Source organism: Pimephales promelas, chromosome 9 (genome assembly GCF_988280905.1).
Source record: "Pimephales promelas chromosome 9, fPimPro1.hap1.1, whole genome shotgun sequence".
Lineage (NCBI taxonomy): Eukaryota > Metazoa > Chordata > Actinopteri > Cypriniformes > Leuciscidae > Pimephales > Pimephales promelas.
Window position 1 is genome coordinate 26,173,987 of NC_142777.1, and position 141,151 is coordinate 26,315,137.

The following is a 141,151-nucleotide window of genomic DNA, read 5'->3' on the forward strand; positions in this document are numbered from 1 at the left end:
TTAGTAATATTCATATTACTCTCTCTCTCTCTCTCTCTCTCTCTCTCTATCTATCTATCTATCTATCCCCACCACGGCAGTAATATGCCATTCATTTTACTTATATTCATTCATATTAAATTAATATGTTGGTTTGAAAGTGCAAAAATTATGAGAACTAAACTTGCGTGTCATGCAAGAAGATTTGATCTCTCGTGTTTACTGTATCATATTTAATTGATAACCTCTTATCTGCGCTGTTCAGTGTTCAATAAAAGACTAAATTAAATCAGTTGAATGAACAACTCACCTGTCGATCTCTGAACTCTTTCAACGAGTCAGGATAAGCAACTGACGAGCGCTTCGGCTGATTTGAAGTGTTGCCTCCCATTGCAACACTTTATTGAAAGCAACGTTTGCAGAGGGGTGCATTGAGGTCTGTTTCTTGACTTTCTCATTACTTTTGTAGGCAAAGTAATGGCTTATTTCATTCGTACTCTCTCTATTTATTCATTCGGTTGTGTAAAAATTCGAATGAGCTTCGTTTGATCCACCGTGTTCCTTCGTTAGCCGGTTTCGCGTGACCCGCGTCAGTTTGGGTAGCGCACTGCCGCCTAGTGGAGAACTTCGGAACAGCAGCGCATCAAATACCGAATTTAACAAAATGATATTGTACCATTTGAAACTCATTATATACCGGTATTTTTGCAGTACCGGTATACCGTACATTCCTAGATCCGACCTCGAACAGACCTAACTTCTTCTTCTTTCTGAGTTGTATGGTGGTTGGAACAGACCCAACTGCCAAAGAACTGCACATTTTTGGACTAAACCAGCTACCGTGTAGTCAGCTGTGCTGTGGATTATGGGATGAGGACCAATGTTTGTTGACAGTTTACACGGACAAACTTGGAGTTGTCAGAAGGTGCAGCCTCATTGAAATTTGGTCTGATGACCATTAGGTCCCACTTCTAACTTTTGAAAACTCGAAGAACAGCGAAATCTTTGTTTAGCAAACAGGGAAAGGGAGGTTACCCCTTTCGTTTTTGTCCGTTTTCGGGCGAAAAATTAAGTTTCTCCAATCTTCTCAAAACTCTGGATTCTGATAAAGGGCCACTTGACTTTCACCTGAGTGCAAAAATGGAGGCTCTAGACCCTTCCAGAGCTGAGATATCAAAATTCAAAATTTCGACCCGAAAAAAAAACGACAGTGTTAACCCTTTCGTTTTTTTTCGTTTTCGAAAAATTAAGTTTCTCCATTCTTCTCACAACTCTGGATTCTGATAGAGGACCACGAGACTTTGACCTGAGTGCAAAAATGGAGGATCTAGACCCTTCCAGAGCTGAGATATCAAAATTCAAAATTTCGACCCGAAAAAAAACCGCCCGTGTTACCCTTTTCGGTTTTTTTTCCGTTTTCGGGTGAAAAATTAAGTTTCTCTAATCTTCTCAAAACTCTGGATTCTGATAGAGGGCCACTTGACTTTCACCTGAGTGCAAAAATTGAGGCTCTAGACCCTTCCAGAGCTGAGATATCAAAATTCAAAATTTCGACCCGAAAAAAAACGACAGTGTTACCCCTTTCGTTTTTTTTTTCTTTTTCGGGCGAAAAATTAAGTTTCTCTAATCTTCTCAAAACTCTGGATTATGATAGAGGGCTGTGAGACTTTGACCTGAGTGCAAAAATGGAGGATCTAGACCCTTCCAGAGCTGAGATATCAAAATTCAAAATTTCGACCCGAAAAAAAAAAACGACAGTGTTACCCCTTTCGTTTTTTTTCGTTTTCGGGGGAAAAATTAAGTTTCTCCAATCTTCTCAAAACTCTGGATTCTGATAGAGGACCACGAGACTTTGACCTGAGTGCAAAAATGGAGGCTCTAGACCCTTCCAGAGCTGATATATTGAGATATTTATAATGGCATAAATGCTACATGGGATCTCAATATCGCAGCTCTGGAAGGGTCTAGAGACTCCGTTTTTGCACTCAGGTCTAAGTCTTATGAGAATATTGGAGAAACTTATTTCTTCACAACTAAAAAAAAACGACATTGGTACCCCTGTCGTTTTTTTTGTTTTGTTTTTGGTCGAAATTTTGAGTTTCTCTGCTCTTCTTGAAACTCTGCATTCTGATAGAGGGCCATGAGACTTATACCTGAGTGCAGGCTCTAGAGGCTCTAGACCCTTCCAGAGCTAGGATATTGAGATATTTATAATGGCGTAAATGCTACCTGAGATCTCAATATCTCAGCTCTGGAAGGTTCTAGAGAGTCCATTTTTGCACTCAGGTCTAAGTCTCATGGCCCTCTATCAGAATCCAGAGTTTTGAGAAGATTGGAGAAACTCATTTTTTCGCAACTAAAAAAAACGACAGTGGTACCCCTTTCGTTTTTTGGGGGGGTTTTTTTGGGCCAAAATTGAGTTTCTCTGATCTTCTTGAAACTCTGGATTCTGATAGAGGGCAATGAGACTTAGACCTGAATGCAAAAATGGAGGTTCTAGACCCTTCCAGAGCTGAGATATTGAGAAATTTATAATGGCATAAATGCTACATGGGATCTCAATATTGCAGCTCTAAAAGGGTCTAGAGACTCCGTTTTTGCACTCAGGTCTAAGTCTCATGACCCTCTATCAGAATCCAGAGTTTTGAGAAGATTGGAGAAACTTACTTTTTCGCACCAAAAAAAAAGAAAGACAGGGGTACCCCTGTAGTTTTTTGGGGGGTCGAAATTTTGAGTGTGGCATAAATGCTATGTGGGATCTCAATATTGCAGCTCTGGAAGGGTCTAGAGACAAAATTTTTGCACTCAGGTCTAAGTCTCATGGCCATCTATCAAAATCCAGAGTTTTGAGAAGATTGGAGAAACTTATTTTTTCACAACTAAAAAAAACGACAGTGGTACCCCTGTCGTTTTTTTTTTTTTGGGGGGGGGGGGGGGTGTCGAACTTTTGACTGTCTAAGGAAACTCTGCTCTTGTTGAGACTCTGCATTCTGATAGAGGGCCATGAGACTTAGACCTGAGTGCAAAAATGGAGGCTCCAGACCCTTCCAGAGCTGAGATATTGAGATATTTATAATGGCATAAATGCTACATGGGATCTCAATATCGCAGCTCTGGAAGGGTCTAGAGACTCCGTTTTTGCACTCAGGTCTAAGTCTTATGAGAATATTGGAGAAACTTATTTCTTCACAACTAAAAAAAAAACGACATTGGTACCCCTGTCGTTTTTTTTGTTTTGTTTTTGGTCGAAATTTTGAGTTTCTCTGCTCTTCTTGAAACTCTGCATTCTGATAGAGGGCCATGAGACTTATACCTGAGTGCAGGCTCTAGAGGCTCTAGACCCTTCCAGAGCTAGGATATTGAGATATTTATAATGGCATAAATGCTACCTGAGATCTCAATATCTCAGCTCTGGAAGGTTCTAGAGAGTCCATTTTTGCACTCAGGTCTAAGTCTCATGGCCCTCTATCAGAATCCAGAGTTTTGAGAAGATTGGAGAAACTCATTTTTTCGCAACTAAAAAAAACGACAGTGGTACCCCTTTCGTTTTTTGGGGGGTTTTTTTGGGCCAAAATTGAGTTTCTCTGATCTTCTTGAAACTCTGGATTCTGATAGAGGGCAATGAGACTTAGACCTGAATGCAAAAATGGAGGTTCTAGACCCTTCCAGAGCTGAGATATTGAGAAATTTATAATGGCATAAATGCTACATGCCTCAATATTGCAGCTCTAGAAGGGTCTAGAGACTCCGTTTTTGCACTTAGGTCTAAGTCTTATGACCCTCTATCAGAATCCAGAGTTTTGAGAAGATTGGAGAAACTTACTTTTTCGCACTGAAAAAAAAGAACGACAGTGATACCCCTGTCGGTTTTTTTTATTTTTTTTTGGGTCGAAATTTTGAGTTTCTCTGCTTTTCTTGAAACTCTGCATTCTGATAGAGGGCCATGAGACTTATACCTGAGTGCAAAAATGGAGGCTCTAGACCCTTCCAGAACTGAGATATTGAGATATTTATAATGGCACAAATGCTACGTGGGATCTCAATATTGCAGCTCTAAAAGGGTCTAGAGACTCCGTTTTTGCACTCAGGTCTAAGTCTCATGACCCTCTATCAGAATCCAGAGTTTTGAGAAGATTGGAGAAACTTACTTTTTCGCACCAAAAAAAAAGAAAGACAGGGGTACCCCTGTAGTTTTTTGGGGGGTCGAAATTTTGAGTGTGGCATAAATGCTATGTGGGATCTCAATATTGCAGCTCTGGAAGGGTCTAGAGACAAAATTTTTGCACTCAGGTCTAAGTCTCATGGCCATCTATCAAAATCCAGAGTTTTGAGAAGATTGGAGAAACTTATTTTTTCACAACTAAAAAAAACGACAGTGGTACCCCTGTCGTTTTTTTTTTGTTTTTTTTTTGGGGGGGGGGGGGGGGGTGTCGAACTTTTGACTGTCTAAGGAAACTCTGCTCTTGTTGAGACTCTGCATTCTGATAGAGGGCCATGAGACTTAGACCTGAGTGCAAAAATGGAGGCTCCAGACCCTTCCAGAGCTGAGATATTGAGATATTTATAATGGCATAAATGCTATGTGTGATCTCAATATCTCAGCTCTGGAAGGGTCTAGAGACTCCATTTTTGCACTCAGGTCTAAGTCTTATGGCCCTCTATCAGAATAGAGAGTTTTGAGAAGATTGGAGAAACTAATTTTTTTTTTCTGCACCGGAAAAAAAAAAAAACTGGGATATTGAACTGGGATAAATGCTACGTGGGATATTGAGATCCCACGTAGCATTTATGCCATTATAAATATAGTGGGTTCGCAGATGGTGGAATTTTGGAATGGAGCTTGGTGCTACGGACCCCGGGGGCCCTGCTGAGTGCAGTGAAATAGTTATCACAACAGGAACTTTAGTTAAAATGTCTATCAAATATACTACCAGAAACCCCATTCAATAGATTGCAGGCGGGATCGTATCCAATTTGTAGGAGCTGCATTTGAGTTTTATTTTTGGTTTCATAATTTACCTATAATTGTTTTTTGTTTCCATTGCATTTGAGTGGTGCACCTTCTACAGCCAGAGAGGGCGCTATCCTATAAGTTGGAATGTGTAGCGCATGGGAGAAGGAGAAGGCGTGCCAGCTGATACATGCCGTTTGTCAATACCAAGTACGCAGACTTCGGACTTGCGTCCTTGGTAGTTCAGACTTGCCAAGTTCGACTCCGGAGAACGAACTCCCGAGGATGCGAGGACGCAAGTCCGGTTCTTCTGCAAATGGAGCAGAGCGTACTTGATCGCGTCACTCAGCACGCTCTACTCTATATTTTAGGCAACAATAAAACGAAATTTGCTACAATTCTGCATCTTTTTGTCAACAATAAAACGAAATATGTTATAAAACACCCCTCTGACTCTTTTCATTAACAAAAAAAACATATTAGCCTAATGGCCATGTGGTTCAGGCAACGCGATTCTCTTCACTGCATATATTTATAACAAAATGAACATGATCTTTTTGTTTTCATTTAAAAAATATGAAACATTGATATTTATCAAACAGAGACAGGGTTATGTCATTTTATTTTATTGTTCATATAGTGAAGATAATATAAAAAATGTTGTTAAAGTTAAATAGCCATAAAGTAATGAAACCTCAAAAACTATTTTTTTTTTGTGCCATGGAACAAACTATATAATGAGACCAAAGATAGACTTATACACAAGACGAATTATACGTCAAGGTTTATCCACTAGACTAGAGAGATCAGAGCCGGCGGCAAACGTCAGAAGCACTAGCCGAGGATAAGCTGTTCCAGTCGGGGTTGATCTCGCTGAGTGTCCGCTAAAGGCTTGGATGTAAGAACTCCGAGTCCGAAAACGTCTGATGCATTTTTCAGATAGGTGCTATCTTTATAAATAAACTACAGATTTGAGATTTAAACAACCACATTCTCGCCTGAAACACTCTTAAAATTACATTTCATGACTCAATAACAGTAGTATTTTGATATTTCGCGGATTTTCTCCTCTCCTATTGACGCTTGTTGGTCGGTGCGAGGTGCATTCTGGGTTACCTGGTTATCTCAAGTCCACACAAGTCACCTCTCGATGCATCCTCGGTAAACGGGGCGGATCAAGAACACATCCGGGGATTTGAAGTGGACTTGGCTAGATGTGAACTTTGAATTGGAACAGTACTTCGGCAGCGACTGATGACGTTTCACAACTCCACAAGAACACAAGTACAGACAAGTACGCATATTGAGAAACGGCTACAGTCTTTGACCTAGGCCTGGATCTGTGTCACTGAAGTTTGGCCTGTATGAGAAAGCTGAACTCCAAGCACTACAAAGGAATGCTTAAAGACATTTGAACCAGTTCTCAGTTTTTTGTTTTGTACTTTATATTTTATTTGCAATAAATATCCACAAACATTCAAACAACACCACTCTTGGATTTTCTTGGATTCGGGCTGTGAGTCTGACCCGGTACTCGCATTCTCCAGGTGGTTGGAAACATTAACAGGGGGTTACAGGAAAAACCCAACAATGATTTTGCCACTACACAATTGCAGCATGTTTCATGGCAAGTGAGCATACATGCACTCTGAAATTTGAACGGCTATAACTCTGGGACCAAGCTGCCCAGATGCACCAAACTCGGGTCAAAGTAGGGTCCCTAGGGGCCCTCTCCAACGAGCCCTAGCCCGAGGCTCTAGCACCCCCACGGGCCGAGATAATGGGAAATAACCCCTATCCCGTGCGAATCAAGTCACGATCCGTCAAATCGAGGGTAGTCCTTAAAGGCCCACTCCTCACCAAGTCTGTAGGAGAGTGGGCATTCCACGAGCTCCTACGATCCCTCGGGGACATTATGCACCCAATGGCAGCTCATTATATGGGCTTTTGTCCACGAACCCCCGGTTTGGACTAATTAGTGTAATTCACTTTACAGTGCACAAGATCAGTAATGAAAACTACAAAAAAGTACTTTACTATATTTTTACTGCATTTCATAATTTGGTCTGCTTCTGCGTCTGCAATAATGAAATGACATGTAAACCATTAGCTGTCATGCATCAACAGAGAATTATCAATATTTATAGCATTTATTCATCTTGGTTTGGTTACTGTTTGTGTTTGGGTTCAGATTATGCATATAACGCATTGCAAAAAGTAATGTTAAGATGCTAAACATCTATTAGTATATTATATTTTTAGGTTATTTTATTACTGATTGATCTAGATTAATAAATGCTATATATATTGTTAGGCCAGGTTGCATAATGAATGTTGAAAAATGTAGCTTAATTGTAGGCTAAGATTAGTAATATTCATATTACTCTCTCTCTCTCTCTCTCTCTCTCTCTCTCTCTCTATCTATCTATCCCCACCACGGCAGTAATATGCCATTCATTTTACTTATATTCATTCATATTAAATTAATATGTTGGTTTGAAAGTGCAAAAATTATGAGAACTAAACTTGCGTGTCATGCAAGAAGATTTGATCTCTCGTGTTTACTGTATCATATTTAATTGATAACCTCTTATCTGCGCTGTTCAGTGTTCAATAAAAGACTAAATTAAATCAGTTGAATGAACAACTCACCTGTCGATCTCTGAACTCTTTCAACGAGTCAGGATAAGCAACTGACGAGCGCTTCGGCTGATTTGAAGTGTTGCCTCCCATTGCAACACTTTATTGAAAGCAACGTTTGCAGAGGGGTGCATTGAGGTCTGTTTCTTGACTTTCTCATTACTTTTGTAGGCAAAGTAATGGCTTATTTCATTCGTACTCTCTCTATTTATTCATTCGGTTGTGTAAAAATTCGAATGAGCTTCGTTTGATCCACCGTGTTCCTTCGTTAGCCGGTTTCGCGTGACCCGCGTCAGTTTGGGTAGCGCACTGCCGCCTAGTGGAGAACTTCGGAACAGCAGCGCATCAAATACCGAATTTAACAAAATGATATTGTACCATTTGAAACTCATTATATACCGGTATTTTTGCAGTACCGGTATACCGTACATTCCTAGATCCGACCTCGAACAGACCTAACTTCTTCTTCTTTCTGAGTTGTATGGTGGTTGGAACAGACCCAACTGCCAAAGAACTGCACATTTTTGGACTAAACCAGCTACCGTGTAGTCAGCTGTGCTGTGGATTATGGGATGAGGACCAATGTTTGTTGACAGTTTACACGGACAAACTTGGAGTTGTCAGAAGGTGCAGCCTCATTGAAATTTGGTCTGATGACCATTAGGTCCCACTTCTAACTTTTGAAAACTCGAAGAACAGCGAAATCTTTGTTTAGCAAACAGGGAAAGGGAGGTTTCATAGATCTGTGGATAGAGTTTTCCCGCATGTTAATTCTGACCAATCTAAGTGCCAACAAGTGATATTGATGTTGTCATGTGACTGCATTTTGTTTTGTTTCATCAACTCATCAACTGATTCGGGTCAGAGCAATCAGTGTGGTCTGAAAAGAAACCAAAATGCCTGAAAATGCTATGATAGGTTATCATTTTTCGCCCTTGGTCAGGACCAAATGAACCGGACAACATGTGACAGCACCCTAGATTTCAACAATCAGTTCATTTTTGTGTTCCAAAGTTGACTTGATTTTGTCCATGGGCAATTAGTTGGATCGCTGGATGGTTGGTTTGCTGCTGTGATGCATGAGTGATAGGTTATCCTGCCTCCTGCCAGTAAATATCTCTAAGGGAGAGAGTGAGAGGATTGTTTATTTATAATTCATAATAAATACAGCAATATTCCATTAAAAAAATAAAAATATCTTTGATTTCAGTGACTTTAAAAAGCACCCTCTACCTGATACTCCCATTCTCCAGTCATTTCTTCAATTAATTATAACATGATGTTTTAAGAAATAAAAACAGAGTCTTGAAAACATATTTTGTGAAACTAGATAGGGCGTTGCTAGACATAAAGCTCTACTGGGGCACAGGTCCCCCATTTTTTTGTCTGGGATAGCAACAGTAGCTAAGGAAGGCGGGGCTTGCCGATAGGTCAATTGCTATTAATGATACATTGCTATCACACACGATGGAACATAGTAGTACAGAACACAACAATGTTTTTATTTTATGTGCTACAGTGCTGAAGGCTGGGAAGATTGTTTTAAAAACACCAGGCTGTTAGTTCTGAAAGTTAGGGGGGTTCGGGGGAATTATCCCCCGAGAAAATTTTGATTTCTCTGACCTTCATATGTGCATTTAAAGGTGTTTCAAGGCCAAAAAATTGGATAACAATTAAAAGTGGACAGCAGTACCATAAATGATTTGTCAAGCAGATAACAGATTGTTAAACATGAGAATAAGGATAAATGTAGCAATGAATGATACACACTACAAAATGTGATTGTCATCATTCAAAACTATTTTAACTCTTCAAAAAAATGTGTTTTTGCATAGTAACTCTGCACACAAACATAAAATGATTAGCCCACATACACACCAAACTATACACAGATATGAATTATGTAAAACACTTTATTATTTGTATTATTTACCAACTTTTGTTTCATCATGTTTTCATTCATAGTCTACCTAGTTTTCATAGCCTAGCCTAATAGCAGGGGGCGTAGCCATCATTTTAAAAGTGAGGGGGACAGAATGTCAAGTGTATGCAGTTTTTTATTTCTTCAGACTTTTGTTAACAGATTTTTGCTTAATTGGCTTAATATGCTATTTATTTTTAAAGCAATAAAACAGAAATAAATAAAGAAAGTTGTACTGTCCAGTACTTTACTCTATACTGCACATGCAGGGTTTTTCCTGGCTTAAAATGAGGCGGAGATGGTAAAATCCTGATCATGTATTTTAATAAGATAATAAAATGTGTATTTTTCGTAGACCATCATAGTCTGCTCTGTTACCCACAGTATTTTTGTTGGTGGATCTCGGAACCTCAGGGGGGTCAGGGGGTATGCTCCCCCATGAGAAAACTTTGTACATTTTAAAGATAAATTAATTAATTTTGGTGCACTTTGAGTCCCCCGAATCTGCTGTTAAAAATAATAAATCCAACAAATCTGCTGTTAAAAATAAAATAATCCTGCCCAAACAAAGGATATTCTCTGATTTAGATATCTGATTTATATAAAATGATCAGTGTTAAGCATGATAATATGGTTAAATATCACACTGAACCAGTTTTAAAAATAACATTTACTTAAAATAAAAGTTCTTCTTTTGGCAAAATTACATTTTATTACTAGCCTATGCCTTACTGAAATTTCCCAATTGAAAACATTCAAACTTCAAGCTTTTAAAACTACTTCAAATTTTCTAGTTAGGCTTTTCCAAAAAAGGTTTGTGGACAAACTAAGTTATCTAATTGTAAAGTGTTAACAAATTATGATAAACATGTACAGATATTACAATTCTGCCTGATTCAAGCAGATAGTGGCTGTTAATGCATGAAAATATAAATTGCACTAATATTCACCATGTTTATTCTAATTTGATAACATATCTGTGAAAATAAAATGCATTACGAGTAAAAAAAAAGAATGAAAATGAAGAGTTCAGATGCAAAAGCCTCTAAATGCCATTTGAAATTTTCTTCTTTAATGATGATTTTTTATCAAACTTGTATAAGTTCAGTAATTTCACTTAAATAACAATTAATAGGTAATTATCATTGCAATTTAAGTGAAATCACTGAACTTAAATATACAAGCTTGATAAAAAATCATCATTCTAGAAGAAAATTTCAAATGGCACTTAGAGGCTTTTGCATCTGAACTCTTCAAATATTGCCTGTTTGTTCGGGTAGTGAATTTACAACAAAGCCTGTTAATTATTCAACTAGAGAAAGGCGTAGTTATTCATCATTGTGCAACACAATTCGGATACTACATGACAACTTACTTACAGTGCTTGACTTTTTCGTGAACAATGAGTTTTTGCCAACTCAATGAAAATGCATTCGGCGCGGGTGCGAGCATTCCAACCCTGTATCACACGAAATACGTTCTGAGGAAACTATTTGCAAATCGCGGTTGGAGCATTCTCAAGGTCTCAAGCATAGACTCTCAAGTCGTGTTGTTATGGAAGCTTGTTTCCGCCACTGAATAAAAAAATATAATAAATAATTGTGACTTTTTATGTCACAATTCATAGAAACAAGCTTCCATAGGAAAAGAGACTTTTTTCAAAAACATTCAAAAAAGTAATGTTTCGAGACTTAGTGTGTGTAGGCTACAGTACAACAACCAACAGGAGATACAAACATTAAAAGTTTCCGATAATTCGCATCTTTTATTTTGTAAAAAAAAAAAAAAAAAAATGAACTGAACTTCCTGTTTGTTTTTGGAAGGCTAACGCTGGCTTCACATCGCTACTGAACGCGGAATCAGATAGACAGCTGCTGCTGGCTGCTCACCCTCAAACTGGCCACAAATCGCACTTATGAACTTGGCTGAAAATAAAAGGACATAAATAATCAAGTTTCTGCTGAACGCTTCGCGTTAAAAGTCTTGTTGCAGCACTGTTAGGTATCCTTATAAAACAGTGGTGAGGTTGCTAACAGCTGATTGCTAGCTAGAGCTGGTGATCATAACCTCAAACAGCAACATCACCATCTCTCCACATGCTGCTGATCACTGAACGACTCAATTCTTCTCCATTTGGTCCATGATGTCTCTCAACAACCGCTGTTAAGATCATAGCATAGCTCCTGGTACTCTCCTGTGAGTGTTACAGCCAGTCTGCTGTAGATTGCCCATTGTTTGATGTGTTCATGGAGCTTTTCTTCTGTTTTTACCTCCTTGAGCTGTTGTTTTGTTTATGATAGTTTATATTTACATGTAATGTGAAAGTGACACCCTCGTTCTTTGTCTCATAGATGTTTACTGCTGTATTTATTCTTTACACAAGAGTAGTGATGATTGTGTGTTGATGCCTCCAACAAGAGGACCAGGACAGAGGGAGTGAGCTTATTACCTTCCCTTGGTGGATCTCTCACTCTTCTGGACATGATGGGCCCCCAGCGGAAGGTCACCAGGACTCATGGTTTGGTGGGAGGAACATTTAGCTCTCTTGGGCATGAGGAACCCAAAGACTACATCAATGAGCTTTCACATGAGGTGCTTTGCCACATATTCCGGTCAGTACAGCACCCCAACACCCCACCACTAGTTAGTGCAATAGTTAGCTCTACCGTATTAGCAATGCTAGTACTATCTGTTCTCCTAACTGCTAATTATGATGCATAACTTTATCTTCCCTCAGATACTTACCCATGCAGGACATAATGTGTATGGAGTGTCTTTCACGGAAACTGCGGGAAGCGGTGACTCTGTACTTGCGGGTGGTGAAGGTGGTGGACCTTTGTGCCAGCCGGTGGTGGGAGTACATGCCCTCAGGTAGATGGTACTGTTAATTTTCCTGCTCTGTGTCAAATTTCACTTGTGAGAGATCTGGTTATAACTAAACCTGGAATAAATGTGTAGTCCATATAATGAAGTATCATACTCCTGTACAAACACTGATCTACTCGGCAGGTTTCTGGCAGATTTGAAAGATTTTACATCCCTCTACCCTGCATGTTTAATGTATTAAAACATTTTATTAGGCTTTTACAGTGTATTAATCTCAGCTCAACATGATTTACCATAGCCCTCTTAAATTTAGTGGTTGAATCGTTGATGTTGATATCTAGAGAGCTAGATGGTCAGTGGCTGATGTTATGCCAAAATAATACAATTCTAATAAAAAATAAGAAGACTGTCATGCTCACTAAGGCTGCATTGGTGATCAAAAATACAGTAAAACAGTGATATTGTGGAACTATTATTATAATTCAAAATAACTGATACCTTTTTTTAAATATTTAAATATACAATTTATTCCTGTGATCCCCAAAGCTGAGTACTACTGCAGTCTACATTGTCATATGATCCTTCAGAAATACTTCTAACATGCTGATTTGGTGCTCATGCAATGTTTCTTATTATTAGCAATGTTGAAGACAGTTGTGCTGCTTAATAGGTTTCTGGAAACTGTGATTAGTTTTATTTTTTAATTTTTTTTTCATAATTCATACATTTCTAAAGAGCAGCGTACATTCAAAATATAAATACAGTGAAATGTTTTAAATGTATTTACTAGACTTTTTTTTATAAATTGAATGTCCATTGCTGAATAAAAGTATTAATTTAATTCAAAACATTTCTGACCCCAAACTTTTGAATGGTTGTGTGTATTACCAGTGTAACATTAATTTAATTATAAAAAATAGATGTATAAAATAAATATTTTTAATTGATTATATTGAGTTTTGGTATCTATATAATGAGAAACTTAGGTTAGTCAGATTGATTTTCAGTCAATGCCAGACATGATTTGTTCAAGTTGGCCAATTAATAAACCTGGCAGATATATTGGTCTTTTGCTATATGTATTATTTAAAGCTTCCTTGTTTTGAATGGTAGTCCAACACTGCATCCGAAATCAAATACTTCCCTACTATATAGTATGAAATGATGAAAAGCCCAGGATGACCTACTGCTTCTGTCGAGATTCTCAAGTGTGCATTCGATGGACACTTTAATGTCCCATGAAGATTTATGAAATGACAGTGAAGCGACTCAACTGACGGTGGTTGGTCATGTCGCAGTAACAACATGGTGGATGTAGTACATCCGAATGTCATTCATACTACCCATATTCGTACTATACAGAGCGTACTTTTTACAACGATAGTGAAGTAAATTCAAATGTAGTACCTACTCAGATTAGTACACGATTTCGGAGTCAAGTCTGTAAATCCAAGAAGTCCTAAAGACGTTTACTAGTCCTAAAGCCATGAAATTTAATACTTATGTAATTTCTTTGTCATTCCTAATTGCTGTGGTTTGAACTGTCATGTGTATGTAACTTAGGTTTCACAGACTCCAGTTTCCTCATGCTGATGAAGAAGATGCCTGACTTGGAGCAGCTGTATGGTCTTCATCCACGTTATCTAGAGAGAAGGAGGGTCAGAGGTTATGAGGCCTTCAGTATTCCTGGTGTTTTGGAGGCTCTACAGGCCTGTCCCAACCTTATAGTGAGTTCATGTTAGGGATAATTGTTATTTCAGTTTATGGAATTGGAAGTGTCTGTTTTCTACTACAGTAGAAAATGATAACAATATCTGCATTTATAGGGAGTTGAGACATCCCATTTGGAGCTGGTGGAGGCCGTATGGAATTACATGCCTCAGGTTCACATTTTAGGGAAGTTTAGGAACCGAAACGGGGCCTTTCCTATTCCTTCAGAGAACAAACTTACCATTCCAGCTGCTGCTAAAATCCAGACCCTCCATCTTGTTGGTGAGTTTCAGATTGCCCCATTGTGCAAACCTTTTTCCCCATCATGTATCAGCTGCTTGGTCAAATTTTTTCTCAAACCTTTCTGTTTGAACTTTCCTGTAGGTGTCAATGTGCCCGAGATCCCATGTCTATCCATGCTCAGGCATCTGTACCTGAAGTGGGTGCGCCTCACTAAGCCTCAGCCCTTCAAAGACTTTCTCTGTGTGAACTTGCGTACGTTTGTCATGAGGAATTGCGCCGGTCCCACCAATTCTCTTAAATATGTGCCTCTTGTCACTGGTCTGGCCTCCGCCCGCAACTTGGAGCAGCTGGAGCTGGTGAGGGTGCCCTTCTTAGGGGGACTGATTCAGCATGTGGTGGAGGATAGCTGGAGGTCAGGTAACCACAACATTTTGCCAGCTCCTTATAAATAGGAGGCATTTTAAAATGACTGAATAATATATTGATGTATTGTAAAATATTTTTCATTGTCCATTTGTGTGAAATACCTGTATTGTTTTGTCTACAAAGTTTGAGCAAGAAATGAGTTTGCAGTGTCCACTACTAAAAGAATGTTTCTTCTAGGAGGGTTTCGTAATTTGCACACAATTGTTTTTGGTGCCTGTAAAAATGCACTTGAGGTGGATCTTGGCTACCTCATCATTACTGCTGCTCGCAGGTAAATCTATATTTTTTTTAAGAATATCATAAACTTAGATTGACTTCTGTATTCGCATTAAAGACATTGACAGAATCTACTTTGGTTGTACAGGTTGCATGAAGTTCGAATCCAGCCTTCTTTAACCAAAGATGGGGTGTTTTCTGCACTGAAGATGGCAGAACTGGAGTTCCCCCAGTTTGAGACTTTGCACCTTGGATATGTTGATGAATTTCTATTGCAATGTAAGTCATTGTTATATAATGTGAATGATCATATCTTGCTGTCAGGAGCATCATGGATGCAGATGTTACTGTAAACAGTTTGGATGTAAAATTGTCAAAGTGTTTAGCTTATGTCTTTATAAGCATGGACATAGCTGGCTATGAATTCACAGAGGCAAATTAATAAACTTGTCTAATTTTGCCATTTTTTTAAATTTGAAAATAAGCCTAAGAGTCATTTAATGTAAAAAAAGTGCAACTATAAATGAGAGGGAGCAAGAAACATTAACACAGTTAATATAGTTTTTTATAAAGCAAGCCGTTTTCATCATATTTAGGCATAAGAGTGACAATGAATGTGTACGCATTGTGAATGAATGTAATAATCTTAGTTATCTAGCTTTCCCAGTAGCAGCTTTCATTGCAGTACATGAGATCAGGGGGCGGAGATGTGTAGGTTTAGGGGTGGGGATAGGGATCAGGGGGTGGAGATGGGTAGGATTAGAGGTGGGGTTAGGAATCAGGGGGTGGAAATGTGTAGGTTTAGGGGTGAGGTTAGGGATCTGGTGGTGAAGATGTGTTATTGAATTATTGGATTATATTACTTTGAAGTTATCTGTTGCCATCTTTAAAGGGGTATTTCAGCCCAAAATGTTTATTGTCATCACATCATCATGTCCTTCCAACCTCGCAAGACTTTCATTCACTTTCAAAACACAAATGAATGTTTTTTTTAAAGGAATCCTGAGAGATATTCTGTATGTTCCTCCATTGAAAGACCATTCGACCAAAACATTCAAGCATCAAAAAGTTCTTACAGACATCATAAAATTGTCAAGCAAGCATGCATATTTGATGTGTACTGTGTATTTGTTTATCAATGCCTCAAATGAAATGATGCATGCCTAAATGAAATCTGTTTATCATATAAAGTGATCATGTCTCTTCAGAAGAATTGGATTAAACTGCTCGATTCATATGGATTAATTTTATGTCTTCATTTCCCCTAAACATTGATGCTTCAAAAAGTTTATAGTCTTTCAACAGAGGGGTAGAAATATGTCAGGTTTCATTAAAAATATCTTGATTTGTATTTCTAAAATGATGAAAGTTTAATGAATTTTTGTGGAAACTAACCCTTCATTTACCTCCAATGAAACATGTTTCACACAGGTAACATGAGCCATGCCGAGTTAGTCAAATACGGTCTTGCTGATGTTATCGAAAATCCAGGAATCATCACAGACATTGGAATGAAGGCTGTTAATGAAGTGTTCACCTCCATCAAGTATTTGGTCATTTATAACTGTCCACATCTACACAACCCACACAACTGGATCACAGGTAATGAATTCACCATCATTTATTTATGTACTTCCTGAGCTAATGATGGAACTCAAACTATTTTATTTAAAATGTACCATTTCTATCATCAATATCTAGAAAGTCCTCAACTTTACAGTTGATTTCACTATTAGTGTTTTTTAATCTGACTGATAAGCCACTCTTTGTTAAAGACCACTCGCGCTGGAGTCGGTTGGTGGACATCACTCTGGTGCGCTGTCACGCTATCAAGCTGGAGTCGTTCAGTCAATTCATTGAAATGCTTCCCAGCCTGGAATTCATCTCTCTGGATCAGATGTTTCGTGAACCTCCCAAGGTGAGCATGGGAGCCCATGAAAACAGAGTTGACGGTGATATGCTTTGTTATACTGTCATTTGGATATCATTACCATTTGTGGTAAACGGACAGTTCAAGGTCTTTCCGCCGATATGAGCCTTAGCTGATCACAATACGTGTATTTTTGAATGGTAAAGAAATTGTAATGTGAATGAAAATGGCTATAATATAATATCGACTGTGCTATAGGAGTCATATTCATGTCATTTGTTTACTGCAGGGCTGTGCCCGTGTGGGGCTCAGTGCGGGCACGGGTATCGGGGTATCATCTGCCCTGGTCAGCAATCAGAATTCCAACAATGACAATGACAACAATAACAACAACAATCACCAGAACAATAATGATGCAAACATTCCACCAAATAACAACAACCACCAGGTTGAAGATGTGCCTCAGCAAAACCACCGTGGCCCAGAGGGTATGTATGCCTTTGAAAAAATGTTGGGGTCTGAAAGTTTTTATATATATATATGTATATATATATATATATATACAGAAATGAATACTTTCATTCAGCAGGGATGCATTAAGTTTATTATAATTGACAGTACAGACATTTATAATGTCACAAAGAACTCTTTGGTTCTTTTTAACTTTCTGTTCATCAAAGAATCCTGACAAAATTTTTTAATGTTTTCCACAAAAATATTTAGCAGCCAACTGTTTTCCACATTCATAATAATAAGTAGGAAGGTTACGGCACCAAATCACTGTTTTAGAATGATTTCTGAAGGGTCGTGTGACTGAAGACTGGAGTCATGATTCTGAAAATGTTGTTTTGCCATCACAAAAATAAATTACATTTTAAAATGTTCAAATCGAAAAATTAGTTTTAATATTTCACAAAGTCACTATTTTTACTGTATTCTTTATCAAATGAATACTGCCTTATTGAGTATAAGAGACTTCTTTCAAAAATATTATAAAAATCTTACTGACTGCAAACTTTTGAACCTCTAGTGTTTTTTGCTTTTGAAAGTTTTGAATTGCCTTTTCTGTCTTTAATCAGAGATTCCCAATGTTGAGGGCATGGTGGCAGACAACATGGAGCCTGAGCCGGTTCTTGTGGCCGTCAATCAAGAGGAAGAGACCCAGGGTTCCAGCCAGACTACTAATCCTTCGCATGAACAGGATGAGGAACAAGCAGGTCTGGAGAAACCCTGTAAATAATTTTAACAGATAGGTTACATTTAATAATTAACCAATAATATTTTTATTTATTTATTGCTTTCTCTTTTATGATTTATTTTAGGCCCTAGCGGAGTTCAAACCGCAGTGAAGAAGCAGTCGGTGGTGGTGTCTGACTCAGACAGTGAGGATGAGTACAGTCCAATCAGGACGCCAGCTGCCGCCCGCTCTCAAGGCCAGTACCCTGAGACAGAATCCCAAGGGAAGAGCAGCACAGCTGTGAATCCACATGGTAGTTAACATTTAAAGTCCTCATAGCCACTGCAGCGGTTCATAGCTCAGGAACATTTCATATTATTCCAACATGTGTGAAGTAAAAAAGTGTTTAAATAATTTTGAGACCAGGCAGCTCCTTACTATCCACGCTGAAGCTGAGATCGTAAAATGTTTTCGACACATGTTACACGTCACATCCTGGCGTCACGATTTTTACGAGATGTGTGTGAACGCCCTCACAGATTCTAAAATAAAATCACTGGCAGTGTAAATGAACCAAAATCAAACGATTCCGGGACACATTATCTGTGTATTTTCTGGAATCGCTGTGTGAAAGGGGCTTTATTTTGTTGGTTTATTTCTGTGAAACTGCGCAGAAAACACCTGTACTGTGTAAAGCACTATACAAATAAATGTGATATGACCTAAATAAAATGAAAAAAAATTGGAAGAATTATCAATAAACAGCAGTTAGTTCTCAGCTGCGAGGAACATTGTTCAGTTTGACTAAGTGCTGTCCTCCTGTATTGCCCTGTTTAATTAACCAACAGTCTGAAGGATACCGAGGCCATGTTTACACCTGGTATTAAGATGTGTTTTGGTTGAATGGAGTGGTGGATGCTAAATACAGTTGTAAATGGTGTCTGTAAAGTCTGCGCTGAACAAATCTCATCTTGATGGCTAACCTATACTGAAATGATTGTTCTGCTGTATTCTGGCAGGTAAAGGAAAAACTCCGCTGCGTAAACGTGGACCGCACCCTCAAGAGTTCAGCTGTGAGAAAGGCTGCCAGGTAACCAGTGAGCAGATCAAGGCTGACATGAAGGCAACCACTGAGACGGCCAGAGACAGAAACAGTGGAACTGTGCCTGCTTCAGGCCACGCTACCGGCAGCTGTGTTTGCTCCATCCGCTGGAGGGAGGACTCGGCTAATCAGGACGACCAGGGTGTGGCAGGTAGAGGGGACGATGATATGGTAAGGACTCGCTGCACGTGCAGCAGGTCTCGTCCCGGCTCTGAAAATAGGACTCGTTATGGCCACCGCCTCCCAGCGGGGGACGAGAACCACAGACCAGAACGTCACAGCCCAGAGCAAAGAGCAGGGGAAGATGAGACGGAGAACAGGCACTCCAACGCTCCACCCAGGACACACAGTTCATCTGAAGGGCTTAGTGAGAGGACTGCAAGCCACCAGCAAGGCTCGTCACACAGAAGCCCTACAGACGAGTTCCCCAGGAGACCTGTCACTCGTGCCCGCAGCAGACTTTCCTCTGTGCCCTTGGTTTGTGAGTCAGGTAGGACAAGAGGTTCCTTACTGTGGGAATTCAAAAAGTCTTTTGAGCAATGGAAAAAAGCACAGTTGGGCAAAGGCTGCAAATCCTCGGCTATGCCATTTGTGCATAGCATAAAAGCAGATGGAGGAATGCTGGGGGTCTGGATTACTCCACTGCTAGTCTATATTGGCAACTATACTGCAGGAATTGTTAACACTTTTTCAGGCACCTTTGTAAAAAAAATATAGCAGATTTATGCAATAGGTTTTTCTAAGCTTGAAGTATAATATGTGACTGCAATATAAGATTCAAAATTCTGTCATCATTTACTCACTCTCGAGTTGTTTCAAACCTGTATGAGTTTCTTTCTTCTGCTGAACACAAAGGAAGATATTTTGAAGAACGATTGGAACCAAACAGTTGTTTGCCACCATTGACTTCAATAGTAGAAAAAAATCACTATGGAAGTCAGTGGTGCCTCACAACTGTTTGGTTCCAATCGTTCTTCAAAATATCTTCCTTTGTATTCAGCAGAAGAAAGAATGAACACATTGAGGTTTGCTACAAATTGAGGGTGAGCAAAGGATGACAGAATTTTCATTTTTGGGTGGAGTATCCCTTTATTTTCTACTATTTCTCATCACTTTTTCATCTGTTCAGAACTGCCCAAAGCAAAGCCTCGGGCTGCGGTAAAGAGAAAACGTATGGCAGACAAATCCACCAGCACCAGTGACCCTGTAACTGAAGACGACCATGTGCAGGTGTGTTCATAGTCTGGTTCACTCAATTATACGTTTCCTTAACGCAGAACACAAGTGTCCAAGAGTGTTCATATATAGTTGGGGCCACTCTTTATGTGCAAAACACACTTTTTCTTTTTTTTTTTTCTTTTTTTTTCACATCATACAGGTGCTCAGCCTTAAATCCAAAAACCTGGTGGGAATCACACTTACAAACTGTGGCATCACAGACCTGGTCCTTAAGGAGTGCCCGAAAATGATGTTTGTCCATGGTGCGTTTATAACAAAACACGTTGATATCGACATGCATGTCAAACTGTATCAGTAATCTGTGTAATTTGACTCTTTCTTCCCAAGCGACACGCTGTAGGGTGCTAAAACACTTGATGGTGGAAAGTGCCCCCATAGTGAACCGCTTTGACTACGCACAATGTAAGAAGTTGGATATGGAGCAGGTGCTTGACCAGATCTTACGGATGCCCGCGGAGAGAAACCGCATCATCTACATGAGACCTATGCAGCAGGTCAGTGGTATTCTTTGGTTGCCAGGACAGTAAAGTACAGTAGAATATTACAAATTATTTCCATTGCAAATAAATGCTGTTGTTTTCAACTATGTATTTGTCAAAGAATCCTTCAAAAAATTGTTTCCTGAGCAGCAAATCAGCATATTAGAGTGATTTCTGAAGGACCATGTTACATAAAGACTGGAGTAATGATGCTGACAATTCAGCAAATTTTAAATTGTACTAATATTTCACACTTTTAGTGTTTTTACTTTATTACTGTAATGTAAAATACTAATGTTTTGCACTGTATGTAACAAATTTCCAGAAAACTTTACTATATAGTGTTACATTACATCTTTTAAGCCCTTTAAAATGTATTTGTGGTATTTAAGAGGATATTAAAACTGCCCCATGATTTACTCGCCCTCGAACCATCCTAGGTGTATATGACTTTCTTCTTTCAGACGAATACAATTGGAGATATATTAAAAAAATTCCTGGCTCTTCCAAGCTTTATAATGGGCCATTTTAGTTTATAACGTTTTAAATATGGTTATTTTCCTCACACAAACACTGGGCTTCACTTCAGAAGGCCTTTATTAACTACCCGGAGCCATGTGGAATACGTTTATGATAGATGGGTGCACTTTTTTGGGCTTCAAAATTCTGTCGTCTTGCAATTATAAAGCTTGGAGGAGCCAGGACATTTTTTTTTAAACATATCTCCAAATTTATTCGTCTGAAAAAAGTAAGTCATACACACCTAGGATGGCTTGAGGGTGAGTAATTCATGGGGTAGTTATATTTTTTTAGGTGAACTATCCCTTTAAAGCACAATATGTTACACTATCTTTTCAACATTAATCTCCAGATCGATTCTCTGGCTCTGGAGAAAAAGCTCTTCAGTGGTCCGTACCCATACCACATTGCTATTATCCATGAGTTCAGCAACCCACCCAATGTTAGGAACAAGGTGCGCGTACGTAGCTGGATGGACACCATTGCCAACATTAGCCAGTGAGTGTACTACATTATCCATACAGTACTGGTAAAAGTAAGACTTCTTAAAAATCACTGTTTTGCTTCAGAAGTAAGAATATTTCAGTTTTAGCCGATTGATATAGACCAAGAATAAAATCCTTGTCTTGTGTATATCATCTCTGCATTTGAAAAGTAATAATAATGTGTCTTTTTTTTGTGACTTGTTTCATTACAATTTGATTCTGCTAAAGTTAAGCTGACTTTCCAAATGGTTAATTTGATTATATAAAACATAGCCATTATGTGACTGTGACTTAAAAATGGAGATTGGTCTAATTTGATGCTAAAAATTAACACTGATTTCCCCTCGACTACCCGCTAGTTGGTCGTACAACTATTTATGTAACTGATTTAAGAACAGTCTTAAAGAAGAAAAAACGTGATGACTAACTTGTAAGACTAGTCTTTGCAGTTTATGCAACTGGCCCCTGCTTTGTCCACCAGATGGCAATATTTTCTCATCATGGTATACCCAAAAGCTCACCAATCTTTGCTTTTGTCCTTTACAAGAGAACTCATCAAGTATGAATTCTTTCCGGAGGCCACACGGACGGAAGAGGATGTAAAGAAGTATCCCAGCTATCCCTGGGGCCGAGACATCTACACATTAGAGGGTGAGAGGAAACAGATCAGGGTCCTTTGAGACTAGCTCCAAGTTCCCCTCACTTCCTCTGGAAACACAGTTATAGTGGAGTGTGTGTGTGAGAGAGAGATTTTACAATTGCACTTAACATCCCTTACATAAAGCTACAAATGATCTAAATGTTTATAAGATCACATTCAGTTTTAATTAAAGGAATGAAAAAATAATGGCTTTCCCACACTCCCTGTGCTTTAGGAGTAGTAGATGGGGCGCCATACTCAATGATCACAGATTTCCCATGGCTTCGCTCTTTACGCACTGCAGAGCCCAACAGTTATGCTCGATACGACTTTGAGGATGATGAAAGCAGTAAGTAACACACTGTCCATGATAAAATAGTGAAGTTCAGGTGTTATTATTCATCACAAAACAATGATTCAAATGCTGATGATTCCTAGCTATGGCACAGCTGTTAAAGGGATAACTTAGTTCACCCAAAAATGAAAATTCTGTCAGTATTTACTCACCCTTGTGTTGTTCCAACCCCGTAAGACCTTCGTTCATCTTCTGAACACAAATGAAGATATTTTTGATTAAATCTGAGAGCTGGATCACTCCTGCATACTAGTCCATAGGCTTCTTGAGGGATTGAAACTTGCCGGCCTTGAAAAGTTATTAAAGACATTGTTAAAATAGTCCAACTGTCTACAGTGGCTCAATCTTAAGTTTATCAAACGACAAGAAAACTTTTTTTGCACAAAAACAAACATAAATAACGAAATCCCGTCACTTTTGATCAATTTAATTAATCTTTGTTGAATAAATGTTGTTGTTTTTTAAATACTGACGGCAAATTTTTAACTGTGTATATTTATTCCAATTTTACCACTTTTCCTTCTAATTTGTCCCTCAGTTTTAAAACGGAAAAATCACAGTATAAACTAACTTACTCTCGTCCACTCTGAAATGTTTCTTTCCGTCAGCTACTATCTATGCGCCACGACGTAAGGGGCAGCTCTCGGCCGACATCTGCATGGAGACGATCGGCGAGGAGATCTCAGAGCGACGGCAGACACGTAGGGGTGTTTTCCAGCGTGTGGTGGTCGTCTTCATCCACTACTGTGACGTCCGGGGGGAACCGGTGGATGACGACTACATCTAGAATGATGACTGCTCAGCTGGAGGCCCTGGAGGTGCTGGAGAGAGGGTGGAGAGCTCCTCAGCCCTCTACCAGCCTCTGTGTGAGAAGAGAACCCCTCAGTGGTGAATACCAAGGCATTTCCAGTTGCCTTTATCTCTGAGTTGACTTGAAACAAAGAGTAATCGCTTTCAATCGGCCATTGACTTTTTCTAGAGTAATAAACTGTAGAGTAATGGTGTCACCAGGTTGCTTGTGTTCATTACATGAAGGATGAATTGCAAGCCTTCCATGGACCGGCAGCACATTTGTAGTAAATAGGGGTGATGGTGTCAGCAGTTGCTTTGTTGCTATTGGTTGTGCGCATGGGAAAAGATATGCAGAGTCACAAAAGGTGGCATATAAAATCACTTGTTTGGTGAAGACAGACTGAAAGTGTTTGGTAGATTTTTATTTATTTATTTTTTTCAAACCCAGGCAGGTTGTTTTGGCCATTTGCCATAATATCCCGGTGTGTATCTGCACAGGCAATAACATCGTTCTAGATTTGTTTTAGTTTTTTTTGCTCCTCATACCTTTTCAAAGACTTTTTTTTTATTATTTTTTTTTAGAATTTCGTATTATTTTTGTTTTCCTCTTACCTTTTGCCTAGAGGTTGGCTTGTGTGTTCTGCACTATTAACAGTGTTGATGTCAGTTTAATCCAGAACCTGGTGAAGAGATTCAGTGTTTCTTGGCCCATGAGGGGAACGTGGCAGAATCGGTGAATAAATGTACCACATTTTACTTTCCTGTAGTCTTCATAGAGCTAAAAACAAACAAATTGTGTAACAAAGACAAGTTAGGAGTATTTTAAGCCCACATGATTTTTGTTTTTCCCTTTATTCAGACTGGAACTCCAGTAGAATAGTTTTAAATAAGAAGCACAGTGGATAAAGTTGCCAGGCATATCCCTTATTCATCTTCAGATGACTTGACCCACATTTCCTTCTCCTCACTAACTTGCACTCTTCATTTTGGTGAAGCATCTTCAAAAATGGCCCTGTGCCATTAACCTGCATTATAACCTACACTAGATAATAATAGTTAGCATTATGGATTGTTCCTTTCCTCTTTCTTGCCTAGTTCTTTACATAGTTGTTTAAACATTTAAAAATCAACAAATGGAAATAAAATGCACAATGTGTATTAACTGTCTCCTTGGTGCAGGATGGATTTCACCAACTCATGTTCGTAAAGAGTAGTTTGGGAAACTAGTCTAATTAAGAGAGGGTTGCAAGTTGCAAGCTATTGGTGCACAAAAACACCATCTCGCTACTCTACTTTGTGCTTTTCTGCGAGACCCACTCTGCCATGTTTCAAGAGCCAAGAAATTCCATGGATTGAATCTGCACACATACCTAGCACTGCAGAAACTTGTGTATAAAGTTTGTGTACAAATATTCTGTATTTAAATGATCTTCCAAAATTTGTTTTATATGTTTATATAAAAGAATAAATATTTCACCAAGACATTCTGTCATGGCTATTTTTGATTTATCTTATCTCGTATTGTTTATATCTTATGTATAATAATATAACTGTATTAGATACAGTGGGGAGAACAAGTATTTGATACACTGCTGATTTTGGAGGCTATCCCACTTACAAAGCATGGAGAAGTCTGTCATTTTTATCATAGGTACTCTTCAACTGTGAGTGATGGAATCTAAAACAAAAATCCAGAAAATCACTTTGTATGATTTTTAAGTAATTCATTTGCATTTTATTGCATCACCTACCAACCAGTAAGAATTATGGCTCTCACAGACCTGTTAAGTTAGTTTCTCTTTAAGAAGCCCTCCTGTTCTCCACTCATTGCCTGTATTAACTGCACATGTTTAACCCAGTCATTGAATCACTCGAAGGAAACACCACTACCGTGTTGCTCAGAGACGCTCAACTCATTGGCTTCATTTAGATCTGGAGCAACAACAAAAAAAAAAAAGACAGTAATTGACAATATTGTCTTTAAAGTGCTAGTACTTGATACCAACTTATTGTTTACAGAACTGTGTACTTTGTCTGAATGTCTACATTGCTACATCTGATGCCTTGTCCCCAGTCCCTTCATAATGTTACTTTTCTTCGAACGGTGGTCCCCACCATGTTTTACACAGAGCATGTGTCTAATTACAAAAGCAAAATAGTCAATTAGTCAATTACAATTAGTCTTCAATTACTGTGTAACTGCCCTTCATGCCAACAGTACAGCAGACTTGTGCGTGTAGAATCAATTTCCATATTCAGACACTGGGCTATGTTCAATAACCCACAAGACATGAGAGGGTAGTTAGTCTACACTCTTTGCTGTTGTATATGACCCATTCTGGGTTTAGTCTTGTCACATTGTTTACAATGTGTCACTGACACCATGAAGGTGTTTAATGTTTCAGGTCATTTTTCGCTTAACACTGTATAAGCAGGAAGAGAGAGAGATTTGTGGTTAGAGCAGAACCCCTCCAGCAGAACCAATTCCTGTCTGAAAGGGCTGGCCAAACCTTTCTGAATAAAATCCAGCCAGTTTCACCTAGAGAAATCAATCTCAGTGGTGAAAGACTTTCTTGCAGGACGCATGTTAATCCGTCTCGGCTGTCCTGCAGCAAAATCATGCGCAAAAAAAAAAAGCATTCGAAGAAGTAAACACAAGTGTGTGGTTGGTGTTGATGTTTTGTCTAGAAGTCTTTGTCAGTTTTGCTTAATTCAATCTTGAAGTCAGTCTTGGTTAATTCATCTTAAGTTTCTGTTTTTGATAAAGCAGGGTTCCAGCAGGGGAATTGATTTTTAACAACTTATAAATATTTGAAGACTGACCTGCCGTCGAGTTCAAGCCATCGACCTGCATATTTTCCACAACCTGCATTTTTATAATAAAATAATATTGTTAAACAGCCAAATTCAGCAAAGCATTTCCCATTATACTGCAAAGAAATCTCCACCAATCAGAGAATCTTGACCAGCAAATTGTTCCAAAAAACAGTTTGTGTGTGTGTATATATATATACACAAACTTACATTCATTTATTTTTTATATTTTATAAATATAAGCTTTTATGTTAGATGCAATTAATCATTTTGACAGGACTAATATATATATATATATACATACATACATACATACATACGTGTGTGTTACATTATCTTAATCTTCTGAATTGCACATTTTCTTTTGTCAGCTTGCCTTTTTGAATTGTCTCCTGTTGATGTTCACAGTTCATTTAAAGATCATTTCCTCTCTTTGAGAGACTCCAGAGCCACTTACTCTATACCATACACTCTATTATATCTTGTTAGGAAAATAATCCTCTCAAAATAGGCCACTTCAGGCACGAGAGTCATCGATTATCTTTACATACAGTAGATTGATTGCATAAATCAGTACAGTCAGGTTGCAGCTGGCTACACTGAGTCCAATTCCCTGATGGAGTTTTTCCTCCTAAGTCATATTTCAGTGAATTAAACTCCACAGAGATCTTTTTTTAGTTTTATTTGTTTTCCAACCCCTCACATTCCTCCTCCTTCCTCGGTTAAGGGCAAAAGATATAAGTGGTTGGTGACGTAATGCATTCTCAACGGGAGGACAAACATCTTAGGGGTTAATGCACCATGGTGAAATGTTAAGAGTCAAAGCCTTATAAAGAAAAAAGGTAAAAGCTTTATCATCTCCAGAGCGCATGCAGATAGAGACAGGAATTATAGCTAAGCTGATCCTTCTGTAAACAGACTGTTCATTAATGGACAGTGGGAATGAAGTCAGACCACATTAAAATTCTGTCATTTTCCTTCAGGAAACTTTTTAATGTTTTAGAATTTGTAATAATTTAAAATAAATAAAAGTAATGATGTAAAATGAAGAAATACTTAGTTTGGGGGCTGAGAGACCTAGGATCTTTCCAATAGCTCAACACAAACACACGGAAGTATGGTGAAATGGTTTGAAGTCTAATCCCCCGGAAAAAAAAAAGAAAAAAAATGTTATGTTTGGTGTCTTAGTGAACTTTAAAAGCTATAAAATATGATGCAATACATTTTCACATACTACCATTCTCTGACTGGTGTACACACAGTAGGACAACAAAAACTTTTTTCTCATTATTATTCAGCTCAACAGGAGGAGAATCTTGAAACCCCTGGATATTGGCCTCATTTTAAATGTGTGATTTCTAGACCTGGAAAAGTCATGTAAATTAATAAAATCCTCAAACTCCATATGATTTTTTCAACTGGATATACATTTTTTAAGGGGGTAGAAACAGTTAGTAAAAAAAAAAAAATTGTGGAAAAATGGAATGGAAAAATAGTGGTTAATTTCAAAGTAAATTAATTAATCATTTTATTTTATTTTTATTAAATGTTAAAAATCTTTTTCTAGGTCTCTAATCAAATTTGTAAGTATGTAAACCCATTTAACTGTAGGTAAGATTACTTAATATTCTACTTCAGTGCAAATGAAGGTATATTTTAACAAGTGGTCTTTCTTAGAAACCCGTAAGAACCAGTGGAATCAGATGTGGTGTAAACAGTGCTGCAGGACTTGTACATGCAAAGAATGAGAACACCCCACTGGTCTCCGTCAAACATAGAGCACAGCTCCAGCTGTCAGACACTGGGAATCAATTGTTCTCCCTTTGCTGATACATCCTGCCATGTGTGCACGCATGGCTTTTGTCATTTACCTCTCTGGCTACGTGCTAAAGGATGTGCTGAACCTGCTCTGGTGGACATAACTACAACCAGATGTGACAGGCCAGTTAAATTAGACACCTTGGCTGGCTCTCTTCCTTCAGGGCATGCAAAGGTAAAGCAAATGAATCTTGAGTGTGTAGAGATAATCCAATGTCTGTCCTCTGAGTAAGGCTGAGCAACAGTGATCTACTACAAGGTATTCCTGCAGTACAGAGAGGTCATTCAGAGGACAGCTTCGGGAATATGACTCTGATTAATAAATATGTTTATAACATTTAGCTTGACTAAAGGAAGTTTAATGGTATAAATGTCCATAAGGAAGTGTCGGCTTAGATTTGAAATCTCATTTGCCTGTGATGTGCAATGCCCTTTTGTCATTTCTGGGTCACTGCTTAGGCTCTAGCTTTCACCATGCAAGCATCAGAGGATACAAAAATAAATGTACATATTATGTTATCGAGGCTTGTCTGGTCAGATCAGTGCTTTTGTCAATAGTAGTTTTTACCATCTGAGATCGATCGCTAAAGTAAAACATTTTCTTTCCCATATTGACTTGGAAATTGTGTTTCCAATCCCATATTGACTTGGAAACACTCACTTATTCCACCAAGGTTAGACTATTGTAACTGACTGTACATTGGTCTGGCCCAAGCTGTGTTATTACGTCTACAGCTTGTCCAAAACGCAGCAGTCAGGCAGTTAATGGGTCCAGGTGAAATTCAGGGTTTGTTTTAAAATTCATTATTTGGCATTATTTGGTATTTGGTCTTGCATCCGAATATATAAGAGACCTTTTTACACCCTTACTTTCCAACCAGAGCGCTCAGGTCATCTGACCAACTGCTACTGAAGGTTCCTCATTGCCATTAGATTTAGATCTAAGGGTGACCATGCCTTTTCTGTGTCCTTTTTCTTCCTTGAAAACGTTTTTTTTTTCTGTTTTTTTTTTTCAGAACATATTTTTCATGGAAATGGACTGTAAAATTGGTCTCAGAATTTGCAATCATTTCAAGATGTTACCTGTATTGTTTATTCTTAAAAGTTCAGAATCAGTCCATTGCATTTTAACCCAAGCAAGAGCCCCCCCCAAAAAACAAAACAAAAAAAAACACGTTAATGTAAACAGTCTTGCAGATTGTATTCATCTTTGTATATTTGAGCTGTGTACGAGTTTCAACGAGTCATCTATCACTAGAACTAAACACGTTGTTCTGTTCTGTTTGGGGTCAAAGTCTGTGTCAAAAAACAGCTTCAAAACAGAAATATTGTATTTGAATGTATTTTTGGCATAAATAGTAATATTTTGAAAAAAGCGATTGGGGAAAAAGAACTAAATTACTGCCAAAAAAGTTTACAATTTCTTCTGTTTAACATATTTTTGCAATTAAAAAACTACTTTGCTTCTGCAAATTATATGCACCCAGAGTCATTATTCAAATATAATAAAATAAAAAATCTCGCAAGGAGGGAAATTACACTGCTACGCTCCACTTGTATGACAAGAACTCCTCACCCGGGTCATTAGCGCTCAATGCTGCCAAGCCACGAGGCACTGGATGGCTGCTGTTTTTAAGTCCCCGTTTCTCCAGATGTAAACAGAGAATCTTCTCCAAACATTGCCTTTTTAAGACTTCTCAGCAAGAGCTAGGGGGCGACCTCTTCTGCCACTCGCTGAAGCTGATGAAGGGCTCCGCGAACGATGCCTCACACAGACACCGCGTTGTCACGATTCTCCACTTCAGTCCCCCCACTCTTGTCTAAATTTAGTCTTTCCTGAGCATGGGTCTGGAGGAGACAGCCGCTCTAAACATTAGTCTCTGCAGACTCCTTTATTGATGAGGGCGAGAAAGGGATCTAACCCTGATGGACATTTCACAGACAGATCTCACCACCCCCTTGTTCTCTCTTTAGCCATATCCAATCTGCCTCTTTGACCTCCATGGCTCGATGTGTCCAGGAGGAAAATTCATCTGGCGGAGAGCACGGCACAAGGTCAAGGCTTTGTCTCGCTTTCCTTTATAATCGCTCTTATCTCTCCTCTCAGCAGATGTCTTGGTCCATTTATACTGAAACGTGTTGTGAATGAATGTCTGGTTTGTGAAGGTCTGCTGCTTATATACGTACATTCTCACAATTTTAAAGGGGTCAGCATATGTAAGACAACACGTTGAGTATTGCATTACAATTAAATAAATATAAAAAACACACTTGAAAAACATCAAATCTGGCCATCTGAAGACCTTCACAGAAAAACATAGTACTTCGCTAATAGATTAATCATTAACACGCAGATTCCAGTTTATCCGTGGGGGGGTGGGGGTGGGTGATTTCATTAGGAACTGTTTGTGTTGCCAGTGGTTAGTGTAATGATGATATCCAGAGCCATATTATATTATTAGATAACAGATTTCTCTAGGACTGTTGCACACACACAATGTCCATCATCATGATGACCATTTCACAAACACACTCTGGCTTCATTTAAATATTGTTTCAGATGTATAGTTGTCACAGAGGCTAGAAAGCTGTCGCAAATCTTGAAAGTCAAAAGTTTAAATGTACTAAAAGTAAATTATGTGCTCTAAACTAATATTACAATATCAATTTCTTTCTTTTTTTTGTAATAGATGTTTGGTAAAAAGTGAAAATAATAAAACTCCACTGGTATAACATGTCATGCTTTGGGGGCATGAAAAATTAGGCGTTTTTGTACTTTAGGATATGTGCTAAATTCACTTTGTAAATGAATGATCTGTAGAGCAACAGATCTGGTAACCTCATTATCTTGTACATTGTGATATAATGTTTATAAAGAAAAATCTTGTGACATGTGGTTAGACTGAATAAAACAGCCACCAACAGAGAATGTCTTCATGTGGAGAACTGTCAAGAAAAAAAAAAAACTCTTTCTACATTTTTTTTCTTGCTCGCTCTCTACCCCTTTTCTGCTTGTGACTTGTATGTGATTCCCATCATTCTGTAAGCAAATGCTTTCCCATATGGGGAAGTGCAGTGCTTTTGAGAGGAAGTTAATTATTTGAAATAACTGTGTCTGCGCAGAGCCTGTGTGTTCCCAGGCAGGAATGGCAAGGAGCCCTCTGTTGTTAATGGTTTCCACATGGACTCTCAGAGAGGCCAAGACTCCAGCACGGGCAGAAATCTCCAAATTTAGAAGAAATATGAAAATTGTCAAACGTGCCTTCCTTAGGCTGAGACGGCAGGCCCGGCCCCCTAGCCTGAGCCCTCCCCATCCCTTCTCATCCTCACACATCGCGGGTCACAGCTCGGGTCACGGGGACTCTTAAACCAGCCAATCAGGCAGCTTGAGAGGCATTCCCTAATGTGCCGCTCTGATGGTGGGACCAGCCCCTTGCCTCATATAAGGTAAAAGAAAAGTCTTTGCTCCCTAGGCCGGGCATGCTTCAAAAAGAAGCCTTGACTCAGGAACACCCTTCAGACGGTGGAGCACATGGCGTCCATAGGAACAGAGCAGGGACCCCCTCTCTGCATCTCTACCCATCCCGACACCAAACACCCAGCACCCTCCCAACCAACCAACCAAAGTGGCCAGGACCAGTGCAAACTATCCTTCTTCTTAAAGACGCAGACTGCAGTAAGTCAATCTCAACTTATTCTAAACATCCAACTGGATTTGTGTAGGTAACTATACCTTAATTTGTTGGTTAGTCATTGCTCGTGTTGGTTCTGAGATACTGAGACATTCCAGGCATGTCAAGCTGTCATTGAGAGCAGTGTGACACTGAGCGGATCCAGCTGGTTAAAAGCACTTCGCTAATACAGTGAGCGCGTCCCGTTCAGGTATTGAGAGTGATAGGATGCCAGGAAACAATTTCAAAATGTGGCTTTCCTGTAGGAGTGCGCTTCAGAATCAAAGCTCAATCAAAGTCCCCTGATTAAGACAGGGTGGAATTACTTATGGGAACCCGGTTTTATGTTTTCAAACCGTACTGATAAATTGCAGACGACTGGCTTTGTGCTTGCGTGCTGCATGTTGAGTGTGTGCTAGAGAGCGTAACAGGAGAGTTCACCTGGGGATAGTGGGGAGAAAAGTGAAATGACCTCACTGAGTACAGTCCTGAAAAGCCTCAGCGAGGAATGTGATCCGACCGCTGTGTAATTGGCCTTTGAACTTGACTTTGAACTTGAATTTTGCAGAATCAAACGATAAATTGGAAACTGTAATTAAAACGTCTAGCTCATTTTATATTCTATCATTATAGTTTTTACTAATTTTCATATGCATTGAGTAATTATTGCATACATTTTCAGAAACTTTCCTATTACATTCACTGCTTTTTGACGACTAAGCTATTAGACTACTCCTATCAATAAGCACATTAGGAAGTTAACTAAATAGCTCAGCAGCAGTGTCTAATAAAATTGTTGGAGCAAAAGAAATGAGGTGCAGACCTCCATCCCCCACGTTCTCTCCTCCATTCTTCCCGTTCTTTGTTTCTGGAAAGACCTTTTTCCAAATATCAGATGCGGGAGGGAGCGGAGGATGAGGAGGAGGAGGAGGAGGGGAGCTAGCAGATGTGGCCAGCTGTTGGTAGGCTCAGATCAGCGTTTAACTTTTCTAGTCCGGGGATGCCACTCTGGTGACCTACTGAAACACACACTGTCTTTCACGCACACACACATTCCAACATATTCGAGTTGAATCTTAGCATGCCCATATAAAGTAAAAGACATGCTAACCCAACGCTTGAACATCGCAGATAGACTAAAAGTTTGCGTCAAGACCTTCCAAAGGCCAATTATGGCCCATATGCATCCTGATATACCTTTTATACTTTTGGATGACACTGACAGACTTTAAGCAAACTCAATCAACACTTACATTTGGTACAATGTTTGCAATGTTTGTGTGATTCAAACCATTAACTCTATTAGCCATCTATTGGCTAGATGACTCATTAGACCAAAAATGTTTGTGTGATGTTTCATATTGCCAAAGGTGAATTATTTAATATTGACTACTTTATAATGATTATGTTGTTTATTATTTATTTTTAAGATAAGTATTATATACACATACACATAATCTAGCTTTGGCAAAATGATACAAATATATACACGCATCTATCTATATTTATATAGACCTCATTGAGCTATAGCCCTACAATGCAAAATATAAATATATTTAGTCCCAATTAGCACCAACAATCCCTCATTAGCTTTGAAATATGTTCTGTATATAAACATTTATTCACCTAATTGTTATCTCAAAATCTTGTAACGTCTAATACACAGATCTACCATTATACTGTAGGTCTTATGCTGGATGATGGATGAACATATGTGTGTTGATGGACAGATTAGATAGAAGGATGGAGGGATTGTTGAGTCGGAGACAGTGAGGGAGGGAAAGGAAGTGCATTATTTATTTTCTAAGGAGTCAAAAGTCTGGCAGTCATTGGAACAGAGTGCTTTCACATGACCCTGTGGTGGCCTTGGTGCTTTGGCCTGTCCCCCACATCACTTGCTCCCCTCCCCAAGCCCCTTGGGACCCCAGTTCTCAGGGTCAATTTCACATGAACAGTGGGAAGGGAAATAAGGGGAGTTAGCTACTCACCAGGGATTGCCCAAAGCCTGTGTCCACCCACTCATAAGGGTCCACACCGCTTCAGGCCCCCTAAAGACTAACATGAGGGCCCCCCCCCCCCCCCCCCCCCCCCCCCCGGCTCTAAGGTGCTGACAGAGAGCGTTGTCCTGTCTGTCTGGGCGTGTTTTTCTCCCCATCAACACTCCACATTCCAATTACTTGTGTTTAAGGAATGCTTTAGGGGTTTATCAGTTCCTTTTTGGGCTAAAAAGCGCTCCTGCTGGGCCTTTGCCTTGTAAATAGGGGATGTTAGTTTTTATGATGTTTAGATGTACCTGAGAAATGTTAATGATCTCATATCTCTTGTCGAATACATATGTTTTCTCTTCATTTTACCCTTGTCAAATCTGTTGAAGAAATATGTGGACTATGAGTGTCATATCTTAAGCCAAAGATAGTTTGTCCTTGAAAGCATCAGGCATAACACAGACCGAAAAGAAACATGCTTGTTCGAGCAGTTTTATTGTCATAAACACAACACAACGCATAAATCAGCCGTTCTAGCTTTCTTCTTTTTACCAGACTAAATGACACAATATAGAGCCGGTTTTGAATTTCTCTTTAATGTGTTTGTAATTTAAACTAAAGAAAGCATAACTAATAAAAGAATGCAAAACTGTCATTATATTTGGTTATATAGGTTAAGTGAAAATCTTATCACATAATGGTAAAAACACATTTAACATGTAAAATAATATATTCATATTATATTTCATATATGATATATTTTCACATCATATTATAATATATTTATTAGAATATAATATTTCATGTTCATGATCAGTATAGTCGCTTTATTACATCACATTGGATGTTGTTTAGTTTGTACATTGTTATATATATATATATATATATATATATATATATATATATATATATTGCTGCCTTCAATTTTTAAGTACTTGGATGTTTAAGTCTTTTAAACTAAAATTACATTAAACTGACTTTAGAAATTGGCTGAAGTTAAAATTAAGCTTAACTTATTTTGATGAGTTAAAGCAATGTAAAAACATGTTGTCATAACTTATTGAGCATATATTTTTTTTACATTGTATATATTACATGATTTTACTGTTGTGTGAGCTACCCTTTAGGTGGTGAAATAGTCCTTTAATTCATAATCTGAGTGGTTATCAAATTTTTATTTATTAATTTATTTTTACAGTGAATTTCTGGGAACCACAGCTGCACGTTTTCACCATAAACTTAACAGGATTTTTTTTTTTTTTTTAGTCTATGTTTAGTAAAATCCTCTTATGGACAGAATCACAGTACAAGTGTCAAGCAGAAGATCACAAGAAAATTATCCCCACAGTATTATTCCAATTACACTAAACCTCTTCAGTAAAACGCTACAAGGTCTGTGCTAACAATGTGTCCTCACAAATTACAATTTCCCAGAAGAATATAAATATAGATAATCGTTATTAAGTTGAACCTCTATTGGAATAGATGAATTTATAGTTTGCATTTATAGTTCATGCATAAGATAAGCCTGAGCTTCAGAAGCGAGATTAGCTTCTAGAGCTAGACTGAGAAGAGAGAGGTAACAGACGGGTGCCCTCCTCCTCCCCCTCCTTCACGTTTCCTGTCGTGATGATTTAAGGAGATGGGGAGAAATGAGAGGGAACCTTAAAAGGCAATGTTTAGGCATGCTTGCGCTCTCCATTATCAAGCCGCAGTCTGTGTCTGTGTAAACACAGCATCTGCCTCTTCTGTGGAGGTGAGTGCTTTGGCACCAGTCTGGTAACTGTAATAACTCTCTCTTTCGCTCCTTCACCGTATCCCTCCTTCTCTCTCCTGATCACATACACACGTTTACACTAGATCACATGCCATTTCCACCAGCCATATGATTCACTCTGCTCTCGTTGATGGTTTCATAGTTATCCTGACATGTGTATCATTTCATGAGGAGAGAACAAAGTAGTCTAGCCTTGAATTTATTTTTTGTCATATTCATTTTAGCTTCTAATGTTGGTATGTCAGTGCAAGTTGCTTTTAGATAAAACAGCACAAACACACAATTTAGTCTTGGGCTAGGCCTTGTCTGTGAAACCAGGAGTTGAATTTTCTTTTTTTAAGCTAACTATACTAAAATGTGTAGCCTAGACGCATAAGCGAGTTTCAAAATGGACTAAAATCATAGTCTTTCCACATTCCCTGTTTGTTTTTGATTGTCTCTAAAATGGTCTGTTTCTTGAACCACAACAAAAAAACAACAACAACAAAAAAACAGCTGGCATCCTGCAAAGCGTGAAAAGCTGGTAACAGTTAGACAATCTTTAGATCAGGACTGCAGACTTCCTCCTAAATGGCCAGACTGTGTGCGTGTGTATGTGTGTGTGGTCCTGTTAAACCCCAAGTAATAGGGATAAAATGTCCCCACAAAGATGGCAATATCCGAAATCCTTGTCCTTGTGGGTACATTTTTCGGTCCTCGTGAGAAAAACGGCTCATAAATTATATTAAGTGTTGTTTTGTTTTTAAGTGGTAGGTTTAGGTTTAAGGGATAGAATATACAGTTTGTACAGTATAACAATCATTATGTATGTTGAATGACCCCATAAAACAGCCAAACCACCACCAAAAAACACTTCATACAACACAATATGCCAAGAAATCTGAGACATTCTTTGAATGTCATGCTTCAAATAACCATTAACACACTTTTATTCAGATTTTGAGAAATTATCTTTGCAAAAAATTGGACATGTATAGAGATATGCAGTCTATTCTCATTGTGCGACAAATTTAACTCTTGCCTTCCAAGTAGCCTGGTAACTAGGGTTTAGCCAACAGGATGTGATGTTTATTGTTGGTGCTCACTTAGCAGGCAGTAGTTCAGTATCAGTATCTCTGTAAGTGTAAAGCCTGAATGTGTTTGTTGATTTTCCCTCACATGGAATAATAACTGATATATCCGGCTTTATAATAACTCACAGAAAGAATTTTCACATCTCTGTCAGTCGGCATGTCAAAACTAAGGCCTGAGGCCTCTGCTATATATACTTGGGCAGATTTTTCAAAAATGTGCTGGTTGTCAAAAAGTTTCCTGGTTTCTTCTTCACCTTCAGCGCTCTTTTGCCTTTTATGTCAGGCTCCTGCCGACTGTGACTAGAAAAGGGAATGTATGCAGGCAGTGCGGCGGAGAGCGACCGGGGGAGGGGAGGGCACGTGGAGCAGTGACAAACTATCTAACTATCTGCTTCCACAATCACAGGCCGTAAGAGGCTGAAAGAGTGAATGTTTATCGAAAGCACAGCTACATTTTCCATTATCCCAAAATAAAAATCCCTTCAGAATTCCTTATATGGGCTGAGGGAGATTCCAGAATGGGGATACGAGACAAACCTAAAGCTCTCACTTGTTGGAAAAGACTCAAAAAAAAAAAAGGGCTTAGGAATTTTCATGTTGTTTCTCCTTCAACCCCCCATTTTTGGTGGAACCTTCCTGCTTTGTAATTTAATACTGTACAAATTAAATTAAGTGGGATTTGTTGGGATTCTTATTCTCCTTATCAACACTGCCTGGGGCATTCTGAAACCCTACAAGGAAAATTGTTCAGAAAGTCTTTTCACACATAGTCAACTGAGAATGTGTGGAAAATCACTGATATTTGTACCTCATGGCCGAGCTATTCTTCAGAGTTGTTGCATATGGCACTGAAATGATGGACTTAGCAGCCTGACATGTGCTTGAATTGCTGTTTTTGAAAGCCCATCTTTATCTCTCATTACAGAGTCTACAGGAGGGGAACTCAACATGGACTGCAAGTAAGAACATATACCCTTGAGATATTTTTTTTTATGTTATTTCAACCTCAGAGTAAAATAACAATGATAATTATTATTATTATAACAATTATAATGATAAAGGCAACTTTCTATCTCATGATGTGACTATATTTCCCAGTGTGACTACATCTTGAAAAGCATCTTGACAATATCAATATCCAACAATTGTGACTTTATTTCTCCCAATTTGACTTTACATCTAACAATTGTGGCTATATATCTCAGAAGGTAAAAATTGTGACTATCTCACATTTTTGGGCATTTTACGGTAACACTTTATTTTACAGTGACCTCGTTACATATATTACATAGTAAAAACAGTAAATGATGCATAATTACATGCGACTAACCCTCAAGCGAACCCTAACCCTATAGTAAGTACATGTAGTTAATTAAATATTACTCAGTACTTCAATATATAATACACTGTAAGAATGACTCATCAAAATAAAGTTAATTTTACTTAATCTTGCGAATGTAACGAATGTAATCTCAAAATCTCACAATGCATCTTTATATGTTAATTTCTTACAGTATGACTTGAAATGTTGTACTTGTGAATATATCAGTTGTTAGGCTATACTTTAAATCTCACATATTCTTATAGTCAGCTCACAATTAACCTGAACTCCGAGGTGGACACAGGCTTCTTCAGAACAGACTTGAAAGGAGTACTAAGTGGAAGTTTTTCCTTTGTTGTACCCAGAATTAGGTCACAGTGCTTCATTTCAGTCTATAAACAGCAACAAATTGGAGCCAGACGTGCTTGTCAAGCGAGCCCTTGAGTCCTTCTCCAAAGGATTGTACTGTAAACTGTGAACGTACCTTGTGGATAGGCTGCATATCTGTCTGTTAATGCCTGCTGCCCTCATCTCTTTCCATTAACCACAGCACTGATGGAAAAGCCATTAGAGAGCTGTGTCGGAGAGAGCGAATGATCCTGCATAATCGTACCTGCTTCCTGGTTGGAGAAGTGAAAACGCTCCACAAAATATCTAGAGTTGCCTGTCTGTAAGAATGAGCTCAGCTCTGGGTGCTATACAGCAGCATTTTGGGGTTTCCACACATCACAATATAGACTGGGATGGCTTCAGACTCTTTTAAATATATTCGAAACATGTTGTCTGCTTCGTTGAGACGATAAAACTCACATGGGCCGGATTCTGACAGGTTTATGAACCATTTATTCAGACTTCCTGCCTTTTTTCAAAGTTGAAGTATGTGTCAAATCAGCCTGTTTAACCTCCCCAGTAAGCTTCTCATGTCTACTCGGGTGGGATGTTATTAGATGAGAAAGGACGTCCCCTTGAACCCGGCTTCCCTGCGGACCGGTCTGATTGAGACAGAGGAAGTGGTTGTGTATAAAGGGGAGTGGCCTTGCATTCTGCGGTACACTGAGCCCAGTGACTCAGGGGCATTACGGCAGACGAATGCATTGATGTTGCCTTTTGAACACGACTAGGAATAAACATCCTGTTCTGTAACCACCGATCTGTGCCGTACCGCTGGGGGCAGAGCGGCACTGGAAGTCGGAGCGAGCGTGCAGTTGTTTGTTCAGTGGATTGGAGTCCTGCAGCTCCCAATTTTTTTCTTGGGCGATGGCCACTTTCAGAGGCAAGAGCTCATGCTAAATATCCCAGTGTCAGGCTGGCAAGCTTGTGTCTGAATCACTGTGTAGGCATTCTGAAGCATAGTGAGCGGATCAAGACTGGAATAGAAGTGTGAGAGAACTAGGAAGAAAAAGGAGCTGAGATGTTTGTAGGGAGATCAGGGTCAAAGCCATTTCCTGTACACCCACAACACTTTCCCCACACACATCCATCAATTTTAAAAGCAATGGGCCTAACAAATGCATCTGCCATACACTCAGAAAAATGTTCTGAAACTGCAAGAAACGCATTGAATTGAGCGTGAAATCTGAAATAGTATTTAATTGTAAAATAAATCGTCTAATAATTTAATTTTTTTACAGTGTATGCATTTCGGGAATACTTTTTTTTTTTTTTTATCTATCTATGTGTAATTGAGTATTCATCTTCCTGATCTTTAGGTTTCATTGCAGCAGGTCAGACCCGGCTGGCTGGGGAATTCATTAAACCTCTGGTTCTTTATGAGAATCATGAGTCATGAGTATAAGACTCCCATGTAAACAACAGGACGTAGGAGGGCACTGATCACAGATGGTAAGATGGCAAGTACAAAAGGAGTCCTGCATGATTAACTGCCGCTATACAGTCCTCAGGCCCAAGGTGCAGTGCTGCATCTCTGGTCAACTGGGAGTCTGAGATGAAGCACTGTAGCTCGGGAGGAAGGACACTGCCTGCTAATACAATGAACATAAGATACCTTACATTTACATGACTGATTTCTATTGAATAAAAAGCTCATTTATAATTAGGAGTTGCCTTACCATTATTGTTCTTTAACGTTACATTGATTTGGTAGGCCAGGTGGTGGTAGCTCTAAGATTAAATGTGCTTCTATTTTTGCCAGTTTTTTGTCACAATGGGTTTTATCATTTCCCCATCCCCGGGGTCCAGTTTTCCCAGGAATCCCTTGGGCAATCAAAAGGGGGATTCCTGGAAATACTGTTCTTGGGGGTGGGGCTAGACAACTGAATATAAATGATATTTTAGCTGTACCTCATGTATTACTATTATCGCAGTTATACTATCACTTATCTAACATGTATTGCCACATCTAGTAAATATGAATATTATCATTCAAAAGTTTGTGGTTGCTTTTGTGTGTGTGTGTGTGTGTGTGTGTGTCTTATGCTCACCAGGGCAGTATTTATTTGACCAAAACACAGTAAAAACAGTATTGTGAAATATTATTAAAATTGTTTTATCTTGGAATATGTTTTCAATTTGTTCCTGTGATGGAAAATCTGAATGTTCAGCAGACACTACTTCCACATTGCTTATCATTATCAATGTTGAAAATCTAATGTTTAACTTTTTCACGATTCTTTAAAGACTAGAAAGTTCAAAAGAACAGCCAAAAATTTATTTAAAATTAAATTAAATAACAAAAATATTGACGACAAAAGAATGCAAAATATGTTACTAACAGCAAACATTTGAATGTGTACATTTCAAATAGAAAGATAACAAACTGATATATAATTTTTTTTATACATTACAGATGTATGGATAGTCTTAGCCTACATGTTTGTTGACTTCATTAACAATAGCCCTGTTTCGATAAAGCTATTATTTATTCATCTAAATGTGTTGATACTGATTCTTTTTTATATATATATTTCTACTTAAACTGCTTTGCTAGCCTTTATACATGCAGTTTTACTTTTAATTCAACATGTGATATGAAGAAACGGCGCCACCTATTAGTTGAAATCATATGAAATATAGGCCACAGGACAGCAAACTATAATGTCCACAAGGGGGCGCATCTAAATGTAGTTCAAACGAAAACCGCAGCCCGACACGTGGTGGCTCGGATTACATGAATTTTACAGAAGTATGACTGGAGCAATTTGCATTTTTATTCTGTGGGATACCGTTTTAATAACAGTCCTATTTAAAACAATATACAATACCCATCTGGCTGTGTTTAAATGTGAAGAGACCATTCATTAAAAAATGTTTCTTTTTTTTTGTATAGGCTAGGGTAGGCTACCAACAGACTGTTTTCCCAGGACATGTCCTGTCCTTCTTTTACTGTCTATGGTCCTGTCCTGGGCGCCCTGACTGTTTGTTTTTTTTTTTCTTTTTTATAAAATGATGAAAATGTCTTGGTTTTCAAAAAATGCTGAGAAAGATCAGCTTTACAGCAAAATGTAGGAAGAAAAACAGGATGAAGAGGAAGAAAATTTGTTAGTTCGTTTTTGTAAGTTTGTGAGAACTATTTTTGTTCAATATTTCTTTTAGTTATTTACTATTTATATATTTATTTTTCTAATACAGAAGAGACATTATTTTTCTCATTATTTCATTCATTATGTTTGAAACCTGACATAATAAAATATGTTGAGTAACTTCTGAGAAGCCTATCTGAATTTGTGTCTTGTAAAATAACAATTTTCTATCCATACAGAGGAGGCATAGCCTACTTTAAATGTTTTGAAACTAATAAGGCATCTTTGAGTAAACTTCGAGTATCATTTGAGTATCTGTTTGCCAGGCCGAGTGTCCTGGTTTTTATCAAAATATGGTCAACCAAGTATAGTACACAATATTACTGCTCTATACAGATGCTCCAATACCTATGTATCTGCAGTGAGTCATTGAGGATTAAGTGGGCGGTAGATGCTCATACATTTATGTGAGATATAGCTTAATGTTCATCCATGCTGCCACTGAAAGTGGGAGACTGTGCGGTAGAAAAAGATCCATAAATTTGCCCCACTAACAAAGATCAAGGCAATTATAATTGAATATATATATATATATATATATATATATATATAGTAAACAAAAAAACTGTAACATAAAAAACACTGTCATTCAAAACAACTTACCCTCTTATGGGTTCTATCAAGATCTCCACAGAGACATCAGTTGCATATATGTCGATGGTTACGAGGGGGAGGGAGGCCCGAGGATATGTGTTGGGTTGCACCGTCACGTTCAGCTCAGCAGCTGCCTGGTGGAATCCAGCTCTGTTGATTCTGAGCCCCTGAATCCACATCGGCAGAGACGCTGACATACAGCTTCAGAAGAAAAGACAGTAAATAAGTGACAGCATAACCACAGCTTCCAGGCAGAATCAAACTTTTCTGCATATCCCGGGTCGCAGCACACTTGTCTTCGTGATGTGTGTTTAAAAATATTATAAATAATCACAGTAGCCTACAGGTATGATTTTCTTGGTTATGTTTGTTTTGTCTTTATATATATATATATATATATATATATATATATATATATATGTGTGTGTGTGTGTGTGTGTGTGTTTTGTTACAAAAGAACAACTGTATAAACATGAAAAATACATTTTTAAACGTGGTGCAGTCTATGGGTGCAGCAGATATGACATCACTTTGTAGGCCAAAACGCAGAAGCGAGTTAGTATTTTAGCACTTCGTTGACGTCATTTTACAGTGCCCCTCCCCTTTCCGCCATGTTGGTAGGATTCCCACGACAAAACAGTATTGACTATGTGTGTTTTTAGCTCGGTAGTAGAGGAGTTTCTCGCAATACCGCACTGTTTTACCATGCCTGGAAGTAACTGCTGCGTTAAAAAACGATAAAAACCCTGGTAACCGATACCATCGGCCACCTACCATCATGGCCGAATGGCTCAGACCCCGCCCAAAGATTTGAATGGCTGAAATAGGGTCTGTGGTGAACACGTGCACTAGCCTGGCATGCCAGACCTACATCAAGATGTTAGGTCTGGAAACTCTTCATTGACAGGGCTCAATCCGAGGGGCGGGATAAACGGTTGTCTTTCAAATTCTCTCTGCACGCAATTAGATAGCGCTAAAGCCAATCAGAGCAACAAAGACGGTGACGTACTCAGCGGAGCAAGTTGATATATTAAACTTTTACCGTATCCATTCCAGCTGTCAACATTGAACATTGAAAATAAGGGAGAATTCCCGGAATCCATCCCCAAAATAAGGGATTTTTTTGTTTGTTTTTTACACGACCCACAAACTTTAAAAATAAAACACTAACGTTAATCATTAAAAGTCTAAAGAGTGTACAGTATAACTAGCCAACATATGTGTGAGAGAGAAAGAGACAGTATGTTTGTGTGTGTATGAGAGAGAAAGAGACAGTGTGTCATTAAAAAAATAATATCATAGAGAATGTTTAAATATTAATATCAGCTTACGAGGGAAACGGAGGCGGAGTAGTGGTGCTTGCTGGAGATGATTCGGGAGAGGTCCGTGCACCTATACCGATCAGAGCGCGCGCTGACACGGAGTAAAGCCTTATACTCGACGTGACAGCACCAGCGCGGGCGGCAAATATAACAAGTTGATCATTTCGCCACAGCTTTTTTGTAACAGCGCGCGCGGCGCCGCCGGCCGCATCCGAGGATGAACGACTTCAAACCGAATATGTCCGAGCTTGCTCTGACCGTCGCAACTCTGTCATCATTATGTTAAGCCCGCCCTCCGACTCTATACACGATGTGATTGGCCCTACCAGAGTTGGGGTTTTCCAGCTCAAACGTCTATGGAGAGTTGCTAGACCACACTTTGCTGCAAAATAATTTTTGCTGCCGCTAGGGTGCGTCTAGATTTCTAGGCTACACGTGCACAAGACACTTTCACATTTTATTCTACAAAATAAAATACATCGGTATTAGCCCACGCGTTATTTTTTAAGCTGTTACGTGTCTTGAAAAAGGCAGTTGCTAACAAGTGGCTACAGAAGGGACATACACGTCATCAAGGCGAAAGGTAAGCTCAGTCTGCTTTTATAAACTATTCTAACTTAAATGTTCTGGGAAATTGTTTTTTGTTCTGGGAAATTGAATTGTTTGTAAACTTTTGTTGAAAACAGAGCTTGTTTTTTTTTTTTTTTTTGTGATAATAATCCAAAAGCCTATTATGGAAAAATCCTTTTGACGCTAACTGCCAACTGGCCTACAAATTGTGACTTCCTAAATATTCAAGTATCGTACCTGAAACGCAAGGTCTCTGCCGTGCCGTTTCTTTCTCCTCACAATCATGACCAGATCCACAGCTAGATCAATGAATAGAATGACCTCCGATTGAAGTGCCACAAAATTCTGAAATGATCCTACATTATGGGATTTTTTCGTTAATGATCGTACATTGTACGTTACAGAGGTCAAAATTATACGATAATTGTACGTCTGGCAAACCTGCACCACTCAATTCTGTCATCATTTACTGGCCCTCAAGTTGTTCCAAACCTGTATGAATTCCTTTGTTATGTGAAACATAAAATATATTTTATAGAATGTTTGTAGCCAAATAATTGTGGAGCCCCATACATTGTTTAGCAGAAGAAAGAAATGCATACAGGTTTGGACCAACTTGAGAGTGAGTAAATGACAGAATTTACATTTTTGGTTAAACTAAGTTATCCCTTTAATGGAGCATAATCATGATAAGTTTGAGAAGGAAAGTTATGCGTTCGTATTATTCCCAGACTAGTCACTGCCTGTTAAATGCTTTGGTTAAAGGAAAATTAAATGGTAAGAGTTGGCCTATAACTTGCAAGATTTGTCATGCCTTTGCAGATTGCAGTTTAGCAATAAAAAGTCTGAGTCATGATTTTTTGCTCAAATAACACGAACAGTTTGAAAGACTATAGTACACGTGTCTAGAGCATTAATAATAAAATGCTTTTCAGGAATGATTATTATGATTAATAATATAGTAAAATGGATGTTTAAAACAGGGTTTAGAGACTTTACATATGTTTCATCAAATTAATGAGTTTGATTGTGATTAAATAAAGTGAAAATTCTAGTACAACTCTGGCCTACTACACAAACCTCTCTGTTCTGGCTCAGACATGCACATACTGTATGACACATAATAATATGTTAATAATGGTGTGCATATGTGACACACACACACACACACACACACACACACACACACACACACACACTAACTGATTCATCTGATCAAGGTGCACCTGGCATGCCAAGGTGTGTTCTTCCTCTTCCCTCCATTTTTCTCATCCAAATGCCAAAATTCCCAAGGCCAAACGTCTTTAGCCATCTGTTAAACCAGGACCACACACCGCCACTCCATTTGGAGTGAGAATTCTCGTGATCTACCACAGTCCACCGTGTGTTTGGTAAGACGAGCAGTATTGAGTGTTTCTTGTGTGTATAGTGACACATTACGGTGGTAAACCACCATCAGGTAAAGCGGCAATGCATTTAGCAGCCAATGGCCCAGTGAACAAATATTTGATCATTTTTCCAAATCATCATTTTCCAAACATTTTATTTTGGTTTTAGAAACTTGAAAAACATGTCCTGTTGTCTTAATGTCAGTGGAACACTGGTTTCATAATGTTCCTGCAACATTCTTTCACCTTTATTTTAAACCAGCTTGTGTGGTTTTATACATTTACCCATTTGCTGGGATGTTTTCTGACAGTACTGGGTCAGTCAACTTATTGAAGTTTTTTTCATTTTAAATAATAAAAAGGCACTTTAAAATCTGTTTTATATATATATATATATATATATATATATATAGCCTATATATTATTATTATTATTATTATTATTATTATTATTTTTGTACGACAACCGGCAGTTAGCATCCCGCTGGCTCCCTCCCCAAAAATCTAAAAGGATTTTGCTATAGGCTTTTGAATTATTGCTAAAAACAAGTTCTGTGATCAACAAAAGTGTATGACACTTGCACATTTTTTCCATCAAGGGAATTATAACAGATTAACACAGATTTTTATTTATGCAAGTAAAATGTATCCATTTTTTGAACATTATTTTAAGTTTAGTTTAGTAGCTGAAATTTCATGAACAACACTCAATGAACCTGATCTAGCTTATCTGCAACATTCCAAAAACAATTAAATAAAGTTATAAACATAATTGCCTTATTTAGGTAAGTTGGTTAATTTTTCAAACAGGTCATACATCTCACCCACTCAAGACATTCGACAATCTACATCAGCGCTCTACAAGCTGTGTTGTTTAACTGGTTTTATACCATTTAGTTATTTTAGGCCTAAATCTCTGTCATACTCACGCTAGTCATTTTGCGGATATTCTGGAAACAAATGGTCTGTAGTTATATGAAAACGACACTGATTTATAGTCGTTCAAAATCAACTATAAATTTACAAACCTTATAGTTAAGGCCATTGTATGTAAGCCAGACTGTATAGGCCTTTCATATAAATGAGGAGTGGCTAATCCTTTAGCATGAATAATTCACATAACTCAGTTGATCACTCAGCATTGTGCTGAGTGCTCTGACGGTTTAAGGTAGGGTGTGTCGGAAATGTGTGAACCGGTGAATGACACCACATGCTGGGGGCATTTCCAGAGCTGGGTGTGTTGGAATGTGTAAAGGTGCCTTGTACTTTTCAGTTTCATGAGAAGCGAATTAATTATTTCAACAACGTATTCCTTATACTTCGTTATAAAATTAGCAATTTGTCTGCCAAAAATCTGTGTGCGAGGAATAAACTAAACGGTATAGCCTGAAGTAGCTAAAAGGACAACACTGTTTGCTCTGGTATTCAGAATTCTTTATTTTGCCACAGCACGTCTTTCTACCAATTATAGGCCGTACAGTGAAAGTCCTGCAATGCAATCCCCTCAGTTGGATAGCTGTGTGTTATAAGATATTGTAACACAATTCGTTGATATTTCAAATGAATTGGCTTTCATTCACTCATCACACTAAGCATACAATTACTGAACCCAGTCCACCAGCTGACGCTCAAACATTGTGATATTTTCCTGTGTCACACAACGGATCATCGAAACTGATGTAGTGTCTTATTAATTCCACAGGGAGGCGCTTGTGTTTGACTAGGGAGGAACTAGTGTCATGTGTCATGTCGTTGCCTGAAGCATTTATGGGATAAGCACATAAAAAAGTATTCTGAACTGTTGCGGTTTGGCGTTGTATGAGACCAAATTATATATTTATTGTGTAAAATGTATTTAAATGTTATGCTGTAATTGTCCCTTGTGAACGTGTATGGAAACATTTTATTAAATCAGCGATCCAGGATAAAATTAATGTTTTATTGATTTAGCATGCGTCATTCATGGAAGAGATCAGACATTAAAGTCATCATCCTCGATCCGGGCTGTTTGTTATTAGGGTGTGTGTTCTCTGGATATGGATTGGCCACTCGCGATTTATCCAGTAGTTCACAGAGGATAATCTTCTGCTTGGACGAGATTAAGTCTGATGCAATTCATCTATATTCAGACATTGTATTTCAATTTCTTCTTCGAATCTTGTTGCTCAAACAGATGAATGAGCTGATACGAATGGAGGGAAATTTGTGTTGTCCTACGGCTAATATGCATCAAGGCAGCAAAATGGTTAGAGAAATGACTTGAAACAAACCAATAAAATGATTTTCTTGGTCAAACTAAAATCTAATGGCTATTTTAATTCTGTACCCCATTGGAATGTCATATATTACATTTTCACACTTAAAAATTAGTAAAAATCGTGCTATGGCGTGTAATATCTGTTTTGTGCAATATGTTTAATTTCAATATTCAATACTATTGGTCTAGTTTAATCATTTTATCATTGACAAAATTGTTGGATGGACACATCTAAATATTAATAAAATAAAAACATTTAATGCATTTTCGCCCCTCATTCAAAAAATTATTTTTGTATGAGGTAGTTTGTGGTAGAGTGTAGCATCATGGTTACATTCATAGACTGTAAATAAAGTTATATACGCCGGTTTGCGGTCACGTGACTCTGTCAGGACTCCACCTCCATAAAGGGAAGAGAGGCCCTGAGCAGAGCCTTTAGTGGGCAAGTCATTCATAATTTATGACTGAAGGGAAGGCCATCTTTAAATAATACACTAAAGGCTATACAGTGTTATATTCAGAAGAAAAGTTCATACTTGGTCATTAAATTAATAACATTAAAGTAAAAAAAAAATGTTTTTGTTTCACAGGTTTGCTCTATGGGCCTTCCTCCTCCCTCCCCTGTGAGCAGCAGCTGTTTGGCGCATTTGTTGATCTGAACCCGGTCCCTTCCCCCTCTTTTTCCTCAAGTGCCTCCATTCGAGTCTAGACTTATTCTCAGCACATTTAAACCACTTTACAGAATTTAACAACAGGCAAGTTATGTTTGATTTGAAACACCAAAAGATAACCAAGAAACAGGTCAGGCAATGCCGCTGCCAAGCTGAGATAAAATAAAACACCTTGTCTATAATTAGTAACACATTGCAGAATAATCCAGTGCTGAATATTAAAAATGCTGGCACGTGATTTAGGAAAACAATGAATTGAAGCGGTTGTTTCTGTGATTTGAGAAGCACATTAACCAATTTCCACACCTGCCATTTGAAGCCATTTTAATATTTACAGATATAAATCCTGGATATTTAAAACACCACGGGCACCTAGAACTACCCGTCACCCCCAACAAGAACTGCTTTCCTGGAATACAGCAACACCTTGAAATCATAAAGGCGTCTGTTTCAATACTTGAGACAAAAATCATTCAACACTTTACATTTTTTTTTAGAACAAAGCATTGTGGCCTCAACAGTTTCATTGTAATTTTCACTTTCAGAAATAAAAAAAGGAAAATAAAATTGATGCCTGTTTGTGTGGTACCTCAACAATAATTGTGCAGACTTAGAAACATACCTGAACAAATGGAATGGTGAAAATTTATCACTAAATCAGAGTAATGTGCAGTCTAGTAAAAGTACAGAGACTGGGACAGCAGTTCTGAGAAGTCATTTTAATTTATTCTGACATGCTAAAAGGGAATAAATTACACTTTTATAGAATGTCCAGCAATAAAGTTCTTAAAGCTGGTTCTGAGGGACAGTTTGGAGGTAAGGAAAACAACAAAAAGAAAAAGCCAAGTTACTGGTGTGCATTTATCGTGGCTAAAGGCTGAGGAAAATAAAAAGAAAAATTCAACTGCTCTTGCCTCACAAGACCCAAAATTATATAGAAAAGAAACCCTCCAACATTTTCTTTGCAATTAAAAACAAAAGAAAAGAAAATAAGCAGAAGACAGCTACCAAGAAGCAGCGAAAAATTGTTGCAGAGAGAAAGTCCCAGAGATATTTTACAAGAGGATTTGCTTCACCACCGGAAGCAGCAGCAAAAAAAAAAAAAAAAAAACCCTTTCCCCAAAATGATCAATTCAATACAGGGAAAGACAACTATAAAACTGAAAAAGCATATTTTTCTGATAAAAAAAGAAAAGATATATGCATATAAAAATGGTAATGGGAAGGGTGGAGTGAGCACATTTCTCTCTCAAAAACAGAACATTGAGCCTACCATAGCAATTAATTGTACGAATGGTCACTTTCTCAATCAACATTAACATTTTCCAAAGAGAAAAAAAACCCAGATCATCGATGCATACAATTTTCATCTAAGCAATTAACATACAGGTTTAGTTCAGAGTGATGCCTAATTTGTAATGAATATGATTCTGTGGAGTTTATCCTTTTATTTTTTTAGACTTCAGAATACCAAGTACAATATAGTTAATGCAGTGCTCTAAAGAGAAACCTAGTAGTCACTAGAATGTTTTTTTTTTTTAATCTTCACATTAAAGCTCTCTAGCACATATCAGCAGGCAGAATCGTAATTAACTTTTTAGAAAGAAAAAATACACAAAACCCAATGTTTGCCTTTTTAATTATTTGGATACATTTGAAACAAAACAGATTTAATCTCAAATGTTTCACTTTGCTTGAGGAAAGGGGAAAAAAAAATATTGAAGGACGAAATTGTCTCAATGTCTCCATTCTGACAGAAGTGTCTGGGTTCGTGCCACACTCTGGTGACAAGAGGACGATGAGAAGGGAAAGGGGGCCAAAACTGCTCTGATGGGCAACCAAGAATTCAGGAAGGACCCCCAAAAAGCTTTCCTGAAGGAGAAAACTCGGGAAAATATTGGCAAGTGCACAATGATATCCCCATTTTCTACAGTTTTCCGTTTCAAAGAAGGAGGGGGCGAAAAGTCTTATGGGACAGGACAATAGAAAAGGCTACAGCTTCCAACTTCAAGCCTGCTCTCTGTGTGGATATAGTATATACATACCAATATATAGATATATGCGGAGCATCTTATCTATATATACCGATTACATATATAGTATATGGAACAAAAGTTCTTTAACAGGAAAAAGGTTGCCCACAGTGCCTGGCAGGTTCTGGTGAATTTGATCCTAGATGCCGGGGTGTGATTGGAAGGCAAATCCTGCTACGACCGCTCTGCTCCGCTTCATTACATTGTCTTAATGCTTAGAAACCTGCAAGACAGGGAGACAGATAGATATAGAGAAGAGGGTTAAGAGTTAGCAGATCAGAGCTCAATGGGGTTGAGCTATTGTAATCAATGCGGCCAAACCAGTCAAAGCATTATTCAGTCCTGGAAGAGAGAAAGTGCAAAGTCATCAGTCCCTCTCTGCAGTAAAGTCGAGACTTGCTGCAGAGCATCTCAGAAAAACATTCATGACATCAAACTCATGGGCTTAAAAGGGATAAAAAAAAAAAAAACTCCTCATTACAATAGTCCAGGACTTACACAGTCCTTCAGTCTTAACGGTGAGTAAGTCGGGTAGGGGAGTAACGATTCAAACTACTCGTGGTTCAGTTTGGATCAGTTTAGGGTCATGCTTTTGATAGTTCAGAATACAATATACAAATAAAATAAACAGTGCTTTCCAGGTTTTTCAGGTAGGTCGAACAATTGAATAAAGCAATCAAATGTCAAATGACATTGCATATTTCAAAATATAAATTAAAAATAATCTGGCAACTTGAAGCAATAAAAACCATTCAAGTCAAGAGCGAGTGATTTCCTTTTCTTGTATTGTTTGATTAAAAACAGGCTTCAGGAATATTAGGCTGCTGTCACTTTAAGACACCGCACTGGCCCAATAATCTGATACTGTACACATGCGTTGTCTTCTCTTGATTGTTCACTTAAGAAATAAACGACTTAATATTTGCGCACAAGTTTCGCGTCTACTTGCTCTTTAATCTTTACATTAGCAAGGTTTAAAAACGCACACAAAGGAGTTTGCTTTAAACACAGATTGCAACGTGTGCTGTTCAGGTCTTACCAGCGCTCATGCGCTATCAACACCCGGGAGATGACGACGTAAATGACTTGTCATATAAGGGCATACGGCACTCGCATTGAACACTTTACAAAGAGTGACTGTCTAGCCAGACTGTGTATCCATCGACAGAAACACTCAGAAGCGGAACACTTTGTTTTACGTGTTTAACAATTCTGGATTTCTTATCCATTCAAAAAAAAAGTTAAGATGGCTAAAATTTTTGTGCTGTATTTTTGCAAAACATACTGTTGCAGCTGAATAACTAATGAAATGAAACATGCATAAATAACAATGTGCATGTGATTAAAAAGACTGTTTTGAGAAGGGATATCCTTTCTGGATAAGCAGCATCACAAAAGCAGATTTGAAATGTTACATTTTCCTTTGAAAGGTTAACTCAAGTACCTTAAGTCTTTGGTTTAAACAGTTTAATAATCGCAAGCATCAGCAGAGCGTGAATGGCACTTTTTTTGTCACTGCCCATATTAATGAATGAGACCGTTCACATCAGAAGTGTGATGGCCGTCCCTCTCATTCATTACCATGGGCAGCGACAAAATATGCAATGTTCATGCTCCGCAGACACTTGCGATGCAAAACAGGCATAGACATAGCGGAATGACTGTTATTTCGGGAAGAAAAAAAACGAGTAGAGAGGGTGTTTGAATTAAGATTGCAATCTTTTAATGTTTAGTTGTGGAGTTCTAATGAGTAATATTTAGCTTTTTTTTAATATATCGTAATTTATAGAATATTAAAAAAGTCCCACTTTATACTTAAGTCATAATTTTTATAGTGAGTAAATAATTTAATTTGGGTGAACTATCCCTTTAATTTAATTTGGGTGAACTATCCCTTTAAGTTAATGTGCACTTAACTGGCTGAGAAAATAAGCTTTGATTTGAAAGTGTAATTGCTAACCTCAAAAGGAGTTTCAAATAATGTACATCTACAACACCAAAAAAAAAACAGACCTTTGAGATATACTAAAATGTTTCCAGCACAGCACTCTCAACTGTGGTCTGCTTCTCAAAATCAATGTGCCTCAGGCAAACAGAGCAAATAGTCAAACCGAATATAGACAGGGATTGAACATCTAAAGTAATTTTACCAGTACAGCTGTATCAAATATAAATTGATCATGCTCGGAAAAAAAATAAAATAAATAAAATAATAAGATTAAAAAGCAGTCATCACCCATTCAGCTCAATGCTCGTTTTATTTAGAACTAATCCACAATGGAAATATGATCTAAACCAGTTGCCAATTAACCTGACTGTTAGGTTTGAGCTGCTACTACTTGTTGGGTATGGTTACATTTAGCTACCACAGCCTTGACATTTTTTGGACACTAATTGAATATTTGAGGAGTGAAAAAAAAAAAAGTCAAGCATTTTATTTTATGTCTTCCCCTTGCCAAGTTTGCATTCACCAACAGCAAGGAAGTACGGTGACAGAGCACTCTCAGGACAAATGGCACAATAACACAGCAGTGCAAGGCCCGAGTTTCCATTGTTGCAGAACTAACAAAGTTGCAGCGGTAACCAAGAAACCAACAATCTCCTGCAAATAAAGTTCTTTCAAGCACAAACACTCAGAGCACCACCACTTAAATTCTTGGCTGTGGCTATTCAGTGAATGGATCTAAAGGGATAGTATACTCCAAGCACTCTGAGCCTCTAAGAAGTTTAAATCTTTGAATGGATGAGTTTATCACAATCCAAATGTCAATCATATTTCTAAGCAGTGTACATTGTGCATCCTGGCTTTTGAAGGAGGGGGGTAGGGATCCAATCAAACTAAAACAACGTGCACAAAGGATTAGGCCACTGTCACCTCATCAGCAAATGCTATTCTTAGACCAGCCATTTTTAACAGCAGTTGTTCTGTCTTAATTCAGGATAAACCTTGAGTGTAAAACAGTTTTCCTGCTTTTCACGGTTCACGTCATGTTCTTTGTTCATAAATGCACAGTGTTGGATTGAAAAGAAAAACTCTAAAAGCCATGTATAACAGAGGAAACGGATCACAAAGCTCAACTGGGAAAAGCTGCCTGCCTGGGTTGACTGCACATAGTTGCTATATTAAACCCACCGCCTTGTGGCCGCTTAGGCCAGAAGGGAAATGGAAAAAAAATAAATAAATAAAAAAATACATGCCATACACTTACATTATTACAAGATCAGGCTTTACATATCAAAACTGCCAGATAGAACTAAGTATTTTGACTATATTCCTACAACCTACAAACATATTTGCCAGGTTACATTATAAATCTAGCAGACATCACAAAGTAGTAGGGATGCAATTAGGCCTGGGTGAAAAAAACGTTTGAACGAATTAATTCGAATTTGTTATTACGGGCGATTAAAAAATAAGTAAATCGAGTTGTGGTGTTATGGCACATTTTTGGCTCCTCAGAGCTTCCGTAGCGTTAGTTTCAAGTAGCAATATGGCAAGTGACAACAAAAACAACAACATAGCACACACGAAACGGCAGCAACGTGGCTACCGCGTAGGAAGTTTGTTCCTTAGCGTAGGAGTGAACTAGAGCTCATTCTGCCCAAGCGGGACAGGCCGATATTTCCCGTCACTATCCTCGGGTCGGGCCGGGCCCTTGAGAGACATGTACTGCCAACACAATAGAGTGCGGCGCGGGACTAGATTTGATGGCCGAACGTGGGTGGTAATGCGCTGACTCCGTGTGTGCAGATTGCAGGAAAATACAACGATTCTATGAATATAATATCTATGAATAAAACATAAAAACAAATAGATTTGTATTAATCTGTTGCAGAAAAGCAAAAACAACAACAAACAAAATAGAAACGATTTACAGGCCAGAATTTCTATTCATAACACGTTTGCAGCGTTGAGCCATGTAGCCAATCACAGACGTGTGTTGATTTCTTGAACGCAATGGCCAATCAGAAGCATTTAAGATAGACTCCCTCGCCGCTCAAAACAAACTTTTTGTTCAGTGCTGAATTCTGTATGCTGGCAAATCCTTGAATTACAACAAACAAAGAGTATATATTATGAAAGATTCATTGTGCAGTCAGCTTCATTGATAATAAAAGAGATGTGTGAGATCGCGATGACCTGTTAGCTTTTTAGGAATCAAGAGAGCGTGCATTCGGTCATGCACGCAGGGTTTATTCCTGCATAGAGAATTAGGAGCCTCCGTCAAATTCCGTGCATTTTGACGTCATTTGATTACAGCTCATTCTATCATTCGCCCTGTCTCCATTTATATATATTTGTCACATTTGTTTATACTGTGTATTTTATATAAAGTACCCATCAAAAGTTTGTACACACCAAAATGAAAGTGTTTTCAAACTTTCAAACAACATACATAATATTGCTACTGTAATATAATGTGGTGTGATGCGATCTGGGAAAACCCAGATACATTTGATACAAATGATACATTTGAGCTGTAACCAAACTAGTTTCCATTGCATGTTAAATTATATTATAAATACTAGGGCTGGGGTAAACGATTATTAACTAAACGATTAGTTGGGCGATTATTTTGTCGATTAGTCGACTAATCTAATGACTAATTGGACGACTAATATAAAGAATAGCATACTGAATCAAGATACTATAAGCTGGCTAACGTTAGTCTAATGTTATGTATTTGAACACCATCATAATTCTACAACCGCCAAAACCGTGTTATTCAAATATTTTTTACAAAACATTTTTTATCATAGAGAATGTTTAAATATTAATATCAGCTGAGGAGGGAAACGGAGTCAGAGGCGGAGTTCACCTACTGATCAGAGCGCGTGCTGACACGGAGTTAAAGCCTGGTTTATACTCGACACGTCCGCACGAGCGCGAATGTGCGCACGGCAAAAATGACCCGTTGGGTGCGCAAGACCAGGAAGACTGTGGCTGTCTGTGTGTATGCCTTTTTTTGCAACAACGCGCCCGGCGCCGCGTCCGGCAATTTTTGAAAAAAAATTGCAATTTTTTTTCTTAAGGGTTTGTTTACTGTGTGTGATTCATTTAATGGATAGCACATTCACTTCTAGTTGTCTTCGTCCTCTATTCTGCAATGTTTCGGTCTCCCACGTGTGTGTGTGGCAAGCTGTACCGCCGGGAACATGCAAAAAATAAATAAATAAAGAAGCATCGACGCAAAAATATGACAGACACAATTTTGACGTCGAATCATCGACGCGCCGCTACAGCACTAATAAATACTGTTGCATAATCTTTACTAACAACGGTCTTAATTTAGTCACGTTATATAGAACACAACTTGTATCAATAAATATATCAAAAGTGTCACTAACAACCTTATTATCTTCTATTTTTAGTCTTAATGCCTCTTATGTCTTTACTAGTGGAGGAAGAACTAAAGTAAATTAACTAAAGTTTTTTACTAAAGTAAAATTAATATCATAATGAAAACATTAATTACATATGTACAGCTCTTTTATACTATTTTTAAATTAGTAAGCAAAATGTACTAAACATGAAACATTGTTATAATTATATAAATTAATGCTTGTGTACTGTATCGTTATAGGCAGAATGAGCTTTAACAGTGGGTCTACACCCGAGGCGACTGTTGTTGCTCGCGTCGCAACAGTCGTTTACCAGACGAGACGCGAAAAAGAGCCCGTTACAAAGCAGGATGGGGCATCAGTTTACTGTCGGATATTTGTCGCTCGCGCAACGCATTTTAAATCAATGTTTCATCAACCAATTGCCTGGATGAAATAAGTAAATATAGCAGCCAATAGGTAACCTAGACACGAAGGCGCCAGCTCGTGAACGGCAACTTTCACTGACTGAAAACGCTTGTTTATTAATAAACAATTAAAATGTCTCCTTGCTATATTTGATGTATTCACAATTATTACTTTTGATAATGGACAAATACACAACATTATGTCGAAATATTCAGGTAAACTATGTTGGTTATGTCTTAAACAATGTTGAGTATCAGATGTGCATCAGTGCAATTGGATCCGCATGTCATTGGACATGATCCGATGTCTTAAAGTGGCCGTGGGTAATAAACCTAATGCAGTCTGTGTCATCAAGCAACAAAAGAAAAAGAGAACAGCATTCACTGTTCGTTAATAGATTGAATAAGGATTCATTATATTTAATTCATACAAATGAATACGCCTGCTGCTTGAAAGAATAAAGAATGATGTATGCAAGTAGTTATAAAGAATGCATATAATCATTCATTGAAAAAAAGACTATACTACTTTAGGAAAAGTGGTTGGTTTCGTTATTATTTTAAGATACTTTCAGTCACAGTAGTTAAATCTGTATCTATTTTGCATGTTCAAACTTTAAAATCATTCATTTTAACTGGCTAATAGAGGTTTTCTCCAGGAGTATATGGGTTTGGAAATTTTAGAGAAATTCTAAATGAATGCACTTCAATTGAACTAAACCCATTATATTTTAGCCATCTGAATTGTTTTATTTATAGTCGATGAAATCTACAACAGATACTAATACTAGTAAATACTAATACACTCATTTAAACAAGTTTCTCCTCCATGTTGTGGAAAGAGCCTCTGCAGTGAAAAGGTGCAGATGTCGACTGCACAGGTGTGCCAATGTGCTTCTAGCCTCCTCCTGAGAGCAACACTTTCCCCTTGTTCTGTTTTATAACGTGATTGTAAAGTGTGAGCGTCACTGCGCTAAAAAATTATTTGTGTGCTCCTACATTTTTTTCATTTAGGAGCATATGTGCTCCTTGGGAAAAACCTAAACATAGAACCCTGCTTAGTGCCAACTGGGCATCGTTTAAATGCCATGACCTACCTGAGCATTGTTTCGGACAATGTCCATCCCTTTATGGCCACCATGTACTCATCCTCTGATGGCTACTTAAAGCACGATAATGCACCATGTCACAAAGCTCGAATCATTTCAAATTGGTTTCTTGAACATGACAATGAGTTCACTGTACTAAAGTGACCCCCACAGTCACCAGATCTCAACCCAATAGAGCATCTTTGGGATGTGGTGGTACGAGTGCTTCGTGCCCTGGATGTGAATCCCACAAATCTCCATCAACTGCAAGATGTTATCCTAGCAATATGGGCCAACATTTCTAAAGAATGCTTTCAGCACCTTGTTGAATCAATACCACATAGAATTAAGGCAGTTCTGAAGGCGAAAGGGGGTCAAGCACAGTATTAGTATGGAGTTCCTAAAAATCTTTTAGGTGAGTGTATATATTACTGGGACTGTCATATAACTATTATATTTGCAGGAGCCTGCACGAGTGTGAAGGTATGCGTGGCAAAAATGACGCAATTTATTTAAAACAAAGCATGTTCAAGTTTTTTTTGTTGTTGTTGAAATTAAGGATTGTTTCCTGTGAGCACATTCAATTCTAGTTGTCTTGCTGTTCATTTTAAATAAACGTAGAGCGAGTAGCTAATCAGTGTCTGCTTGTCTAAGTTGCCCTATAACAGACGAAGTCATTCAACCCAACATACTTTAACAGGGCACTAAAGGACACCGCAGTTGAAGAATGAAAGCAGGTTTTCCACTTAACTATGCCCTTCTAAGGTTTTCCACGTAACTGTGCCCTTCTAAGCATTTGATGCACAGAAGATTTAGACTACATTAATAAGTAGTTCTAGTCAGATTGTGTAGGCTTTAATGTAGTGCAAAACATACTCTATATGCTCATGAACATCCCTCAACAGTTCTGGCTTAGGAAAAAAAAGTGATGGATGGCCTCCAGGTCCATAGGCCTAGAAAAGGCCATGCATTTTGCTGGGAAGTAGGTCCACAACTACCACCACAAAAACAACACTGTTGATTCATCACAAGAACATTTAACAGCACACCAATACAGTTCCCTTAACACCAAATATGTAGAATAGTACAGTAAGAGTCGATGAAGAGATGTGGAAATGTCATGTCTTGGTTAGTCTGTGGTTAGGAATCACTCCCACATATATGATTGTACAGACGAGACCATAATAAATCAATACTAACAAGTGTTAGATCCAGGAACAATGATTGGGAGAAATGTGTCAAATAGAGCATCCCATTTGGAAAGGGGTTAATTCAAGGGATGGTTATCTGACATTCACAGAAAAGATTATGAAGCCAACCCTTCGTCCCAGAGAAGAAAAGACATTTTTTGGTACAAAGTTAGTAGTCAAATTTCCCAAGGACGTCTTTGCTTTTGCAAAACATACCAATTGAATTTTTTTCCTCTCGAGTGGGGTGCATCCTTGAACTAACACCGTTTCTTGGCATTTCATGTTTCATAAATCTTTTGGGGAGCGAATGTTCCAAATCCACTTTTTTTTCTTTTTCTTTTTTTTTTCTCTTTTTTTTTTACACAAATGTAAGCAATTGGTGTCTCTGTTTTTGCACTGAAAACGTCGCTTGGCTGTTTGCTACTAACCTTTCATGTTACTCTTGGGTTTGTCAGTTTGCTTGCCTGTGGGGGTTTGTGCCTGTTGCCCCTGTCCCCCTGAGGACGCTGCTTGCTGTGCTGCTTTCTGCTTCAGCATGGTCCAGTCAAATGTGTAATCATACTGGTGGTTCAGAGTCCTAGAAGAAATCAAGCAGGAGTGAGTACACTCACACAAACCATTCACTTAACATCCATTGTTGCAAAAAAGATGCGGAAAACAAGTTGTGACTAGGATGTGTCTTGGTGTTTCTGGCCTAGTTGGGAGTGTTGAGGTAATGCAGGAACTTGTCAAGCACCTGAAAAGAATGCGGAAAAGCTGACGCAAGTACATGTAGTCAGGCGCCTCTTCAAACCGCAACCCACGACAGTAGTTCAGGTACATGGCAAATTCTGCTGGAAACCCCTGGAGAAAGAGCCAAGTTATGTTATAATAGCACAAAATTACAAAACTAGCCAAAGGCCATAAATGTCATGTCAACCTAACCTGCTTCTTTTTAGGATGGGGAAATTAACAAAAATTAAAGCGACTTTTTTTATATCCTAGTATTATAAAAAAAAAAGCAGACACTGTTAACAGGATACAAGCTGTCTGAGTTTACAATCATGTAGAACAGAAAAGCCTGAGGAGTAATGATCAGAGCATTTATTTATTTAACATTTTTTTAAATACAAAACAAAAAAACAAATCCACTATCTAAAAGCTATCCAAAATGGTGACCAAGTATCATGCTTGTTATCGGTATTCAATGTTCTGGATGTAACTAATTTCCATACTTATGGATTAAAACTGAGCAGATGTTTGTAGCATGTATCCAGCAAGCACAGCATGAGAGTAGACCTTAGAAAAGCCTTCCTGTGTGGATGTAGAATTTCACATACCTTACACAACACCTCAACAGGGGTCGACATCTTTTTCTCACTAATTTTCTCATACTTCTGTTTCTTTGTGGCAGCCTGTGGGCAAAAAAATAAACCATTGCACACCATGATCCAGTATTGACTGTTCATCAGTGTGCAATCCTAATGCTGGGGGCCATAAATAACCCAGCTGTAAGATTTACAGCACTTTTTTTAGGCACCACCTGTTAGCCTGTTTTTATACTGTTTAGCAATAATTACTAGTTCAAGGCTTTTTCTTGCACAGTAAAAACAAAAGAAATAGCAATATTCAGTCACATTAAGGACAATTCACCTGCTTCAATTACATATGGACAGTATTTCTTAAAAGGTTCACATTTAAAATGACCTAAATTTAAACCAGAAACAGCAGAAAGGTCACTGACATGCTTTTCAAAACGAAATCCATATAAAAGACATGCTGTGTGCATTCCGTCCTGCTTACCTTCAGTCCCTGCCATGGCAGACTGGTTCTGTTGAAGTACATCAGCACGTATCCTAGTGACTCCATGTCATCTCGACGACTGTTAAGCCGAAATAAGATTAAGTCAAGCCAAAGGGCTTTTAAACATGTCTGAGTGCAGTTTATTTAATAAATAAATAAATAAATAAATAAAAACCTTAATGTCTAAAATGCAATATTATTGCATAGAATATAAGCGGGGGTGATTGAGTAAAGCACCCCCTAAATCAATCACTTTTCAGATTGCAAAATGTCACATTTACGAATTTAAGTTGGTGCGACTTTTGTAAAAGACTTTTGTAGAAGAGAGTTGAGGGCTTAGTAAGCTGTTTTCAAAGTTATTAACACTTATTTAGCAAGTATGCAAATATAAATGCTGTTCTTTTGAATGTGACATTCATCGAAAAAAAAAAGTAACTACGTATCAGAATGGTGTTACATTAAAAAGAAGAGTTTATTGAGCACAAAATCATCACATTAGAATGATTTCTGAAAGATCATGCGAGATTGAAGACTGAAGTAATGACTGCTGAAAGTTCAGCTTTGCCATCAAAAGAATTACACTTAATGCATTAAAATAGAAAATTCAATAAAATTGTTAGAATATTTTCAATATTAGTTTATTGTATTTGATTAATGTAGCCTTGGTGTGCATAAGGTTTAATAGTTTTAAATTTCAAATTTGTCTAATTTAAATAGATTTGATCCCTTACTAATCCATTACATAATAACTAACTCCATTACTTTGCAATGACAAATTCAAGCACGAGCAAAATTAATACATTGACAATTGAAAGTCATTTAAATGGAGATGCACCGATTGCAATTTTCTTGGCCGATTCAGATTTTTTTTAAGTGTGACCTGCAGATACTGATTTTTACCAAATCCAATTTTCTAAAAACTATACTTTTTTTATTTTTATTTTTTTGAAAATTTAACAATTTTCTTTCTAATAACTAAAAAGCCTAGAAATCTAGAAATCTAGACCCGAGAAGCAGCAAAAATTATTTCGCAGCCAGTGTGGTCTAGCAACTCTCCACAGAAATTTTAGCTGGGAAAAACAAACTCTGGTCAGGCCAATCACATCGTGTATCGAGACGGCAGGTAGGCTCTACTTTTCTACAATGCAAAATTAATTTGTCATGAATAAAAAAGTCAGTAATAAAATGAACAAATTGCAAACAGCAGCAAATAATAAATAAATAAATGCAGTAGAATAAAGAGATATGGTCTAACAGTAGGTTGGTGTTCAGATAAGAAATACTACAGAAATTAAACCAATCAAATAAAATGACACTGGATAGTCTTTATTGTAAAAAATAAATAGAATTTTTTTTGTATTAACATGACAGACAGCAGCAGGAATTTTAGGTCGCTTTTACTTTGGGTTTACGAACAGATCTAATATACCGTTACACAACAAGCATTATCTTTATCAACTACTTGAGTTCCAAATCTGACTGTTTAACTGAATACTCGCCAAGACAGGCATTTTGACAATTTGTGTATTTGACCGTTTAAGCGTGGTCAGCCATTAATTGTGGTACTTAAGGCTGCCTCTCAAACAGCTTGTGAGTCGCTACAAGTTTGTGCGTGCCCCTTTTGTAGATCAGTAGAACATGCTTTTGGTTCGAGCATGAAACCCACGAGAATTAGTACAATTGTGTGCAATGAATGCAAGCACTATTTAACTGGGCAAACGAGACAAGAGATGCGAGATGAGTGACTTCTAGTGCATGTCATTTCTCCCGTTGGAAAGAAGAGAGCTAGAATGCTCAGCTGACGTTATTGCCTGTGCCGCCGACAACTAAACAGACTAGCTCAGAATCGGGAAAGACATGAGACTGACCTCAACGGCTGATTCCGGTCTCTAGATGGTTGATCGGTGCATCTCTACATATAAAGGATATTTAGGCTGGAGCACTTACCTCTGCTCGATGCCCAAGTGTGCGTTGATGCTGGCATAGCGAGCTGTGCCTGTGAGATTTTTGTCTTCTCTGTAGGGTATGTGCTGTCGTGTCCTGTTGTCTCGGTATTTTTTGGCCAGACCAAAGTCAATGAGGAACAACTATAAAAATAAAGTAAAAAGAAAAAGCACAAACACTGACATTTACTTTTTAGAACTAACTGTAAGAAAAAAAAAATCACTTGATTCTTAAATTTTCTTCCAACTTCCTTCTGTGTGCTGTCTGCCCTATTACATGGAGCTCAGAACAAAAACATGACATCAAGCGGCTGTAGTCAATGAAGCAATGGGGTCAGAGTCTACAATGCAAATTAAGTTTGCTGGGAAAGGAAACACACCCTTTATCCAAGCAGCGATGTAAGAGTCATCTCTATGAGCCTGTCATTGACTAAAATATTCTCATTAGTGGAAAGCCAGTCAGATCCAATGTCCCCCCCCCCCCCCCCACAGACCACAGTCCCTGCAACAGTGCCTCACCCAACTGGTTTTTCACTGAGGTAGCAGCCATATTGTAACACATCCACTCAGCCGTGCCACTGTTTGCTTGGCTCAACTAGGGATTTGAAAAGTATTTCCTCTTGTCAAGGCAATTAGTTACACCAACCATGAAATTCCACTTAGACCTTTCTATTAGGTCAAGTCAGGAAAAAAGAGGTACACACAACCAAGGCTTAAAATAGATAAAATAAAATAAAAAACATTATGATTTCCATCTTGTTCAACTTTGTTTTTAAAGGTGTGAAAACAATACCCTGAAAACAAGTGTAGCAAAGACACCTAAAAGGAGCACCCCAGCAATGGAAAACAAATTAGACAATGCATCAACCACAAAGAGGAAGTATTACAATGCCAAAATGATTTAAACATTTTCAAATTATGTAAGATGCCTTCACCTCTGAAATAGTCCAAAGTACAAGAACTTGGCCATCACTGAAAACCCACACAAACATTTAATATTTTGCTGATTTAACTGCCTGTCAGTGCTCTGTAGAGGACAAATAACTGCTGTGCCCAAAGACAATCTATGACTTCAGGCGCTGAGAACTTATGTTATAATCTATTTTATAAATCTGAATTCAACATTTAAAAAAGCATCAGCACACATCTCAGGACATGAACACATGCAACAATTTAAGCAACAGTTTAAAAAGGTCAACCCTGTCAATTCCAGGCCAGTTTTCATGTGGCTTGTTGTGCAAATGGTTGCAAGCTAGGCAACATTCTGACAGCGTAGTCCAATGTTAGATGTCTGGATCAGGAAACAAAAGCACAGCTAATAAACTGAAAGATGTGTTCTGCAACAAGAACAAGCACCCAATGCAGTGAAACTAGGCCAATCAAATTATTCTGTCACAAAGACTTTGATTACAAATCACTGGGCTTTGTGTATATACAACTACTTTAAAAAGGGAAAAAAAAAAGTAAATTCTCCTACACACAATACAACATTAGCACTGATAAAGAAACGGAATAGGATAAAGTAAGGGAATATTATGACAATTTTATAACTGACTAGGAATGAGAACAATCATCCTATTTTCGCTCGAAGTGACAAGTCCTTCACCTGCCTGTACAGAGATCTGGATTAGGAGTTTGATCTCTAGTTCTGTTTAGCATGTGTGTCTGGTTTAATGCCAACAAACGTTAATGGTTATTGTTGAAAATCAAAATTAAATGGGATAATAAAAAAAAAATTTGGGCGATTAGGTGGTTGTGGTTTCAGACCTGGTTTAATCCTGAGAAAGATGGATCCTGAGAAGAACTAACAGCCAAGCTTCTTTTCCTCTTCCCCACTGGAGATTCTAAACACTGAACAGACAATAGAGGGTGCAGTGCATCAAACAGTATTGCTGACAACCGCACACGGCCAGCGCAGACAGGCAACACCAAGGCTCAGAAAAAGAACGCGAGGAGGAGCAGAGGGAGGGGAAGAGAAAGCCTAAGGCAATCCTTCAACCACCAGCAAGCTTCCTAGCTCAAACTCAGGAGGCTCTGCTAATGGCAGACATCTTCCCATAAGCCCAGGCTCAGATAATACCGATAATTGTTTTTATTTCAGACCATATAATGCACGGCCGGCTTGCCTCATCGGTTCTTGAGCCACAGAGGCAAACTGTACATGGCACCTCTGGCCGCCCAACCCAGTCTTCATGTCATCTATACCAATTGTCCCCAAGCCTGATTCTCTTTTTTGACTTTGCCAAGGCTTTATCCATAAACATTTGGCAGCATTTAACGCTAGCTGTGCCATACAGTACGTAACAGCTAAGCCCACCTTAGCATGAGGCGAACAAGACAAATGGCACAACTAGGGTTAAGAAGGGCAAACTCTAAAGGCCATTCACTACAATGGGCACTTGTTTTAAAATTAGGCATGAGAAGCTTTGAGAACAAATGCAACCAACCAAAACCGCCCCACCCCTTTAAACTCCTGTGAATGATAAATATTGCATTTTGTGTTAAACAGATGGTTGGACCACCTACAGTAAGGAAGAGGCTAGAATACTTTGGCATGTTGAGAGGCCAAATCAGGTAGGGATCATCCAAAAAAAAAAGCATGCCGTTTAAGAGGTGCATGACTTGACCTGCATGTTAAGGCAAAAAAATAAATAAATAAATAAATTTTTAGTTTAGTTACACAAGACAAGATGGGACAGCTTCGGTGAATGTGACATTGAAGAGTTCAATAGAGCAGCCCAGGGTAAAGCAACAAAACAAGCCATTAGTTTACAATGGTGCCAAGCTGAGTACGGTAATGCAAAATGTGACAGGAGAGTGGGGGAGTGTGTGAGGAGACTATTTTCAAACATTCTGCAAAGCATAGTGCTTTTAAATGCGGGAATATTTGGATCCGAACCGTCTAAGTAAATCTAGGAAATTATCACTGCATGAAACATTAACAATTCTCTTGAACACTTCCATTTTTAGACTTACTCTTGTATTGAACTGATGTCACATGTTGACCTGCACCATTCTTGGTCAAGACATGTCCAAATGCTTTACTCTTTCCCCAAGTTAACAGTGTTATTCTTGAAAAACGTTTTACTGGAGGCTGGATCAAGAGAGGTATTGATCGTATGAGGGATGTAAGCAGAGAGCAGTGGATAATGCTAGCTGATAGGCCTTTTGATTCCTTACCAAAGGACAGTGGGGTTGGCAAAGCAATAGCTAAATCAGATCTTCACGTCAGCGGAGTACACTGCACTTAACTCTTTTTTCCAGGGTGGATGTCGACAGCTACACATCCAAAAGCAGAGCATGTGCATCCAGTTTTATTGAAAAAGGTGACAATTTCATGTGTATGTATAAAAATAAAAGCTTGAGGCTGGCATTCACACAGACACACAATGGTAAACATTTATTCCAGACAGCACTGCCAAAAATGGTAATACAGGCTTCACTGAAGTCCAAATGTACCAGAATTTGTAGTGGAAACTGATCTGAACTGTTAGACGACCATCAGAGCTGGAAGGTCATTGTTTGTATTTTGCAGATGCTTTAACTTTGCCAAATGTTGCCTGTCTGCAAGGGCTCAAATTACGAATTATCTGAAACAAAATACAAATCAGGCAACTACTGTACATTTGAATAGAGAAAAATAAAACTGTGCAAAGCACTTCAAAGGCTCTAAGTCGGAGGGAGAAAAATAAAACAACCACAACAAGTCACATATCATGCACAAGTTCCATTTGAGGAGTGAAAGACATACAATCCATGTCCACAGATGTCCACAGCCCAACCGTCAGGTGATTCTCAAACCATCAGTAAGTTAAGCTGTAAACATTGTGTCTAAGGACTCACTGCTGTTTTATTATTCTGAAGCAAAGAATTTCCCACTAAATATTCTTTACACAACCCAGCCATCCCCAATCAGCAGAGCAACATCAAACGTAACTATCACAGGCTCTCAAGCCAGTGTTTGTCCATGAGAAAGTCTCAATGTAACAGGAAACCTTGGTGAGCTGCAGTTTTATTTGCAGTCAATCCTCCATGTCACTTAAAACAGACCGTCTTTAAATAAGGACTGTCTTTAAATCCTCTCTAAATAAGGAAATGTTGAAAGTTTACCTTATTACAGTGCCGGCCAATACCCATTAAAAAGTTGTCTGGCTTGATATCTCTGTGGATGAAATTTTTCGTGTGCACATACTCGATTCTGCTGATCATCTGTGAAAGCAAAACGACCAGGTTAAGATCATGCCACAGGAACATTCAATGTTTGTCATTATGACCCCTTATTTACACTGCACACGTCTGCGCCGCATTACGGCTCCGACACAGCCACCAGAGCTGATAGGGGCCACTAATAAATGTTTGTTAATACCAGGGGTGGGCACGAATATTCGATCTGTAATTATTATTTGAAAAATAAAATACTATTCAAATTTTACTACATTGCTTTGCTGCTCGTAAATGAAGTGAATCCATGAAAAATCACAAGCACTAGCTCGCAGTTACAATTAAATGAATCGGGTGATGCTGTGGACTATGTTAACAAGTTGTGTGTATTTGATCACAATGTTGTTGTCTGCCTCGCAGAGTTTGGAATTACTTGAAAATGACCTTACTAAATGATCTTACAAAAAGGATTTACCTTTACCACCACAATGAGAAATCACATAAAATCCAAACAGTCGAATGAAGGCAGCTGTCCATCCCTATATTTACAACTGCAGGAAAGCGCAGTTGGACCTTGGGTGATCCGAAATGCAACAAGACATCATGACTTTTGCATAAACATACACGCCACTTTCAAGTCAAGTGGCGTGTTATCTATACACATTTTGAGCTATCCGTGTGCATGTCTACGCCATTAATGTCCGAGTGATTTCCGCGTGAATGTACACGCCGTAAAATGTCTGAGCGAAACGAAGCAAAATGTAGATCTACATCAGGGGAGGGATATTTTTTTTCCTAGGATGGTAGGGGAACACTCAAAAATGCTATTAACCCCAGTGACAGGTAGGTTTAGGGACAGGGTTGAGGTAGGTCATATATTTATATATACACAGTCAGTAATAACATTAAGTCAACGGCGTTCATAAACACACTGAAAAGCGATTATGTGTGTTGATAGCACGCCAAAAATGGAAATACGAATTGGCGCGTCATACACACAATATCATGAGATCAGTCTGCGAAATGATAACTTGTCTAATAGCAAGATGATTTTGAGACATACTTCCTTTAAGTTTTGTTAAGGGAGACAGGTTTAAGAACAGATATCTGGCTTTATTATGCGTTTTTTTTTTTGTTCGCGCTGCTTGAGCATGCTTTTATTAATGCTTGTTTTTTTATTTTTTTTTATACTTAGGCCTAGTACAGTTTAATCTTTTCAACTAAAAGAAAACGTTAACATATACTGTAAGCTTGTTGTGTATATTGCCTAATCATAAGCCTGTTCAGAAATGGTGACAAATGAAAAAAAAAAAAAGATCAAAAGATCATCTTTTTCTTTAAGTCATTTAAATAAACAAATATTCGATTTTTATGAACATTAATATTCTAATGCAATATTTTCAAAAAAATGCCCACCCCTAGTTAATACCAGCCACGCTGCAGTATGTCCCAGAAGTCTATTTTTGACGGACACCGCATCCAATCTGCACAGGCAATGTATGTGAAATATAGAATCAAGATAATTGAGGATGTACTTTAAATGACTAAAACACAGCTACAAATATTTTATCCTTGGAGTTTATAACTGTATTAATTTTTAAGTGTATTATTTTTTTTTTCTACAGGCCCGAGCACAGCAAAGGTAGGGCATACCAATACACAACCAAAAACAATAACACCAAACAAAACCAATGGGCTATATGCACGCATAAGTTCCGCATTTGACGTAAGGATGCTCGTCCATTTCCGGTTGTGTAGATTAAAGCGGAGGAAAACCGGAGAAAACAGGATTATGGCAGAGTCTTCAATATTTACTGTCCTCCCGTCTTTGAAACGAAACGTACATACGTTTAGATGTAATTTTATATATAGTTATGTTTATTTAATATAATTTTAAAAAGAAGCATAAACACAACGAGGGGTGTCTGTTTTATCTGTTTTTGTGACTAACGTTTCATTAGTGTAACCATGGAGTATAAAATTCAATATAAATTCTCGGTATTGCATTGGACTCTATGATCGGCGGAAGTTATCGAGCATCCTTAATCCTTCACCGGAAATAACGCCGTGCATAGAGCCCATTCACCAACTAACCCATGGTACAACACCAAAAACAGACGTTGGACAGGCAAATCTCGACCACTTCGCTTATGAAAAGCTCCTGGTGTGAGTTGGCACCACGTGGAGGACGGAACAAAACCTTGTCGGATTCGTAATGTGCAGCAGACGTGTGCAGTATAAATTAGTGGTATGCCAGGTAACCAGTTTAGCAAACATTACCTGATCTGCAAGCATTAGGACAGTTTTCATTGTGAATCTGCGGGAACAGAAATTAAAGAGATCCTCCAGACTTGGTCCCAGCAGGTCCATCACTAGGACATTATAGTCCTTTTCTTGGCCATACCACCTGAAAAACAGCATCACATATCAATAAACACCAGCAGATGACTCAAGATTGGGCATAAAAAATAAAAAAATAAAAATTGTTTCCGGTTTCCGACCGACCCTGTCCAATTTTGTGCGAGCCAAATTTATTTTATGAGCTTGGGGAAGAAATAATAAAAATTAAATAAATACACAAATAAAAAACTTTGAGGCGAACTATCACACATCAATCATCAAACGGAACTATAATAGATACAAAAGTCTTTGTTTTTTGTTTTTTTTTTATTTAGGACACTTTTATTCATATACGCACACATACAAATGCATGCATTAGGCACGCACACACCACATGATACGTTAAAGTGTAACCTCCATCCGCCTCCCAAGTTTCATTAAAAATCATCCCAAATCCCAATCCCCTTTTCTGCTGTCTACCACTTCTTTCGCCATGTGTTCGTTTCTTTTATTATTTTATGCAATCAAAAACACTCTAACCTGCCGCGCTTCGTATCTCCAGAGCCTGGTGCGCTTGTCAGGGACAAATGGAATTTTGAAGGACAAGTAAAAGAGAATTTTACTTGCCTGAACGGACAAGTAGCCTGATTAGAACATCAATAACAAACAAAAAAATACCGACCCATGACCTCAACTCACAAACAACCGGAACCAAACTTTTTTTTATGCCTTGCATGACAATCATTACAAAAGCAAACAAATTATGAAAAGATATGCTTCTCTCAAAAAAAGCTGATCCTTCAAATCCATTCATTGATGCATGAAACTTCTCACATTTACAAGATGAGATTTAAGCACAGAAAATTACAATTAAATTAAACAAAGTTATATTCAGACAATAAAGCAGGACTTATCAGTTAAGGAAGTGCCAGAGTTATGAGGCACACCCTGTGGACAATGGCATCTAATATATCCAGCTTAGTGACATGACTTTGTGTAGCTTCCACAGTAAAACTATAACACGTTACACTAGTCTTTATCCAACCACTTTAGACACTTCTAGCATTGATGGGCCCCTCAGGACAAAAAAAGTAGAGTATTAGGGCAATGCTTAAATAGTTTATGGCAAAAGCCTGCTGAGAATCAACCAAGTGCCTCTTAAAAATATTAGTGAAGATTCGACAACATGGACTCTGATACACAGCTCAGCAGGTGGAGGTTCAAAAGAATCACATTTAGTGAACACTGCTACAGCAGTCGCCAAGCAACCACCATGCAAGAGGGTCTCCTAAACAAAGAGGTATTGTGGAGACAAGGTGCAGCAGTAGACTAGTGTCCATTCGGACAACTATGATGGCTAAACATCTACCATTTCACAAAGACTATATAAAATGTACTTTGAACCACAAACTGGTTTCTAATCCATGCGATGTTAATAGGGGCCTGCTTACACCTGATCACTTAATGCGTTTTTAAAGATCGAATAGCAATCCGATTTGTTAAATGGTTCAACTTAGCCATATAAATGTATCTCCTCAAAACAATATATGGTCTTTAAATCCCACGCAATATGCCAATTTAACAGTTTGTCAATGAGAGCAACAGATATGATATTGTCGGCCAATTTCAAGTTCAAAGACTGCAATGTGGAAGAAAGCAGCATTAGCTCTGGTAAGATCATTTAGTCTCACTACTTTTAATTACTATGATTTTTTGGAGTGTCTGCGACTTTGTTTCAATAGCGGCAGTTTGTACATCGCTTGATGCATTGGCAACTCATTTACAATGATGCGTGCTGCAGTAAAGTTGTCATACCTGGCTATAGCATGCCATAAAGTATATCACTCACACATTTTTTTTCTTTAACATTTCGGAAGGAGTAAAACTTACATAAGTGGTTTCAACAACCAGATGCATTTACGCTTGTCTTGATTCATCTGGAAGATGCATCTTCTTAAGTGGCTTGAGTGATTGGATTTAAATGCATCTCAAACGCATTTCAAAGGGCACTTACACCTGGTCCTTTCACAATGAAAACGCATGAAGTGATCAGGTGTAAACAGGCCCAAGGATGAAATCGCATCCATGCGAACCACTCATAATCAGTGAACACCGTTTTGCTAATATTCAGTTTTAGCCATTTATTAGGATTATTTATAAATGTTTATGTATTTTTCTTAGCGACAACTAGAATACAAAAGCAAAAACATAAATAGTGAAGATTAGGAAAGTCATCGCAAATGTTAAAGGAATAATACTGTAATGTATACTACAAGCATCATTTTTTTAAAACCTCAGGTTTAACAAGTAGGCCTATATTGTTATTCAAAGAGGTTACAGAAGTTCATAGCAACAGTAATTTCTTGCTTACGGAAACTACAGGCCTCTCTGTGGGACACTCATTTCCTCTTTTCAAAGCATAACTAAGGGGAGACTTAAAAATTGTAGTTCGCCTGAAAATTTAATTCAAACAAGGCAGTTTATTAATTGCAGTGGTGTTGGTGTTTAAATAAAGTGCAGAAACACTTTCTTGCGATCGAGTTTGCATAAGACTTTGAAGAGCACACAAAGCTCTTTTCTTTCATTAGCAAAGGCAGTGAGTGGTTTTAGGGAGTGTGGGGGAGGGAGATCTTGTATGGCAGGTTTTCCCAGCTCTACTAACCAGTGACTGAAACCAGTACTTACGCATCCTTTCTGCTGGAAACTTAATTCATTTGTTCATTAAAAAAACAGTTTAAGCCAAAATAGCTCAAACATAGAGATGAGAAATAGGGTTGGGCCAACATCGCGATGTTTAGACGGCATCGTCATCCCTCTATGGTCTTGTCCTTAAAGTCTTCAGTAAATCCAAACCCTTACAGCGGTTACCTTACTTTTAACTGCACAGCGTTAAATAAGCAACCATCGTAAGAGTTCCGATTTCTAATGAGCCAAGCTGCTGTCAGCATGAGATGCCATAGAAATGGACACCTAAACGCAATCTGTAATGGCAGTTCATTGATGGCTAAGGCAGGGCATTCGTATGTATACTTCTATTACCAGCTCAATCTCTTCCATCTCAGATAGGGGTATTACTTTATTTTATTTTTTACTCTTAACTGTTTTTATTTATATTGATTGCATTTACTGAATGAGCACTGTGCCACTGTTCGTCCGACTGTACTATACATTTTATTTTCGACACTGTATTTTATTTTTACTATTATGATTTTTTTTTTGTATTCTAAACTGTTTTAATTATTCTGACTTCTTTTGATTATTTTAATTTCTTCCATGTAAAGCACTTTGAATTGCCACTGTGAATGAAAAGTGCTATATAAATAAACTTGCCTTGCCTTACCTAGGGAAACCTTCTGCAGGCTGGATTAGTTTACTTAATAATATATTACGGTCTTCAGTGAAATGAGAAACTAGGGCCCATTTCACACATACTCTGTGTGGACTGTATGCGGAGCAATGTGTGGTATTGTGCTTTCACATATGCTGCATTTGCAATGCGCAACATTTATTCATTTCTTTTATACAATAACATGTTTCAGCATTGCGATTCTAATTTTTACACAGTCGTTAAAGGTCTACACTCTTTCAGAGACGTATTAATGTTTACAGCACTGCTGTGTGCCGCTAGGGCCCTATAATTTCCACGATCAGGGAATTGGCCAATTAACACGGAATCTAGTGTTAACACACACACCCCGTCCCCTCCGTGCACGTCTGTCTATGATGCACTGGACAACAGCGAAGTGACACTGTGCAAGAGAGTCCAAGTGTGACTTATTTAAAGTTATATAAACTAATAACATTTATTTTACTGGACAGTTTAAAGCTCATAACCATATTTTGTTGTTACTTGAAGTACTTAGAGTGCAGTGTTGGATCATGCAGTATTTGTGCTGAAAAGTAAGAGTAGAGTAAATGTATGTTACCTCAATAAATTTAAGGTCACTCCTATTTTATTTGTGTACGTTTTTATCATTAACATTAAAAGCACACTTTTAAAACTAAAATAACAGTAAAGGGGGAAAAAACTAATTCCCAAGAAATTTATATGGAAAAAGACGAATTTGCAAAAATTAAAACAGAAAAAAAAAAATGGAATTTGGGAAAAAATAAAATGAATTTTATAGGGCCCTGCGTGCAGTGAAACCCCAACCTGTTAACATGGGGAAGCAAAAAAGTTCTGCCCCTCCTAGTGTTGTCAAAATAGTTAGTACTTTGGTACCAAGTCGGAACTAAAAAAATTAAACGTCACAGTGGTACCGAGTAAGCGGTCAAACCCAGTTCTGGATGCGCATGCACAAAGGGCGTGAAGTTGGGTCCTCTTCATGAAAGCGCTGAGACATGGCAACAGATGGCGCTGCTGATGTGGTGTCTGTATTAAACTGCTAACCTACTATTTGAATATGAAACCTGCATGTTCTGCTTGTCTCTCTGTGAATAAACTGCGCAGACGAGTGGTTTCATTTAACATTACAGCACGAGTGACGTTTTCAGTCTCTGCTGCCTCAGGATATGATTCATGATTCCATTCCATTCACTGATTCCTCACATGCCCGTCCCTGGACAACGGAAACAAGTGGCTGAACCGTCTTTGCAATGTAGAACACAGCGTCTTCTCGACATGATGCGAAGTATTTGAATGTGTTCTAGACGTCACTTCAATTTTACACTTCTGTATGCGTGTGCAGTTGTTGGGAGCGGCCAATGACCTATCTACGTCACGATGTAACAGCTAATGACTCGTTTCAAAAACAATTCATTATATAGACACTTTTGAAAGACAATAACTTTATATACGGTGCACTTTCAGATATAAATCTTTGCAGGATGTTTTCATTCCCTTAGAGCTATATTCCACACTACATGAACAGTCATTTTCAAAAATCCATGATAGATGCTCTTTAAATAATAAAGTCATTGAATTTAATTTAAAATGGAAAAATAGTTTAAACTGATTTTGCTGTGGTACCGAGAACCGTAACATTTTAATGTTATTGGTACAGACTACTGGAAGTTTGGTACCGTGACATGCCTAGTACCTCCATTGACGGCTTTGCAACTACAACTTTGGCGCTTCACAAAAGTTCATCAAGAGATTGTATTCATGAAAATATGAAATATCAAAATTAAAAAAAAAAGAGCAATGACATTCAAGGTAAAATAATAAATGTACAGCATTATCTCAGCAAATTACTAACGTTATCTATGGAAGTTGCGTTTTCAGAGATGTTCAGAGGTAAGAGTCACCGTAATATTTACTGACACGGTCCATAATGATTACTTAGGGGCTGTTTACACCTGGCCACTTTATGCATTCTCAACTCGGATAGCCATCCGATTTTCCAAAACTATTCCATTTACACCTGGTCACATAAGTGTTTTGCAAAACGTATATAAATCCAATCTTCAATACCCGCAGCAGATTTAATCGCGTGCACATCAGCGAAAGCAACAGATTACTGCATTTTGATCATCAGCTAATTTCAAAATCTAAGACAGCAATAAGAGAGAGCGTTAACAGAACTGGTAAGATCATTTCATTTCTTTACTTTTAATGAAGATGTGTCAACCATCTGTGACTTTCACTTAAATCTGCGGTAATTTTCAACACGTTGGCCTGATGAATAGACGCTCAGCTGCTCATCTGAGGTGATGTGTGTTGCAGTAGCGTCATCATATCCGACTATAACATGACATGACATGCCTATAACACACGCTCTCACTTTACTTTTTAGAATTTTTGATCACTTCGCAATCAAATCTCATTCATTACACTATAATATTTCACATTATACAAAACACAATGTTTATAACAGCACATTTCAACAGTTTCCATTGAAACGCTAGTGCTAATGACTGGGCTAGTTAGCAAGTCCACACTACCGCAAGTAAAAAAGAAAAAAAAAAGGCAGAAAGTATATGTTATACAGAATTAGATAATTTAATAAGTAAAGTATTATGCGTAGAGGTAATGTTAGTTGTTATACGTAGATGGACGTGCAAGTTACTTTGTACTCGACCTGTTACTTTCGATCTCATGCTAGTCTTTAAACCAGATAAAACTCTCACTTTATTTTTTAGAATTTCTGTGAATCAAATTTACATAGGCCTATGGGGTTTCAACATCCAGATGCATTTAGACTTGTCCAGTTTCGTCTGGAATGCGGTCCAGACCACCTTCTGAAGTGGTTTGAGCAATCGGATTCAAATCAGTCTCGAATGCGTTTCGAGGGCATTTACACCTGGTCTTTTCACAATCTGATATCTATCCGATCACAGAAAACGCATGAAGTGCCCAGGTGTAAACAGACCCCTAGGCCCCGTCTACACTACTGCGTTTTCATTTAAAAACGAAGACCTTTTGCTATGTTTTGCACCTCCCGTCCAGACTAAAACAGAAAAAACGAAGACCTAAAACGGAGAAGTTTAGAAACGCTGCAGCTCAGTTTTGCGTTTTGAATCTCCGGAGGGCGTTTCAGTGAAGACGGAACAAAACGGAGGAGTTTAGAAATGATGACGCAAAGGCCGACGCTTGGCTCTATGATTGGGTGTCATCAGCCATGACGTGTCCTTCCCTGATTCGTCAGCCACTGTTTACATCGGCAGGCATGCCCAGTGTTGGTGAATGGTCACGTGATCCACGTTTTCAGTCGTTTTAATATGGACGGAGATCAATTCTAATACACAGAAAAAAAACGCTGGTGTGGACAGATATAGTAACGTTACTCATTTTAATTCTCCGTTTTTAAACGAAAACGCAGTAGTGTGGACGGGACATTAGATGGCACATTCGGACTGGACTAAAAATCACTGAGAAGCTCTGGTGATAATTACTTTACCCCACCTCTCCATGTTAAACTAGTGCCGTCCTGATGGGGCTTAACACACAGACCTGTCTAGGTGCCAGCCATGGTAATTAACATTAAAATAACTAACACATTGTTTTTATTTTAATCTTTGTAGCCTATCTTCAATAAAAAAGCCATCTAGCATCTCAATATCTACTTTAGAGTTGATAACCACCTTACAGCAAACGACCATGTTACTTATAGACAAAAAAGATTTACTTTTTATGTCATTATTAGATCAGAGTAGATTTATGAAAGATAAGGCCCACTAATCCCTCACAAAATGTCCCAGGATAAGGGTTAACATTTGATATATGACAACACTAAGACATTATAAAAGCCCAACATAAATGCACAAGGAAACAGCTAAGGGAAATAATTACACAAACTCAACCACCAAGGAACTTTAACCTGTAGGGGAATTCTGCACTTCTCTGAAAGTGATTTACCGTCAACCATAACACCCAAATCAGAAAACGTGTCAGAAGAATACGTGACAACTTCTACCCATTTCGTGTGAAACAAACAGTCACTATGCTTTATTCAAATATCCATCTATCATCAGTTATTGAAAACCTCATATCAAATATAAGCTCTTTTATACAATTATAAATGTGTACTAAAACTCATATCAGCGCTCGTTTGGCTCAGTCACCTTGAGAAGAGAGTAGCAGTCGCACTAGGCCCTGAAACTTGTTTTCCCTCATCCGCCATTTTCTGATCGAGGGAGGACATGTTGAACAAACACAACAAAAGAGCAGCGGCCATTTCCCACTCGCTCATTACTCATTACTCAGCAACGCACAAACACACACTTCGCGATCAAATCTCATTCATTACACTATAATATTTCACATTATACAAAACACAATGTTTATAACGACACATTTCACCACAGTTTTCATTGAAAGGCTAGTGCTAATGACCGGGCCAGTTAGCATGTCCACACTATCGTAAGTGAAAAAAAAAGACAGAGAAAGTATGTTGTACAGAATTAGATAATTTAATAAGGAAAGTATTATGCGTAAAGGTAACGTTAGATGTCATACGTAGATGGATGTGTAAGTTACTTTGTACTCGACCCGTTACTTTCGATCTCATGCTAGTCTTTAAACCAGATAAAACTAGTCCAGTTAAGTTACCCCATCTAATTAAAACTGATACTACTTTAACGTATGAGACATCTGTGCTCACCTGATGTGTGGGATCCCGACTCCTCCCTGGAGAATTTTGTACAACTTGCTTTCATATAGGAGTTGAGGGTGTCTGGCTTTCTGCGATTCCAATTTCACAGCTACCTCCTGAAAATATTCAAAATTAAGTTATATTATTTGTCTGCTAATAGTTATATTTATCTAGAGATGTTTTACAAAGCACTAGGATTTGGTTAAGTAACGTATTTGAGAGCAGTATGATCTTTTATGACTTGTTCTGGGAAACCACAATTATACATCGTTGATTAACTTCCCACAAATAGTAAAGTCATAAAAAATATTGTAATCTTTCAATACTATATTTTTTGGAGGTCATATGAAGTGTCCAGGTAATCAGATGTGATGAGCTGGACATATGTATAAACCCCTCAATCTTCTTATCCCAGTCATTTCAGCACATGAATTAACATCCATTTCATCTTTACCTCGCCATTTGTGATGTTGATTGCCAAATAAATGTCACCGAAGGATCCGGATCCGATTTTACGAACGAGCTTGTATTTTCCACCGACTATAAACTCGGCTTTAGAGCCACTGCTGCTGGCCATGTCCTAAAATCCGAGAGTTACTCTGAAACTGTGTGAACGGGTGAGGTTTTCAGTCTTCTTCAATCCAGTAGAAACAATGCTAGCTCGCCTAAAACGGGTCTCACTAGCTGTGTCCTTAACTCACAACACCGAAAAGGAGATGATTACGGACATTGGTTTCAATAGGAGTTTTGTTGCCTCGACATTTAAGTAAAAAACAAGGCTATTTCCCCTGAGGCTGAGGATGTTTTTTTTCTCTTGAGCAATTCCCCGAATAGCTGACTAGCAGCTTAGCCTGAAAGGACACGGAGGAGTCGATGTCCTCGACGCTCTCTTCGAATCACCTCGCTGTGAGGGGCGAGTTTTCTTCTTAAATAAGCGCTTTCCCGCTTATTCAAACGTACGTCAAAGCAAACGACGTTTTAATCTTGAAGAAATTGTGTGAGTCGCTGCTTTCTCTTCAAAGCGCAACCCACTCACTTCGCCATCTTGTCCGTCTCGGGATGAACAGATTCTGCTCTGATCTGAGGAGAGAAGCGAGACCGCGCTAAAGCGCGCAGCCGCGGGCAGGGGAGGGGTTCACGCGTGATGTCAGCGAGGCTGCGGGAATGCGCGGTGAGAAACACGAGAGCGCGCAGGAGAATTTGGGGATGTTTATTGTAAACTCAGTGCTCTACGTATGTTCTTTTAAATTAAGCGAACTGCTTTATATATATATATATAATCAATAATGATAAAAGAGAAATTGATACAACATTTGGTCTGACAATAACAATATACTATTTAAATATTCATATATTTATTTCTACTTAAGCATCTTATTAGAAGAAAGTATAGGGTATTTATTTTATATTTGTGTCTTTGGCAGAAAATAGTTCACACATGATCAATATTTACACGTCTCGCGATGACTGACTGTGCGCCAACTCTCGTTCATGACCTGCGCTTCAAAGTTCACTGATGCCACCTAGTGAGATTTAATGAGATATGCCAGTACATCATCGTCGTGTGCTGCTCACCTACAGTATACTGTCTATGGTGTTCACCCTCGTGAATTTCCAACCCTGTACGACTTTCTTTCTTCAGGCAGAGCAACTCAGTCACGGTTCGTTTTTAAGTTATGAAAAAAGAGATGACGTTAAAATAATGGAACTTGACCAACCATTCTTAAAATTCTGCTAAACATCTTTTCAAGTCATAAAGGTTTGGAACAACATGAGAGGGAGTATGATTTTGGATAAACTAGCCTACGCCTTTAATGGTTTCTCTCAATTAAGTTACTGCAGTGCACACGACCCTCTTCTTAATTATAGTTTTAGTTCTGTTTGACTACTCATCAAACTGATGAATTATTATCTCCTGATTGAAGGTTTCAAGACAAGTTGGACAACATAATAATTAGGCTATCATTTAGACTACTTATCAAACCTTCATGACTCGCTATAAAAAAGCATTGAGTAAACAAAAGCTTCTCTAAATTGATAGCCATCAACAACAACAAAAGAGTTATGACTAGATTTGTGAATCCCATGCAGATTTTGAAAACAAGACAGTAAGATGAAAAACAGACATTGTGAATTATTATTACAATTTACTATTTTATTAGAATATATTTTAAAATGTATTAATGTCTAAGCTGAATTGTCAGCATCATTACTCCAGCCTAGTCTACAGTGTCACATGGTCCTTCAGAAATCATTCTAAAAGGCTGATTTGATTCTCAAGAAACATATTCGGATGAGACGTTAAACCGAGGTCCTGACTCTCTGTGGTCATTAAAAATCCCAGGATGTCTTTCGAAAGAGTAGGGGTGTAACCCCGGCATCCTGGCCAAATTTGCCCAGTGGCCTCTGTCCATCATGGCCTCCTAATCATCCCCATATATACCAATTGGCTTCATCACTGTCTCCTCTCCACCAGTAAGCTGGTGTGTAAGCCCTCTATGTGAAGCGCTTTGAGTGTCCAGAAAGGCGCTATATAAATGTGATGAATTATTATTATTATATTCGGTAAATGTCTTGTTTTCCAAATCTTCATATGTAGCCTAGTAATGATTTATTTTGCAGATGGCCTTATACATTTGGGAATGCTGTTCTTTTGAACTTTCTCTTCATCGAAGAAATGTGTAGCCTATCAAAATACATGTCTCACAGTTTCCACAAAAACAATTTACCAGCCATCGTTTTCTGCAACAAACATTTTGAGAAGAGCAAACATTTTGTTTGTTAAATGACCTTTCATGTTTGTAAATGATCCTTTATTTAGACGTCTGATTATCCAGCTCTGCTTCTCTCATGGACAAGAGTTGTTTTATGCTTATAATCATGGCTCTCTTTGCTATTTCTGTTTAATAATTGAACAGTTTCTTTAGGATGCAATTTGTTGACAAGGCTTTTCTAATAATATTACAAAACCCCAAATAAATGACCTTACTCCCAAATGCCCTTAGTCATTGTTTGTGGACCCACATGAATGTCACCAGTCAGGTTCTTTCTGGGTAGGCAGAGACAGACAGTGGGGGGGGGGGGGGGGGTTTGGTTCATTTCGAAAGCTATAACTACAGCTAGAGCCGTGGCTACAAGGATACACCTGCTGAGTTTCCCACTCTCAACGTGCTCAACAACAGTGACCATGAAGTTGACTATCCTGATCTGCGTTTCTGTTCTCATTTGCCTCTCTGGTGAGTATTAAATTTTCCATAAAAACACTGAATTGTGAATACTGTTTGTGGTATAATTATCTTTAAAAACCAAATCCATACTCAGGCTAATGTTGTTACATTTACTTGAGTAGGCTACTGTTCTTTTTGAGTATCTGTACTTGAGTATTTTTTTCTGGAAACTTTTACATTTGAAAGACAAATATTGTAAACATTACTTGAGGAATATTTGATCCGTAGTGTATCTGACAACAGAAACATTTCAGAAACAGCAACATGTGGACGGATACAACATAATTGAAACTGTATAAAGAATATATAAGTTGAGTTGTTGTTATACATTTAGATTCTCGGACCTGAATCTGATCTGAAGTATCGCTGGAATATATTTCCATTTAATCCACGCAGATACACTCAAAAAAACACAGAAGGATGTTGAAATGATTGAAATGTTGATTCTTGTTTGTTGAAATGATAAAGATCATAACAGATGGGGAAAAGAGATGACCACATACATGAAGCATCTAGAAGCTATTCAAACAAAACAGTTGAAAAGACAGAGCAAAACTTGCTGAGCAACTTTGAGTGCCATTCCTCTTTCATTTCTCATAATCGTAATATATCTTTTAATTCTGTTTTTACAGCGGCAGAACAACAAACAGGACAGGTAAGTTATAGTTAAAGTGACATTTTAAAGTTACCAAATAGTAAATATATATATTGAAAGAAGTCTCTTATGGCTCACCAATGGTACATTTATTTGATCAAAAATACAGTAAAAAGAGCAAAATTGTGAAATATTACTACTTTTTAAAATAACAATTTTCTGTTTTTATATATTTTCAAGGGTGGACAGTAACAAAGTACATTTAGCTTACTTGAGTATTGTACTTTTTTTGACTATCTGTACACTTGAGAATTATTTTTTCTAGAAACTTTTCACTTTGGTCACTACATTTGAATGACAAATACCATACTTTTTACTCCACTACCATTGAAAGTCGGGTTGATGTCATGCAGCACCAGACGTCAGATTGACGTCAACATTCAGCATTATTCATTCAACGTTATTCAACCTAATCCATTCCTTCTGTTGGTTTATGGCGTCAACCAGATTTTCATTTTCACCCACAATACAATGTTTGTCCAATGTTGGAGATTAATGTCAATCTGACGTCTGGTTCTGACGTCAAACTGATTTTCATTTTTAACGTTGGGTTTGGTCTTCTAAATGTGAATTTTGTTTCTTTTTTTGGAGCACACTAGATAACAGTAAGGCTAACATATTCATTCTGAAAGCCAAAAGACTAGGGCACTATGCAACAATAATAAAATAATGCAGTGACATTTACGTTTTACTTCTAAAACTTAAGTACTTTTAAAAACAAGTACTTCTGTGTTTTTACTTTAGTAAAAATCGTTCTTTTATACAACTTTTACTTGTAACGGAGTAATATTGTGTAAGTTGTGTAGCCTACTTTATCCACCTCTGTATATTTAATTCCTGTGATGCTAAAGCTGCCACTTCAGTCTTCAGTATTATTATCAATTTTGAAGGTTGTACTTCTTAATATTTTTGTGGAAAATTTGATAAAAAAAAAAAATTAAATATCAAAAGAACAGCATTTATTTGAAATCTTTTTGTCACTTTCGATCAATTTAATTCATCTTTGCTGAATTAAAGTATTTACTTAATTAGAAAATTAAAAAAATCTTATTGACACTAAACTTTTGAACATTAGTGTGTAATCAAGTACAGTGGTAGTAAAGTGTTATGATGTGTGGTTTGATTATCTCTAATATCTCCATAACAGGAAAGCAACTCGTGTACTCGTGAGTATATGCCAGTGTGTGGAGACGATGGTATCACATACTCCAATGAGTGCATGCTACACTGGGAGAGCAAGTACGTCATCAAAACATTTATGCAATGTAAATTCAACTTTTTGATAAGGCTGAGAGAGCAGATGTGAGAAATCTCAAGCTAGGCCCAGATATCAGATTTGAATCACTTGCCAAGGTTTAGAAAACAGAAATTTTTCGATTTTGAGGACAAAATATCTGACAAAAAAAGCAAGAGACCTGTCTTCTTTCAAAACAGTAAACATTCTTGATAGCAATTCTATCAGTATTTGTGCCTCTTCTAACACATATCTTTTCTGTTTAGATTGCGTCAACAGGTCGTCAATGTAAAGCACGAAGGAAAATGTGAAACCCCCTGATTTCACTGCAGTTACAGCTGGCATCCACAATGGCTTTCCATTTAGATACTACAGCTACAACCAACATGATTTTCTGTCAAATATTAATCATTATCATATAAGGTCATATACTGTAATTTGGAACATTTTCAGACATTGATTTGTTATGCCATGCAATAAAAAAGTGAAGCATTTAAGATCTCTATTTTATTACAATATGATTAAAAAGTATAGTTTAGAATAAACCACATTCAAACTCTAAAGTTCTTTCTTTCTTCCCTCCTTTATGTGATTTGTGTTGCTATCCTTGAAATCACAACAACAGACTTAGTGCAGCACATTTAATTTTTTTTCAGTGCCAACTAACTGGGTCAATGACCTGATGTAAATTTTCGTTTGGACCAATTAATTTATATATAAAAAAATCAATAAAAAAATAATTGAGTACATATTTTCTTTCCATATTCTTCCTGAAATGAATAAAAATAAGTAAAAAATAATAGGGTGATTCTACGGAATATTATTATAATGATGAAAAAAAGTCCAAAGAAAATAAATCCTGTTAAATATAGTGTGTGTGTGTGTGTGTGTGTGTGTGTGTGTGTGTGTGTGTGTGTGTGTGTGTGTGTGTGTGTGTGTGTGTGTGTGTGTGTGTGTGTGTGAAAATGGATTTTACTTTGGTTACACCATATATTTAAAAAAGAAATGTATCAAATTATCACGGATACAGTATAAAATGTAGTTTACCTTGTCTTTATTTGTGAACACTTATTTTAAACTACTTGAAGAGTTCAGATGCAAAAGCCTCTAAATGCCATTTGAAATTTTCTTCTTTAATGATGATTTTTATCAAACTTGTATATTTAAGTTCAGTAATTTCACTTAAATAACAATTAATAGGTAATTATCATTGCCATTTAAGTGAAATCACTGAACTTAAATATACAAGCTTGATAAAAATGATCATTCTAGAAGAAAATTTAAAATGGCACTTAGAGGCTTTTGCATCTGAACTCTTCACTTGACCCCTCTAATTTTGCAAACATAATGCATGGTGCATCACTTGCCAGACAAATCCAACATTCAATTATTTTATTAGTTCTTAAAGTTCTAAAACGACAGCAGTCCCATTTTACATCCGTTGCATTTTTACCACCATAGAGTCCACAAGTGCCAGGATCTCCCCAAAGTAACCGTCCTGCTCCCCTACGTCCTGCTCTGTGAGCACCAGTTCTTGGTATTGTTTTTGCAGTTCACTAAGAGATGCTGTCAATGAGGGATTCTGTTTATACTGAGTGCGACATTGAGCCATCATGGCAAGCAGAGTGCGCAGAGTCTTCTCTCTCCAGTCGTGCTCAGGTGACGCTAAAAGCTCAGGCACCAGCCTGCACCACCCCTGCTCCACCAACACGGGCAGGAGGGAGACTTCAGCATATTGACGCAAACGTTCCTGGTGAGAGGAATCTGGGATAAGGTCCATTCCCACCTGTGATATCAGCTCCTACAAAACAAAGTATCAGTAAATTCTAAGAATAAGCTTGATACATATGGAAATTACATTTTCAGTTCGCAATGTAAATATTTTCTAAATAACTACCATTCAAAGGTTTGGGGCTGGTAATAGTTGTTAATGTTTTTGTCGCTTGCTCACCAAGGCTGCATTTATTTGATCAAAAATACAGTAAACAGTAATATTGAGAAATATTATTATGATTTTGAATAACTTCATTTAAAATGTAATTTATTGTGACGGCAACGCAGATTTTTCAGTCTTCAGTGTGACATGATTGGATTGGATTTGGTGCTGGAGCAACATTTCTCATTATTATCAATGCTGAGAACAGTTGACAGCTGCTAAATATTTTTTGTGAATACCATGATATATTTTTTCAAGATTTTTTGATGAAATTTTGACCCCAAATTTTGCATGGTACTAGTGTAGCAAAGTTTAAACTTGTAAACATATGAACCTTCTCAATGATCATATCGTAGAGAACCGTGATGATTCTCACACGGAGGGTCTCGGCCCCTGGAGTTTGAAAGAGTTCGCTAAGCATCTGCACACCCCCAAGCTTCAGAAAGTGACTTTGAGCAAACGGGAAGTGACGCAGTAATGAGGCCACAGCAAATAACACCTGTATTAAATCAGAATGTCAACCGTAAATGTGATGAATTAGTATGATGAAGACAATTTAATTCGCTACTCTAACTCACTATTAAACAGCATAATACCCATGCTTTCATGTTGGTTTTACCTTTTTCTTGACGGCCATTGGTCGCTGAGTGGCAAGCAATGTCAGCAGTTTCTGTAACGCACCGCCTTCAGCTGCCTCAACCTGCACTGATGGATTACTAGAAAAAGGTACACGATGATGGATTGCATCGGTGTAAAGGTAGGGTCACGTTACATAACATTATGTGGGTAAAAACATTCCTCTGTCTATTGTAAAATGAGTAGCACAGCTCACACAGAAGTCACTTTTAAACCAAGCAGCTTTCTGTTGATCAAGGTAACCAAATTGAACCTGCTTCGAAATCTGCGTGGGGAAATATTTCGCCCTTATGGAAAATTGCATGCGTGGATTCCTATTAAAATGACTGGATTTCAACCACGAAAGTTCACTGATAAAAAGTTAAATGTGACTGTACATTAAATCATGTGTAGGCAGCAATTTTGCTAGAGAGAATGACAATTACCTTGAAACAGCAGATCCGAGCACAAACGCAGCACTCTCCTGAAGTCTAACGTCTGTACCGTTTAAAGCATTTATAACCAATTGCATTCCTCCCATGGACACCAAATTTTGGGCATTATCTACCTAAATGAAAAAACAATGAGTTTTAAAGACTTTGAAAAAACATGGACGCAAACTTTCATAACTGCAATTAAAGCATTACCTGGTGCACAAGGTATTCCAGGTCAAGAAGAGCTGTTAGTTTTTCGTCAGTTGTGCTGTTAGTATTATTGAATTGGTTTAAAAGTTTCCTCATAACTTGAACATCTGTCTCTACAAGCATGTCGAGTGCCTCCATGTCTTTTTTCAGCTCTTCGATGGGGCGAAATTGGGCCTTCACCGCATCTTCCTCCTATGTTTGAACATCTTGATTAAAAAAAAAACCTCAATAAGCAATGCAGAAAAAAGGTTAGAGAACAACTGAAATGAACATACTTGTTTTGCGTCTACAGGATCATCCATTCCTTCTTTAATTTTTTTCAGAGCCTCTTTCAACTCCTCAGCTGTGAATGAAGGGCCTTGCCTGCACCACAGAGAGGAAAAATATAACTATATGATACAGTATTTATTGTAGAATATGTTTTCCTTCTATTACTATACCCATTTCCATCACTCCAGTGTTTGAGACCTTCCTCTTCTCCCATCTTGACCTCTCTGTGGCCAGTCTGAAGATTCAGTCTGACATGAGAGCCTGCTGGTACTGCATGACCTAAATTGAATAACATATATATGGAATTGGTCTGTTAATCATTTATTTATTTACAAACACAAATGTCAGCATGGGAATATAGCCACCTGGTTTGAGAGTTTGCCATTTGTCTGTAGGTCTAAACACCTCCAGATCTTCAGGATCATCATTCCTCAACTGTGTTTCTTCTCCCTTGCTATTATCACCTGAACCTTCTTTGATAGACAGGGCTGTTGGAGACTGCAGAGCCAAAAAAGTATACTGTTGTTAAAGTATTAGAATAAAAATAAATACTGAGATATGAAACAGCAGTAGGCTACTCACCTTCACATTGTGGGCAGATATGAGATGAAGACTGACGATCCAATAAGTGATTGCCACTCCAAGTTTGATACTCCACTTGTTTTGCATTTTAAGTTTGGCCATTGTCTTAGACGGAAAAAAAAAACGCAATGTGTGCAGTTAAAATACAAAATTAACCTGATAAACAATCATACGTCATCCATTACCAGGAGACCAGCCGAACCTAAAATCCATTCCCAAACTAATACTAAATTAACTCATTCTATTTGCTAATTCTACCGTAAAACATGTAAATATATTGAATTAATATGTTAACGTGCTGAGTTAAGCGGTTGTATCGTACAACAAGAAACAACTAGAAACCATGTGCATTTCCGCAGTCGACCTGAACGGTGTGCGTGAACCAATCAGATAAAAGCAAGTGTGCGTTCCAGAGAACGTCATTCTTTTTGGTCGCGGTGATTGGCTACAAGATGTACGCTTTCATGACGTTGTAAAATGTGATTTAAACATTTCGTTGAAAGATATGAAGAGTTCAGATGCAAAAGCCTCTAAGTGCCATTTGAAATTTTCTTCTAGAATGATCATTTTTATCAAGCTTGTATATTTAAGTTCAGTAATTTCACTTAAACGGCAATGATAATTACCTATTAATTGTTATTTAAGTGAAATTACTGAACTTAAATATACAAGTTTGATGAAAATCATCATTAAAAAAGAAAATTTCAAATGGCATTTAGAGGCTTTTGCATCTGAACTCTTCATATATTTATTTTTTATAGGAGTGACTAAGCTATTGATCTTGTTAACTTCTTTGTGTTGGATTGTACTTTTTCTATTCACAAAAACAAATTACTCAATAATTTGTCTAGATTTGTCTTCATTGTCGAGATCTCCCCTCACAAACTCATTGAACATAATTACAATACATTTCTTAAGAATTATGATCATATTTTTCTTTAAAGAAATCAAGCAAAAAAATTAATTGAGAAATAAGGATAAAGTAATGATAAATCATTTTGCACAAAATAACTGTAGCAGAACTTATGATCAGAGAACGTCAAATACCAAGTAACTGATCTCGTTATTCAATAACACAATGGCTTATTACTGTTCATCAATTGTCTTAAAGAGAAAAACAAAAACTGATGACCTTCACCATCTAGTTCTAAGTGTAAACATCTAATCTACATGTTTATAAACCATTATAGAACATAGAAATGGTACACAGGAAGTCCACTAAAGCATACAATAAGAAAAATAATGCAATTAAGACCATTGATTCTTTTTTATTATTATAATTCACACTGTCTAAAATAGTAAACAAGTATTAATAAATCTGAAAAAAAAAAACAAGTCACAAATCAATCAATGATGTACAAAATCCTTACTAGATTCTTTTTTTCTTTTTTTTTTTTACTATGACAAATGATTCCCATTTTGCATTAGCCAAACTACTGCTGAGCACATTCGTTTGCCATGGTTTTCTCAGAGTTAACATGAGTGGGTTGTTGGTACTTTTTCTTCTTTTCAGACCTCCGGTTCTCCTCCTCTTCACTGCTATGAGTTTGGTCCTCTTTTCTGCTATTGGAGTCACTTACAGGAGACCTACAGGCAAAATATTCAGTTTGTGGTGGTTCATTGAACAGATCTTAAGTAAAATTCAATGTCATAGAACAACATCTTTAACTTAACATTTTTACTATTTACTACTGCCACAGGAGTAATACTTTGAAACTAAGAATTTTGATCTTAGTAGCTGGGTTCCCATCCAAATGTCATGCAAATCATTACAAAGCTCGCCAAAAAAAAAAAAAAAAAAAAAGCCAATATCGCATTGGCACATCCGGTCTTCAAAGACAACAGACTGACACCGAGTTGCGGAACATGTCACCGTGTTGTGACACCAGTCCAGTAGTGACTGACAGATTAAGCACCTGACAGAACACCTATCCTGACGTAATTGTGACACAAAATCTTAAATAAATAGCCTAAATTTTTAATATTTTAAATATCAATTAAACGCATTAACGTCAATTATATTTTTTCAAACGTGTTATTTGTGTCAAGTCTGTATTTGATTGGTATGTGCAACTGTATGTTTTGTAATACCAGTGCTACTTTATGTTGTTTATCTCGCAAAGTCACAAACTGTCCATTAAACAAGATCTCAAGGGATTAAATGTTAAAATAAGTTCCTTTGAACAGGCAGTGGTAGAGTAGGAAATGGTCGAGGCATGGATGTTCTCTTAAGACCCCGGAAGAGGAAGATGACAGACTATACATTTGACACTGCAGCAGAAGGGAGAAGGGTTGGCATGCAGAGGTTGGCACTAACCTGGGCACATCAGGAATGCAGACTGGGGGATCCTCACAGATTCGGACAGACTTGCTCTCACGGGGTATGACAGGGTTGGGTTCCGTGGATTGCACAGATTGCAACGGTATCACAACTGGTTTCTCAATGCAATTACTCAGTTTTTTTCCCTCTGTATTTTCACTCTTGCTCGGCTCAATATCCATGGAGTCAGTATTCTCATTGCTAGTTGCTGACTTTTCCTCTGGAACTGCTACAGGAAACTTCTCTCGGCGCCGTTTCTGTACTTGGGCTTTGTTCACCTCTGAATAGATAACAATGTATTTATGACCCGTATATAACGGCAACACAAATGAATTATTATTATAACAGTTACCAACTAAAATGCCCAACCACTTTTGCAGGGAAATTATTTTTCCCATATGGATTTTTAAAAAGTCTTATATTGCACCTAAAATCAAATAAGGTGAAGAACTTTTCATTTCTAAAGTATTTGGGTTTATTTATTATACAAAGCCCTTTTGGTTGATTTTTCGAGAATTACTACATATATACAACTTACATATAAATTACTACATATATATATATATAACATATATACACACACATATATATATATATATATATATCATGAAAAATATTGTTACCGTGAAATAATGATGGGGTCATACCGCCCACCCCTACTATACAGTATTTATTCAATTAACAACCTTGTAGCTCACAGTAGGTCAGTCTTTAAAGCTTTTAATGTTATTGTTAAAAATCCCCTATGTTCCCCCATGGGTATACAAAATGAAAGGGATTTTTACTTTCCGAACCTGACTGTTGCACTAAACTGGCTCATGTAGAAAACTAGGGCTCAGAGAAGTAAAAAAAAAAAAATTACCATTAGGTGTGTATTTCATCTTTAGTTCTTCAAGCCTGACTTGGAGCCTCATATTGTCACCGTGTCTTTGTTTCAGCGCTTGCTCTGTCCCATAGAGTTTCCTCTCCAACTCCAACACTCTCTGACTTTCAGAGAGAGCTTTCATTCTTGCCATGGATAACTCATCTTTTAGTTTCTCTGCATCCTTCCTATACACAAAAATGTCATAATTGCATTTAAAAAAAAGTACTAAAGCATCACCACCAGTTCATAAAATTAATAAGAGAACACTTACTTTGAATTTGAAAGTTGCATTTTTAATAGGTCTGTGTAATAAGTCTCATCCATAAGCTCGCCTTCTTTAGACGGGACATGGAGATGTTGGTCTGTTGCAGTCGTCTGTTGGTGGCAGAGTTGTTAGACATATTTCTCAAACTGTAATGTTTAATTTAAATGCTGGATGTATATGGTAAGCTTACCTTCTCTTTCTCCAGTTCTCTTACTTTCATCATCAGGCTTTCTATCTCATTGTTCTTGTCAGATAACATGAACTGCAATCGTTCAAGCTGGGCTGGGTCAGCCCTGCTGCTCTGCAGTTGCATAAGAGTAGCTATCTGCATCTAAAACAGCAGACACAAGGAAAAAATATTGAGGAAAACTCTAAATAAAATGTTAAGCATTTTTCAAAAAACACTATTTACCTTCATGCGGTGCATGTGTTGTTTGATGAGAGCATGCTGCTTTTGTAGAGACTCATGCTGTCTTTTCATACTGTTCAGCTGCCGCTCCATCTCGGCTCTCTTGTCCTCTACCTGTGCAAACCCAAATGTTTTGTCACAGTGAAAAATAAATAAAAAAATAAGTGAAACTATCATAACTATTTCATTATTATGATGCAATGACCCATTTTAACTAATTGATTAGGTTTAATACCTTATTTTTAAATGGTATTGCATTGATATAAAATGTTATTTAGTTGCTCTCTAAATTAAGCCTTAGGCATAATAAAAGTTATAAAGAAAGTAGTACAAGTAATTCTCAATAATGTACCTCAGAAAACAAGGAATTGCCCTTGCTGTTTGGATCTTGCGCCTGCTGCAACACCTGTTCCAGCTGGATCTGAAGGTCTTGGTTGGTTACACGAGCTTTCTACATGGAATAGAAAAAATAAATAAATAAATTTAGCTTAGCCATCACAGGAATAAATTAAATTTTAAAATATATTTAAATAGTAAAAATACATTTTAAATTGTAATAATATTTTGCAATATAACTGTTTTTATTGTATTTTGGATCAAATAGATGCTGTTTGGTGAGCCATAATCTACTTTTTTTAAAATCCCAAACTTTTGAAAGGTAGTGTAAATACATGTTTTATAAACAGGTGTACTTGAAAATGTTAATTGACATGCCTCCAAAGCATTATAGCAGGACACAGACTCTTTCTCTCTCTCTTCCTTCTCTTCTGTGAGTCTCTCCAGTTGCCTCTGTAGGGTAGTGTTAGCCAAACGTAGCTGCTCTTCTTTGTATTGTGCCTCCTGAAGCCCCTGCTCCAAAGACCCCTGCAAGACAAGATCACACTTCAACACCAAAGTCACACTGACATTGCTTATTTCTAAGAAACATTCTATGAATACTCCTGCATTAAAAAAAAAGATTGGAAAGTACTCTACCATTGCTGATTCCATATCCATCTTCTGCACTTGCAGCTCCAGTAACTCTGAGGACATTGTTTCATGTGCACGTTCTGTAAGGACACGTAGTTCTTCGGTTTTGCTGCTTAGTGCTTCAGACTGTTGATCCAGCTTGTGTCTCATCTGCTTCTCAGCAAGTTGAGCCTCCTCTAAATCTGTCTTCATTTTCTCCACCTACAAGGGCATTTTATCAGCACCACAGATGAGATAATTTAGAAAATTATGCTTAAACCTAGTGTGTAATTTCTTTGCTACTAGTTGCATCACCAACTGCAAAAAAATAATTTATTTTCAGATAGGTTTCTTGAACACTTCCCCCATCTTCCAATTGTCAAAAATCATTTAAACATGAATATGGGGGGAAACCTACCACTTTTGAACAGAAAAAGCATATAAGCTGACCTTATTCTTTAAGTCACTGAGCTCAAGGGCATGATTCCTCTCCAGCAGAGTTTTTTGCTGCTCCATTTGATGTTTCTTTTGGTTTTTGACAAGATCAAATTCTGATCGCAGACTCTCCAACATGCGGGCCTTTAACTCAACCTCCCTTTGCAAAGAGTATTTCTCTTGTTCCAGGGCCTGCAATTACAGAATACTGTGAAAATTTAAAAAAAAAATTTACATTTAAGAAACCATTTACTGATCAACTGGACTGCCAATCATCATATTGTGAAAATCAAATGGTCAATCAATATCGAGTTAGTACCTCAATGACACTGGACATCTCGATTTGCTGTTCCTCCAATTTGTTGTGCAGTTCCATTTTTTCATACAAAAGTTGAAGTCCATACTGTCCAGCCTTCTGAAGAGCCTCTTCTCTTTCCTGCAACTTCTGCTGCAACACTTTAATCTCATCCTCTAGATCTGACATCTGAAATGAGTGGAGTGGATGAGTCGTCATTAATATAACAGATTGTGTAGACATTTATCTCTTACACACACTACATGTTTCCATGTTTTATCTGAACTTTCTATAGACATGATGTTATATTGAAAACTGTATATTCGATCCCCTAAACCTAACGTCATTTATCACTGAAAACTTTCAAAAACATCACTTAAGATTTATTATCTGTTTTCCTCAGGGAATCCAAACAAAATGTCCCCACAATTTTCCCCATAACGTAAGTTACTGCGTCAGTAACGTCGCAAGCAATACACAACATTGACTAAGTCATAACGTTCAGGAGAAGAAAAAAAAGAAAGAAAAAAAAACACAAGGGTGAGCAAATGACACAGATGGACTCTGATGTTTTGGGTCAAAACTAACGTAACCGTTATACATTTAAGTTAACGTTACGTTAACTGCATGCAAGTTAACTGCATGCGTTAACTGACTTATGCAAACGCCCATCAAAAACATCGCGTGGTATTCATAAGAAGTCTGTTTTCTTTGTGCCACATATCTTTGACACCCACAGAACAACATTTATGTCTAAGTGTGTTTACCTTTAGATTTAAAGGGTAGTTGGTGATGCCAATATTATATCTGAACAACGACCTGTCCCAGCTGCTCCTACTCGGGAACTTTCAAACGGCAAGTTTGAATTCTACAGCAGTCGTCAATCACGTATCGCGAGAAAACGCGAGGTTTCCAATCCTGAACAAAGCGTCGTCCTCTTGTCTCTCTAGTGTCACTCAGTGGGCGAAATGGGCATACTGGTTTGATTTAGATCAGTGGTTCCCAAAGTTTTTAACTACAAAGGGTCAAAAATACAACTATATTATATATATTTAAAATAAATAAGAATAATAAAATACACATTCTCAACCTTTCAATGTAAAACATATACAAACAATTCATAAAAACACCAAAATGCTTTAATTGTATGGATTTTCCCTTATTTTTGCCCCCCTCTTCATATTTTTGACCTTAGAAATGTAAGCCTGTGAGTTCAGTGTCAATAGGCCATTGTGTTTAACTGACTGCAGTGAGCAGCATAAAATCCACAGAAAATTAAGTATTCTCTTTTTAAGCAAAGCTTCAATAAAAGGTAACGTACAAAACTTTTATGCTGGTTTTTAAATAATGATTGGATAATAAACTCTGACTACAGTAAACGAAACTACAAAATATGTACTCAAATTCAAATATGTGAGGTCAGTAATATTTTTCATGAAAGAAAATCAAGCTAACTAACTATGGCAAATATACAGTATGTATATACAAAAATATATATATATATATAGCCTATATATAGCCTATATATATATATATATATATATATATATATATATATATATATATATATATATATATATATATATATATATATATATATATATATATATATCACACATTCAAAAAGAGTAAGAAGATTATTTTTACTTCAGGAAGTGTGAGTGTGGAGGAAGTTACACAATCAACATTTATTGGGTTCCTGAGGAGCTTGTCAACAGTTTCAGATTCCTTGTCTTTCGGGTTCTGAGATGGCAGACAACATGGCCATTTTTACGGCCTGCAATCCTACATCTCGGGTGACTTGAACACAAGTGTTAAGCAGATTATCCAAGACGAATGTAAATGATTAAATTAATTTTAACCAATTTGTGTTTTAAGTTATACCAAGTGTAAATGGGACTCTCATGAGTCAGCTATACTTCTTGTATTATTGGATATAGGCGTAAGAAATTAAACACATTTACTAATTTCTATGCAATAGTGTCCAAGGTATCACTGTTTGAAGGACAATATCCTATAGCACACAACCGAAAAGATGTCTGTCCCGCCCCCGACAGCAACTTATTGCACCTCTAAAGCCGGGGACAATAAATAAATCAACAGATGAAACTCTAAACTCAATCATATCACAGAAGGTCTTAAGGTCAATTCAAAATATGCAGCCAAAACTGCTTGAAACTGTATCTCACACTTAGATGATGGATGAGTTTTGCATATTAAAAGGTGAGAAAACTCCACCCATGACGATTAAGTGTCACCAAATATCTGTAAAGTGCTGGCTCCAGACACCTCATCTGTTATGCAGATCACGACCATCAGTTCTTATTGCTCATGCTGAGTAATCTGTCACCTGGCCAGCTGTCCTTTGTGGTGGAAATTCACCAATAGAATTAAAGTCAGACCACTCCATGGTAAACATTTTGTCTGAAACCACGAAACATATGAAGAGTTCAGATGCAAAAGCCTCTAAATGCCATTTGAAATTTTCTTCTAAAATGACAATTTTTATCAAGCTTGTATATTTAAGTTCAGTAATTTCACTTAAATGACAATTAATAGGTAATCTTCATTGCCATTTAAGTGAAATTACTGAACTTAAATATACAAGCTTGATAAAAATGGTCATTTTAGAAGAAAATTTCAAATGGCACTTAGAGGCTTTTGTATCTGAACCCTTCATATAGTCTTACAACCGAAACATATCTCAGAAAGCAACAAAATGAGCTAAGCAATACAGATTATTTATTCAGGAAAATCACACAGCGTTGTTAGGAGAAATTTCTTTTACATCATGTCATTATCATAAGGCCTCCTACTTCCATATTTGTGCATTTTTTCCGGTGTATCTTCACACCCATAACATGCACATCTGATATAATACTATTTTTTAATTGGAAACATTTTATCTGACTCCTAGACTCTCTCCGTGACCTTGACGAGGCATTGTTCACAAGTTTCTTCTCACAGCATTTGTAGATTAACTTGAAACTTCAGGGAGAGAAGGAGAGAAAGAGAGAAAGAGAGAGAGAGAGAGAGAGAGAGAGAGAGAGAGAGAGAGAGAGAGTAAAAAAGCCATAGGCCTATATCTCAGTTTGTGACAGGCGAAGGGGGGTGCTGCTAAAAAAAAGTATATTTCATGATTGAAAGTAACTTGTGTAAGATTTACTAAACGAATCATGTATAAGTAATGATATTGATTGAATACAAAGAAGACACTTTGGTTTTGCAAGCGTATGCTTTTTGTGTGTGTGTATGCGCGCATACATGCTTATTGTGCATGCCTAGCAGCTTTAAGCTAAAGAGAATATGAATAATGTTAAGAAATGCATTGAATTTGGGTTTGTTAAACTAATATAACCATTCAATAAAACAATCCATAAATCACTGTCTTACAAATAAACTTGCAAACATTGACTAATTATTCAGATGATATGGGTGTTAGTATACAGAAAAAAAAAAAAAAAACAGTCCGTGGGCAAAAAAATGCTATAAAAACACAAATCAAATGCCCTAATTGGGTGACTTTGATTACCAAAAACCAGGACTCTCGGCCCAGCAAACAGATACTCAAATGATACTCCAAGTTTACTCAAAGATGCCTTATTAATTTCAAAACATTTAAAGTAGGCTATGCCTCCTCTGTATGGATAGGAAATGGACACAAATTCAGATGCTTCTCAGAGGTTACTCAATGTTTTATTATGAGTTTCAAAAATAATGAATGAAATAATGATAGAAATAATGTCTCTTCTTTATTAGAAAAATAAATATATAAATTATAAATAACTATAAGATTGTTTGCCCGTCTGTATTTTGCTGTAGAGCTGATCTTTCCCAGCAGTTTTTTGAAAACCAGGACATATTCATCTTTTAGGCTAATAAAAAACAGCCAGGACGGCCAGGGCAGGACGTGAAAACAGGAAATGTCCTGTTGGTCACCCTACCTAATGGTCAAATTCATAGTGATTCTATCTGTCTTTTATTTTATAGCCTACATGTTTCATAATTTTAATAATTTGATTGTATTTGATTTGTAAGTGCTGTCTGTCAACAGTCAACACCTATCTTTATTTGCTTTCTCAGAGATGAATATTGTTGAATGTGAAGCTAACAGAGCTGTTCAGGTTGTAGTTATAAGAGAATTAGATTTTAGACATGGGTTACATAAAAAAAAAATTGTAGCCTATTGGTTTTTAAAATGTAAAATTTGGAATTAGAAGTAAAACATTAGGCTATTTAAAGAGGCTTTCACATGTTGTTCTTTGACTTTTATACAAATTGCTTGTGTATTTGAAAAGTTCAGATGCAAAAGCCTCTAAATGCCATTTGAAATTTTCTTCTTTAATGATGATTTTTATCAAACTTGTATATTTAAGTTCAGTAATTTCACTTAAATAACAATTAATAGGTAATTATCATTGCCATTTAAGTGAAATCACTGAACTTAAATATACAAGTTTGATAAAAATCATCATTAAAGAAGAAAATTTCAAATGGCATTTAGAGGCTTTTGCATCTGAACTCTTCATTTTGTATTATTTTAACTTTTATAGGCTATGTTTAGAATAAAATGCTATTTAAATTTCACCACCTTCCAGATTCACCAAAGCCCGCCTTTTTTCAGCGGGGAGGCGTGTCTTGCTGCAGGAGAGAACATTGCGTCATGACGACAGTCGTTTTAAAAAAGGCCCTTTCCTTTTTGAACAGTCGACACGGCGGTCTAACAGCGAGAAATGTCAGGAATGGAGCAGCTTTGCAAACTTTTCGTTGGCGGTCTGAACGTCCAAACAACAAATGATGGCCTCCGCGCTCATTTTGAACAGTACGGGGCACTCACGGACTGCGTGGTGGTCCAAAACGATCAACTTCAGCGGTCCCGTTGTTTCGGCTTCGTAACTTACTCCTCAGCAGAGGAGGCCGATGCAGCAATGGCCGCTAGGCCACATGTTGTAGACGGTAAAAACGTGGAGCTGAAGAGAGCCGTGGCTCGGGAAGACGCGGGAAAGCCCGAAGCTCTTGCAAAAGTCAAGAAAATATTCGTCGGGGGCCTAAAAGAGAACATCGAAGAGAACGACCTCACCGATTATTTCTCGCAGTTCGGCATGATCGAGAAAGCCGAAGTCATCACTGACAAAGACACCGGCAAGAAGCGCGGGTTCGGCTTTGTTCACTTCGAAGATAACGACTCTGCCGATAAGGCCGTCGTGCTCAAGTTCCACATGATCAACGGAAACAAAGTGGAAGTAAAGAAGGCGCTGACGAAACAAGAGATCCAGGCCGCCGGTGGAGCTCGGGGCGGCAGGGGGAGAGGAGGAGGAAGAGGAATGGGGCGGAATCAAAATGGCTTCGGCGGCGGGAGAGGAGGATACGGCAGCTACGGTGGTGGCTATGGCGGAGGCTACGGCAGCAGTGATGGCGGCTACGGCGGTGGCTATGGAAGCGGAGGCTACGGAGGAGGTTACGGGGCTGGATATGGAGGAGGCTACAGCGATCAAATGGGAGGCTATGGCGGTGGTAACGGCTACAGTGACTTTGGCGGCGGATACGGCCAACAGTCCTCCGGCTACGGGCCCATGAAGAGTGGAAGCACGTACGCCGGAAGGAGTGGAGCCCCGTACCCTCGTGGTGGTGGCGGCGGTGGTGGTCCTGGTTACGGCAGGGGTGGCTACGGTGGCTACTAAAGCAGGTTGGGAAAAGACTCGGAAAGCTGTCCCCCTAGGTTCTCTCGGTTTCCACATTGGGCTCATTCCCGGCCATGCAAGAGATGGCGGACACTGTGAAAGCATACCTTAAAGACCTCAGTTCTTAACAGGTAGGAAGAAGATCTCTTCCCAGAAACCTGACTTGCTCGACCAGCTTTAGTTGTAGGACATGTTCTATCATATATATATCTCATTTATTTCCCACGTTGTAGGACATGGAGCAAGTTGGCCCTGGTTTTCTTTTCCTTTTATTATTATTTTTTTTAACTAATGCGATTTGTTCGTAACCCATTCGTTTTTAAATTCATTTTTTTTTCAACACTGGCGATATGTTGTCAATGCATTCTCAGTAGACCTGTTTTCTATATAAATTGTTGCTTAGCAGTGTCATGGGGGATTAACGCATGCAGTTTTGAGTTTTTGTTCGTCTTTGTAAAACCCACCACGATTTTTTTCCAAACTAGTTTATCATGATGGGATAGAGTAGACTACGTTGTTTCTCTTATTTTGTAAACTAAATCATAAACGCACTCATTGAGTTCAGTTCAACGCTGTATGAGCATAATTACTTCCAACATTCTCTTGTGTATTGTATATTATGTCTTCAGATCAATCCAGTATTGTTAAACCTTGATATGCAAATGTATGTTACTTTTTAAATAAAAGTTTCACAGCTTAATTATCCCTTTCCAGACGGCGTTTTGGCTGATAGACTTTAATGGGTTTTCACCACACCTGAGATAATCATATTAAAGCATATATGCATTGCTTTCTATTTGACAACTTACGACTGCCCCACATTCAGTGATTTACAAGTATATATATATATATAGTGTTTATGGTTTATTTACTCTTGATTCCCACATATAGGTGTTCTTTCAGTTATTCCAGTACTTCAAAATAGCTGTATAGCAGTTTGTTTGCACAGGGAACCTGTTCAGTACCTGGGTTCGATTGTGATAGGACTGAAATATCTCATTAGGATATCATCCTGCGATCTAGGTATGTAATCAACCTGTCTTCACTACGTGTTGGTCAAGTATTTAAATTTGTCATACATGGACTATTTATTCCATAAGTTGTTTTATTAGCCTCAATCCATATGTCAAATGGACTTTACAAGAACTGGTGCGATGGAATTTGGGTCTGTAACGCCGCGGCTTATTAGGGCCTTGACCTTTTTTCTTTTTTTTTCTCTCTCTCTCTTAACTTTCTAACTCTTTTTGTTACATTTTCTAATGTGTTCTCTTCTTCCTCCCCAGGTGACCCCAGATGCTGGACTCTGCCCACATCAACTGTGGCCATGGAGTTCGGTTTATCTGCATTATCCACTGAGTTTTATTTTAATGAAGGACTGGTGAAATCTCTTTTTTAAAAAATCTGTTAAGTATTTTTGTATGCTTTATAATAAAAAACTTTGAAATGATCACGTCGTTTTGTGTGTGTGTGTGTGTGTGTACCGGTATTATTGTGTGGTTTGGAATTAGATTAATTCTAATGAGGGAGTCTGTAGGGATGGAGAATATTGAGGAGTAATTAGAGATGGATTTGTGCATATGTGCCTTGCAAACAGATGGCCCAATAGAGTAATCAGGAGAAATTGAATTATCTCTTAAATTTGGGATGTGTAAAATATGCAAAAAGCTCTTTTTACAGCAGCAATTAGTTGAGTGCTTGTGCATTGTGGTGTTGATGCATGCACTGACTGCAGTTTAGAATTATTCATACATGGTGGAACGAGGTCATTTTTGTATGGACTTTTTGCACTGTGTTAATACAAGTGTAGTTTACTTGCAAATACATGGTGAAAGAGTAATAAATCTTAGTATTTTATTAATTTGATTGTTTGTCAAAGCAGAACATGCACAAATCAAGTTTACCTATAGCAGATCCATCATGTTGTATCTGATGTCAAATCTCCCTCCTTCATATGATGTGCTTGGTTAATATTGGATTAATTTGTTAATTTTGAGTTTGACTACTTCCTACATTAGAATTACTGAAACTCGCTTGCAAAATGTTATTGGTACAGTAGTTTCGCTCAAGATCAGTATGAACTGCAATCATAATCGTTGGCCATGAGCCTAAAAATTGATTATAGTATTTAAAAACAGGCTAAACTAAGACATGATTTTAAAAAGGTTAAAGGATTTTAAAGTTAATAGTGTGTGTATAAAAGTTTTGTCATATTGCATAATTGGTTTTGCATGATTTCATAATGTATGTAAATTCATGGGGTGCATTTTCTTTTTGTGATGGCCATATGGATTTAAGTTAATTTAAAAAAAAATCAATTTATATATAAAAATATATAATCACATTCCTTGAAATCTATACTATATATTAAATGTCTGTGGCCTGAAAGTCATACTTTTTGAAATTCTTTTATCAGGACCATGTGAATCCTGGATTCAGAATTGAACTACAATTTTGGTTACACTTATCAACTTAATGTTTCCAAATTCAAGGTTTCTAAACTCAAAAGTAATGTGTTCAAAATTGGCATTGATCCTTTTAATTACAGCTCACGGTGCAACATGTTAATTAATAGAACGGGGTTGGTTTAAGTGATTTACTTTGTAGCCAATCAGAAACAACTACGCATGTGTTGACGCGTACAAAGGGAAACGCCTCTACAACGCATTTCAAAAGCATTGACTTCTTTCTTCCGTTGCATGTGATCTCCGTCAGTTGTACGTCCATTGCAAGAAAATGACTAACCAGCTTTGTAAACTATTTGTTGGCGGCCTGAACGTCCAAACAACCGACGAAGGCTTGCGAGCACATTTTGAACAATATGGACAGCTGACCGACTGCGTGGTGGTGATGAACCAGCCACTGCAACGCTCCCGCTGCTTCGGCTTCGTAACGTACTCGAGCGTTGAGGAAGCAGACGCCGCCATGGCTGCTAGGCCTCATGTCGTGGATGGCAACAACGTGGATCTGAAACGCGCGGTGGCCCGGGAAGACGCTGGTAGACCAGAGGCGCTAGCCAAGGTCAAGAAAATATTTGTCGGGGGATTGAAAGACGACATCGAGGATGAACACCTCCAAGATTATTTCTCCCAGTTCGGTGCTATCGAGAAAGCTCAGGTCATCACCGACAAAGACACTGGGAAAAAGCGAGGCTTCGGCTTTGTTTACTTTGAAGACAACGATTCTGCCGATAAAGCCGTCGTGATGAAGTTCCACAGCATCATCGGACACAAAGTGGAGGTGAAGAAGGCGCTCACCAAGCAGGAGATGCAAGCTACCGGCGGTCGCGGCGGAAGGGGAGGCCGAGGAATGGGCCGGGGAAGCGGGTATGGCGGCGGAAGAGGTGGTTACTATGGCGACTACGGCTATCAGAACGGCGGATACGGTACCGAAACCAGCTACGAAAGCCAAAGTGCTTACGGGGGAGGCTACGGTGACCAGATGAGCAGCGGATACGGCAACGGGAATGGCTACAGTGACTTCGGCGAGGGTTATGGACAGCAGGCTTCTGGCTACGGTGCCATGAAAGCAGGCGGCTACTTTTCCGGCAGGAGCAGTGGGCCGTACCCACGCGGCGGCGGTGGTGGAGGAGGTGGTGGTGGATATGGAAGAGGTGGCTATGGTGGATATTAGAAGCACTAATGTGACTCTAAGCTGTACGTCTTTTTTTTTATTTTTACGTAAACTGTGTGGACACTGGACTATTTGTTTGGTATTGGGTTTAAATTTGAGAATTGCTCTGTGCCATTACCAGTACCAGCAGACACGCGTTGTTCCTTTGTTTAGGTTTAAGTGGTCCTGTTTACCCAAGTCAAGCCTGTATAACACCATGTAGGCTTCTGTATGATCTGTTCTAGGTTTATTGCCTGTCCATCGGTAAAGATGAAACTCAGGGGTAATGAAATTTTAAGCAGCTCACTTTAATTTACATGACCTCTTTTCTTTTGGTTTTTAAGTGTGATTTAAGTTTTAAAGCCATTACACCGTTCCTATTGTACAACCTTTTTTTAAAAGTATATTTAATTTGATCCAAATGGCCATATAAGCCTTTTAACCATTAAAAAAACTTTTTCATAAACTTTGTTTGGTTTTGACTCGTTCTTGACTCAAACTACTGTTTCAAATGTGACCGTAATGTAATTCTTTTAAGTTTTTGTTGTCTTTATGAGCGACTGGGCAAACATGCCTTAAAATATTTTTAAAGGCCATCTCTTAAGACTTAATTTTATTTATCTAGTCGGAACACATTGCATTCAAAACAATTTTCAAACTTTTTTTTTTTGTACCTTCATTTAATGTAACTACTACAGTTTACAAGTTTGGGGCCTTCACAATTTGTATATAATACCTATTTTTAGTGACCAAAATAGACAGAATTAATTTATAAAAACATCAACTCTATTTCAGACTCAAATGATTTTGAAAAAAAAAAGTGTATTGCAGTTTGAATCCCAACATTGATAAATGAAACAAGTCAGCATATTCACATTTCTTCAGGATTATGTCTAATGGATGCTGGATCCTCAGGGTTTCTATCACCTGAATAAGTTTTTTTATTTAAAGTAAATTAGAACATTTATTTTAAACTAAATCACAATACTATGTTTTGATTTTTGTTTTGATACTATGATTTTGAAACTGACATTTGGGTTGTGGATATCCATGTTGCTACTTTTAATAGTCAAACATTATCACATTAATACCAAGTATTATCAATTACAATGTGTATCACATTGATACAACAAACCAAGAAAACGCTTCTCGTTACAAAATGCTGGATAGAATAGTCAAAAAACGTAGCGTTTTTTATTGTTTGGATAGGAACAATCTTCTGAAGTGGCACGTTGGAATATGAACACTTGATTAGCGCAATGTTACTAGCTCCTCTGAGGACGTCGGGTGGATGGCTATGGTTCTGTCAAAGTCTGCTTTAGTAGCCCCCATGTTAACAGCCACAGCAAAACCCTGAAGCATCTCATCACAGCCAAAACCCTGCATATGGAGGCCAACCACCTAAAAAAGAAGAGGCTCAGAAGTGACTTAATGAAAATGACTCATTGTAGCAGCAAAATACAACTAAATAATGATCCTTCTTGATATTTCATACTCATTTATGATTGATGGACTGATCACACCCTCACCTTTTCCTCTTTGCCAGCACACACCAACTTCATGATGCACTGACTCTTTCGAGTGGTGATGGCGTAATACATGGGGGTGAAAGAAGTGGTATAAGCTTTCACATTGTCCTTTCCCCAGGTCTTGATTGCTTCGTCTAAAAAACATGACATTATTAAATAATCCATTAAATAATATTAACAGATACAGCTTCTGATTTAAATACTGTATTATTAAAGTACCCCTATTAAGCTATTTTAAAGGTTCCTAATGTTGTTTTGGAGGTCTCCTATAATAGATTTACATGTATTAAAGGTAAAAAAACACTTTATTTTTCTCATAATATACATTGAATATCACCTAATTTCTCAAGAAGTCTAAAAACAGTTTGTTCAAAGTCTCAGTCTCTCTAAACCCCACGGTTCCGAGAGCCTACTCTGCTCTGATTGGTCAGATGGCTGAGTCTGTTGTGATTGGTCTACCGCTCACAACGCATGTTGGAAAACGAAACCAAACTTTTCCAAGCCTCAGCTAAAAAAACTACAATGTTTGAAGGCATTTGATGTTGTTCGAGGGCAGCCAATGAAGAACCATAGGCTGGCATTATGCAAATTTGTTTGTTTCGTAGGTGTGTAACAGACAATAACTTTATTTTTCATGCACCTTGATCTTTAAAAATTTGCAGACCTTTTACATTCCCCAACAGCTATATTACAAACTGCATGAAATGTAATATCCCAAAAAGCATAATAGGGGCATTTTAAATGTTGAAATTAACATAAACTAAGATTAATAAAAGCTTTAGATTTTTATTGTTAGGGAATATTAACTAATGCAGTTACCTAATGTTAACAAATTAAACCTTTTTGTAAAGTGTTATCAATAAAATAAATATTAGATGAAACCCGTAAACTTGAAAGAAAAAAAGGGTAAGATTAGAAAATGACAAAAGCACAATAGAATTACTAAGAAATGAAAACATACATAAATGAAAAAAATATATACAAACAAAAGATAATTCAAAATGCTAAGTTTTATAATAGTATATAAATAAGATTAAAATCTCAAGATACTATTAGAAAGGATTATTTGTACATCAGCTCACCTTCAGTTAGTCCTACAGTGCCGATTGGTGGGTGGCTGAACACAACAGTAGGGATATTATTATAATCGACTTTGGAGTCTGCTTTGCCCTCAAATAGTCGGTGAGCAAGCTTTCTGCCAGCAGCAATAGCAACTATCCACACAAACAAGAGAAACAACAGCTTATTAGTATGCACTGAATATACATTCCCAATGGATGCTAAAGAATTAGGGGATGCAATGTAACCCCACACATACAAAACACCCGGAAGATTTTAATACATGTAGGAGGAAATTCTATTTAAAGATGTGATCCTGAAACCATTACCAGGTGTAAGAAGAGCTCTCCCACAAACATCCCCAACTGCATAGACGCCTGGACGAGTGGTGTTCTGGAACTCATCCACCATGATGTGTCCCTTTTCATCAAGCTTCACACCCTGAAAAACAATACACCCTGTTATTCATATTTTATCAAGTTATACAGTGTGAAGATAACGCCTATAATACCATCTATCTATTGTGGCTAATAGGGTTTAAAGGAATCCTCTGGGTTCATTTGAACTTTATCGACAGCATCTCTGACATGTACAGCTTTGTATTTTTGTTTAAGCATATTTTTTTTTTCTGTTGAAAAGAGGTAATATTGTTACACATTAATCATTTAATTCCTGTGAACAGAACTTTTATCACACTAGTCTCATGTTAACATGCATTATGTTTAAATTCAGAATGCAAACGAAGTTTGAACCGACATTGTGCTATATATATATATATATATACACACACACACACACACACACACACACACACTGTGGCGTAAATCCAAGTGAAATGGATAATTGAAAAAGAGAAAGAAAATGGAGTGGGATTTCTATCTACAGAAATCTAGGATTCGTCACCAGAGACCAGTCTGTTGTTTCACCAGAAGATTGAGTCATAACATTTTGATGAAGAATTACGAGGTAACAAAAGAAAAAAGAAAAAGAAATATGCATGAAGCAAGAATCATTGATAACAATAAGATCAATGAAATGCATTTAGAAAATAGATAAGGTAAAATTCCATTTCATACCAACTTCAAGTGTTGTGGCTATACTTTCAAAATAATATATATTCTAAAAGTTTACCCGAGTGCAATGCCATTCCCCATAGGGTTCCATTGTAAGCTCTTTTGTGCTTTTAGTGGTTTGTAACTTTTTAATGCCATTATAAAGTGATTTTTTTTCATCTCCCAGAATAAAAATCATGCCACAGAGTTTTCTCAGAAATGTATTATTATTATACTAATAATACTTTACCAATCAATAACATTTATACTTAAACTAAAAGAAATAGTAATAATATCAACCAAATTAAAATAGATTATTACTATTTGACTGAGGTTGAGGCCAGCGGTACTGGGTTCCCTGCCAATAGCCCAGAGCAGACAGTCCACCTCATGGATGGTGTCCAACTTCTCCTCTGCATCCTTGAAATCAGGGTCTTTTGTCACAAGCGTAACAGTGAGGCCATTGTCAGTCTTCTGCACTGACTTCACCTGTAAACAAAGTCAGAATATTATACAATATAATATATTGACATAAGATATAGTTTGGGGGAAAATCATAACTAAACAAACTGATACATCAGTCTGGAAAGCCAGCTACATATTACCTTACCTAATACTACTCAGTACTAGTTACCTGAGTATTTTTCCGTAAATCAATACCATGATTTTGCAATTCTTTTGTGCAATTTGAGCTTATCAAGGCATCGAAGTTCCTCAGCACCTTGAAACAAAAGAACGCAGCCATTGCTTACTTTGGAATTTAAATTACAGCAGCATTTATCCAGGTGACAATAAATAGGGCTCTTACCCCTCCTTGTCGGATGATGATGGACGTTTTGGACCCCAGAGTGGAAAGGATACCAGCCATCTCCACAGCAATATATCCAGCCCCAACTATGACACTACGTCTAGATGGATACAGTGATCGGTTATTTTACGATGAGCTAAGAAAACACAATAATACAAGTATGTATCAGTTATCACAAGTCTCACTTACTTAGGGCAAGATTCAAGTTCAAAGAATCCATCACTGGTAATGCCTAAACCAGCTCCTGCAATAACATTGAAATATACAAAATGCAGATTTCAAAAAAGCGACAAAAATAAGTTAAATCACTTTAAAGGATAGTTCACCCAAAAATAAAACTTTTGTCATCACTTACTCACCCTCACCAAGTTTTTCAAAACCTGTATGAATTTATTTCTTCTGCTGAATACAAAAGAGAAGATATTTTGAAGAATGTTGGCAATCAAACAGTTGACATTAACCATTGACTTCCATAGTCAGAAAACAATAAGATGGAAGTCAACTGTCTGGTTATCAACTTTCTTTAAAACATCTTCATGTGCTCAACAGAAGAAAGAAACTCATACATACATGTATGGAACAACATGAGGTTGAGCAAGTGACAAAAGACAACATTTACATTTTTGGCTGAACTATCCCTTTAATGGCAAGTGTATTGGTATTGAGAAGAAAAGCAGAAGGAAGTATATTTTTCATAATGAACAAACATAAGCCCACCTGGTACATCATCCTCACTGACAGTGGACGGGTGACCGCCAGTGGAGATTAAGATATGGGTGGCTGTGTATTTCTTTCCATTGACTTCAACGGTAGGTTCAGGGTCATCTGTGAACCTTGCATAGCCATGAATGGACTCAATTTTGGCCTATGAACAACCACAAACAACATATCAGTCACATCAATACCAATTCTAAATGATTAAAGAGGCCATATCACGCATTTTCATGACGCTAAATATATATAAAAAAAATATATATAATTTTTCACCCTGTCTATGAAGCTTAAACTGTACTATTTTGCCGTCATACCTTTAAAGGACAAGTTTGGACAAACACACTCCTAACCACTTGGTAAGTTTAACGTCTTTGTAAACTAAAAGTTTAATGCTTTTTATCAACGATTGTTCCAGTGCACCTATGCAACCATTGTGGATGGGTGCAACCACAGAAACCGAAAATTCTTGGGACAGCAGCATGTTCATTAGAAACTATCTTAAATCGGGGCTTTAAGTGTAAAATACCGAACTTGCCTTTACATTTCTATGTAAAGCTTTCATAGTACAAGCAAGAACATTTAATTCTCCATGATATGAAAAGCATGTTAAATTTGGTTTAAAAAAAAAATACAGATTTTGTCTTTAATCCTCCACAAATCATTTAATTTGTAATTTGCTGACTGGAAAGTAACATAATGCAGCCTACCTTTTCAAGGTTGCTCAGGTAAATCTGATTCAGGCGACTAACGTAAGCATCCCTTTTGCGTTTAATGAGTCTGAAAATACACACACCCAAAGAAGTGACATTTATTCGTTTAAATATTAATTTATCTTTCATATCACTAGAAATCCTGATAGCTGAACTCTCTACAGCATAACACACCTCTAGTCAAACAAAATTCCTTCATCTCTTTTGTCAGACAAGATTACCCAAATCTGTACTGACTTTACCACAAAAGGGAAGCAAAACAAAAACTGAAAGCTGTAACGAATCAGAGCGAGTAGGAACTTGGCTATCCTCAACCATCGCAAGAGTAAAAGATCCTTTTTGTGACAAGAATAAGCTTACTTCTGTTCTTACAGAAAGAATATCCTCCAGTCTATACGGCAAGTCATCATTACATGTAGCCTATCCCTTAAAACTAGTGTCTTTAATTACAGATGTTCCTAGTAATTCTTTTTTTAATTTCTATTAACTAGTGTAACTTTTTAAAATTACGCTAAACAAATATAGCTAGATTAAGTACCACCAACAGTTTAAATACATACTAGTTCATAGAAATGAACGGCAATTTTTGTTACCAAAAACAATATTACTTACTAGTTACTTAACTTTTGTGATTGTGACAACAAAAGAATAATTACTATTATGTTATGAGCAGGGCTCAAAATTAACATGGCAACCCTTCAAATGAACCACGGCAGGTAAACTCACCAGCCAATTTGGCAGGTTATGACATAAATTATGTCCTCCAACTAGGAGTCTTCCGTTATTAGCAAAACAATGAATAAAGAGGGTCGCACACTGGAATGCCATATCAAATAGTAAATGCATAGTTTTATATGAGTGCATGCACACTGGCGGCACTACTTAACATCTGTCAGCAACACCTAACTATGACAGTGGAGGATGTACAAAATCCTGCCACGACAATCAATTGATTACAATTTCGATACCACAGCAAAAACAGCCTAACTGTTAGGCCTATAGTTCAAGCATTTTTGACGACAAGCAAGTCTTCAGTTATAAAATAAGAACAAATAAATAAATTACAAGCAACAGCTAAAAAAAATAAAAATAAATAAATACAACATAAAGATACAAATTAATTTTGTTAGATTAATATTAATGACCCAGAAAATACAATTGAACACAAAAATAAAATAGTTAAATATATATATATATATATATATATATATATATATATATATATATATATATATTGTTTTGTTTTAAGAATGGGTTGCCATAATACTATATACTCAACATTCTATAAAAAAATAAAAGCAACCCAGAAGAAAACCCCCAAGAAAGTATCTAACTTACTGCCAGCTGAAATGTGCTTTTGCTCCCTCAAATCCATAGTCTTCATGATCATGGAGATACTCTGCATGAGTGGATGTATTCCACATAACCTGGAAGCAAGCAAAAGGACACAATTTAGTTCTGCTTGCATCAGGCAATCAATTAAGTGTAATGATACGAGTCAAAATATATACCTTTTTAGGAACACAACCAACATTCACCTGCAGTAGAAGAAAAGTCAATAATATCAGCAGACAAAAAAATGCATAGGTGCTGGACCTAAACCATCACACAAAAAAGAGCAGGATCTGGATTCTTCCCAAACACCTCTCTGTTCATGTGACGAACCCAGCGACCAATTACTGAAAATAACTCTAAAGAACACATCTATATGACACTAGGGGAAATGTGGTGTTGCAGGAGCAGGAAGGTCTGTACTCACGCAGGTACCTCCGAGTTTGTGACTTTCGATGACGGCTGCGGTGGCACCGAGTTCAGCCGCCCGCCGCGCACCGGCCAGCCCTCCGGACCCTCCGCCAATCACCAGAAAATCAAAGCGCGTGACGGATTCAGAGGCCATGCTTCGACTGATGAGTCTACGAGAAGACAACAGCGATCGTCCAAGAGTAAGAAAAGACGCTCGTAATCGAGCCAACGGGCTTAATATCTCCATAAGCAGGAAGCCAACACCCCGATGTAGTAGTTGAACTAATGGGAGGGACGTAGAAGCCAATGCTTAGTCATTGTGAATCGACACAATAGTGTGTAAATCCTAGAAGCAAGTCTGGACAATAGTCATAGTTAACGTTACTGCTTATTAACGTTACTGTCCTTCACTGTCAATACCGTGTGCTCAATTTACTTTCAACTCACTTTTAAATACGACAGATTTATTTATCTGGTTTATTTGAGAAGGGGAAATATTTCGTATTTAATCAAAATGACATGAGAATTCACCCCACTAAACAAACAAACTCACCGATGAAGTGCAGCCGTTACACATGTAGTTGTAGTAGCGGAAACCCGTTTGGAGTATATTGTAAACATTATATGTAACAAAGTGTCGTTGCTTAGATGTGCTGAGTTATAAACTCTTTAGTTGCCTTTGCTGACCATTTTCGTATTTATATAGTTTTAACGGAATGCGTCGATGTAAACTGTGAAGTCAGAATGACGCCGAGATAAACTGAGCATGCGCGTTTCAAAAGGCAGGTCCAGTGTACAGAAGCGCATGACAACAACGGCGCTATAGATTATTACGTTATTACACTGGAATGAAGGCAGTTGGAAATTAATATCGTTTGCGGTCATATCGCTCAAAAGTTTGGAATCACTATACTTTTATTTTCGAATACTTTTATTTAGCAAAGACGCATTCAAAGTATCTAAAGCACAGAAAGCCAAGGTGACAATGAGTTACACAGCACGTTAAAATATTCTTGATTGAAAGAATCCCTTAAAAAATTAAGAAAAATTATAAGAAATGTTTCTTGAGCACCAAATCAACATATAAGAATGATTTATGAGACACCGAATTCAGCTCTGCATCACACTTATATATTATATTCAAATAGAAACGTTATTTGTAATAATACTTAATATTATTATTTTTTTTTGTACTGTATTTTTAACCAAATAAATGCAGTCTTGGTGAGCAAGTGACTTTTCAAAAATGTTCCCATCCCCAAACTGTTGAATGGTAGCAAAGGGACTTTTGACAGTAGTACAGCACATTAAGGAAAACAGTACATTTGTCAGATTTCTGCACTGACTATTCACATTGAAAAAGTATTGTCCACCCCAGTTATTTTAATTGGTTAAATTTAAGAAGTCTTTACATGGCAGACAACATAATAGAAAATTAAAATGTAATTTTAATGTATAAAAAATCATCAGTATCCAAAAAGTAAAAATAAATCTCTATAGAATGCATCAAAACTCATTTGGGCCTTCACATTAAAAAAAGTGCCTTGGTATCAAAATATTGATGCTTGTTATTTAAATATTTCTGATGACCGTTGCAAATGAGAGAATAATCAAGTAATGCATCACATCAGGATAGTTTATTAAACAAGCTACTAATTTGAATCGTGTTGATTAAGTGTCAGCAAGTCAGAAATCCATTTTTCACATAAATATTTTCTTTATTGATGAATTTTTCAGAAGCAAGAAGTTACACAAGGACATCTTCAGCGGGGCGATTTCACTGGTCATTCTCAAAGTCTGCGGGGTTCTTTCTTTTGCCCTGTTCATGAACACGATTGCCCCATGTGTAGGTCAGGTACATCAGAACCATGGCTGTAAATAGAGATGCAGGTTTGTAGAGAAGTTTAGTCCCACGCAATGTTTGCTTTAATCTATAGTTTAGACTATTTTATATTTATATAAGTACCTTGCAGAATTCTTAGGCATGTTAGTATTTTCACCCAGAAAAATGAAAAATAAGCCAGTTATTAGGGGAGGGAATCTCTAGGCACCTCACCATTCAATTCAGTGGGCTGCGATTCGTTGCGATTATCTCAATACTTTGTGTGTGTGTGTGTGACTATACTGTGCTTTAAAAGTACAAAGTAATGACCCATAAAGAATTAATGTACAACAATTTTATTCACACTCCAAAACACTAACAGGAAAATAAATGTGTGCCTGAACTAGCAGCATACTTGTAGTAAATTAATAATATAACAATGACCGGTAAGTTACAGCTGAGTGTTTTTCCTCCTCTGGGTGGAAACGTGTCATATGGCTTCTCATATTTGTTGTGTTTCTGAAATATTTTAGTTTTATTCTACAAAGCTTACAACTAGTGTGGTTTTAAATGCAAGTGGTGGTACCAAATATTGATTTAGTTCATAAAAGTTGATTGATCAATAAAATCTATTTATGACATTATTTTGTGAAAGCATCTTCACTTGACAACATTTCTACACAAGTGTCTAAAACTTTTCACAGTAATGCAGCTTTGCAGGAATGTTTCTTCAAGCATCTTGGAGACATTGCCACAGCTTTTCAGGATTTATTCTCCATCAGTTTTTTCTGTTTCTTTGTGTAATCGCAGACTGGCAAAATGATGCTGAGATCAGGGGCTGCATTCACAAAACATTTTAAGGCTAAAAGTAGCTCCTAAATCCGTGAAACGTTATAAGTAGTCAAGAGAAGAAGTCACTAAATCCGAATGACAAAGAATTCTAATGTCTGTAGCTGTCAATCAAAGACACTGTACACCACTGAGGCAATGGCAATAGAGTCTTGGGCGCTGAACCTTTTCTTCATAAATGCAATACATATTTTGATTTATAGATTTCATCTACGATAAATCACCAAAAATACATCTTTTACAAATGAATAAAGTCCAATTACCTGTGGCAGCCATTTGCATAATTTCACACTTACAAATGATCAAATTGAGTAAATGAGTAAAATAAGCATAAGATCTCTGTGGATCATACCAGCTGTTATCAGATTATGTGCATACAGAAATCACACTGGACTATTACAATTAATGGCAAAAGGAATGTTTGGAAAAGTGAACTGATATTTCCTACAGCAAGATCTAGGAATAACTGGCTTAAAAGTTATTGGGTGAAAATACTAACCAATATACTAAAATGACTTACGTGGTGCAACCTTGAATACAGATGATTTGAATCGCCTCCACACATTTGGGATTCCCTTGGAAAAGTAGTTTGGGAAAGCCCTCTGCTCAAAGGGGGAAATACTGTAAGTGATCACATGCCTTATCTTGGCCAAATCTCCGAAGTGACGACCCATTGCGCCAAGAAAACTGATCTAAGGGAAATAAAAAAATCAAGGTTCAATTTAGTATATTTAAAATAAAATAAGCATACAGTGTCTACTGTCTACACAAGAACAAGATTTATCTGTCAATAATTGACTCAATTTGAATACATTTAAATTGTTGTATATAAAATTGAGTAAAAATAAATTACATTTACATAAATTACATTTTGAAAATAGATTACAAAAGAATACGGTTATTTAAATTAACTGATGGGATGATGTTTTAAGTACTTTAAAATGTTATACATGCATCTTAAATCTAATATTGCTAATTCAATTAATTAATTATAAAAAGTATATCTTGTAATATTGTTTCTATTCAATAAGCTAAATTGAAAGTCAAGACAGCTGTATTTGTACAAAATCAGGCTTAAAATATAAAACTGACTGGGGTGGAATTTGATATTGTACGAAATTACGTTATTAAAGTCAGCATAATTTACTCATTGAGTAACGGATTGATAAATTACACTGATAAACAAAACTGAAGTGTAACTTGTAACGTACATCATGTGGCAAAGCTGACAGACAAGAATGAATAGAGTTACTTAAAATCATATAAATTAAATGGTTACTTCATTACCATTAATTGACGGGTGATGCACTGCAGATAAAACTAACTGAACCTTTAGTCACATTTATAATCGTTACGTGGCTAGGCTAGCAACTTTCTGCAAGACCTTGCTTGACATTCAACTCAATCGCACGGTCTCTGTTTACACACACATTTCTACACCCAAACATACATTACATCGCTTAATTAAGATAATGTCGTTATATATGAGCTCACTATAGTCAAAATACAAGGCAAGAAACTATTTTTCGGCACACCAACCTTACTGTTCCTTAACAGCCTTGTCCTGCTATGGATTCTACAACTTCCGCTTGCAACCGTAAGTCATATCCGTTTCCTCTTGATTTCACGTTTTCTTATTGGTGCTCCTCTCTACTGGTTCCTGGCTATCGAGACACGTGAAGGTCAGCGTAGTGCTGGGACATTGTATATACAGTGGTCAGATATCACCGTTAAGTTATTTTGTGTAGCGTTTGGCATTCTTTTCCCCAATGGATAATCAAGGAGCAACGGCAGACCCTCAGCTGCAGCAGTTTATCGAGATCGAGTCTCAAAAGCAGAGGTTTCAGCAGCTAGTTCATCAGATGACAGAAGTGTGCTGGGTGAGTGTGATGCATCCCCTTTATGAGGCTGTTCTTATACAGAGAGACTTACTGCACAGTTATATCATGCCCTAGCATGTATGATCTGTGGATTTGGAAGATGTTTCAGTAGTTCAAGCACTTCATTTAAGGTGCTGCCCTCTTTAGTCGCGGAGCTTGTGACCCTTTGGGCTCTTCTTGATTCCCATCCCAGCTCAACGAAGTTGTATTCATTTGAGCAAATATACAATAAACAATAAAACTGTATCGAAAAATGGTTATTATTTAAATTAACCGGTTTTTATATTTAAAAATGCTAATTTATTCATGTGATGTCAACGCTGAGATTTTCCCCTGTCACATGATCCTAAAGAATTAATTCTAAGATTATATATATATATATGCTCAGAATTAATGGGATTAAATAATCAAATCAATTTGATTTTTTTTTTATTAATTTATTTAATAAAATAATTTAGTTCAGTTAGAGAACAGGCACTATTAAACTGAACATGTCTGCTTAATAAATCGTGAGCCATTTAAGTGTCGCCGCACAGATCAGCAACAGAAGCTGACTGACAAGGTGACTGTGGAATATTTAAGAGAATTTATCATTGCAAAATTTTGTTGCAGGGCTCCAGACTAACTTTTTTCACCTCCGTCCTGAAACCGTCCTGAAAAACTATTTGAACCATCCTAAAGTGAATGTCAACCGTCCCAAAATTAAAAAAACATGTTTTTTCAAAGTCACATAATGAAAACAACATTAAAGTGTTTATGATATATATTATTATATTTATTTAGCTTCATTCAAAGTAGTTATCTGTAAATAGATAAAACCCAGATTTAATAAAAATGAATCTATAATCATTGTTAATATATATATAGTAATATATATATTCTAGTAATCCACCCCGAATTGGCGCTAATTTAAAAACAAATCTAAAATGTGCACGGCCACACGTGTCAACGGGAGCGGACCGAACTGAGCGAGCGTTTTCAGTTTGTCATCAGTTGTGTTTTTTATTTTTATTTTTTTGGAGCTCATAGTGTGTTTGTCTTTGCAGGAGAAGTGTATGGATAAGCCTGGTCCAAAGCTCGACTCCAGGACAGAGGTGTGTTTTGTAAACTGCGTGGAACGATTCATTGATACAAGTCAATTCATCCTCAACAGACTAGAGCAAACTCAGAGGAGTAGAGGAACATTCTCAGAGACCATGACAGACTAGTGGAACTACAGCCACTTATTGACGATTTGTCATGCCAACAAAAACTGTGAGGCAACCGCTATACAGGATTCAGTTAATTTATCAAAGACAAAAGTGCCTCTTTTTGCTCTATTATTTTGAAGGCCATGTATTCTAAATCAAATGGATGCATGTATAGTCCCATAGAAAGTCCAACTTATTACCATCGATATAATTGACATTTCCCAGTTCTAAGATTTTGAAAACGAAAGTATGAAAACTTTCTGGATGAAAAAGTATGAAAAATCTGGAATTGAGGAGGCGGCTCTGCATTTCACTTTCGTCAAAGTACATTACTAAGCATACAATGCATCGTCTTACTGGGATTGTTTCAAGATCTGTGGCTTATAGAATGTCTGTTGAAATGTGAACTTGAAATAAAAAGACAATATACTCTGCAGTTATTCATATGATGTGTAAAAATGTCACCGGAGAAAGCAGAGTTCAATTTAGAAAATGTTCAAGCTCCTTAAATAAATATTAATGAGACTTCTTAGAGGTTTCGGTGTGCTCTTTATTAAAATAGCTTAACAGGAACTATGTACACAGAATATATACATATATATATATATATATATATATATAGAAAACAATGCATCACCTCTTAAGTTCAGTTGTTGCTTAAAAAACATTTTTTCAAATATTCAGATATGTTCCCGAAAACCAGTATAGGACATGACTTTTTTGTTTTTTTTTGTAAATGAGTAAAAAGAAATGATTACTTTGATCAGCAAGGATGTATTAAATTGATCAAATGTGACAGTAGAGACATTTGTAATGTTTTTTTTTGTAAGAACATTTCACAGTATTACTGTTTGATGTATTTTGATCATATAAATGCAGCCTTGGTGAGCATAAAATACTACAGAACAATCAAAAATATTTTATTGAACCCAAATTTTGAATGATAGTTCATAAGAAGTCAAGCACATTGGATAATATTGTGTATTTGTGGCACAGCAGATGAGACCTTGAATATTAAGCTGATCAATTCAAAGTGCTTGATATGAATGTAATCATATGCATATCCAAAACAATGCTGGTTTAGTCATAGAATAAATAATGTAACATTTAATAAGATTGTACAGCAGAATTGTAAACATGCTGCTACTTCAAGATTTTGCATTAAAAACAAGAGACTAGGCACATCATCGTTACTCTGAAAATAACAGTGTGAAACTAAAAAGAAATATTATAGTTGGAAAATATGCAAGTAGTATCTTGTATACTAAAACGCGCGCACACAAAATGTAAATGAAGTACTCTCACAGTATGTATGGTTTGCAAAGTTTGCTTGTACAGTAGCATGTTAGTAGTAAATCAGTATTTTTGCTAATATTATTCTATAAAAGAACTGTACCATTGCTCCTCTTGTCTAGACTCTCTGGAAATAAGCCCTTTGCGCTTCTTTCCTTAGTCAGATTTCTTTCATTCACAGTAATCGTCGCGTCATTTGGCAAAGGCATGTACGGTTGGCTCCACGTGTTGCCTTGTGGTCCACGGTGCAGATATGAAGGTAGAGAATCCAGGTTAAAGTTAATGTCCTTGAACGCATGGAGAAGAAAAATGCCAATAATGATGGTAAGAAAGCCACTAACAGTCCCAGCAGCCCCATCGGTGGACATTCGAAGCCACTCCTTAAACAAGATGGCCGAACAAGCCATGACGGATACAGTAAAGAAGACGTAATAAATAGGTGTAACTATAGAGGTGTTGAAAATGTCGAGGGCTTTATTAAGGTAGCTTATCTGAATACTGATGCAGATCACAAGACAAATGAGCAGAGCCCAAAACAGTGGCTCTTTCAGAACAGCTGTACCAGCGAACAGCTCTTTGATCCCAATGCCAAGGCCCTTCACACAGGACACGGATAATGAACCAATCACAGAGCAGATGAGGATGTACACCAGCACATTTTTCTGACCGTAGCGAGGTGCGACAAACACGACCAGGGCCAGGCTACTCACGACAATGCAGACTGCGAAAGCGATAAATCCTGTGATACATGAAAGAAAGATGACCGTTATAAAAACAGCACAGAGCTCACAGGGGGCCATGGTGTACATGTAAATTAGGGTCTCTTTGGTATCCAAAGTGTATTTGTAAATTAACCTGGATCTTTGAGTTTCTCTGCCATCGCTGTCAAAGAAGCTACCTCTTCCTCTTGTGGAGCATGGAGCACCATTACTGTGGAACCGAAGATGCAAAGCAAACAGCCAATTTTCCCATGGATATTCAGCCGCTCACTCAGGAAGTATGATGAGAGCACAGCACTGATGAAAAAGGGTTGTACGTTTAGTAAAAATATATTTTAGACAAAGAAATAATGTTCCTTTGAGACTGTACACACCTGTACAACCCCAAAAGTGTGGGGCCAATATGAGTTTTTTTTAACGAAATTAATTGAAAAATAAATGCATTCTGCAAGGATGCATTAAATTAATTTAGTACTAATAAAGACTTTTATATCATTACAAAACAAATGCTATTTCAAATAAACAGTGTTGTTTTGAACTTTCTATTCATAGAAGAATCTTAATAATCAAAAATAATAAATCAGAAAATAAATATATATATATAGTAAGCAATATTTCCTATGCACCAATTCAACATATTAGAATGCGTTTGAACGGATCATGTGATACCGTAGACTGGAGTAATAATTACTGAAAATCTTTTGAACCATAGTTTATCTCTATCTGTGACCGCAATTAAAGCTATATTTTGTTACGTTATTAAAGTACATAAGGTGGTGTACTGTACAATACTAGGTAAATTTACCTGACCAAAACACTCAATGCTCCCAGGGGTGTTACTAACGTAGCAGGTGCAAATGCGTAAGCGGCAAAATTTGCTGCCTCACCTATTCCCACTAAAAATAAAATACAAGACAAAAGATTGTGATTAGGGAGGGTGTGCATAATGACATATTCATGTGTACTGTGTAGATAGCAATCTCTCATTACTAAGATCCATAAATCCACATACACTCATAATATTTGCATGCACATCTATATTCTGGTTGTAATTCAGCTTTACTTATGACAAATAAATAGATAAAATGATAATGCCATACTTAATATAAGCCCTGCCCACCACAGCCATTCTTTCAGGTATGCATATCCACCTTGACCTGCATAGTGGAGAGCGCAGATCTAATTAGACAGCACAAGAAAAAAGAAATAATAATTATGAATCTAAATACTGTATGTATAATGATATAGTGCAATGGTACCTACCTGCTCTAGTAGAGCCTGTTTTTGCCAGTCGTAAGAGCCCTTTCTTTTTCAATATAAAACTGCCACCGATGAAGATAGTGGAACTTACAGCAAGCGCCAAACCAATGTAGAAGTCAGTTCGGTTTGCAGCATCCATCTGAACGCGGTTATAATAGAAGGACTAGATATTACATTTGGCTATTAGATATTTTAGTTACATCGGCGGGTCTGTCTAAAACAAACCTAACGTTAGTGAGCTGCCTAGCTGCTACCTACTAGACAGCATTTTGGGGCATAGTAACCACAGCTTTCTGTCTACTCAACACACTAGTTAAAACAGCCACAGAGGAAGTAAATCATGTGACTCATGTGACTCCTGCTTTTCACTTAGCCAGTACCAGAACCCGTCTAACTACAAAGCAATAAAACATGAGATGTCGTTGTAGACTATTTGTTCATCTGCTCTAAACATGTATAATGACAGGAAATGTATGATCATAGCATTTTTAAAGAGCGAAAGCAACTTTTTAGAATGATGTAGGTCGATTTTGGTTAGCGCAGTAAGCTTTACTGTATTTTACACTAGCTAGGAGGCATTGTTGTTTCATGTTACGGTTTAAGACTACATTTAAAAGACTATTGAAATATAAATCATTTTTAAATGGACTAACCTTGCATTTGTATCGTCCATCTGTGGCAGTTACGTCTCGTGTAAATAAACTTCCTGGTGAAGAAGTGACTGTAACCCTGGTTGCCAGATATTGTTATTAACATCCCTTCCTTTTTGTCAAACTTTGACAGACCCCTGCCCTGTCTGTCTGGACATCTTGGGGAATTTAACTTTTCTTTAAACGAAACCCTTCTGAGACAGATGATGGGTTTATACATACAAACTGAATTTGGTGAACTTTAGTTAAATGTCTGCTTCTGAAACTCCTCAAGTGTGTAAACATTAATTTTTGTTTCATTTTGATCATTTTCCACAGTTTAAAATCAGCAGTTCCCTTACGAGAGGTTCTCTCGTATTGCCTAATCTAGCTTACGCTACGGGAAAGATTCGTCTTTTCTGAGAAGTTGAAGCCAAACAATTATCCTAATTTTTGTATCCTTGTCAACGCAGTTCACCAGCTGCAGACCATGAGCGGGCTAACTAGCAGCTCATTGGTTCGCTCTGAGAGAACTGCTACAGCCTATCAGAGGACTCGGCTGAACTCGCGGCCAATGAGAGGCTGACACGCTCTCATTGCGTCAAAGCCCGCCAAAACGGGCGTGACTCGAGTGTATAAAAACCAGAGTCTCCCTCTGTTTCATTGAATCAATTTCATCTATTCGACGAGGCTAAACTGGATCTCCGAGAAGAAGCTGCGGCGTCGTGAAGGCATCTTTAAGCAAGCGTGTACAGTGTCTGAGGAAGCCGGCCGTCTTCGCCACCTTCTTCAGTCATCCCGCGAGCCAACGCCATCCGGCGACCTATCACAAGCATTTATATCTTGCTTGTGAAACTTCACAAAAGAGCAGCGAGCGTCTTTTTAGAGATGCCCCGTACACCTGCGGCTCATGACCGCCTTCTTCTACGCTCTCTGCCCGGACTGGGACTGGAACACGCTGAGCTCTCTCTCTCTCTCGCCGACGACGGCTGTTATTTCTGCGGAAAGGCGTGCTCGACTCGAAGTGCTAAATCCGCCGCTCACGAGCTGCATTGAGATGCTACTTTCGTGCTGTATGGGGGACGAGTCGCTTACTGCTGTGCCAACCGCGGCTAGGTTTCTTTACGTGATAAGAGAGCTACTCCGCCCCCCGTGCATACTTTTCACCGGCAAATGGGTTCTTATGTGTTAGTTTCGCCGATTCCGGACCGGTTCTCTACTATCACGCCCTCTTATCTGCTCGCGCTAATAAAGTTGTGTCTTTATCAGGCTAATGCAATATGCATAATGTCTGAGTTACGCCAGGCATGCCATAAGTGTAGTATATGTGCCCACAGTTCAGTGTTCATCCCTACACACAAGCACCACATTTCCCGTGTCTCTGTCAGGGCCCACTCTCTAAAAACGGGCACAGCCCGTTCAAGTGGTTGAGTTCATAAACTCTCTGTTACACGGCCCATAAACTCCGCTCTACTTGTAAGTCCCGTGCCCCCGACCACGCTCGCTCATCACACTGTGACTCACTTCTATCTGGGAGTCACTCACAAAACAGCCACTGGCTGTAAGCGCGCTCACATTTTGTTCAACCCGCTATATGCGTGTATGTATACACACGCCTCTTGCGTAGAATATGTGCCCACAATCAAGTGTTCGCCCATACACAAAAGCACCACACTCCCCGTGTCTCTGTCAGAGCCGACTCAGCCCGCTCGAGTGAGTTCATGAGCGCACCCACGAGCCCGTGCGCGAGTCCCCCTCTGCCCGCTCTGTTACACGGCCCATAAACTCCAATCTGCATGTAAGTCCTGTAACCACAAGCACTGTAAGCGCGCTCACACACTGTTCAGCCCGCTATGTGCATCAATCAGGGCGATGTGGCCATCCACCCGCTAGCGTTACGCTTCAAAGCGTGGGAAGCTATTCCCGTGCTTCCCCGTGGGTGTTAAACACTATAAAGCTAGGCTATCTTCTACAGTTCCGTCGCCGCCCTCCCCGTTCCGTGCGCGGTTCAAAACTACGGTGAATGCCGAAGCAGCCGGTCTGATTCGTTCAGAGATAGCAAAACTATTGTGCAAAAGGCCCTGCTCAGAGCGAGTCGGGGTTTTACGTACGTTATTTTCTTGTCCCCAAGAAAGACGGCGGCCTCAGACCAATTTTAGATCTCAGATTTTTGAACAAAGAGCTCATGAAGAGACCGTTCAATACGCTTACAGTCAAGAAACTCCTCGCGCATGTGTGTCAGAGGGACAGGTTCATTTCATTTCTCTATATCTGAAAGACGCCTATTTTCAGATTCAGATAAATCCCTGTCATAGGCCATTCTTACGTTCTGCCTTCGACGGCCAGGTTTAACAATACACCGTCCTTCTGTTCGGCCTATCATTAGCACCCCGTACGTTCACGAAGTGCATGGATGCGGGCCCTCGCCCCCCTGCGGAGTCAGGGGCTGCGAATTTTGAACTATCTGGACAACTGTCTGATTTTGTCACAATCACAGACGGAGCTTCTGTCTCATAGGACAGTTCTCCTCGATCAGTTGAACACTTAAGGCCTTTCTGTCAATTGGACAAAGAGCTCACTACAGCCCAGTCAGACGATTCCCTTCCTGTGAATAGATCTAGACTCAGTGGCTATGACGGCTCGATCGCTAGCCTTCACAGCGCGCGCGCCGTGTTCAGCGACTCGCCGCATCTTTTCAGACGAACGCCCTCACGCCTCTGAAGACGGTTCAGAAGGCGCTGGGTTAGGCTACATGGCCTCAGCCTCCTCGTCTACTGCGCACGCTTCTGCTCTGGCTAAGAGCCGTGTGTCTCACCGAGCGTGGGCCACAGGCTACCAGCTGATCAAAGTAACATGGACAGTGGCAGAATGGTTTCAGTGGGGCGTTACTATGGGGACGTTTTCTGTCCAGGAACCTCACTCCCCCGGGAGAATGGTCCCTGTACGCTCAAACAGTCCAGACGCTGTGGCGAATATTCAGCAGAGCTGAAATAGACCTCTCCACGTCAGAAGAGAACGTTCACTGCCCAATATTTTTCTCAAAGAGCGAGGACGCGATAGCCCAGGACTGGCCCCGCCACCCGCTTTATGCATTCCCACCGGTCTCACTATTGCCGCAGGTAATACAGAGGATCAGGGACACACGCCACTCGGTGCTCCTTATAGCCCCGCGATGGGAGAGTCAGACTTGGCTCCCGGAGCTCACTCACTCAGCTGTCACAGACAGCCCCGTGACCCATAATAAGATAAGATAATCTCTTTTACAATCTGGAAGTACCCGCCCTGCAGGATAAACTACTAACAGTCTTCAGCTCTCCTGGGTGAGCTGCACTACAGACAAGATTTGCCGCTCGTCTACGGCCGGTTATGTACAACTCAATCACCGGCACCGAGTCCTCTGATAGGCTGTAGCAGTTCTCTCAGAGCGAACCAATGAGCTGCTAGTTCGCCAGCTCATGGTCTGCAGCTGGTGAACTGCGTTGACAGAATGGATACAAAAATTTGGTTATTTTTTTGGCTTCAACTTCTCAGAAAAGATTAATCTTTCCCGTAGCGTAAGCTAGTTTACGCAATACTCGTTCCCTCATCTAGAGAGAACCGAGGTTACGTTATAACCGATTCGTTTGTATTTTAAGCAGCAACAGTTATAGATGATAAAATAAAATAAAAAAATAATACATTAACCGTAAGGTATCATTTACGGTACCTTTACTAAATTTACTACATAGGCCTACCATGAACTAACAATGAGTAATACATTTGTTAGAGTATTTCTTAATATTTGTTCATGTTAGTTAATAAACATAGGTAGTCATTCATTTTTTGTTATGTTCACATTAACTAATGGTATAACAGACAACTTTTGATTTGAATAATGTTAGTTATATTGAAATTAACTAATTATAAAATGCAGTAGTCAGAAGTTTTGTTCATTCTTCATGTAAACTAATGAAACCTTATTGTAAGTGTAACTGTGGAAATTAATGTTGGAGGTAAGTTTGGACCAGGCATGGAGAAATAAGACCATTTTATACTTTAATGTAGAAAACTTTTCATTAAAATCATGTTTAAATGTAAAAGAATCTTCACTCTAAAGAAGACTGGAGCCAGAGGAATACTGGAAACTCTTGTTTTATTCAGTACACAGATAGATGAATAAGAGACAAAGTTTAGATTAAATATCCATCAGATTTCAACCACCGGAGATAATGTGATTTGAATAATAATAAAAAATATTTACACTACAAGCCTGGAATTATTCTAGATGAGAGATCGTTTTACTAAAGTTTAGCTAGTTAGCTCTCTCTCTCTCTCTCTCTCTCTCTCTCTCTCTCTCTCTCTCTCTCTCTCTCTCTCTCTCTCGCTCTCTCTCTCTCTCTATATATATATATATATATATATATATATATATAGAGCTATATTTTTGTATGTCAATACACAGCCACAGTCATTACAATACAGTCCTAAATTTGTATTGTTGTCACTCTTGCTGTTATAAATAATTGCAATAATATTAAAGATAGCTTTTGAATAAAATATGAAACTGAGGGGAGGTTTAGGCTATAGACTAAATACAACATAGCTTGTAAGACTGCAATGTTAAATGAGAAATCACATTCCAATCTCCTTTTTTTCCTTGCAACAATTTAAACTAAAATAATAAAAAAAAAAGATCAAAGCCATGTGTAATACAGCATTCACATTTTCAGGTTATTGAAAGAAATGAATTGAGGAGGTTATTCAAGTTGCATAATGATTCTTTCAATGGCACATGGTGGACTGTATCCTTAATGTTCAAGGGGGCACAGTAGTAATGTCGATTACATATTGAAAAGCAAATCCTTGATGGTCATGACAAGATCTACGAACGTGGGGCGCTCATCTGGTCTCTACAAAAAAGAGAGGGCATAAACTTTAACTATATGACTTTTGTCATGTTTAATAGATAACATTGCATTAATAGATAACAGGTTTAATTCACAAAATTATACTATTAGTATAAAGCTGTCTACCTCATGCCAGCAGCTGTTCATAATGGAAAAAACTTTGTCATTGGCCATTTGTGGTCGATAAAGCCGGTGTCCAGCAGAAATCTTCTCTACTATCTCTGTGTTGTTCCACCGATCATAAGGCATTCTGCCCAGAGTGTATACCTCCCACATCAAAACACCTGTCAGACAAAAAACAAAAAAGAAAATAAAACACTTGGTTTGACAGAACGTAAAGTTATGCAGGAAATGCAGTGGTAAGTGACGCACCAAATGCCCAAATATCTGACTTGCTGCTGAACTTGCAGTAAAGGAGGACTTCCGGAGGCGACCAGCGCACTGGGAACTTTGAACCAGCAGAGCTGGTGTATTCATCATCCAGTACATACCTGTATGAAAACCAATAATTTATATGCAGAGAGAATGTATGGCGAATTTTGCTTAAATAGTGTTGTCCGCCATGCATTCAATTACCTTGACAATCCAAAATCAGTCACTTTAATAGTTCCATTTGAGTCTACTAAACAGTTCCGAGCAGCCTATGAGAAAACAACAACAACAAAAAAAAAAAAAAAAAAACGTTTTGGAAATTTTAATAGTAAAATATCTCTTCCAGTTGAGGAATATTTTTGTGTTACACGAACCAGGTCTCTGTGGATGTACTGATTGGCTTCTAAGTAGGACATGCCTTCGCTGACATCTTTACACATCTCAAGGAGAAGAATACTAGAGGGGTGCTGCAGGCCCTCTCGTAAATAATTCAGCAGACATCCATTGGCAAGATATTCTGTGACTATATAGATGGGTCGTTGTTTTGTGGAGACGCCATAGAGCTGGACCAGGTTTTCGTGACAAAGTTTCCTAGTGTTATACAGCAGAAAATGATTATAGAGAAATAAAGCTGAATGAAAAACGAGACATAAACACTAACAATGAATAATCAAGTGTATTAACAACTTTAATCACAATCACAGGAGAAACAGTACTGTTCAAAATTAAAGTTTTTGAAAGAATCTCTGACACTCACCAAGGCTGAATTTATTTAATCAAAAATATAAGTAAAAACAGTAAAAAGAGTAATATTGTGGAGTATTTAATACTTTGTTGTTCAATTTAAATATTTTTTTTAAATTGTAATATTTTAAAACATTTATTCATGTGATTGCTAATCTGAATTTTCAGCATCATGTGTCACATGATCCTTCAGAAATCATTCTAACATGCTGATTCAGGGCTCAAGAAACATTTCTTATTATAATCAATGTTAAAAATAGTTGTGCTGCTTAATATTTTTGAGGAACCTTTTTTTTTCAGGATTCTTAATGAATAGATTGTTAAAAAAAAACATCCTTTATGCGAAATCCTTGCTGAATAATAATAATAATTAAAAAAATATAAATAAACGTATTGTAGTTTCTACTTACATCATGACCTTGGCCTCCTCAATGAAGTCATCCTCTGACATTGAACCCTCTTTGACCATTTTAATGGCCACATCATGACGGCCTTGCCATTTCCCATACTTGACCACTCCAAACTGACCATTGCCAAGTTCTCTGATAAATGTAAGTTGACGGGGGTCAATCTCCCAACTTCCTGGAATGAAAAGTAGAGGGCAATTTTAGCATGTCGTTTTCATCCACACTATTAAAAACTCTTAAAACCATACAGCCAAATATTTACACGTATATGTTTACATTTATATACTCAGCAGGTGCATTTATCCAATCCATTATATTCAAGGTATGCATTTTATCAGTTCATGCATTCCTTGCCTTGCCTTGCCTTGGCCCTATTAGTGCCATGCTCTAACAAATATAAACTCACCATAACCCAGACCAGCAGTGCAGGGAGCGTTACGAGCCCGATTTGACACAATGTATTTTAGTCTGCTCACTAGTCCTAAAACATAATAGACATAATTGCTTTGATTAAATACATTTAGAGCCATCATTTGTCATTGAGTATTCACATGCGAGTAGATTTACCTGCTGCGTTGTGCTGGTGGTAATTAATAAGTTCTGGGATATTGCAAAAGTTGTGTTTCTCTGCTAGATAGAACTGGCCATCTGCAGTGACGCATATGTTGTAGTGTCTGCAACTGCAAACAGTGTCCCTGGAGAGAGACCAGAAATGAAGTTCAATCATTTGGGATTCAAGTCAAACCTAAAATCTGTCTCACAAAGAGCAACAATGGGAGTCTCATGACAATTTATACAGTGTGAAACTTGAACTGTGAAAGGACTTGTCCAAGTTTTGCATGGATAGATTTACATCTCTCTTCCGTATGGACAGTGTTCCACTTTCATTTTGATAAGTTAACCTGTGAAACAAATGTGTAGCTTGATCAAACTCACCCACCAGCCTTGGAGAACACAGAGACAGTGTATTTTCCAGTGAATTTGCCCGAATCTCTCACCAAGAAACCGCCATCTTTATTCTGTTTTTTTTTTTTTTTTTTTTAATAAAAGAACACACACTGTACATTAAACAAATAGGCTATAGCTGAAATCAAGTAAAAATATAAAATAAAGTAAAAAAGTGGCACATTTTATCCCAATTCAACCTACAAAATATATGTAAGAAAGCTTTTTATTCCAATCATATAGTTTTTTTTTTTTTTCTGATGATAAATCAATTATGTTTTTGATTGCCACCATTCCTCCATACTTACTTCTGTTTTAAGTAAATTCTCTGCCTGGCTGCGGTTGATGTTCTTACAGTACCAACTACAAGATAGGAAACAATCTGTTAAAATGTGGTTGAACTGTGTTTATAAGGTTCTAAATTGTTCACCTTTTCTAACTAGGGTAGAAAGCTGTAGTTGTCCATTTTGTTGAATATATACTTACTCATATTTCTCCAATCCATTCAAGGCCTGAGCGATGTAGTTGCTTGGGATGTAGCCTTCTTTTCTGTAAGCAGTGTAGGAGATCAGTAATGCTTTTCATATCTACACAGTCCTGATTGCACACACAGCAAGTTTCACCTGACTAACTATTGCCCACAGCCTGTAAAAGTTTCCACAGATATGCAAATAATTCGACAGCAGTTCATGTGTTTATCAAATACATTCTCCATTAGCACATTAAGACAATCTTGATGTCAGATGCATCATGCATTAAAACCACATTGAAAAATAAATACACTACAATGTATTTGAAATACATTTATTTTATACTAAGTATTCTACAAATACATTTACTTATTTATGTACTTTATATAAATACAATGCAATTGATATACTTAAAGTCTGCTTACTTTTTTATTTTAATACTTAAAATTGGAACAACTAATTTTGAACTTAATGCACTTTAGTTATCCAGAAAAAGTGCTAAAGATATACTTATACATACTATTCTAAGTATACTTTGGTACATGTTAAAAATTGTATTGCATAATTATAATGAATTATTGAAATATTGTGTATAAGGACTGATATTACAGAGATCATATCCTTACTAATAGTGATATTAAACATTTTAGGCATTAAACATTAAACATTTTATATTAAAAAAATGTGCATTGTGCAATAAAAAAGTACTCCAAATAAATTTCTATTAATTAATAAAATGTATAAACATTTACTTTAAGTACATTTTGTTAAAGGGATTTTTCACTAGGGTAGTCATGTACTCATTTATTTTGCCGTCTCTTACCCATATTTGTCTCTGGCTTTAAACCAATTGGGGTCGTTGATTTCTAAGAGCGTGTACTCCTCATCTTTTATCAGCTCTAGGTCATGGGGAGTCACTGGTGTATACTCATATTCAGCTATAACGGTCATGCCCACACTGAAGCTTGGGGGGAGCATGGGTGGTTGGGGGGGCAGAGGCCTGGGAGGCTTTTCCTAAAGCAAGAGAGTAACACAGATCATTTTTAAAGGATAAATCTGATGGTACATTATGAATATATTATCACTGACCAAATAGACGTGTAACTGACCTCCTCAGGTGTTGGCGGAAGAGGCTTTCTGGAATCACGATTCTTGGTACCTCTTTTGAAAAACCCTTAGAGGGGAAATAAATATGGACATGCATTGAATATATATAAATGATGTTTATTAGATTAAATATTGAATTGATGATGCAGTGATGCCTTGTTGAATACGGTTGGAAATCACAAATGATCGTTATTGTGTCATGCTATGTTGTTCAGCTAAACTCTCTGAGTAGCCTACTTTTAGGGAATAATATTTGGAAGAAATACTCATTCCATTGTCAAAGGATGAGATAATTTAGAGGTGGCATAAATGCAAAACAATAATTGGCCTTACAGGGATAGTTCACCCAGAAAATGAATATTCTGTCATCATTTACTTATACTTTCATGTCATTTCAAACCTCAATGACTTTCTTTGTTTTGTGTAGCACAAAAGATATTTTGAGTAATATCATTGTGTTGAAAATTTTTGTCCCTACAACAGAATTACTGTAATTACAAGATGACAACACGTAACATTTTACACTGAGCTGAGCTCTAAAGCATTGTGAGCAGAGACCATTGGTGGCAATGGTACGATCTTGGCCTACGATGCTTTTGAGATACGCAGCCCTAACTGGTTTTGCTATGCCTTTGATTCATTAACTGGCTAGTAAGTGTTTGGACTACACTGGTCATGCTGAGCAGTTTTGCGCTGTAGATTCAGTAGTCCCAGATATATTGAGGGAAACACTGTGAGAAGATTTCTGTACGATTTGGCAGAAAAATCCACCTGTGAAAACTCTTAACGACATGAACGTTCTGAACTTTATAGTTGCGGCAGCAGTGTTATAAGTTATTTTCAAACTTTAGTTTTACAGACCTCCATTTTTGGTCTCCACCACCCTGCAGCCCATGGCCTGCTTCACCTCCTGCTGGCAACACTTCCAGATGCCATCTTCCCAGAAGCACGGGTGGTACTTCTGAATCAGGTCCTTGTTGGACTGCACCACTTTAAGATAGGTACATTGGAAACCATTTACATTAAATAAACAGAGTTTTGCATAGGACTTGAATACTGTGTTATGGGAAACATTCATACTTTTCTTTTTATCTTTTCTATAATGTAGTCCACATAAAGGTGGCTCACTAATTTGAATGGACTTTGTGATAATGACTTAAAATAAACAGGCTACTGACCATTTTTTAATTCATGTATCCAGTGCCTGCGAATTTGATCAGACTTTGCAAATACATAAAGGGGACCTTCGTCATAGATTATCTGTGTGAGAAAAGAAAAATACATCACAATATAAAGTTATATAGGCTATGACTTTGGCCTAGATGAACTGTTGCGTTTCAACATAATCTATTATTGCCAAATATTTCCTTTTTTCTTTTGTAGCTTAAAGGGATAGTTCACCCAAAAATGAAAATTCTGTTATCATTTCCTCACCCTCAAGGTGTTCCAGACCTGTAAGACTTTCTTTCTTCTGCCGAACACAAAGAAAGATAACTTGAAGAATGTCTGTAATCAAACATATGGGCCCAGTTGACTTCCATACTATGGAGGAAAAGATACTATGGAAGTCAATGGTGCCACAACTGTTTGGTTACAAACATTCTTCAAAAAATATATTCTCTTGTGGTCAGCAAAGAAAGGAAATGTATACAGGCTTTGAACAACTTAAGGGGAAGTAAATTATGCCAGAATGTTCATTTTGGGTGAACTATCCCTTTAATTTACTGTACAGTTGTTTATTACACCTAGTTTCTTTTTAGTAGTATTTTTTCAAAGGTTGCAAAGTAGACATACAGGTTTCATCAAAAGTAACTTTATATAAAGATATATATATATATATATATCAGAAACTGGAAACCACAAAATGTACGTTCATTTCCTGGTGCCCTTTCTGTTTGTCGGTGGTCTTTCTAAAGATGGAAAACTCACTTTTCGTGCTTAAGTTGCTAAAGCTAGCTAGCCTACAGTGTTTTTGTCTGCCTAGCAGTTTTACAGACAGCACCTGTTCTGAGTTCTGTTGTTCCTTTGATTTCAGACTTTGGAGAGGAAAGGTTTCACTTCTGCTCTATTACTCTTAGCCTCATATCATGGTTGAAATCCTGAGCAGTGTTTCTTCTTGCACTCTATCAGCTCACTACAGTTTCAATGTTGTTAGCGCATATATTTACTAGACAGCTAATGCTGAAACTTTTAGTAGAGATACAGCGACACTTATTTCAAATTGAAAAGGAAGACATGATTATATTTAATATATTAATGAGGGAAGTGGAAGTAACATTATTGCAGTACATACAAATAGAATGCACATTAAAATGATTAGAAAGACCAACATAGAGTTCCCATTGAAGTTGGTGAACAAAAATGTGTAGTCTTGAATGGTTTTTAAGTATTTGTAGAGACCCACCTGAAATGGGAAGAGTCGGTCAGGAGGTCCGCTGTCTTCTGGTAAAACAATCTCCACACATTTGATCTTTTCAATGTCCACATAACCCTTCAGGCTTTTCCTCTTCTAAACAATCAGTAGGATTATGCAACAAATAAAAAAAATAAAAAAGTAAATATGTTAAAGTCACAATGTAGCGTTAGATTGTTTCTTCTGTATTGTGACGTACATCCAAGTGAAATGGATTATCGTAAATAAGATGCAATAAGATGGATTTTGACAACAGATAGAGTGAATTTACAATTCATGTCAAAATAAAGAGTAATTTTGCTAACATCTACTGTTATGGTAAGAAAATGTAAAATACATACATACCCCCTTTTCAACGTCATAGTCGTAGTAGGATATTTTGTCCTGAGTGAGTACAAACAGCCTTTCTTTGAAGTTTAAAGGTGAGGTCTTCTTCTTCTGCTGGGACCGTTTTATAAAAACCTCCTCCAGAATGCTGTCTGGCATGTTAATTTTTTTTATCTGTGTGAATTTAGAGGGAAAAAACAAACTGTTTTGTTGAACATATGTCATGTCTTTATCTTTGATTTCATGGTAGTTAACTTTTTGAGTGATGAGTAACAATTGGTGTTGGTATATGTATTATATAGTGGTAATGTATTATATAACATAAAAGGTTGTAAATAGATATATGCTTGTATGCGTGCATGTGTGTGTATATGACGTTTTGGGACGTCTTTTGACCATATGTCAATATTCGCCTTTTTAGGGCCCCCTTAAACGTCAGTAGATGAGGTTATGGGATCCTAACTCAACCCCAGACCTAAACCTAACCCTAAACCTAACCCGTCACCTAACTGACGTTAAAGGTAAAGCGTCAGTTGTATGACGGCCCGGGATCGCCATCTACCGACGTTTAAGGGGGCCCTAAAAAGGCGGATATTGACGTATGGTCAAAAGACGTCCCAAGACGTCAGTTATATGACTTTTTGGGATGAGACTGTGTTAGTATATACACAGGCACACACACATATATATTTACAAACTTTTATGTTCGACGATGCGATTATTCACGATTAATCGATTTCACAGCACTGGTATTTAGCATTTAAATATGTCAATATTTATTTAGTTTTGTTCATTTATTTTTATGTCCTCTGCAGTCAAACCAGTCTGCTTCCAGATGTTAGTATCCAACTGTTAATATCTAATGGTAGCATTTATGCTACATCCAGCTTTGCTTTCCAACAGATCTGTACAATGATCTTGCTTGTCTAAAGGTGGATTTGGGAGAGCCGTGTGTGATTAGAAATGGTTTGCATGAGCCCTCCTGTCAGTGTCAATGACATCCTTTGTTGCCAATATTTCCTCCTGTAGATCATGAATGGTTCTTCCTGCTCTGATCTAAGCTGTGAACCTACAACCACACGCATCATGTAATTATCTACATACCAAAACTAAACATTCACATCCTTCTCTCCTAAAGGCCTGCGTCGTAGTTTAATGCAATCTATAGGTCTTAGGAACAATATTCTTATTCAGTACTGAAGTTTGAAATATTTATGTAGCACAAAACAAATACATCGCACAACTTTTTGACATTCGTTCTTAACATTATGCAACATCATAAGGGCTCAATTGAATCCAGTAAATGGATGAGAAAGAATGTGTTGAGGGAAAAAAAACAAAAAACATTTGTTAATCATTGAATTTCCTTGTGCTTTTTAACTGAATACAGCTTTTAGGTTTGTACAACAATCACTAACCTAATGTAACTTGACACATTTACATGAGTCAATAAAGATTAGCCTCTACAAGGTTGACTGTTTTTTGCTTAAATCCTATTTAATATCCTAATATCTTTCTAGTAATCTAAATAAAAGTGCCACAAATAACACAGTTTAATCCAGAGAAGCATTTGGTGAAGTTACCTCTCAGTGTCCTTTAAAACCTCAGTTAGTTCTCTTCATCAATTTCACTGCCTCTGCAATACGCTTCTCTCACATGTTAAATGCTGAGTCGTCTGTGCTCTGTGGTAGAGAAACTAAACTCCCTTTTTTTAAACACCATGCAAGCATTTCCTGGTTTCTTCTTCTGCCACCACCGCCTTTTGACACCTTCAAAAGCTTGTCACAAAAAGTGACAAGTTAAGTTCAAAACGTTTTATAGCAGCCTATGTGACAAATTACGAACATCACCAGCTCTTAATATTTGAGTCGATACTATATCTTAATAATTTACAATTAAAATAGCACAAGCATCTGCTGCAGTATTAAACGCACTCTACACCGGGGTGATAATGGTGTGGGTTTGGTGTTAGTTTAGTCAGGACTGCAGTGCACAAGTATTGGTTATAGCAGCCTTGTTTACCATGAAAGCTTGACAACTTTTTCAAAGGGCAATGACTTTTAAAGCGTATACAGGGAAGTTGCATCAATGTTGATCTGTGATACAGAGGAAGGGGAAACAGTTCGTATCAGCATCAGTAAGCCGTACGAGTCAGATAATTACTGTTAAGCTTGTCTCTGTTTCACATCAGGGTTTTTTTCCAGGCAGATGTTGCACAAGTGTAACCATTTGTTGATTGAACCTATACTTCTTAAAAAGACCATAATTTCCTACTTAGTATCAGGGCAGGTGCAAATTAATTTTAGGCCAAATCATGATGCATATATAATCTGTTATTTTTTTTTGCTGAGAATTTAGCATATGCACACACATTAATGTACTCAGTCCCTATGGTTAGCAGTTTACTTGCTTTTCATTGTAAGTGATGTTGAGCATGAGGAACCTTCTAGAGTGTCCTGCGACTGTAAGGTTCCTGAATGATAAGTATGCAAGTATGGCTCATGTTTGGAGGGAGGGAAACGACAGCCTGGCGCATTAAACCACAATTTATCTACACCTCTGTGGTTCATAATTTGCTTATTCACTTGGCTAAATAAAACTCAAACGCAATATTTAGTTATTTTAAGCAAAGTTATGCTTATTGTTTCATGTGGACAAAATTCAATTTAAATAGTATGATTATTCAGCTGAAGTCAGTTCATTTCAATAACTGTAAAAATATGAACTGAGTTAAATTCAACTAAGCAGCTCTACATTAGGCTGTCGTTATTCAGTTTGGGTCAGTTCAGTGTTAATTCAATTCAGTTCAATAACAGGGTTGATGTGGTGAAATTGGTCAATTATGACACAATGTTGATTCAGCTATAAAACAGCCCTGAAGAAAACAGTGGTGTCGTAATCCAATTTACTAAACTAATAATTTTATTAACAACATGTATCCATTACCTCAATGAGCTCAATGTTTCTGCCTTAAAAGTAATACATTATTTTAAATTAATACAATGTTAGCTATCTGCGGGATTATATGTACATTTCTGAAATCCATTACTTGGACAGTCACCTCTGATAACAGGTCACTCTAAATTGTAATGTAGACATGCATTTTCGGTAAAGCTGCTTTGAAATGATATGTTTTGTGAAAAGTGCTACACAAATAAATGTAAATTGAATTGAAGTTTTGTTCTTATCCAATTTCCAAATCAAAGCGTTTAGGTTTAACAATTGAAAAACTTTAACAATAATTTAAAATGAAATATAAAACAGGGCATAGCCTACTGAATGTCCCAAATAGTTATGAATGACATTAGAATATGACAGTAAATGTTATTCGATGGAATTTGAATTTGCATATGTTTACATCATTGAGATCCATCAAAATGGACTCTTTCATCATGTTATACAAATACAAAGCATAGATGTTAGATATTTTCTGACTGCATTGCACACAAAGGTGTGAATAGACATTTGTTTAAATGTTAGTTATGAATATTACAGTGTTAAAAACAGGCCTATATCCACTATAAACAATCAAGAGGATTCCCTCATAAATATGAGTTATTAATGACCAATTAGTTCCCCCATATCTTCCATGTTTGGTTACACTCTGGCTAAAAGAAGTGACATAGCGCATGTCTACAATATAAAAACACTAGCCTGATTCTTGTGTTCGTAATTGGTCACTTATTTTGGATTTCACTTTGAAGAAAGGCATCTGCAGTCATGAAGAAATATAAATACATAAAAAAGCTGCACCCTATATAAATAACCCTTATTAATGATATTATCAACCCTGCAGTGTCTTTAAACCACTGTGGTAAATGCTGTGGTTATATTTAACATGAGTTAACTACAGTAATTAATAAGAATGAACAATACTTCTACAGCTTTTATCAATAGTTAATGCTAATTTCAACATTAAGTGATACATTATTAAAATAAAAAGTTGTATTTTGTTAACATTAGACAATGCAATGTGAACTAACACAAACAAACAATGAATAGTTGTATTTTTAACTGTTAACAAAGATTAATAAATACTGTAATAAATATATTGCTCATTGTTAGTTCATGTTGGCTAATACATTAAATAATGTTAAGAAATGAGATATTGTAACTATTGCCATTATTATTGTAAAGGAATGTTGATTTACTTACAAACAGCATTGCACAGAAAAGAAATAGGAGCTAAAATAGATTAGTCAGGTCAATTTAAAACACCATCATGGAGTGTGCCTCTATTACATTGTATTTAAAATCTCAAGTTCCTTTTTAATTAATAATTTAGGGTTAGATTAACCCAGGATTAGGACTTAAATTAGGATATTTAAGTAGCTTTTATGAACATGCCGTAGATAAAAGAATTACAGCATTGAGACAAAACAAAGGCACTGACATAATTTAAGACATGCCAGTGCAAATTAGTTTCAGTTAAAACAGCTCAAACGTGCATTTTACTCTGGGACTGGACTTAAACTTGTCTTTGAAACTGGACATTCGTGTTTGCTTTGGTTAGTCTCGTCTAATCTTTTCAAGCAACATTACTCAACGTCTGACCAGTCACAATTAATGGCAAATTGCACAATCTTACTCTTTGAGGGAGGAACAGTTTTCAGCTAATAAAGAAACTTTAAGATATCTTACCCAAGTTGTGTTTTATCCACTGTGATCTGGCACCAGGATGAAGACAGACTGAGTGCAGGTTATTAAACTGGACTGTGAACGTGATCAACATTGGACAAAACTCCACCCAACCACAGGACTCTTGTTACTCAGTTCCCCTTTTGCTTCCTGCTCATTTTCATACTGTCGCTCATGCAGGGCTGCCGTTAATGCTTTCTGTTGATGATACTCAAGTGTGCCGCATCTAACTGACCTGTCCACAACTCTGATAATCAGTTTCATAAGGCTGAATCCGATTGATACAAAGCCTACCAGACTCTTTCGAATAATAAGACAATTACAAATGGTTTCTAAATTGTTATAGCACCAACTATTCAGAAAACAAGTACATGAAATTTGGATGGTTTGAATATTTGTTGTTATCAATAAAGTAAGTTAATGTAGGCTACTGTAATGGCTTGATCTTAGTGGACACATTCGTTTTGCTCTCACATGTCAACCATTCATGTATAAAATACATAATTCCAAAAAAACATTTGGGTGATTTTTGGCCATATGCCACAATACCACCAATTTATGCAAGTGTGGTGCATTAATAGGAATGAACCTTATTACCCACTTGGCAAACAAGTCATGCGCCTCCTCAACACATGGTGGTGCTATTACACAATGTATTCATAGCAAATTAAATTAGCTTAACATTTATGACTTGGTTAAATGTTATTTATCTTTGTTATTAAAACACACACTTATTAGTTCTTGGAAAGGAATTGAGCTATTTCATAAAATAAATGTAACATTTTGGTGGTTAAGGGTTTTAACCTATTTTTTTTTTTGTTTAAATACATCCTGTTGTGTAAATGTCATTAAGATAGTGTGTGCATTCATCGAGAAACAATTAAAATTTTCAATTAAGTGTGTTGAAATGATTTAATTAGCCTTAGTGAGTCAAAAGTATCAAAAGAAAAGTTACCCATTTTATTCCAACAATTCCATGTTTTCAAACACAACACATCATTTTTGATAATTTGACATTTGTTGGTACAGAAAATCGTATTATTGGTATTATAAAAACTAGTGTTTTATGCCAGTATGACAAGTTTTTATAAGAACATGAGAATTAGATTGAGTAGATGGATAAATACAGCATTTGATTCATAATAATTGCATACATTTCAGGCCAAGCCCTAAGCTGCCAAATGATTAGTAAAATCCCTGAGGTTCTTTATGCATGTTAAATTGACGGTACAACTCTTTAACACATTGTAAGTTTTCATATGATGTAGAACAGTTCATGGATGACTGAGACGATTTCTGTAGTAGTTCATTTCTAGTCAACCGAAAACATTGATAGGCTGGGTAATACAGGTGTGTAAGTATAAACTCTGTCGGTGTTAGAGTTAAAGTGAGTTGTGTTTGTTTTAAAGTACAACAAATGATATAACTACAACTTTTTTTTAAATTTGATTTGATTAATTTTGATTAAAAAATTAAAACATGGATTCTATAGCTGTATTCAAAAGGAAAAAAAATTCTCAATAAAAAAAAAAAATATCAGGAAGTATAACTCGATCACATCAGTGCAACAGTGAATTTTATATGTTTCCATACCATTTGTTTTGCAAATCATGTCTTCATGTATAGCTTTTGATAGGATTGACAATGAGAAGTGTCGTGCCTGTAGGATTGACTTGGACCATCACATTTGACAAGAGATCCTGAACACCCATTTCCTGGTACATGGGGAGGATCTGAATTACGTTGCACTTCGGATTGCAGAGCTGCCAACTAGGCAGCGTTGCCACAGAAATGGTAAATCGGCGTGGACCACCAATCTCCTGTCTATTCATCACTGCCATGGCCAGCCTGTTGCCAGACAAGGGCCGTTCCCACACCTCAAAACTATCAGCCTGTGAACAGGGAATAAATGCATTCCAGCTGAGCTCACAGACAGATACCGTAATGAAACAAATGGTGGGTTAAGACCGTAATTTAGTTGTAAAGTGGGCTAAGATGCTTCACCTTTAATGTACGATAGCCCTGCTTCCCCAGAGGGTCCTGGTTAATGGCAATGATGTATTTGTTCTGCAAAAGTTCTTTGGCTTTGGGACAGATGTTTCGCAGGTCGTTGGACATCAGAAGCGGGGCAGCCATGATAGCCCACAAGGCCATCTGAGTCTGCTGCTGATCGTGGCTCAGACCGAAGTTCCCAATGATCAGCTTGAGGCATCATAACCAGAAATAAGATATGACTTAAAGTTTTTTTGCACAGAGCTTATTTTAAATTACCAATGTAAATTTGTGATTGTGATTTAACAGTAATGTTAAATGAATATGCTTCATACCATGTCAGGGTCATTCCATCCACCTGGTCCTGCCGCTGGAACCAGGATCTTCTGATGATCAGCCGTCCAGTCCAGAATGCCCGTCACACTTGTCCACTGGTCATACACATCTCCATAGTTACGCCAGTGGTTACAGGTCTTGCGAATTGCTTCATAGTCAGGCTGACAAAAGATACAGAAAACACTTTTCTAAGCATTATTTAAGAAAATTAATTCTACTTTTTGAAGCATTATTTGAATCCACTTAGAAATATGCTAGTAGTTAGTTTTATATTTAAAGGATAGTCCAACCAAAATTGAAATGTATTTCATTATTATGTCATTCCAAAACTGTATGACTTTCTATCTTATTCGGAACAAAAAATAAGAATGTTGATCACAGTGTGTTTTGGATCCCATTGACTTCCATTTTATGGATAAAAAAAACTTTTTAAACTGTATGGTTATCAACATTACTCAAAATATCTTCTGAATCAGTTGCACAGAAGAAAAAAAATCATACAAATCTTGAATGACATGATTTTTATATTTGGGTGGACTATCCCACAATTGTAGCAATGTTGTGAAAGTAAAAAGTTACTTCACCTTATATTAAAATATCTCCATGTGTCTCACCTGTTGGTGTTGCCACTCATATAATGGCCATTCACAGGAGTATACAATACTTCTACCTGTCTGGTTTAGAGCTCTCGACATGTTCATATAACCTAAGAAACATCCAGATGGTGTAGTACAACACAGAATTTCGTAGGAAAACTCGGAATTTTTTTTTGCAAATCCACTTACCTTCTCCCAGCTGATGCCAGTCAGGCATGAAACATCCGTCAAATTTCAACAGATCCACACCCCAGTCAGCAAAGGTTTTAGCATCGATATCATAGTATCCCAAACTCCCAGGGTAGCCTGCACATGTCTTCGTGCCAACATCTGCATATACTCCCAGCTTTAGACCTTTGGCATGGACCTGAGAACACAATAAACCTTCTTAAATATACATTCACCTTACAATTTATAGTACATTAAGACAGAAGTGAGTTTAACTGTAATAGAAGCAAAACAACAGTAGGGGGCGATATATAACAAACAATTTTTTTTTTGGAGCAGCCAAGTTATAGCAAGTTATTGCCCTGTGGAAAGTTAAGTGTATGCTAATTCACCTTTGAGATGACATTTATGTGGACATAAAGGCATTAAAGGTTGCACATAATCATGTAAATCCTAAAATTGGCATATATGTAACCATATATGCTTTTTTTCTGCCACAAACACCAAACATTTATTATCAAATTAATTTATTATTTTAAATTTTATTTGATTATTTTAATTAAGCAGAATATCACCGCTGCTTCTTTTGATCCCTCCTTTTCAACAAAAGCAGATATTAACCAGAGCCTTCAAGCCATCTTCGTAGGCGATATGATGCTTTTTGTGGACAATATATTAAATATTTTACTTCAAACTGAAAATCATAAGTTGTTTACATGACATAAGGGCTAGTAGATTTTAAAAATGCTGTCAATTCTAGGCAATGCCTCATGTGAGCCAGATGCAGCCCGCATCTAGACTTTTATGATGCCAACATATACCCACATAATCAGCCAACTTTTTGATCCCACTTGGAAACCTCTTTGGGTCAGCCTGAAGACGCCCCTGAGCGTCCCTCTCGTGCGAGGGCCAGCAATCATCAATGCACACAAACTCATATCCAGCCTCCTTCCATCCCTCTTTCACCATCACATCTGCCATCTCCATGAACAGCTCCTCTCTGCCAGGACACACAAGGGCATTAGGAAGAGGGTATCATGGTCGAACATCTGCCCACTGTACTTGACAGATTGTCTGTGTGTGTAAGTGTGAAAACAGCATCTGTTCTAAAGAGTATGAGACCCATAACTGCACTTTGCCCTCTTGAAAATATGATATTACATCACATGCTTCAGCTGTCTTGACCCTCAATGATGGTATCACTCAATGATACCATTTATGCATAAAAATATCAGTTTTACGTAAAAATAGATGTTTGGGAATTTCACTTCATCTACTATTTGACTCCATCTACTATATTACAAAACCATTTTAAAAGATTCTTGATTACCACAGGAGCATTTAAAATAAATTAGTGAAGCTTAAAAGGTAGTTAAAACTTTATTTAATTTTTTATTGTAGGTGACAGTCACCAGACGTGTCAGTCACAACACATTCACATAGTTTATGTTTATAACAACTCTGAACATTGGGCCAACTACTTATTTACCTTGTGAATCTCCTTTTTTGTCTTCCTTTTTTTTTTTTTTTTTACTTTCCGAATACAAAAATTACTGTAGCAGAATCACGTGATATAATTCCATAGCATAGTCTGGCATATACTATGGTACTGACTAATTACCATATTCATATACAGACCATATATTAAAATACACACTAAATAATACTTTTTAGTATGCACATTTGCAGTCATCAGGTCACGCGCTCACCTAATGCAGTTCTGAGGATCCGCATCACAGTCGATGTTGCACATAAATCTCTCCCAATGTAACCAACCCATGGTCGGAGTTAACGCCAGGCCATTATCCAGCGCCAAAGCAGGGAATAAAGACACAAGCCCGACAAAGACTATATTTGACACACTCATGTTAGTTTGCGCTGATGAATGTCTGAATCTAAAGGCAACAGATTGTTACACTTCCGTGTTCACGGCGTGTCGCTCAGGTCAGGCGTAAACCTGACGTCACACGCAGGCTCCCACCAAACCAAAACCCACAAACGATTTCATTTCTTGGCTATTTATTGGATTGTGATAGTGTTTTGTCTTTTACAAACAACGAGAAGTTAAAATACGCACAATTATCTGAGCACTGCTGAGTTAAACACATTAAGTGTTGACGTCTGTAACGTCTGTTGTCTCAAACGCTGATGTAATGTATTTTCTAAAAATTACAGTAGAGAAATGCTACTCCGGAATCGTTTTACAGAAGGTATTGTGTGGAAAAAGGTTTGGCTTGTACCTAATCAATATTTAATTACAAACAAAGTTAAGGAGGTAGCCTATCATATAAATTGATACATGGACTATATACTGTAAAACAGTACTTTATAAAATGTATGTGATATTGATGTTAATTGTAGCTTTTGTGACAGTTGCCCTGAAACTGTGGTTCATTTATTTTGGCATTGCCTATTTGTTAGACCATTTTGGCAAAGTGTCTGTGATTTTATCACAAAAAACATTGATGACCAATTTATGTTGTTTTGGAAGCATATTTTATTTGGTATTTGGAAGAACAGAATTAAGCACAATCAGAATGATTTAATTAATTTCATTCTTTTAATGGCAACATTTTATGTCCATAAATGCAAATTCTCCTGTAAAAAAACTAATTTTATTTTATTTAGGAAAGAAATTGAGCTTTATATTGATTCAGTCCGATTTTCTTTGAAGCAAAAAGCAATTAAAACATTGAATATATGCAAATGTTATAATATCTTCATATAAGTTTACAATACCCCCCTAGTATGAAAGACTTTGTAATATCTATGTTGTATGTTCATTTTGCTGTATACATAAATATCTGTACTAAGATTGTTCTTTAAAAAAAAAATATTGGTGAGTTGGGATTCCCAAACAAAAACATTTTAAGCATGGAATTACTATGGGAGTAATTTATTAACCAATTTTTTTTTTATGACATGTGTAGGTCTAGAAGAGCTGTGTAAAAACACGACGCAACAGATTGCCATGACAAGAAGACGTATATAGGTATGTGGACAAAAAAATAATTAAATAAAACTCAACAAATAGACAAATGGATAGTATATGTGGAAAGACCTGGGTACCCCCTTTAAAAAAAAGTAAATATGTCAAGTATGAAGAAAGTTACAACATTTTATAGTTAAGTAATCAGCGCCTATTATTGTCCCATTTCTAAGGTGAAAAAAAAAATAGAATTTAGTGTGACCGAAAACAAGTTGTTTTTTCACAAAAATGCTCATAGCTAACTTTTTTCAATATTCAAGATATCTTAATGAAATTTTCTGTGGAGATGGGTTTCATATAGTTATTTGGATCTAACGTGTCAACTTGATTTTAACACACATAAAGACTGATTTGGCCTATCTTTTATGGTATTTTTCTGATGAGCAGTTGTTGAAAATACAAATAATTGAATGGAAAACAACGATCCAAGGAAAATTCTATATCCTTAATTTAAAAGATGGATTTTGGTTGATTCCAGTTGTGTAAGAATAGAGTTAACAATACTAACGCTCGTGGAGGAAAGAAAGTGGAGGAGACCACACAAAAGATGTGTGTAGCCTACACGACGCGCTGCATTTTGACAGCTCTTCTACAGGTAACGTTTAGTGTCGGTAGTCATAAAAAAGTGGGGGAGTGTAAATGGCCACAAAATTTTGTACAGCATACCACAAACATATGTTCTTCATGTCCACTTTCCTCTGAAAAGTGTCCAAAGTGGGTAAAAATAATTTCTTGACAGTTGAATTCTTCCGTCTTGTTTGAAATCGCCTTTCAGGAGGAAAATGCAGCCTGACTAGAAAAAATTGTAAACAAATGTGCAGTCGA

General features: G+C 37.4%; 13 protein-coding genes and 1 long non-coding RNA gene across 29 annotated transcripts; 6 read left to right on the forward strand and 8 right to left on the reverse strand.

The window, feature by feature from the left end:
* Positions 1-11,312: 11,312 nt before the first annotated feature.
* Positions 11,313-25,057, forward strand: fbxo38 (F-box protein 38). Of its 7 annotated transcripts, none has more exons than XM_039655219.2 (21): positions 11,313-11,687; positions 11,843-12,103; positions 12,229-12,362; positions 13,881-14,044; positions 14,144-14,309; positions 14,412-14,687; positions 14,874-14,967; positions 15,061-15,191; positions 16,344-16,514; positions 16,688-16,830; positions 17,072-17,270; positions 17,862-18,014; positions 18,105-18,272; positions 18,979-19,551; positions 20,191-20,291; positions 20,440-20,542; positions 20,628-20,794; positions 21,651-21,796; positions 22,331-22,434; positions 22,659-22,772; positions 23,387-25,057. In XM_039655219.2, exons 2-21 carry the CDS (start codon positions 11,973-11,975, stop codon positions 23,563-23,565), a joined length of 3,417 nt encoding a protein of 1,138 aa, XP_039511153.2. In that variant the 5' UTR covers positions 11,313-11,687; positions 11,843-11,972; the 3' UTR covers positions 23,566-25,057. The 7 variants fall into 7 exon arrangements, with proteins under 7 accessions (XP_039511153.2, XP_039511159.2, XP_039511158.2 ...); XM_039655225.2 differs by having other exon boundaries at positions 18,105-18,215; XM_039655224.2 differs by having other exon boundaries at positions 17,862-17,999.
* Positions 25,058-31,686: 6,629 nt separating this feature from the next.
* LOC148977565 (uncharacterized) lies at positions 31,687-41,692 on the forward strand. Of its 2 annotated transcripts, XR_016169696.1 has the most exons (4): positions 31,687-31,878; positions 37,634-37,667; positions 39,739-39,871; positions 41,316-41,692. It is a non-coding gene; the product is annotated as an uncharacterized LOC148977565 (long non-coding RNA). The 2 variants fall into 2 exon arrangements; XR_016169695.1 differs by having other exon boundaries at positions 39,739-41,692.
* Positions 41,693-49,073: 7,381 nt separating this feature from the next.
* On the reverse strand, positions 49,074-77,776 carry csnk1a1 (casein kinase 1, alpha 1). Of its 3 annotated transcripts, none has more exons than XM_039655217.2 (11): positions 77,144-77,776; positions 76,699-76,805; positions 68,597-68,723; positions 66,266-66,364; positions 63,923-64,006; positions 62,160-62,299; positions 60,213-60,291; positions 59,750-59,824; positions 59,167-59,273; positions 58,895-59,007; positions 49,074-50,625 (listed from the first exon to the last, which is right to left on the reverse strand). In XM_039655217.2, the coding sequence occupies exons 1-11, from the start codon at positions 77,264-77,266 to the stop codon at positions 50,618-50,620; spliced, it is 1,062 nt and encodes a 353-aa protein (XP_039511151.1). In that variant the 5' UTR covers positions 77,267-77,776; the 3' UTR covers positions 49,074-50,617. The 3 variants fall into 3 exon arrangements, with proteins under 3 accessions (XP_039511151.1, XP_039511148.1, XP_039511152.1); XM_039655214.2 differs by having other exon boundaries at positions 58,859-59,007; XM_039655218.2 differs by lacking the exon at positions 63,923-64,006 and having other exon boundaries at positions 58,859-59,007; positions 77,144-77,774.
* A 2,004-nt stretch (positions 77,777-79,780) lies between these two features.
* LOC120466325 (turripeptide OL11-like) lies at positions 79,781-82,302 on the forward strand. The gene is made up of 4 exons (XM_039655213.2): positions 79,781-79,925; positions 80,549-80,571; positions 81,719-81,810; positions 82,072-82,302. Exons 1-4 carry the CDS (start codon positions 79,877-79,879, stop codon positions 82,124-82,126), a joined length of 219 nt encoding a protein of 72 aa, XP_039511147.2. The 5' UTR covers positions 79,781-79,876; the 3' UTR covers positions 82,127-82,302.
* An 880-nt stretch (positions 82,303-83,182) lies between these two features.
* sil1 (SIL1 nucleotide exchange factor) lies at positions 83,183-86,203 on the reverse strand. Of its 2 annotated transcripts, XM_039655212.2 has the most exons (9): positions 85,853-86,203; positions 85,636-85,768; positions 85,441-85,549; positions 85,276-85,363; positions 85,004-85,192; positions 84,803-84,924; positions 84,361-84,457; positions 84,076-84,240; positions 83,183-83,606 (listed from the first exon to the last, which is right to left on the reverse strand). In XM_039655212.2, the coding sequence occupies exons 1-9, from the start codon at positions 85,952-85,954 to the stop codon at positions 83,238-83,240; spliced, it is 1,374 nt and encodes a 457-aa protein (XP_039511146.2). In that variant the 5' UTR covers positions 85,955-86,203; the 3' UTR covers positions 83,183-83,237. The 2 variants fall into 2 exon arrangements, with proteins under 2 accessions (XP_039511146.2, XP_088991052.1); XM_089134926.1 differs by lacking the exon at positions 84,076-84,240.
* A 901-nt stretch (positions 86,204-87,104) lies between these two features.
* spdl1 (spindle apparatus coiled-coil protein 1) lies at positions 87,105-92,301 on the reverse strand. Its single transcript, XM_039655211.2, has 12 exons — positions 92,157-92,301; positions 91,414-91,578; positions 91,110-91,286; positions 90,687-90,881; positions 90,426-90,575; positions 90,064-90,162; positions 89,715-89,825; positions 89,493-89,633; positions 89,309-89,412; positions 89,035-89,222; positions 88,170-88,452; positions 87,105-87,439 (listed from the first exon to the last, which is right to left on the reverse strand). The coding sequence occupies exons 2-12, from the start codon at positions 91,576-91,578 to the stop codon at positions 87,286-87,288; spliced, it is 1,767 nt and encodes a 588-aa protein (XP_039511145.2). The 5' UTR covers positions 92,157-92,301; the 3' UTR covers positions 87,105-87,285.
* A 3,762-nt stretch (positions 92,302-96,063) lies between these two features.
* hnrnpa0b (heterogeneous nuclear ribonucleoprotein A0b) lies at positions 96,064-97,770 on the forward strand. Its single transcript, XM_089134927.1, has one exon. It carries the CDS (start codon positions 96,123-96,125, stop codon positions 97,068-97,070), a length of 948 nt encoding a protein of 315 aa, XP_088991053.1. The 5' UTR covers positions 96,064-96,122; the 3' UTR covers positions 97,071-97,770.
* A 1,967-nt stretch (positions 97,771-99,737) lies between these two features.
* Positions 99,738-101,145, forward strand: hnrnpa0l (heterogeneous nuclear ribonucleoprotein A0, like). Its single transcript, XM_039655227.2, has one exon. It carries the CDS (start codon positions 99,804-99,806, stop codon positions 100,698-100,700), a length of 897 nt encoding a protein of 298 aa, XP_039511161.2. The 5' UTR covers positions 99,738-99,803; the 3' UTR covers positions 100,701-101,145.
* Positions 101,146-101,842: 697 nt separating this feature from the next.
* Positions 101,843-109,044, reverse strand: gsr (glutathione reductase). 2 transcript variants are annotated; one of them, XM_039655203.2, is made up of 14 exons: positions 108,848-109,044; positions 108,311-108,464; positions 108,063-108,089; positions 107,890-107,978; positions 106,549-106,618; positions 105,845-105,992; positions 105,317-105,371; positions 105,128-105,227; positions 104,954-105,040; positions 104,641-104,808; positions 103,597-103,708; positions 103,291-103,422; positions 102,209-102,342; positions 101,843-102,080 (listed from the first exon to the last, which is right to left on the reverse strand). In XM_039655203.2, the coding sequence occupies exons 1-14, from the start codon at positions 108,913-108,915 to the stop codon at positions 101,931-101,933; spliced, it is 1,494 nt and encodes a 497-aa protein (XP_039511137.2). In that variant the 5' UTR covers positions 108,916-109,044; the 3' UTR covers positions 101,843-101,930. The 2 variants fall into 2 exon arrangements, with proteins under 2 accessions (XP_039511137.2, XP_039511136.2); XM_039655202.2 differs by having other exon boundaries at positions 108,311-108,576; positions 108,848-109,033.
* A 943-nt stretch (positions 109,045-109,987) lies between these two features.
* On the reverse strand, positions 109,988-112,643 carry uqcrq (ubiquinol-cytochrome c reductase, complex III subunit VII). 2 transcript variants are annotated; one of them, XM_039655209.2, is made up of 3 exons: positions 112,505-112,643; positions 111,486-111,657; positions 109,988-110,166 (listed from the first exon to the last, which is right to left on the reverse strand). In XM_039655209.2, exons 2-3 carry the CDS (start codon positions 111,637-111,639, stop codon positions 110,072-110,074), a joined length of 249 nt encoding a protein of 82 aa, XP_039511143.1. In that variant the 5' UTR covers positions 111,640-111,657; positions 112,505-112,643; the 3' UTR covers positions 109,988-110,071. The 2 variants fall into 2 exon arrangements, with proteins under 2 accessions (XP_039511143.1, XP_088991054.1); XM_089134928.1 differs by having other exon boundaries at positions 112,460-112,520.
* timm8a (translocase of inner mitochondrial membrane 8 homolog A (yeast)) lies at positions 112,601-114,203 on the forward strand. Its single transcript, XM_039655208.2, has 2 exons — positions 112,601-112,845; positions 113,892-114,203. Exons 1-2 carry the CDS (start codon positions 112,735-112,737, stop codon positions 114,051-114,053), a joined length of 273 nt encoding a protein of 90 aa, XP_039511142.1. The 5' UTR covers positions 112,601-112,734; the 3' UTR covers positions 114,054-114,203.
* Positions 114,204-114,869: 666 nt separating this feature from the next.
* Positions 114,870-118,332, reverse strand: LOC120466197 (magnesium transporter NIPA2). 3 transcript variants are annotated; one of them, XM_039655205.2, is made up of 6 exons: positions 117,961-118,332; positions 117,311-117,446; positions 117,148-117,204; positions 116,853-116,943; positions 116,184-116,344; positions 114,870-116,067 (listed from the first exon to the last, which is right to left on the reverse strand). In XM_039655205.2, the coding sequence occupies exons 2-6, from the start codon at positions 117,444-117,446 to the stop codon at positions 115,415-115,417; spliced, it is 1,098 nt and encodes a 365-aa protein (XP_039511139.1). In that variant the 5' UTR covers positions 117,961-118,332; the 3' UTR covers positions 114,870-115,414. The 3 variants fall into 3 exon arrangements, with proteins under 3 accessions (XP_039511139.1, XP_039511140.1, XP_039511141.1); XM_039655206.2 differs by having other exon boundaries at positions 117,311-117,470; positions 117,961-117,978; XM_039655207.2 differs by lacking the exon at positions 117,961-118,332 and having other exon boundaries at positions 117,148-117,226; positions 117,311-117,449.
* A 3,719-nt stretch (positions 118,333-122,051) lies between these two features.
* Positions 122,052-134,349, reverse strand: btk (Bruton tyrosine kinase). 2 transcript variants are annotated; one of them, XM_039655200.2, is made up of 18 exons: positions 134,249-134,349; positions 129,626-129,781; positions 129,272-129,376; positions 128,046-128,127; positions 127,729-127,857; positions 126,870-126,934; positions 126,584-126,774; positions 125,777-125,839; positions 125,599-125,653; positions 125,282-125,364; positions 124,913-125,040; positions 124,752-124,826; positions 124,349-124,520; positions 123,569-123,785; positions 123,399-123,463; positions 123,195-123,313; positions 122,949-123,106; positions 122,052-122,825 (listed from the first exon to the last, which is right to left on the reverse strand). In XM_039655200.2, exons 2-18 carry the CDS (start codon positions 129,764-129,766, stop codon positions 122,757-122,759), a joined length of 1,917 nt encoding a protein of 638 aa, XP_039511134.2. In that variant the 5' UTR covers positions 129,767-129,781; positions 134,249-134,349; the 3' UTR covers positions 122,052-122,756. The 2 variants fall into 2 exon arrangements, with proteins under 2 accessions (XP_039511134.2, XP_039511135.2); XM_039655201.2 differs by lacking the exon at positions 134,249-134,349 and adding an exon at positions 131,191-131,294.
* Positions 134,350-135,182: 833 nt separating this feature from the next.
* On the reverse strand, positions 135,183-139,318 carry gla (galactosidase, alpha). Its single transcript, XM_039655198.2, has 7 exons — positions 139,047-139,318; positions 138,163-138,337; positions 137,359-137,536; positions 137,188-137,279; positions 136,573-136,734; positions 136,250-136,447; positions 135,183-136,137 (listed from the first exon to the last, which is right to left on the reverse strand). The coding sequence occupies exons 1-7, from the start codon at positions 139,202-139,204 to the stop codon at positions 135,862-135,864; spliced, it is 1,239 nt and encodes a 412-aa protein (XP_039511132.1). The 5' UTR covers positions 139,205-139,318; the 3' UTR covers positions 135,183-135,861.
* Between the last annotated feature and the right edge of the window lie 1,833 nt (positions 139,319-141,151).

Bases quoted from the DNA above. Each gene is read 5' to 3' on its own strand.
- fbxo38 (XM_039655219.2), top strand. From the start codon at position 11,973: ATGATGGGCCCCCAGCGGAAGGTCACCAGGACTCATGGTTTGGTGGGA. The intron at 20,795-21,650 runs GTCAGTGGTATT...ATTAATCTCCAG, and splicing joins ACATGAGACCTATGCAGCAG to ATCGATTCTCTGGCTCTGGA. The intron at 21,797-22,330 runs GTGAGTGTACTA...GTCCTTTACAAG, and splicing joins ACCATTGCCAACATTAGCCA to AGAACTCATCAAGTATGAAT.
- csnk1a1 (XM_039655214.2), bottom strand. From the start codon at position 77,266: ATGGCCAGCAGCAGTGGCTCTAAAGCCGAGTTTATAGTCGGTGGAAAA. The intron at 68,724-76,698 runs GTGAGCACAGAT...GCTGTTTTTCAG, and splicing joins GTCGGGATCCCACACATCAG to GTGGTATGGCCAAGAAAAGG. The intron at 62,300-63,922 runs GTCTGAAACCAC...TTATTTTTATAG, and splicing joins CTTTCTCAGGATTAAACCAG to TTGTTCCTCATTGACTTTGG.
- LOC120466325 (XM_039655213.2), top strand. From the start codon at position 79,877: ATGAAGTTGACTATCCTGATCTGCGTTTCTGTTCTCATTTGCCTCTCT. The intron at 80,572-81,718 runs GTAAGTTATAGT...TCTCCATAACAG, and splicing joins CAGAACAACAAACAGGACAG to GAAAGCAACTCGTGTACTCG. The intron at 81,811-82,071 runs GTACGTCATCAA...TTTTCTGTTTAG, and splicing joins ATGCTACACTGGGAGAGCAA to ATTGCGTCAACAGGTCGTCA.
- sil1 (XM_039655212.2), bottom strand. From the start codon at position 85,954: ATGGCCAAACTTAAAATGCAAAACAAGTGGAGTATCAAACTTGGAGTG. The intron at 84,925-85,003 runs GTAATGCTTTAA...TTTTTCATTTAG, and splicing joins TGGAATACCTTGTGCACCAG to GTAGATAATGCCCAAAATTT. The intron at 84,241-84,360 runs GTAAAACCAACA...GATTTAATACAG, and splicing joins CAATGGCCGTCAAGAAAAAG to GTGTTATTTGCTGTGGCCTC.
- spdl1 (XM_039655211.2), bottom strand. From the start codon at position 91,578: ATGTCAGATCTAGAGGATGAGATTAAAGTGTTGCAGCAGAAGTTGCAG. The intron at 90,882-91,109 runs GTCAGCTTATAT...ATGCCCTTGTAG, and splicing joins TCAGTGACTTAAAGAATAAG to GTGGAGAAAATGAAGACAGA. The intron at 90,576-90,686 runs GTAGAGTACTTT...CTTGTCTTGCAG, and splicing joins TGGATATGGAATCAGCAATG to GGGTCTTTGGAGCAGGGGCT.
- hnrnpa0b (XM_089134927.1), top strand. From the start codon at position 96,123: ATGTCAGGAATGGAGCAGCTTTGCAAACTTTTCGTTGGCGGTCTGAAC.
- hnrnpa0l (XM_039655227.2), top strand. From the start codon at position 99,804: ATGACTAACCAGCTTTGTAAACTATTTGTTGGCGGCCTGAACGTCCAA.
- gsr (XM_039655202.2), bottom strand. From the start codon at position 108,541: ATGGAGATATTAAGCCCGTTGGCTCGATTACGAGCGTCTTTTCTTACT. The intron at 105,993-106,548 runs GTAGGCTGCATT...GGTTGTTCATAG, and splicing joins ACCTGAGCAACCTTGAAAAG to GCCAAAATTGAGTCCATTCA. The intron at 102,081-102,208 runs GTGAGGGTGTGA...CTTCTTTTTTAG, and splicing joins GTGCTGGCAAAGAGGAAAAG to GTGGTTGGCCTCCATATGCA.
- uqcrq (XM_039655209.2), bottom strand. From the start codon at position 111,639: ATGGGTCGTCACTTCGGAGATTTGGCCAAGATAAGGCATGTGATCACT. The intron at 110,167-111,485 runs GTAAGTCATTTT...CTCTATTTACAG, and splicing joins TGTATTCAAGGTTGCACCAC to CCATGGTTCTGATGTACCTG.
- timm8a (XM_039655208.2), top strand. From the start codon at position 112,735: ATGGATAATCAAGGAGCAACGGCAGACCCTCAGCTGCAGCAGTTTATC. The intron at 112,846-113,891 runs GTGAGTGTGATG...TTGTCTTTGCAG, and splicing joins AGATGACAGAAGTGTGCTGG to GAGAAGTGTATGGATAAGCC.
- LOC120466197 (XM_039655205.2), bottom strand. From the start codon at position 117,446: ATGGATGCTGCAAACCGAACTGACTTCTACATTGGTTTGGCGCTTGCT. The intron at 116,345-116,852 runs GTAAATTTACCT...CTTTTTCATCAG, and splicing joins GCATTGAGTGTTTTGGTCAG to TGCTGTGCTCTCATCATACT. The intron at 116,068-116,183 runs GTTAATTTACAA...CATGTATCACAG, and splicing joins AGAGAAACTCAAAGATCCAG to GATTTATCGCTTTCGCAGTC.
- btk (XM_039655200.2), bottom strand. From the start codon at position 129,766: ATGCCAGACAGCATTCTGGAGGAGGTTTTTATAAAACGGTCCCAGCAG. The intron at 126,935-127,728 runs GTCTGTAAAACT...TTCCCCTCTAAG, and splicing joins GGTGGAGACCAAAAATGGAG to GGTTTTTCAAAAGAGGTACC. The intron at 124,827-124,912 runs GTAAATCTACTC...ATTATGTTTTAG, and splicing joins CCACCAGCACAACGCAGCAG to GACTAGTGAGCAGACTAAAA.
- gla (XM_039655198.2), bottom strand. From the start codon at position 139,204: ATGAGTGTGTCAAATATAGTCTTTGTCGGGCTTGTGTCTTTATTCCCT. The intron at 136,735-137,187 runs GTGAGACACATG...ATCTTTTGTCAG, and splicing joins ATGAGTGGCAACACCAACAG to CCTGACTATGAAGCAATTCG. The intron at 136,448-136,572 runs GTATGAAGCATA...TGATGCCTCAAG, and splicing joins GATGGAATGACCCTGACATG to CTGATCATTGGGAACTTCGG.